The following is a 139,076-nucleotide window of genomic DNA, read 5'->3' on the forward strand; positions in this document are numbered from 1 at the left end:
TGTTGGCTAATATAGTTCTTTTCGTGCGCTATTAACTCACTAGTAAATTAAACATATTTTTTTGATGAACATATTTAGTTGCTTGGCTTTGCCTTGAAATCTGCTTTGGAACCGAACCGTATAATTAAATATATATTAAGTGAGCTATGGCTAACCCTTAATTAACTAGTAACGAGTTTAGATATTATTTGAAATTAAAAATGTCCTTCACAGCTCTTTGAGAGACTAAAGCGACCAGACCGGTTAAACTTTAGACTATGTTCAACTTCTCTAAGTAGAGTAGGTGTTCCAAACTCGTACAACTAAGCTAGTCCTCTGAATAAAACAAATTCAAATCATTTTAAAGAAAATTAGTTTCTCATCATTCGGACACTACTCGATGAAAATTGTTACCGAACACAAGAAGAACTCGCATTATCTTTGGAAATCACTCAAGTAGCCATTTGAAACGATTATTAGCAGCGGAATGCATTCAGAGGCAAGGAGATCGGGTTTCGTATGATATTGAAGCCAACAGACATTGAAAGACGATTTTGCATGTCACAAATGCTGCTAGAATGTTACAAGAAGAAGTCATTCGACCGTCGCATGGGATTATACCTGGCGGTGAAAGTGGTATTTTTATTTCAAAACTCATTCATTCAAATTATAAGTAAGATGAACAATATGAAAGTAAAAGTTTTATTCCGAAATAAAAGATCGAGTTCTTTTCAGATTGGGGAAGAATGCTTCTTCATTGAGCTACACTCACTTGGGTAGGTTTTTGAGCTGGAGTCAACTATTGCCAGAACGTGACGACTGGCGTATTGATTACACTCTCACTTATGAGGCGATATGAACAGAGAATGGCTCTTGGTTTTGTGAGGTTATCACTACATCTCGCATATTAGCTCGGAGCTGTTACTGCCTGCCAAGATATCAAATTCAGATCATTGTCAGAACTCGTGATCAGAAAATCGTTTCAAATACTCCTTAAAAAATCCTTCGGAAACTTTCAGCATACCAGCTACTATACAAAGAAAAAAGCTAAAAGAAAAAAATCCGAGTAATTTTCAAAAACATCAGTGAGCCACTCAGTTTCTCACAGTTCACGCCACACAGCTGCCAATGACAGTTACAGTAATTGCAGTTGCTGGTGTCAATGCTTGCCATTGTCGCCATCGCTGCAATTATTGTGCTGTGCAGCGCTACGTTGGTGTTGTTACCCATAACACCACGTCGCATTACTGTACTCACGCCAATCAATCGCAAATCTATTTCAATCAATCTTCGCGTAATTGCAAATACTTTCAACATTTTTGTCAACAAAGCGCGCCCTGCTGCCAATGCAAAGCGCACAGACTGCCATTAATATTGTTGTACCCGATTACTGTTGTTACAGTTGTTGTTGCTGCTGTTGGCTGTCACTGTGCTGCTCCCATTGTTTGTTAACGCGACGGCAGCAAACTTTGGCAGCTACTTAGTACAACGAGCTCTTGCTCTTGATCTTCTCAATGGCCAACCTCCGCATACTGCCAATACGCCAACATATTGCTGCAGGCTGCTCTCGCGCGCTGTAGCACTGAGCTTATTGGTATTGTTGTTGCTGTTACAATTCTTCTTTGCTTAGTTTGCGACGTGATTGCTTTTGCAAACGGTGTTAAAATTATAGCTGAAAGTCGAGCGCTTGAGCTGAACAGAAGTGCGCGCGCTTACCGCGCATTGCGTCTCATGCCGCGCGCTTATTTACAGCGTCGCATCTCATGCCGCGCGCTTATCTACTACGCGCTTACCATCCACATCCACTGCGCGCTTGCTTGCCGCGCACTCATCAGCAACCCACCCAACTGTCGATGTCGTTTGCATTTTCACACTTGAATGATGCGACTCGTCGCGTTTGACATTTGCAAATGCGCGCCTGCGCACCAAAAACACAGCCAAACGAATGCACAAACAAACAAACTGAGCACACACAAATATATATTGTATAGCTACTTACAATAGCCACGTAGTGTGACAAAATGTGACAGCAACGGATGCTGAATACAAGCGCGCGCGCAGCACATTGCGCACACAATGAGCAATTGTTGCAGCGCGCAGCAGTCGCACGCTGGGTGACGTGCCCATTTGCACCGTAATACAAAACATAATCAAAAAACAAATAAACACAAAGTAAAAAGTAACGTAAAGATTAACCTAAACTGAAAATAAGTAGCAGCGGCATTATTGCCAACAACAAAGTAGCACAACAGCGCTGTAGGCAGTAGCAGTTGTTGCTTAACAACAGTAGCAGCAACAACAGCAGTAACAGCGGCAGTATCTAGTCTAGGGTCTGGTAGCAAAATAAGCTTTACTTGCGCCAATCTACTTAGCGCTACAATAGCAACAACAAGCATTGACAGCCGTGCAGTGGCATTCACTTTTGTTGCTATGAAATAAATCGCAATTGGAAGACACAATTGGCAATGTTGACATTCCAGTGACACTTCGTAGAGCGCACATTTAGAAGTTGAGTGCTTACAGTTAACCCTTTAGTTTCTAGTGTTGTCGAATAGACCTTTCATCCTTCTGCTTGAAGCTAATAATTTTTAAAGTTTGATTTTCGCTACTGCGCTACAGATTTATCATATCTCTATCTCACTCTCTATATAGTATATGATAAAACTTATATAACTTTTAGTAGTATAATAGTATCATTGAGTCAAATAGCTCTTGCCAGCAGTACTTTAATTAAATTTTTGCAAGCTATGGTCAAGGGTTCCGAAGTGATTGAACAAAAAGAAGTTCTTGTAGGGAAAACTTTTATTTGACCAGGAAATTTAGTACGAATTTTTGTCTGTAACGCTACAATATCTGAAGATATTGTTGAGATCGATTCACTATAGCATATAGATGTCATATAAACTGAAGGATCAAGTATAAATTCTGGAAAACTGGAAAACTTTTTTATTTGACAAGATATCTTCACAAAGCTTTTCATATAGCTTTCATTCAAACTACAATCAAAATCTAGTTCTTTTATAGAAAATCCGTCCCGGTGCAACTGAAGTTAACGCTTTGTCTTATGGAAAAAATAAACATCAAACCCAAATCAAGCAAAGTCATCAAGCTTGGAAATGTTTATAGATGGTAGTGGAGCAAACATCTGAAAGAATTTTTGCTTAACCTTACCTCAGTATGTCAGAACACATTTTTAGTTTTATTCCTTATAAACTTACAAACTTTCGAAAACATTGCTTCTTATTTGAATATACCCTAATTATTTTGGCTTTTATAAGACAAATAAAATTTGGCATTTAAGCGCTACTTTTGTGTGAAAAATATTATCTTTAATCCTCTACCCATTAGCAGGTTAAGGCCTACATTTGCAGATCATTTCATACTCCTGTATATACATGTGTACGTTCGTATATATATTTACTTGATTTCTTTTTACTGTTTTTCCATTTACATATATTGTTTTTTTTTTTGCTTTTGCTTACTTACCGAGGTTTGGTTAGCTGTGAAATTTGTATGCAAATGCGTTTTCTTGTTGCAATTGCGTTACGCGCCTCCAAGCTACGTGGCACTTAGATATATTCTTTGCTTTATTTGCCTTGGCCGGAGAGACAGCGTTTCAGTTTATTCATATATATGTATATTAGGGTGGGTAAAAAATCGAATGTTCTTTTTCGTTTCGCACTCTGAAAAATTGGTTGATAGACGTCTCTAAGAAAGTCTCTCTCTTAATTTTGCATATTATCATATTGAAAAATTCATATGTCGCTTCTTGTAAAAAACAAAAAAAAAACGGCTATGTTCACGAAAAAATCTTTAGAGACTTTTTTGAAGAGCATCATTCTTAGAAAATCTACAAAACGAAATAGGTTTCCAAGCAGTTGGAAGCGAAATGCGAATTTTTCTATCTGATAATAAGAAATAAATAGAAAACTGTTGAGCGGAAACCTTTCCGTTACCATTAAAAGCGCATACGTGGAGCGATTTTCTTCAAACTGTCTATCAACAAATTTTTTAGAGTACCAACCGAAAAAAATATTCGTTATTGACCCACCCTAATATATATATATACTTATATAGGTGTATATAGATACATATTAATGAAAATTTATTCATGCCACGGCAACACCCTCTGCAAAGCTTACAACAATCCTTGCTAGCGGAAGTTGTAGTTTAAAGTAGCGGCAACAACAAGAGTAATTACAAGCATGATTTCTTACACTTTATAACTGTTGAAATAAATGAAACTGATTTGCATAAAAATTGTATTTGATGGCGTTGCAAAGATAAGCTGATGTGGAGATTATTGGGTGCGTTCAAGTATATATATATAAATACTATATATATACTATTTGTAAATATATGGTTTTTACTTTCATACACCTTTCATCTTCATGCTCCAATGTTTAATTTTTGTTCAATATTCTGCTTCCTTAATTTTTTCTTCGCAACAACAAAACATTGTTTGATTTTCAAAATTTTTCTACATAATTGTGTTTTTATTTAATAATTTAAGTGCAGTTTAACTAGAACAAGATAAATATATATGCAATTAAATTAACTATCATATTTTAGCTAATCATATTTTTTTCATAACTAAGCTAAAGGTAATCATTTATGCTAACAGTTAGGGAATATTCTATATTTTTACAAAAATCTTAAATCTAGGCGGCAAATTTACTTATATTAACTAAAACAATTCCTTTTTTGTATATATTTGCTATATATAGATTTATTTTATTTTTTTATTGTTTTTTATAATAATTTAATTTTTTATATTATATATTTCTAAATTTTTTACATATTTCTACTTTTCAATATTTTTTGTTTATATAATTTTTTATTTTTTATGAAATAATATTAAGATGACATATTTTATATAATATTCTTAACGTTTGGATAAAAGTGTATTTTATTTACATGTGTAATTATGCCTACATAAATAATATATTATTAATTTTAGCAAATAAACATTTCTCTAATTGACTAATTTATTCAATGCTATAAGGAAACAAACTATATAATGCTTGGAAAAATAAGCTTTTCTAATAAAAAATTATGTATTAATAAGATTTTTTTGGAAATTGTATTACATTTAAGTACTGTTATGAAATGTAATTCTAATTTTCAATGTTGTTGATTCATCTCACGATACTAATGTAAAATTTGAGAGCCGAGAGACCTTCAGCAACAGACATGCACTTAAAAGTGTATGCAAACCGATCCCAAAGTAGGCTAATACCTTAAGGTTATTGTTGATATAACTTTGCAGAGCTGGATAATTTGTTTCGTTAATATTTTTGTCTTTTGAATGTTGCTACAAAATTGGACTATTTGAGGTTTTGCTAGATGTTTAGATAGGTATAGCGAAATTTGAAAAATCTGAACTTGACGAATCAGTGATTATTAACTAAGAGTAAGCCGAATGTTTCTCTAAAATTAAAAAAAAAAAAAGAATTAATGAAAACTGAAAAAAAAATTTAAATTGATGAATAGTCCCCAACTGAACTCACTTAATTCTCAGAGTACAGCTCAACTGACTTTTTATTTTTATTTTTAATGCCATTATAGCAGAGTACCACTTTTTCTACTACTAGTAAAAATTTCTAAAATATTTTTCCAACGTCTTTAAACATTTTTAATTTTTTTTTAAATTTTTTTAAAAAGTTTTTTCAATTAAAAAAAAAAACAGATGTAAAAAAAAATATTTTAAAATTGTCTAAATATTTTTAAACGTTTTTAAATATTTTCTTGAATGTATTAAAAATGTTTAAGCAAGTTTAAACATTTGTTAAACGTATTCCAAAATTTGCCACGAATTATTGATAAAAATTTTCTAGGTACTTATTTAACATTCTCTAGTTTTGAAAACATCAATTACCGATACTTCAGAAAATTTTAATATGTAATAACACAAATATTGGCCTTCCTGTCTTTAATAACCATAAGAGACCGAAAAATATGTTAAAGGTTTTGAAAAAGGAATTTCAGTAACATCTGGCAACATACAAAAATCTGCCGCCAGTATTATTATATTTGGAAATGTGAGACTATCTTTATTAAATATAAATGTTCTGAAGTATATTTTTCATAGGACACTCATACGCCACGCCGGCTAAGCAGATACATAAGTACATAAATGTATTAAATAGTCTCATTAAACTGCTAACGAGTGAGAACCAAGACAGCAATAATTTTCAAACATTCCAAATTATTAGCATTCACCTGAATTCTAGCATTTTTCCACAATCTATTTCAATTTTAGTGGTAAAGATGTTAAGCTAATATGCTCCATTTTAATTCTCTTGTGGTGCGCCATCTAATTGGCCATTCGTATTTTTGTGTCATTCCTATATAAATACATTTATGACACATTTGTTGGACCAAAAGTATTTGTCACTATTCAATAAACTGCTTAGTAAACTGCCTGAAATATTTTTGTGACTATTTTATCACCACTTCAGCTGCTGCTTTTGTCAACGTAAAAAGTCAACTGCTTTGCAAAATAGCATTAAGAGTTTTTATTTATTGCGAACGCCATAAATAATTTATTATTTTGTTATGCCATAAAATCAGGAATTATAACAGCAGTGACATTAGCGCCAAACGAATGGAGCAGCTATATAAAATCAGCAAATTATAGAAAATTTCAGTAGAATATTACATAAATATATTTTTTGTATACATATTTATTTACACTCACAAATTAATTCCAACAAAACGGTGCAGTTACACAGCTCAATAATAACATGCGCGCCCGACCAAATACTCCAGCTAGCTGAAGCGCTGCCAACTAATTGGCCCGCCTGCTGTGCGCTTAGCTAAAATTGCATGCAAATCACCATTGACTCGCCATTTGCTCGGCACTGCTGTGCTTTGGCTATTTGTAAGCAAATTTCTTTTTATCTTATTTCGCAATTTTCGGTTGATATTCAATATATCTTTATTTTAATGGCAATGAAGTGATAACATGACCGAAAAATTCGTTAATTACCCTGGCTTGTGTGTTTGTATGTATGGTTGAACCACGCTTTCGATAATTTAGGAATTATTATATGTTAAAAAGAAATATTTTTAAGTCAAAAATGAAATATCTAGTTATAGTAATAGGAAAAGTGTGCAGAAACTGATCAGTGATCTCGAGAATATTTTTAATAAAAAGTTTTAAAACAAAAGTTTATAAATTTTCTACAACAATTAAAAAACTAAAATTATTTAAAAAATATTGTATTTTTATAGAAGCCGAAAACCTAAATCTTTGTGGTTAAATCCAGTGGTGTTGTTGTTGGTGGCGCTGCACTTGCTGGCATGCCACTTATTGCCTTAGACGCTGCGTCTACACAATCGACTACACCCGCTTTTATATTGGCAGCGCACTCCACCGCCGTGGCCGCAGCGCTCAACTTCAGACGCTTGGCGCTCAGCACTTCACTTTCTGACGGCTTACTACTAACGGGATGTAATTTACGCTTCACAACGTCCAATTGCAGAACGCTGTCATCGCTATCGCTTGAGTTGATGAGATGCGTGGAATTGTTATTGTTGTTATTATTGTTGTTGTTGCTATTATTGCTTTTGCTGCTGTTATTGTTATTGTTGGCGTTGTTGTTGTCATTATTATTATTGTGGTTTTTGTTGCTATCGCATAACTTAAGTGGCCTTGTGTCAATTGGTTTATCCAGGCCGTCAATGTCCACCTGGAGTAACTCTTCTTCCGCGCACTCCGCAAGCGGTTTAAAGTTTTCTATTTGCACTTCGGCATTTTTGCTGCGTTGCCGACAGTTCTTCTGTTGTTCCTGCTCCACTATACACTCAATTTCATTGTCGCTGTCAGTTGCTTGCACCGAGCCAGTTGAGCTGCATTTGCTGCTTAGTGAGCTGCTCGCCACTGAACTGCAAGTTTTCATGCTCAAATCAATTGGATTGTCCTGTTGCTGTGACGGCTTCGTCGCTGTGGGTGAGACGGTCGGTAGAGGCGCCACAGCTGGCGTTGGTATAGCGGCGGGCGTGGGGTTGTTGTTGGTAGTACTGTCTGTATTAGACGTAGTGGTACCATTATCCGCTCCGCTGTTGAGCGCGCGAATATTCACAGGCGAATGCGGTGGCGTCATTGACACGACCAGTTCCTCATCGTCATCTTCATCGTTATCGCTTTGCGCCTTGGCCGTGCGCTCGCCACTGTCACCACCATTGCCTACAAGCGCGTGCGCGTTACTAACAGCAGTTGTGGAATTTCGCACTGCGTCACATTCCTCATCGTCGTCGTTGCTTTGCCGACTACGCAAACGCTCGCGGCCGCTCTCTGAATTGGGCGTCACCAAAGCGGAGATGGAGTGATCGTGCTTCGGATGTTCGGGCAATTTCGTTGTTGTCGGCGGCGGACTATTTCGCTGCGACTTAAGCACCGCGTCTAAGTAAAAACGCTTCGTCAGCTCCTCTGCCGCCTTGCTGCCATTGGGTATATGATTGTTGTTGAGCGTATCACCACACTTCGGACTTTGCGCTATACGCTCCGTATCTTTACAAGCATCCAGCTTATTACTATGCGGCACAGTAGCAGAAGCTGCCAATGGTGAGCTGGCCGCTTGCATCGCGGGTGGAAAACGATTTTGCGCCACATTATTGGAATTGAATAGTTGATGCACAGCGGCAGCAGCCGCAGCGGCCTGTTGTTGGTGCTCCGCTGAAGTTTTGAGCAGCCCTTGATGATGCGAGTACAACGCTGGATGATAGCCGGGAAAGAGCAAGTGCGACGGCGGAAGAAAGGCGGGTGGTGGCATGACTGGCATTGAACCGAGTCCGGGGAACGGCAGCGGCAGGAAATGTGGCAAGTCTTTGCGTAATTGTGGTGGTGGTGGCGCTGTCGCCGGCGCACCGCCCGCTTCGGCGGCATGTTTAGCGCTCAAGTGTAGCAGCGCATTGGCACTAGCGCTACCGCGCGTACTCATTTCTAATGAGTTATCTGAATTGTGCGAATCGGGTGAGCTGACGGCTGGTGATGCTGTGGCAGGATGTTTGGCAGCAGCTGCTGCAGCAGCGTACTCTTCAAGTCCCAACATGAGCAATTCCTCCTTTGTACGCGGCGGATAGAGTCCCGGGTAGGCGCCTGCATGGCCCAGCATGCCAAGTGCGGCAGCTGCTGCAGCGCTGTTGGGCGGTCCATGCGGCGACATGCCGTGCGGCGCCGGTGGTTTCTGCCCTGGCATAAGGGGTGGTCCGCCATGTTGTGCCGCTGCGTGGGCGGCTGCAACTGCCGCTTGTTGCTGATTGTTATGATGTGCTGCCATTGCTGCCGCTGCTTGCTGCTGCTGCTCTTGTAGGAGACAATGTATCTTGAACCAATTCGAGCGTCGTCCATAGCGTGAGCCACTCTTCGACATGCCGACGAGCAGGCATTTGCGTAGTCGGCAAGCTTTGCATGCGGTGCGATTCTTCTTGTTGATGATACATTCACCGTTATTTTTGCAATCGCTGATGGAAGAGAGATTGTTGTAGGAGCGGCCGAAAAAAGACTGCAAATATAAAAAAGAAAGTTGAGAATGATTAATTGAAGGTGTTGTGGAAATACTGTCGCGATTTTTTAAGCAGTTAGCTTGATCTTGATTATCTACATTACTTCTAATTTTTTAACAATAAAAAAGTGGAAAATTTTTAATATTTTAAAATATATATAGTCACTAATTAAAAGAATATTTGATATAATTTATCGATGATGCTAAGCGAGAATAGTAGTAAATGACAGAAATATTCAATGATATTAAAAGCAGTCGAAGTAATATTAATATAAGTTTATCGGTAGTGATGGGAGTAGTAATCGACATCACTAATCATTATTAATTTATCAATTATAATTTTTGTTGTATAAACTATTCCCAAATATATTTGAATTGGTTAAAAGAAATTAGTGTCTGTTTCGATTGCAGAGAAATAATGGGACATTTTATCGAAATCGATTATTTATTAGTAAACGATAACTAGTGTAGTGGCTGGTTGTTTCCCCGCAAGTCGCGGCTGCCAAAACTCCAATATATTGAAAGAATTAGCGCGGAAGCTAACACAAATTGTACACACCGTCCAACTCACAAGATTTGCTCATTGCGCCTTTAGAAACTCATAAAAACTTTAACAGAAATCTCTGGTAGCGCTGTTGGGTAATTAACCGGTGATTTAACGGATAAGTGGCTTTCACGAATATATCGATGTAATTATTGATCGAGAAAAAACGGTATTTGATAATAATCGCAACAAATCTCGATAAAATTTATAACCGATAATAATCGTAATAGTTGTCGAAAATAAATTTAACAAGCTGTTCTTTATATGTGCAACATTTTCTTAAGATTGCCCGCTGCTTTGAAGAATTTTTAATTTTTATAAGTAGAATGCTTATGCAGAAGATTTTTAAGTGGAGTATTTGGCAGTATCGAAACCTATTAGAATTAAGTCATATTGAGATTTTGCAGGAACTCTTTTAAGTAGGTGAATATTTCCTTAAAAGACAACTCAAGATGCATTCCGAATTTTCGTAAGAGTGGGTACACTGCCTTTTAAATAACAGAGAAACTTCTCAGATTTGTCTATAAATTTTAAAAAATAATAATAAATTATTTTGCAAAATAATTTATCGAATTTATCGTGGTCAAAAATTGGTCAGTATGATCATCGAGACAAAGTTTAAGATATTTTAGCACCTATTTTGCATTTCCTAAAGAGACTATTTCTCACATTACTTTATATCTAAATAAAAAGCAAAAGCATTGTAATCATTAAAAATGAACTTGTTAGCACACCTTGCTCCAAAAACTTGCCCTTTTCTATAATTCTGCCGCTCACTCTGCCGAAAACTAATTAATGCCAAAGCAGCGCCATCGTTCTTGTTCTTCTTTTTGCTAGCGCTGTTGTTTGTTATTTTTGTTGCTGTTACGGTTTCTAATTTCCAATTCGTTTGGTGTTTTTGTCGCTTTATTGGAGCGCACTAATCTTCTTCACACCTTCCAAATTGACAGCCACGACATTGTCAGCTGTCGCGAAGTGCCGTTGCAGCAGTGTGAATGTCAAAGTGTGCCAACTCGGGCAAAAACCAAAACAAATACGCCAAATAAGCGCAAAAGAATAATGGATTAGAAACAGCAAACACACACAAACACAAGCAAAAACTCATTAATTGCCAATTGAGGCTACAAAGAATAGAAAAGAGCTCCGCTTACAAATAAAAACTAATAAAATGTTGAATGGAAGACAAGCAAATGCCGTTTGCCGTTGCATCTTCAACGAAATCATGCCGCACAACATCACTCATACGCCACCTGCACCCACTGCTGGCGCTGTGACGTGCCGCGTTCACTCAATGCCACCCGCCTCACTACTCACATACAATTGCTAAGCATGTATGTGTGTGTGTGTATTCACTTGGCATCTATACTTGGTGTTTTGTTGAATTACTTGTAAATACTGACGTAATTGTGGCGCGTTGCATGTCTTTGAGTGCCATCGTTCTTGATTTTGCTCTTTTCTCGTTATTTCAGCCAACGATTGCTACATACACACTTAGTTTTGCTGGCTTTGTTATGGCACAAACGAAACTATAAGAGTGCATTTCCGACCTAGTAATCTTGATGCCCAATTAACCTTAAAAGCGTCGCTGGTGGTGCCGGCTGGTTGAATTTGACTGCGTCGATTGTAGCTTTTTTGGTTTAAGGTTCTTACCTCGATTGATTGTATTTTTATTTTCGAAGAAAAATATTATTTGCGCATAGCTTGAATCTACTTTGTTATTGAAATAATAAATTAGGTTTAATGATTTCAATTAAGTATCACAGCTATGAGAACTCTCCAAATATATATAAATATGTATCACAGTCATATATTTGGGTTAAGATTTGTTTCGCAAATCCATTGAAGCTACGACATAGGCAACAAAAGTTGGTTCAAAAAATAGTTAGAAGTAATCACTGGCCATGATAGATGGTGGTTTAAATTGAAATGAGCTGAACTTTCATCAAACATTCTAATGTTGAAGTTATAAATGTAAATCTTTCAGTCTTTCAATAACTTTTTGGGCACATTTATTGGCAAATCAAAAATATGGTGCTACTAGTTTGAAAACGCTCACCACTGTTATAAATATGGAGGCTTTCTTGACACACATGAATGCTTGATATGAAAAACTGAAAAATTAATTGCTTATTGAATGGATTTATTGAAGATCTATAGTAATGTGAATGTTTAGTCGATTTACGTTCTTGTATCAGTTACATTTGTATACCCTGAACAGTGGTAATCGTTTGCCACGAATTTTGTAATACCCAAAAGAAAATGTCGTAGACCCTATAAAGTATATATGTATGTATAAAATTATGATCAAAGTGACCAGCTGAGTCGATTAAGCCTGGCTAAAGTTTTGCATACGTCCTTTCTTCCTCAAGAAGCTGCTCAGTTCCTGGAACCGCGTATATCGAGCTACTATAGGATATAGCTGGCATACAAACTGCACGATCAAAATCAAGTCCTGGTGTGGAAACCCTTTTTATTTCAAAAAATTTGGCATACATTATTATTTAAGTCATCGCTACAATTTCCGTACATATTGTTTAGATCGGACCACTATCACATATAGCTGCCATACAAACTGACCGATCAGACTCAAGTCCTAGTATGAAAAGTTTTTTTATTTGATAAGATTAATTCACAAAATTTGTCATGCGTGTATAACACTGCCTTTATTTTTATAAATGATGTTTAAGAAATTCAGAGAAATAATTTTCCTTTTTCGAAAAAAAAGTAAACATTTCAAACCCGAATTACATACACCACTGATTGATGCCAGTCAACTGCAGCCAATTAACTTTGTAGCTTACTTAAGTTGGCCTCAGCTGCAACCAGCAGCGGCATCAATTGGGAGTCTGTAGCCGCTTAATGCACTTTATTGTATTTTGTTGCTATTTTTGCTTGCTTTTTTAACTCTTCTTTATTTTTTAACCCCTTCCACTATTTATAGCCATTCAACAATTGTTGTTTTTGCTTGCCGTAATTAAGCATCCCCAACTAAGCGGGCACAACTTTGCTGGCTTTTGCCATTTGCGCTTTGTTGCATTGAATTAAATTGTCTGTTTGCTTTGTTGTCACGGAAAAAATAATGAAAAGTGTATTGTAAAAAAAAGAATAATAACAACAACAATATAACGTTGCATCAAATACAGCGACACGTTGCTCTTCGTGGCAATGGTTAATGTTGTAGGTGGCAACTGCGCGTGTAATGCAGTTACGTGTATTTGTATGTGCATACTTATTATATATATAAGTATGCAAGCTACTTGCCACAGTGCTATACGTCGTGCTTGCCACTTGTGCTGTACAAAGTTCGCTGCTGGGAGTGATAGTTCATAAAATGAGTCATTGTCAAGTGGTTGGATAATATATTGGTTATTAATTTTTTATGGTTAAAAAATTATTGCTTGAAAATAATGATTGAGAGTCAGAGAACGTATAAAATATATATAAAAATTAGCAGCGCGATTTACACAATTTTTCTGATATCGATTTGATATTTTGCACACATGCTTTTCTTTTCAAGAAGCTACTTATTTGTCGGAACCGCCAATATCGGAACACTATAGGTCATTGCTTCCATACTAACTGAGCGATAAAAATCAAATAAATGTAAGGAAAACTTTTTTGCGTAACAAGATATCTTCACGAAATTCGGTCCAAAATATTTTTCAAAGCAACGGTAAAATCTCTGAAAAAATGTTTCATATCGGACTACTATTGGTTATAGCTGCTATACAAACTGGCCATTTTAAAAGAAGAAAAATATATTTCTTTACCCTTTTATGCTATAAAAAATACATCTGTGAAGGGTATTATAGCTTCAATGTAGCCAAAGCAACCGTTTTTATTTTTAAATTTTTTGATTTTGTATCACATTTCGCTTTGCTCCTCTCAATTACCTCTTATTATGAACAACCATATCACTTACGGTACAAATAGGAATGCTTGCCTAATTTACAATTATTCCCCCCTTATTAGTTGCAAGTTGTGATAGTATTAAAAAAACCACAGAGAGAATGAGAAATTTTGCTTATTAGCAGTTAATAAAATACCGTTGGCATGGCATATATTAATAAATATAAATAAATACAACTCATTTGTAGCTTTAAGTGACAGTAAAAAATACAGTTTTGTTGCACTTCATTTATTTAGTAGTTTACCAATACACATACAAATGAAATTTATGTATGAAGTTTACTTAACTTTCATGCTTCATTTGCCATAATTAACGCAAAAACTAAAAAAAAAAAACGCAAAATGAACGATTCGGGAGGCTGAAGCAGAGCTAAGTGTAGGAAATTGAGACCAAAGCTTCTTTACTGAAGAAAAAGTGGACATAGAATTATTATATTTGCAAAACGATTAGTTTTAGGCGATGTTGCACGTAACCGCACCTGCAACGATACACTTATTACGATTTCCATGCTGCAATATGCTCGCTTTTTTATTAAACATTGGAAACTAGTCTACAAAAAGTCTGTGTTTTTGTTACTAATTTCGCGACTCTTTATTTCCATTACTAAATAAAGCGTTCGTTCATATAAAATCATACAGCACTCAAGTCTACAACCAATCCAGCGACTTGTGTAGGCCGCCAACGTTATGAACACCCAACGATATGCTTCATTTAATTTCATTTAGTGGAACACAATAAATAAACTAACGGTGTAGTTAATTACAATTGGCAATTTCCATAGGGTAAAGCAATATTTTTGACGCTTGAACGCGTATCGCCTGTTTTGTTTTTCCAAGCAAGTTCGTGGCTTAAGTCTTTCGTACGTGGAACAAATGTGTGGCCGCTAGAAGCGCCGATATTATGCAATAGAGAAGCAAGAAATCAAGAATAAACAGAGCTGAACAGCCGGTAAAAAAAAATGCTGACGCTGCAGCAGGGCCGCAAATCAATGTTAATGTATAAAAAACCCACAAAAAAAATATTAAAAAACAAAATCGAAATAAAAAATTTAAAAATCAAAAATATATAGAAAAAAAAGCGACAAAAAATTTGTTTATATAAATAAAAAAATTGAATTGGAAAAAAAAATCGAAATAAAAAATTCAGAAATAAAACAATCGAAAAATAAAAAAAATAACTGCAACAATGAATATCAGCTGCTAGCAACACATAAGTCGCTTTAGACTTGGAAGAAAACTTTGGCAAAAATCAACAAAAAAGTCGTGCAAAATATCACAATTCCAGCAAAAAGCAAAACACCAAGCGAATTAAAGAAACAAACAACAAAAAGGCGAACCACAGGCAGCACAATGTAGCCACATAATGAGCGCCAAATCAGTAACAACAACAAACACAGCTTTAATTGTTGTATTGTAAGCAGTTGGCACACGCACACACACAACTATTTATGCATACAAACACCTGCATATGCGCATAACATTAGCTAATGATGAAGATGAGTTGAAGGTCGTTCGCAAGTCGCATTAACTAGTTGAAAACAACAACAACAGCAACTGCAAGTATGGCATAGTGCACTGCTTGTAAATAACAACGCTGCACGAATTGCCAGTGCAGTTCACTACAAACACACACACAACTACACATGTGTGCCGTTAAATGTGTGCTTACAGTATTGTTGTTATATAATTGAGTAAACGAGATTTGTTTGTTTTTTAGTTTCTAATTTTTTTTTTTTGCTTTTTTTGCAATTGCTAGCGAGTAATGAGGAAAAGTTTTAGAATAGCTAATGAATGAGCACAAGTTATGGTGGCAGTGGTTATCGCTTGAGATTTCTTGAACAATGTGCTGCATGGAGGGCCCTCCTTGGTGGGCTATATTTGTTTTCAGAAGCTTATGTTGATTTTTTAGGTATTATAAGGTGGGACTACTAGTATTAGTTGCACCATAGAGCCAATCTAGAATCTAGTTAAAGCTGAATGCAGAGGCTTACCGTTTTCAATTATCTTCCCTGAATTCTGCAACATTTAAGGTTGCTAAACTTTGTCTTAGATAATATCGAGGAATATCGAGATCATGTTGAAAGTAGCAGAAATAATAAGAGGAACTGGCCCTGCATTTGATTTACTTAGGTATAATAGGGAGTATTGCAGCAGCTTAGAAGATGACAGCGGGGAAACGAAGAAGCACCTTCTCTATGACTGTACAAATCTTACCGCTGGAATTTATGTCTTCCAATGAAAAAGCTAGAGTCCAAAGAGACAAAGAGGCCATTGTAGCTTACATTTTGAGCACTAGCTACATAAAAATGGAGTTAAAAAGCGCAAATTCGATTCTCACTTATTCTTCACAATTTGGTTTAACACAAAACGAGCACCAATTTATATATATTACTTAATTAATGTTTTCTTTTTTATCGTTCGACCGAGCCTCCTTTTGGCAAGCGATTTTCATGCGAAATTTATAGGACAAAAAAAGTTTTTATAAAAACTAAAATTTTCAAAAAATTAAGAAATATTTTAAATTTATATTTAACAACCATAGGAAATATAATTTATATAAAATATTACTTATAACAACAAATAGTTCAAGCTTACCTTACAACCCTCGCAAGTAAAAGCGCCGAAATGAAAACCCGCTGCCGGCTCTCCACAGACCTTGCACGTCTGATTCATCTGTAAAGAAAAGAGAAAAAGTATTACAAAACCTTTCATAAGTAAAAAGATAACATGTTTGCCAACCTAATATAATTTTTAAAGTTATGAATGCACCTTTAAGCTATTAAGGAAGAATAAATTGCTGGCTTGTCAAATATTTTTGTGATGGAACTATATCTTTATTTTACCCTATTGGCATTTAACCATATATATTCGGTAGAATTTCATATCAGTTTCTTAAATTAATAGAAAATTTATGCTTGCCAGCATTGATTTTTTATTATTTCCATAAGTTTTTCTACTTTTAATGCTAGTCTAATAGGGCTTACAACCATGTTTTGCCGCTTCAATGAAATACTTGTATACTAAAAATCCAATAAAGTTCGTTGTTTAAGTCTTCAGACGTTGTATGTGACTAACTTACTCCTATCTTCAAATTTGAAGATATATTAAAAAGATAGAATTTAAATTCTTTTAGCCACATTATATACTATTCTTTTACTGAATTCAGAAAAAAAAAATTATTCAAGAATTTAGGGATCAGTAAGTAATAAACATTGATACATTTGCAGCAGTGCTGCGTTTGTGTTAATATACGACTTTCGAATCCAAGAATTGGGTATAATTTGCAAAAATTTTTAGTAAACAACGAGAAAATTGAAGTTAAAATTAAGGCAAGTCGGAAACCCGATCCGAAAGTAATAAAAACTAGAACTCAGCCCGAGAACTAAATCTTTTAAAACCCAACACATAAACCTTTTAATAAAGCTGTTGATTACACTCCAACAAATAAAAGTAAGGAAAAAATCATATTTCAATTAAAAGCAACAAATGCCATGCAAATCGCGATTGAAATCTGAACGTGCTGCAAACTGAGGTGCAACGCGAAAATTCACACGCATGTTCGTGGGCAATAATGGAGTGCGTCGCTGGCAGTTTGTTGCTGCCAGCCATCTGTTTTTTCGCTCCATTTGTGTTATAAAACTGCGCTGTTGCTGTTGTTGCAGTGATTGCACATGCGCAATAACGCATGTTTGGCGCAAAAGTCATAATCGCAAGTGAGCGGCCGCGCCAGCGCAGAGTTGCTGGTGGAATACATATCATAAAATTCATATCAAATGCCTGGCGAGTGCACGGCAAAAGTTGAACGCAAAAACAAAAAATAAAATAAAATAAAAAAAAAATTAAGCAAAAGGCTGCGCCTGCGCAGCACTTGAATGTAGATGGAGTCAACTGATGAAATCTCGAAAGTTACATATGAAAAATTGCCCCTGAAGCGGCGCTGAATAGATTAGAAGCGCACAGCTTATAGAACAGCACAACGACAACATTTATTGCCAGCATATATATGTTTATACAAATGTATATATGTATATACAAATGTGTATATATAAATAAATGTTTATGGCCAAGTAAGTGGCAAACTGTGTTTGCACGTTTATAAAAAAAGGCGAAATAATTTGTCTTTTACTTTTATTTGCTTGCACTCTAGTTCAATTGCAATCATCATGCAATGAGTTACTTTCTCATTCGCATGCGCCGATGCGCCAACCAGAGCATTTACATTCGCCACTCACCTTTGAATCTGGCGAGTCACCATGGAAATCTTCATTGCATGTTCACTTTTACATTTGTTACTTGCTTTATTTTACTACAATTTTATTTATGTTATTTTTTATGTGTCAGGTATTTGTATTTGTATCAATAAAATTATTGTTATTTTGGCCATTTTGTTGTTGTTTTTGATGCTCTGTGTTTTGTGTATGTTCACATTGAATTTATTGCAATGCAAATATTTATCAACAAATTGCAATCGGACAAGGCCAAGGACTCGTGTTACGTCGCTGCCGTTGCCGAGGCTCTTGCTGCTGATGCTTTTGGCATGCTGATGGGAAATAAAGTTTGCTTTATGCTAGGCACAGTGGTGTGAAATAAGCCAATTTGGGGCAATTTCAGTTAAAATAAATTATTTATTTCTGAAAATAATAAAGCATTCGTATTTAGGTAGGTAGATTGGCTGTCTAATGACGCACCTAGGCCTTCAGGAGGCCTATTTTGCAACCACAAGCACTAAGATCCTCTCACTACAATATGCTACCCCGTGCTTATGATGGAGTTTGTCAGTACAAAAAGTTTTATCTGTGCAACTTCCGAGATATCGTCCGAAAACCTTTGACCGATGATTGAGAATCTTTTCCCAAACAAAGCTTTACATTCGCATAGAAGATGTTTTATAGTCTCCTCGGTCTTCTACCTCATGTGAGACTCAGCAGTATTCATAACGTATTTGTCGATTAAATATACTTTCAGATAAAGCTAGCAAAGAAAGTTTGGCTGCAGAAAGGCAGAGCAACAATCGGTATGCTCTAGGATCTCTTTCTGTACCTAAATCGACCCATAGACTTAAAAGAAATTGTTTTAGACTTAAGCTTTTCCATTCAAAACTACAGTAAGATTATGATTTCAATTCGGTATTAAAAACATTGCATAAGACTTCTTTTTGTGGTGGTAATATTTTTCGTTTTATTATAGAGAATGTTGCCGTGTTAGAAGCGCTTGGTTGGGCATATACCTGATTTCATTCCTTTTGCATAGAAGGTGTGTGTTAACATTGCTCTAAGAGGTGTATTGGCTAGCAGTACTTTCTGATACTTTTTTTTAATAATATCTATATACAAATTTTCTAAAATTAAGAAAATAAATTGGTTTTGCATGTTTAGTCACCACTGTAATTATGCAAGATTTTTTAGGGCTAAAAAAGCTTTCTAAAGGCCGAGACGAGATAATAAGAGTTAAGGTTAGTTCTTTAAACTTGGATAATCAATAAAAATTTACCCTGTAACAGCGTTTTAAATAAGTTTTTTCTCAAGTAACATAAAAGAAAATATTTTAACTTATATGACAGCTGGTTCTACATTTCCAAAACGTACCAAAATTTTTGTGAAGGACTGTTGTTACACTATCAAAAAGCTATTTCAACTAAATGAAATTTTTGTTGCGAAATTTCCAATACAAAACAAAATGTCTCAATAAAAGCTTTCTTAAAAGCTCAATTCAACATAGCCCACTGTTGGTAAAGCAGAAAATTTGTTCAATTTTTTCAAGCTTTGTTAATTTTGCGCGAAACATTTAAATAGAGTAGGGCATAAAGCAACAATGTATGACAACAAAAACAACATTAACAACAAATAAGATAGCAAAGACACCCCTTGTAGACATTTCTAACAACAAGCGTGCGAATTTTCATATTTATTTACTTAACCGCGGGCTGTTTACCGATGTTTTGCTTGCTATTGCCTTTGTTTCCCTTTTTGTTGCAACATTTATTTGTCAATGCAAACTTTGCTGTACCTTATGACCTGCTTGTGCGGGGAATACAAACTAAAAAACTAACACTTTTGCTTGCCTTTTATGTGTTAACACTTCTTTTTTGGTTTTTTAACATTTTACATTTGCCGCTTGTAGTAGATTTTCGCCTCAAATTTTATTTATGGCATCAAGATGATTATTCAATGAACTGAACTAAATAAAAAGAGAGTGTGTAAATATTGAGTAAATGAAAATTGAATCCAGCGCATGGCTGCAGATTGTGCTGGCAACACGAAAGAAATTTTTAATTTTAATATTTATGAGCTCACAAAATGTTGCATGTCGCATGTTGCATGCCACAACAGCAACAATGGTAGTGCAGCCACTGCGCACATTGTTACGATTTATTAGCGCTGATTTGTCGCTACAAAATTTATTAGCACGCTGCCGAGTTGTTGACAACTATGACTACAACGGAGAGACAATAATCGCTGCATTTTACAAAATATATGTTGAAGTTCTATTTGTACGTTTGTGACTGGAATAGTAAGGGGTTATTGAAGTAGCATCAATTTTTTTTTTGTTTTGGAATTTCGGGCATTTTGTACAAAAATTTTGACTTATATTTTATTACATTACGATGCGAAAAAGTTTGTTTCTTAAGTCTTCAGTTTCAGTCTAAAAATTTACAAGTTCGTTGCTTAAGTCTTCTACTAACAGATTAGTAATTGTAGAAAAACAAATTAATTAAAAATAAATTAAATAAAATAAATACAATTAAATTTTTAGTCAAAATTGGTAGTAAAATTTAAGTTTAGTTAAGATGATTTAATTAAATTACACCCAAAATAAATTATTTTAAATTAAGAAGAAACATTATAATATATTAAAAATATGTAATTTTTTGTGTTAAATGTAATTTTAAATTGCTTTATTAAGAAAAATAGATTTATATTAAATTAATTTTTAATCGCTTCCTTAAATATACCAAAATACTAAACTCATGTAGGTTTTTTTTATATTATATAGCAGATTGATTTGATATTTTCACCCCACCTCTTTTTCTGAAACAAGAAAACACTGAAGAACAGTTTCACAAGCTCTCCCAACTGAAATTTACTTCAAATTATATATCTGATAATTTTTTCTAAATAATTATTGTGTCCGCTCCAGCCGAGCTGCTATTTATAATGAACGTAATTTATTTTAATTATTTTATTGTTTCTTTTGATAGCTGTCAGCTTAAGCTGCACGAGTAGTGGCAGCCACTTGCAGCTAATTTGCACAACAAGTACCGAACGGGTTGTGAAGTTTGCACAAAACAAAGAATATGCACGTATATTTATATAATAAAAGTGATGAGTGAACCTGAAAAAGTGTTTGCGTGGTGTACCAAAACGCTTTTGGTGTATAAATTTGGCAACTCATCACAAGCAAAGCATGTAATTAAATGCTTGGATGGTGTGAAGTGCCTGTAAATATATACACATTTTTTTTTTAAACAGGCTATTTAAAAATGAGAAAATGAAAAATTTTGAAGAGGTCAAAATTAGTAAGCCAAAATAAAATGTATAAGTTCGAAATTTAATTTTTCCAAATGAAAAAAAATCTTACCTCCGAAGACTTGATCATGTAAGCAGTTTGCAATATCATACATTTTCAATGACAGTATTTTTTATTTACCTATAATATTATTTTCTACTTTAAAATATAAAATTAATATTTTTCACTTAAAAGTCACTTAAATTTGGCTAGTTGAGCTCAAGTAAAATTATGCGCAAACTCATTTCTGGAAATCTACTTAATATTTTGCAGACTGCCAACTCCTAAACGCGACATCACAACATCAATGACAACACTTCTACATAATAACAACAAAACAACACTAACAATAACATTGGCATGCAGCGCTTGATGGTAGCAACGGTGGCAACAGTTGCTGCTTCCACTGCTGCAACGCAGTCCTTACATTTCTGCCAGTCATTCAACACGTCCCGCTGTGGTGCAGCTGAACAGCAACCAAACGCAAACGCAATTCACCACTGTATGCCTCAAATAACTGGCAGCTTGTAGCCTGAGATTTTTCCGCCAACAGCAACAGCAGCAGCGCAACCAGCTGCCCAGCACAAATCATGTTAAATTGAATTGAAATCACATAAATCAAAAGGTGGCAGCACAAATCGCTTATGAATCAACATAATTACTGTGAGATTTGAGATTAGATTTGTTTGTGATTTTTGATTGCTACACATTTGTGTGTGCTTTAAGTACAATTGCTTTGTATGTAAACGTCTATATATGTGTGTGCGAGAGTAAGTACGTGCTTTTGCTTGGCAATATATTTTTGCGTGTAATTGTGAAACAAATCTAGTTTGAAACGCAATGTTGATTGAATGAATGGCAAGAATACGTGGTAAACATGAATTTGTTGCGAATTTTTTTGAGGAAAAAATAATAGTAATAATAAAAATCATAACTAACGAAAAAACTAATAAAAATTTGTAGTGATTATGGGACATTAAATGTATAAAATTTTTAATTTATATGTATGTCAGTAATTACGACGTACAGCTATCCACCACGGTATATAATATAGACAATAGAATCGATCTCTCGTCAAATGAAATATTTATGGTATTTGATGTATACGAAAGTGAAGCTATAATTCGCTTTAATATACAAAATATTTCTTACAAGAACTTAATTTTGATCGGTCAGTTTGTACGAAAGCTTTATGCTATAGTGATCGGATATGAATAATTTCGGATCTTACACCGTTGTCTTTGACAAAAATCCTTGCCAAACTTGAAGATATCTTGTCAAATGAAAAGGCATTCCATGTAGCACTTGATTCCGATCTTACAGTTTATATGACAGTTATATGCTGGACCACTATTCCAGTTCCGACAAATGCGCAGCTCCTTTCAGATCGATATCTCAGAAGCTGAGAGACTTGTTCGCGTTTATATAGACAGACGTAAAGACGAGCATAGCTAAATTGACTCAGCTCATCCGACTGCTCATTTTGTGTTTATTTTATAGGGTTGCCTTCTGCAAACTTTGTGCCAAACTTAACACACCCTGTTAAGGGTATAAAAATATTTTAAACTAGAAAAACCTGAGGCTATTATCTGGAATCACTCTTAAAATCACATATGTGTGTATATTTAAAGCTTACCTTTTCTAATTGACAGCAATTTTTTAATCAATTAACTTGAAGTCCTGGGAAAACATATGCCAAATTGATATTCTGAATAAGCATTACAGTTCATTGAAGAACGTAGACTTTTTGAGGAGTAAACATTTTGCTAGATTCAAATACATAAGAAAGTAACTGTTTCAATATCTTACTATACTTCCACACTCTTCATCTCTCTCTGGCTTCTAAAAATACAATCTTTGTAGAATCAATATTTTTTTCTGAAATCTTTCCAACAAAATTTTTTAATTTTTTTACTTTAAGTCCGCTATCCTAACAAAATTTAATCACTCTATTAATAAATACCAATTATTTATATACGAAATATATCTATATATTATAATTAGTCCCTTTTTTAATATTTTTTATAGCAGCTAATAAATTTTCGCTAATAAGCCACCGGTCAACGTCGATTTCTCTGCTGCATAGCATATTTTATAGCGCCAAGAAATATTAATTTTATACCAATTTGCTAATTGCGCTGCAGCCACAAAGCCACAGAACGACACAACCATGATTAATAGAGTGTAACGTAGGAAAATACTTGTCATTAAATATAAATAAAAGTAAACGGTATACAAAATAAACAGGTTAATTTGATTAGCTGTCAAACGAAAAGCACACAAAAGGAAACAAAATAAAGCGATGGGATTAAATTGAGCAATAATGAAGATAAATAAACATGTGTTACGGGAATTGTTGCATGAAATGAGCTGAATAGGAGGCAAGGGAGTGGGGTTAGAAGGATTAGTAATGGTACAAACCAAAGAAATATGAATATGGTTTCCTATATATCAATAAATATGTGTTTGTTGTTGCTAACTGTAAATATAATACATTAGACATTAATATGCTAGCATTTAATATAAGGAGTTGACTGTTATTTGTAGTCAAAGTGTTTAACTAAAGTAAACAGCGCTTAACAGTGTTAGTAAGTAGCTGACACAAGCGGGTAAATTGTATTAGCTTTGACCGTAAAGCGGATAAAATACGCTAAGAGACATAATAACCGCGAAGAAAGCTTAATTCTACATAATTACTGCTACAAACTTAGTACGTTGGTAAAATAAGTGAAAAATAAATATAAAAAGGCAAGTTTTAAACTTAGCTTGTACCTAACTTAAACTTTACTTAAACTTAACTTAAGTTTAACTTGAACTTCAAGATAATCCCCTCGAGGCTTTGCAAATTTATATTGTCGCTTATGCTTTTATATGGATTATTGTTGAATATATTTTGTTTCAAGTAATGATCTAACGCCCTTCTTGTTCTATAACTCTCCTTAATTAATGAAGTATAACTCTTTTGGTATTAAAAAACTCTGTTATGTTAATTAGATCGAATTAATATTATTTTATTTATAGACTCCATTGTCGAAATATTCTTTAGCGGTTTCATATTACATATATATCCATGTGTATATAATATATACACTTATTGCACTACATAAATATCTCAATCAGCATAGCGATCGCTTGACATGCTGCTCACCTTTTCGCGCACGAGAATTGGCGCAGTGACCAAAGCGTGTTGGGTACGTGATTGGCAAAAGCGCACGCTGCATCGCAACACATACATAGTTAGCTGCTTATTTACAGCGCATGCGCATATGTTTAGTAGCGCTCATGTTTACACTTTCCAAGCATTCTTGGTCCTATGTCAACGTGTTTGCTCGTAAGCGTTTGTTTAGCGTTATGCGTTCACATGCCAACACGTAGCAAATGAGTGTGAACGCGCGCCTTCGCTGACTGCGCAAGTGTGATTTCTGAAGAAAGTTGTTTTGTGTATGCCTGCAACTAAATGTTGCAATTGCAAGTGTAATGAAAGCATGTTGCTTGCAACAAATGTTGGTCGCACGTGCAAACAAGTGCTAATAAATAAGTTGAATATGTGTGTGCGGTAGTATGTTTCCGCAAAAATTCCAAACAATTCGCATGAGTGACTTAATTTTAAGCGGAAAGGTGTGCTGCGATCTTGGACAGCAGATGTTGTTAAAGAAATAGTGATGCATTGGTGAATGTTAGAAGGTTGCATTCCTTTGAAAAATTACGTATATATGTACATATGTATATACAGAATCAGTATGCTCACTCGTATACAACGGAATATGGAAAAATGTAATATGCTTTTTTACAGTGACCTCATCTGTGAAATCTCTGTATTAACGGAGAATGTTGAATAAAGAGTTTCTCAAGAAAGTTTAAGGAACAGTTAGATTTTTCTGGCAAGTCAATTCAATAAGGTTAGTATAGCGATTTCAAATAAAATTTTATCCAGTTACAGAGTTTTTAAAAGGCACCTAAAGCTATTGAATTGAGCCGACCTATATTCCTTTGGGGATCGTATTATCGAAAGTTGTCTTCGATTCCTGCTTCTTTGTTTGCTGAAACATAAAGTGGTCGTATTATACGCATTACATTTTAAAATTAAAGTCATATTTAGATTAGAAATGTTAAATTTTATTTTGACCAGAAAGCAAAGGTAAAAATGTACAGCAAAAATTCAAAAAGTTTATGAAAACTATATAAAATCATTTAAATACCACGAACTTTGTGCAAAAGTCAGAAAAAATAACACAAGTTCAAAAGAGATGTATCACTTAGGCAAAACCTCAAAGTAATATCAAGCGCTTTAGGATTTAAAGCTTCATTTAAGCTAATCAGTTTTCATACTCTACTTGATGGTTTTGAAAAACCTTTAATATTTTTACTCAAAGTGAATTTTTTTTTAATTGAAAAATATTTCCTGGTATGCAATTGCGCGCTAAGTCGTAAGCCTTCATAACACAGAACTATATATGCAGATTGAATAAAATATACACTAGTAAAATACTCGTTTGAAAATTATATATATATAAAACAGTGTACACATATACATTATACCTACATATATAATATAAGCAGTAGTCGCTCAAAACTGCACTTCACACAAAACTAAAGTAAAAACTATTTATTTAATTTTTTTTATTTTAATTTATTTTGCTGTTTATTGCAAGGTTTCGCGCACAATTAGCTAAATAAACAATTAATATTAGCCATAAATATTGTACGTACGTATATTATAGAGCTAGCACATACATACATACACTCCGCTTTGCATAAATCAGCAAACTGCTAGCTTTATGCATGTGACTTACTAAAATCATTATTTTTCTAATTTTTTTTTCAATGTTTTTATGTTTGCAATTTATTTCCTCTCTTCAACTCAGACAGTTGACAAGCCACAATCACTGGCGAGTCAACGCTAAAATGCCAACCGCTTGTTACCGCCTAATTGAAGGACCTCGAGACGGCAAGTCGGTGACGCCTCATCAGTGAACGCCTCTTCGACATTTATTTGCTTTGGTTTTGATTTCAAATGATTCCACTTGTCATGTGCTCATAGTATTTTATGCTAATTTAAATATATTTATTGCTTACTGTGTGCGCTCATTATTATTACTTTGATTGATGTGGTTGCCCGCCATGGCTGTTGTGCTTGTTTTATATAGCATAGCTTCTGTAGTGGTGAGCCGCTTTGCAAGCATATTTCTTTATTTACTATTTACATAACAAAAACTTCCGTATTAACTGTGTATATGCTCGTTGGTATATGTAGGTTTGTATGCTTGATGCTTGATTAGCAACGCTTGTCAAAGTTCAACAACTGTCGGCCGCCCACTAATTGGTACAACAACAGCAACACAATTTTTTTTTTGAATTTTTTATTTTTTTCGGGTTATATTTTGCGTAGCAGCAGTGCAACAGCGTTAAAGGTCACTAATTTAAATGATTTCGCATGCTGGCGCTTGATATAGGCGGTGAACACTAAAGACTTAAGCAGCGAACTTGGTTAACATTGATAGACTATTTGCTTAGTATAAGTTATCTACCTTTGTATAAAATATGAGGAAGTGTTTTAACAAATATTAAAAAGAAATAAAAAAAAAAAAAAAAAATAATTAAAAAATAAATTTGGTAGTAATAAAAATTAAATACAATAATATATAAAATACAATATACTTAATAAATACATTATACTAATACTTAAAAAAAAATAATAATAAGAGCGAAACATATAATAAAAATCTAGATTATTAATTGAATAATAACACTGAAAATTTCTCACCAAGTTATGTTTAGTGCAAAAATATGACCGAAGCAAATACTTTAGAAAAAATATGAAAAAATAATTTAAGTACACAATTAAAAAATAAACAAAAAATTAAAAAAATTTAAAATTTTTTTTTTGATTTAAAATATATTATTAGTTAAACTGTTTTGCCCAAAAAATTGAATTTTCATCACTCCCTTCTTTGTTTGCTTTACTACTTTTGTATGCCGCCTCAGCATAGGCAATCTGGTTTTGTATGCTTTTGCATGTCTTTCTGTCAATTTACTTGCCAATTATTCATTACGATATTTCAATTTTGCACAATTACCTTCCACTCCCAAACACTTAAGTATTTATTTTAAATTAAAAATTTCTAACACGTCTTGCTCTAGTTTCGATATCAAATTCAATGTTTTACAATGTGTTTGGCTGTTTGCCGAAAGCGTTGGCATGGCAAACAGCCAAAGGTGATGAAGGTGGCATTTGGCAAAAACAAATGAATGAAGTGTGCTAAAAATAGAAGCAATGAATAGAGGTGTTATGCTTTTCAGTGGACCTTGTTTACGAAGTAAAAGTAGCCGAAGAAGAGTTTTCACATAAAAATGTCAAATAAACTTGTTTCAAAATATCTGCGAAATTCTTTTTTTTTATTTGGAAAAGCAGCCAAAATTTTAAGTCAATTTCTTTTAATTGTTTAATCATTTATTAATTTATATTATTAAGTTAAATTCTTCATATTAATTTTTAGTTGGGAATATAATACATTTTAATTGAAAATGTTTTAAATTAAGTTACTAATTAAAAGTAATTAAATCTTTTAAATTTAATAATTAAAGAATTTTAGTTATTATTTAAGAATAAATAATATTTTTTATTATAAAATATTTTTGTTTTCAATAAATTAAAATTTATAAAATTATTACCTATAAAAATAATAATTTTTAATTAATAATAAAACTGGTTAATTATCAATGAAATTTATTTCTCTTAATTTTCGCATACGTAATATATATTTGCTCAACTATTCGACTCAATTCAAAACCACTCAAGTTTTTAATTTTTATAGCGCATGTGTACTCAAATATTTATTTCATTGACCTTGGTGTAACTTCTGTAAACATTTATTTTCATTAAATTGCCGTATTATGCGCTTGGTGGTTTTTTTTCTGTTTCACGGATGGTCGCCGTATTAATTTAGTTTTTTGCTTTATGTATTTGTGTATTTGTATTAAAATGATGTGCCAAAGTTAAAGTCGTTTTTATTGTGCCACGCTTGCCAACTCTTTAAACGCTGCATTTGGCCGAATAAATGTTGAGTTAATGTAATTTACTTGGTGTTTTAGTTTTGTTCTGGTTTGCTTGCTTATTGTAGCGTGAACTCTTGTAAGCAATTATATATACATACACATACTCGTATGTGCTTGTGAGCTTTGTGAAAATAAAGTCAAGATTATGCAGGCAATTTGAAGCAAGGCTGGTTATATAATTGATGTTTCTTGTTGAGTAGGAAGTCAGAAAACTTTATTATTTGTTAATCAAAATGTATTTTATTTTTTTCATTTCCTAATTTTAGAAGTTTTAAAATTGGTTACTATATATTCTGTAATTTTTTTTTTTTTTTTAATATATTTTCTGTAAAAATTTTTGCTATCTATGGAAGTTAATACGTAACACTGTCATCCATAGTACCCATAAACTCCTTCTAAAAACTTTTTGTGGCAAAAATGTAAATATTTACTCCAGAAGAATTAGTCTAATAAGCTAAGAATCATAAAAGAAAAATAACTAATTAACCAACGAATTAAAAAAGAATTGGTTTTCTTAAGAAAATTGTTTTAGAAATATTTATGGGAAATTCTAAGAAAACTTTATAGCAACAACTAGTTTTGACTCTCTATACCAGCTTGATTAAGCAAAGCAAGTCTTATAATAATTAAGCTTTGGCATGCACCACACACAATGGTTACTAACTAACATTGCATTGCAGCAATTATAATTGCCACAACAAAAATTTGAGGAATATTAAAAAATTATAAAAAAATTTAAGGGCCCGAATAATTACTAAAAATCAGCGAAAAATATTAAAAAGGTGATGAAACGTGCGCAAATGAAAATCAGAAACTCCAAAGCATACAACTTATATAAAGATATGGGTAAGGTAGTGAGTTGAGGTAAAAACAACAAAGTAGCGTCATATTATTGCCCGCCTACCAACTGCTACAGTTTATTTTAACTTTATTTTATGTTTTTTGTGTTTTTTTAGTGAATTTTTGATTCCTCTGACGTGCTGGAATTTTTATGTGTAACAAACATTTTCGACGCATATTTGTGCGTATCTTAATGGGGAGAAAAGAGAAACACAAACATTAAGCGATATGAAGCAACGGCGAGCTCCGCGTTGAAGGCGCTTAGTCATCGCATGCAATTTGTCAGCGGTTCAACAATAAATATTTTGAAAAAAGAAAAACAACAAAATTATTTTTTCTTCAAACATAATTGGCATAGCAAATACTTGCTTGTAGAACAACAACTACATAACAACAAAACGCGTTACTTTTGCACGCAACTTTTGTGCTGTAACTGGGGAAATACTCCTGGGAAGCAAGGCAGCGGCGATCAATCATATTTGCAGACAAGCTGAGGAAGCATATCATGAGTGTATATATATATATATATATATTGTTAGTAAATATACACATACATATACAAATTCACAGCTGCCTTCAACCAGGAAGCTGTCATTGCCATGCCACCGCTGCAAACTGCATTCAAACGCTCTTCTTGAGCTCACCAATACATATATTGTATGTATTTATACAAATATACATATGTATATATATACAACATATATGTATATGCAATCACTTTGCGCTTTGCAACTGTGCAACAAATTATTGTATTTACATTGTATTGTAAAATATGACAAATGACTTATTGCGCTGCGTTGATTTGTTCGACAGCTAGCCGCCCCACTGCCTTCCCTACTTGACATTATCACAACTGACATTGACAGTGACTTGACTGCGCTGCTTATTTGTGTGTATGTATGTTTCTATTATACAAATGTACGAATGTACCACTTCCTACCTCCCTTACTTCCATTAGTTAGGGTAGCTTGCCTGTCGCCTAAGTTTTGCCTTCGTTTTGTTGTCAAACACGCCTCGTTCGCACGCAGGATCAACGAACGTGACTAGTGAAAATTCATTGAGCTTGTCATATAACTATTGGCAGCAGGCTATTGTGCCTGCTGATCCATCATAGTGCAATTTGATAGGGATGAGTGTGAATTTTCATTGCGGATTGGCATACATATTGAACGTTGATTAAAAGTATTGGGAGATATATGAGTGGATGTAAGGGTTTGCTATAGTTTTAGTTCAAGCAGCGATGAATAGAATGAGAGTGTAAGTACTGCAGAATGAACATAAGAATCATACAGGAAACTTAAATGTACTATTTTACTCCATATTTTGGAATTTGTAATATTTTTTTTTTTAGTGAAACAAAACTTGTTATGTGATTTATGAACTCGTACCCCGAACTCGTACTTATATTTTATAAAATAATTTTTAAATTATTGTTCAAATAGAAATGGAATAAATTCAGCTCGTTTTTATCATCATCAACAACATTACTCACACTAAGTTTTCTCTACCTTTACTCAAATAGGTTATCTCCCTTACAAAACTAAATATCACACAATTTTTACTACAAATAAAAAGTAGGTTATCGGCTAGCCAAATACAAAAGACTTAAGCGCCAAACCAGCACTTAGCACTCCTCACCAGCAGACCTATATACTATCTTCCACGAAGTGGCGCTAAAGTTTTCCCAGCCACCCACAATGAAATGAAACCACGAAATAAAAGCAAAATTAAGCTGCAACCGCAGCCACAAATAAAAACTGCAGAAAATTTAGAGTAAATCGCTATTTTGTTGGACGTTTTTGTGACACAAAATCGCTGCTGTGGCTCCCAGTTACAAAAAATAATTTTTTTTTGCAAGCTTTATTTGTTTTTGCAGCAGCAGCCCTGTGACTGTTGCTCATATTGGTTTAAGTAGCAGAAGCTTTTTTCAGCTTGCCGCTTTCTGGCTGTGTTTTGTGCTGTGTTGTGGCAGCAACTGGCAGCTAAAAGAGCACTAGCGCCAGAGTAAACAAGCAAAACAACGTGCAAGCGATTAACTGCTCTTATTTAATTGACTTTTGACTTTTGCGGGTGGCTTTGTTTGGATTTGAACAAAATTAAATTAAATAGTAGAAAATAGAAATAGAAGAGCAAATGTGAAAAGCGCAGATGAAGAAATAAAATGAAGATAAGAACACAAAGCTGCACACCGGTTGTGACAATAAAAGTGGGAAATGCTTTGCGAAGACCTTGCCATAAAAATGCCGAAATCGCTGATAAGTGCACTAATGGGGCAATACTTGTAAGTACTCGTGAGAGTATTAAGCAAATAGAATAGAAAAAAATAAATTTTCTCTCTAAGCAAATGAAGTGACTTGGCAATGAATACTGAGTATTGAGTTGAAATGAGTGTTGCCAACTTAATTTCTGTAAAGTGTAGTGTGTTACTGAGCAAAACAATTTATTGTTTTATTTATTATATATTATCTAGGTGAAGTTTTTATGTGATTATGTAAACAGATATTAATAAAAAAAATTAAATATAGTGTTGCCACCTGTTATAATTCTTATTATTTTTTTAAATAGTACATGTAACGAAAGTGCTCTGAAAATCACATTTTTACGTTATTTATATATTTTTTAATGATATATGAAGTTTGACGTATCAGCGTTGCCAACCTATTGTATTTACAAAATTTTAATAAGGTGAAAATTTTTTAATTTAGTTGATATATCAACAAGCAAATTTCGTATTTTCCAGTATATTTAAAAAAAATTGCCACTAGTGTTGCCAGATTTAAAAAAAAATGTTATTAAATATACTTAATTATAGCTTGAGTAATAACGTTTAGAGCATTTAAATTATATAAAGTCGTGTAGGTAGGGAGCTTCAAATATCAAAATAAATACAGATAAGTTGCAACATCATCTAAATGCTGACCAACTTCTTAGCATACAAAGGAAGCAACACTTCAAACCACCACATCAAAAAACGAAAGCAAATAGCGCACTCGCTACTCAATTGCTGCTGCACTACTGTTGCCATGAATATATGGTGCCAGGCTACTTGTGCACAACATGCTACAAGTGGCAAGTTGCCGATCTGCAATGAACCAATTCCCACGAAGGCGAGTGTGCGCGCACTTGCTGAGCAGAGCAAACCAGACAAAAAAGAGCAGTGGTGCAACACAAAAGTGAAGATTAAAAGCTATGCAACAAGCGGTGGCAAAGCGCTCACCACTGGGAGGTGGCATACCACTAATCTTTTGTACTGAAACCAACTAATATATAAACTAGTGTAAATTCTCATATGTGTTTGTGTGTGTGCGACTTGCTGTGCGCATTGCTTGCAACAACTTTCAACAGCATTTAATAGTCTGGCCGTCTGGTCGAGATCAGGCTCAGCCTCAGTGTTGCTAACTCGACTAACGCTTGTCTGGTGTGGCATGCTTGCATTGTTTGTGTTATTTGTTTGGCGATTGAAAGTTGCATTCGTTTGTTTGTTGCGCATGTGGCAAGTGCCTGCGCTACACAGGCGTGTAGCGTGTCACACACAGCGACGAAATTGTTGTTTCTCTACATTTCTTGACTCATTCATTTGCTCTGACTAAACATTTGTATATATATATTATATATATATATGTGTGTGTGTATTTATTTATATGTGGAAGAAAGCAAATGATATGTGGCAAATGAAATTGGTTAGTCAGCTGTTGAAAGTGTGGCATGGTATTTTATTTGGCTTTTTAGTATATGCTGTTATTGTAGTTGTACTGTTACATTGGTGAGAAAATTTTTTTGTTTGGTCGAGAAATTTGCAAATGTTTGGCATTTGTCTGTTCTTGCAGCCATTGTTGCTTTGCCCAGGAATTTTGTAACGTTTTTATTTTTGTTGCTCCACTAACCGTAGTTTTTTGTATTGTTGCTTGCACTTCGACTTTTTGTTGGCATTTCCAGTTGTCATCATTATTTGTTTATGACTTGTTTGTGAGAATTGTTGATTGCGCAGTTGAGTTTTTCTCGCCGGTTTGCCCGTTTTTTGCTTTCTTTAGTTTCGGAAAAGCATAACGATTAGTAGTTTACTAATGTCGAAATGCAAACGGGAATTTTATGGGCAATTGTGTGTTCTAGTTTTTGGGTTTGAAAAAGCTAAGTGAAATTGGTATGCATGACGAAGTGTCCGGAAAAAGTTCCATTCAGAATATTTCATATTAAAAAGAAAAAAAAATGAAAGCAGAAAATATTTATTTATTTGCAAGAATTTAACCTTTTTTCAGTTCTTTTTGGCAAATTCATGTTCAAATATATATTTTGTTTTAATATTTGTTTGTCTAATTTACCATTTTCGTACATAAATTAAAAAAAGTAAAATTTTATAAATACTTTTATAGTCTTTATTACTTTGAAAAACAAAAATATTTGTTTCGTATTAATTTTGGCAAGATTATTCATAAAAATACTCCAAAAAATTGCAATACGTTTCACTGAAGTTTCCTTTGCTTATTTTCTATAATAGTTTTCATCGAAACTACTTTACACAATATTTTACAATATTTACTTTGCATTTACTGCGTGATCATCAGGATTTCATTTCTCAGTGTTAAAAATTATTAAACCCGATTTCGGGTCGTTTCTGTAAAATTTTTAATTAATTATTTATTTATTTTTATTATTAAATATTTTTCCAAAATAAGTACGCCAAATATATATTTTCTTCTTTGCAGCACGGTGCTAAAATTAGTGTAAATAATATTTGATTTTCGATTATATCCTTAAATGCAACTTTTTCCAAAAATCCCTAAATACATTGCAATATTGTCCGTTTTTTAAATTATTACTTCAGTGTTGCCAACTATTATAAATGCAAAAATTTTTGTTTTTATATACAACATGTAAAAAAAGTGGTCTAAAATCCACATTTATACGTTATTCATAATTTCTTAAATGAGATATGAACACTGACGAATCAGAGTTGCTATCTTATTGTATTTACAAAATTTTTCTGTTTTGACAATTTTTCAATACATGTAAATTATTAGAAAAAAATTTTGTATTTCCAAATATATTGTATAAAAAAAAATTTAACACAAGTTTGCACTAGTCAAATTAAAATAAGTAAAATTTTATTTTATATAATATTTATATATTACCGGTAATAAGTTCCATAAGCAATGATTTTATATAATTTTTTTAAGTTAATAGAAAAATTTTCTAAAATGTTATCGAAAGAACTTCTATTTATTTTTATATTTTTTATTTTGAAAATAAATATATATAATTTTTTTTTTTTTTATATTACTATTTATTTAGTTAATTTTTTTTTTGTATTTCTTCCTACTTTATGCAACTTTCAAATAAAGTTTACAAACAAAATTATTTAAATGTCTTAAATATGTTTTTATTGTTTCTTTCCCAAAGCATTAAAATTCCTATTACACAAAATTTTCATTATTTTACATAAATACAAATACTTAATAAATAAATATTTCAATAAAAAAGGCATTGCGAGCATAAAATTAAAAATTATTATGAATACCACGCATTCATTTAACAAAAAGGCAGTCAAAGACAACTCCAAAACTTACTTATATTGTAATAAATAAAAACAAAAATATTTTTAAAAATCATGTAAAATATATTCAACTTTTGCTATCGTAAACATTTAGATTTCAGGTGTTTGTTTACAGCCCATGCCGAATGGCCAATTTAACAAATTAGTATGTAAATTTACGGAACGAAATTGCTGCAGAAAACGAAAAGAGCTACATATTTACATTAAAAATCCACATATACCTTCAAACATATGAGCCCAACGCATAGCCTACTCACTGCCACTGCTGTTCCAAAATTCAAATTAGTCGAACGGCAAGCTATCATAAATACCTGTTAGTGGAGTATCAAACAGACGACGTCGAAAAGCAGAGCAACACCCTGAAGCAGGTGCCTTACTGCCAGCACCTAAAACATTTATTTCATTATACAAAACGCTTTTGCTCTGCATTTTTCTAGTGCTGATCAAATGTCAATTAGAGCGATGCCAAGTTGCGATAAGACATGAAACGCTTTGTCTATTTGTATATAAGTTTGTGTGTTTGTGCTTATTTTTTTTATAAGTTATGCGTCTCTTTCATAAAGTGATGTGCGCATGCGCCCGATTATAACTTTCAAGAGTGGCGTTCATAAATTTCAGCTCGTAATATAATCAACACACAATTATTGAATGCGATCTTGGCAGCTGATAGTGAGCGTTTTACTGTTGCTTTGGTGTGCTGTTCGTTGTATAGGTGAAGAGTGTGATGCAGGCACTACATAATTTGCTGATAAGGTAATTATAATATATGAAAATTTATTTGTTTCACGTGTGGAAAGTGGTGCTGAATTTCGAACGGTTGCTGGGCACATTTTTCAGCGATATATCGAGCTCTTGGGTTTTAATAAAAACAATGTTAAAAAGAAAAGGGTTTGCATAGTTAGAGTAATGAAATTTGGTCTCATTTCTAAAATCAAAAATTATTTTTCAAGGAAAGTTTATGTTGAACGATCTTGTTTCACTCAGTTAGTCAATAAACACAAAAATCGTTAATTTATTAAATTGTATTTTGACTAATACCTGGTGAAGTGATTATTACGGGGAGTTAAAAGAATTTTCCCTATTGCTAAACTCTGTGTTGGCAAGTAGAAACCAAAAAAGCGGTGTTTAAGTTTGAAGTCTTAGACTTTTTAGAATTTAATGACATAATGCTCATGAAAACAGAAATAACAAATAAATCAAAGTTTGTGTTACTCAGTAGAACTTAATGTTATGCACACAAAAATTGTAATGCAATAAAACCCAGAATGAAGTATTTAAGGTGAGTTTTAAGACTGTTTGTTATTTGTAAACACCAGGTTTGTTTACTGAGTTTGACCTTAACACCAAAATATGCAATAAATTCGAGTTTTTGGTGGAAGTTAAGCATATTCTTATACAGTCTGCCTAGTTCTATTAATACAAGCATTTTAGAAGGTTTCAAAACAGAAAAATAGTTCGAATTATTTTCGGAGAGTCTTTACAAATTATATAGAAGCGATAAAATAGTCGATGGAACCCATAAGGACCTCAAGACTATATCTGATAATTTACTTCAATTCAGTGTTATTTAAATTGATTTTATGACATAATACAGCAACAAAAATCCCAATCTGTTAACTAATTCTGCTTAATTTTCATAACGTAGGAATATTTTTGAAGCTTTTTGTACAGAAATTGTTCATAAATTCATGAACGCGTCTGCTTTTAGGCACTTTAGAAGGTGTCTTAATAGAGTTTATGTAAAGACTTATGTTGTAGTAAAAAATTATAATTATATTGGTTCCTCTAATGGTTTTAAAATTACATTTTTTTCACTTTCAGTTAATTTTTTATTTGAATTGGTAGCCAAATTCATTTAAATATATTTTTTTTTGTATTACTACGTGTTCAATAGTTTTTTACAAATATAAGATTTTTAAAAAATTCTATTAAAGAAATTAAATTTTATCCAAATTCTTTTCAAGTATCTACAACATTTAATTATCTCCCCTACAAAATTATGTTCCATATTAAATAAATATTTGAATTGAAAGACTTGTGCAACGAACTTGATTGCCTGTTTGCTAAGTCCCTCCGTAAAAACGACTTAAGCAACGAACTTGCGCATCTGATAACTAATTAAACTACGCTTCATATGTTCATAAATGAGAAACTAACTTTGCTACTGAACATCTCTACCCATTACAATTATTGAGCCAATAAATCACATTTACTTCGCCTTGAGCGCAGCAGATGAGCAGTAGCCAAAAACAACAACAATACCACATGCAACCAAACCGACATTCGAAATCGCAATTGCTGTCGTGGCTAATTACGCAAATATTTAGTTGCTGGGCGTGTTGCACAGTGACGAACCAAATAACTAGTCAAGTGAACAACAGTTCGACAAAAAAATATACAGACAAATCTAAATCTAATTTTGCTGCATGCGCGCGATTCACCATTTAATTTCCAACCAATCACATTCAATGTTAAATTCCATGCAAAATATGCAGTGAAAATAATAAATTGTTATATGCCAGCAATAACAACAATAAACCAGCAGCAATATCAGATTAGCGGCAAGTGATTAGCCAGCAATAAAAAATGTACAGAAGCAGCTAAACGAAAATTGTGCACCAACAGATATATATTATATGTATAGTACATATATATCCCAATATATAATATATGCATATCTAAGTGGTCTCCCGTTACTGCTTGTAACTAAATAGCGCGCACACAAATGGCAACACAATGACCAACAACAATTGTTTAATGAGTTGGAATTATTTTATCTACCAACACACTAGTTACAACAATAAAAGCTGATGCTCAGATCTATGTGTGTGTGTATGCTTGTAGTTAGATTTATTTGTGCATCGATCACGGCACGATGATCGCGGCGATTTTCTATTCGTTTCAGTTACAAATTGTTAAATCGATGAGGCGACTAAGCTGGTGCCATTTTAATGCAAAAACAATTACACCGCACCATGCTAGTGACAGCAGCAAATAATAGTGAAATACCAAAACTTACAACAACACACACACGAATAAATAATGCTTAATCATGTTTTGGCGATCTTCGTGGCGTAACAATTCAATTCAATTGCATTTAATTTGTTATTATTGCTTTTGTGGTGGCTTTTCGAGCGCATTCTAGCAGTGAAATGAACAGATTGGGACTTTTTAAAATGATTAGCGGCACTACCAGGCAATGGAAAAATATAGTTTTTTAAAGATTTTTTATAATTCGGAGTTTTTAAAAAATTTTTTTCTTTTATATCGAAGCAATTTTTTGAACTTATACAAGAAAAAAGTTAATAATTAAAGAAAATAAATCTAAAATTCCTTCAAAAAGGTTCGAGCTTTCTTCAAATATCTGCCAGACCTGCACGCTGCAACCCTGACCTACCTCATCAATCACAGAAATTTCAACTGCCACTAATTACTTTAGTTTCATTGCACAAAACCATTGATCCGCAGCTACCATAAATACTCTAGCAAAAGCACAAAAAGTAAATCATTTCACTCCGACACATAGGTGATGCACTGCATGACTCTGCCGCAGCCTTTAACCAGGAAGCCCTTCAGGAAACTATATGCTACACAAGTGCTACAGCAAGTACAGCAGTAGCCATCTGGATGAGCGCTCACAACTGACAAGATGATTATAAATAGTGCAAATGCGTGCGCAAAGAAAAACGCTAAAAAATAAAGGAGAGCAAATGGACAAAAACTAGCACTAAAAGCAATTACACAAACAATAGCAACAATGCCAGCGAAAAAGTATTTTGACTTACGCGAACGTAATCATCATTAGTTTTCGGCCAAACGAAATAGACTCATCAACAGGCAGCATAACGGCTGAAAAGCACAAAAAAAAAACAAAAAGACGCCAGCAAACAAGCGCATAGTTTTCAGGCAAACTAAAGACTTAAGCGACGAACTTGCATGGCTGGTGCCATATAGAACCAAATGTGGGGAGTGACGGATATATGTGTTTGTGGGAATGTATGTAAGTGTATATATGTATATGCATGCAAGTGCATATAGCTTTGTGTATATGTAAGTATGTGCGCATTCATTTATTTTGTTGTATGACAGTGCACGCGTATTTATTGGCAACAAATCTCCGCTCATTCTTAACCGGCCAAAAATAGTGCGCTGTGGTCGCGATTGCTTGCCATCATTAGCGAGACTGACTCTATGTGGAGTATAAAGGAGCGGCGAGCGGGTGTTTGCTTGAAAACTGACAAACTAATTTCGAGCGACTGCAGCATATTGGCCAGTGGAGTTATAGTTAGGCGGTGACCAAGTGCTTGCTGCACGCTTATAAGCGTATTTGTCTTTGCGCTGGCTGACTTTGACACTCAGCAATTATCACAACAGCAACAAGAAACATTAAAAACCGCAACAACAAACAAAAAAGTAACAAAGAACGCAACAGTTTTATTAAATTCACCATAAATATATATGACAATAGCCATAACAACAACAGCAGCAACATCAAAGTTAACAACATGTAAAACAAGTGCTTCTACTGCATTCAAAAACTGCCAACAGCTACAACAATAACAATTTGGCATTGTGGTCATTTGGGAAGGACATTTACAGCGTCGAAAATAAATATGCAACGTGCAATGTTCGCGAAATATTGTGATTTGACTAAATAAATCTAAGTTAAATTGTATTAATTTGTTTAGCTGCAAGCATGCGAAAGCCACACCAGGGCATTTGCGCCTGTGTGTTTAGGTTTGGGAAACTGTTAGCCGCGAGCGTCATTCGCCGTGTGCATTGCAGGCAGAAGTAATAACCAAACCAGCTTGTTTTTAGTGTGCCTTAATGATCTGACTATTTAGCTTTGATGGCAATTTTTTCATTTGGCTATCTCAGAATATCTCTGCTCTAGTAATGTTGTTGCATGTGAAAAATGTGCGACCATTAGCTGGCAAGTGCTTTGTAATTGCTAAAATAATTGCGATTCCCGCGGTTCTACTTGCACGCATTACTTGCTAGTGGTGTCTGTGTGTGTCTGCGTGTGTGTGTGTGTGTGGAAATTGCAGCACTTGACACAACTTGTTGCTTTGAAGACGTTTTAAGGCGTCAATTGGCGCACGTAGCAACTGAACTGTTTTAAATGAAAGACTTATGCGACGAACTTGATTGCCTGGTTGCGTCGTTGATTTAATGGAAACACTCAGGCAACGAAGCTGCTCTCTCAATTCAGTTAAAGACTTAAGCAACGAACTTGATAATACATTTTTAAATGAAAAGACTTTAGAAACGAACTTGCTCATCTAATATCAATTGTTTGGACTAAAAGACTTAAGCAGCGAACTCGATACGAATATTTTAATATTGAAGACTTTTACGACGAATTTGACTGCCACTACTTGAAAGATGCAAACAAAAGACTTACGCAACGAACTTTATTTTCAATTAATTACGAATGAAATCATTATTTAAGGCAATTTTAATTAGTTTGGAAATGTTTTAATTTTTTATTATTAAAATATTGAAATAAAACATAAAACGTAATAAAATAATAGTTTTGTGTGTTTCCAAGTTCTATAATTTTATATTTTACTTTTCTGGACTATTTAGAATTAACTATATTTTTACGATTAAGTTAAACGATCCGGGTTTCAGTTATATGCCGACTTGTATACGTATATACAATAACCTATAACATTAATAATTTAATGTACCATTTGATACTTTTTGTAGCATTTTAGAATTTTTAACTAGAATTCTATCTTTGTAGTATTTTATTTCCCAAAGAAAGAGAATACAGGATTAAAAGGCATTATAAGGAATAAAGTAGTACTTAATATAGCATAATATCTGGTCAATTTAACAAGTAAAAGCTAAAAAAGGGTTTAAAAGCAAAGAGAAAGAAAAGAAAAGAAGAGTGGTATGTAAAAGTGAACATTTTTTAAATAAATATTGATTGAGATTGCCAATATATGGTGTTACTTTTGTTTGAAGAATTTTTTTTTCTCATAAATATATATTTTAAAATATTTGAAGTAGAAATGTTGCGGTCCAAAAGAACTCAAATAATCACTTTTATAATTTTCTTGGCAACATTTTTTGCTACCAATCTGCATATGGTACTACGTAAGCAACTAAACCGCACATCCTCAAAATTTGTTTATTTCCATGAAATCAGTGTTCATTGAACATAAGCTGCAAGTAATTGCAAAAATAAATAATAAAAGCAAGTAGCAACAGAGCAAAGTGCCGCCAAAACTGCAATTATTTATTGCATTTGCGGCTTTTTTTTAAATAAAAATGCGGTGGTCACAACTGCTACCAGCGAAAACAAATGAGCGCGGCTGCCTTGGCTCCACCAACGAGTTGCTGCAATCATTTGAAATTTTTTTCAACCAGTTCGGCGTGCTTTATTTATAGCAATTACAACTGGCAAAAGCTGTGTTTGCTAACCAACTAGAACCGAAAACCAAAAATTACTAAGCAAAACACAGCAAATGAAGTAAAAAAAACAACACCAGCTAGAATAGCCGAAAATAAGACTCATGCTTGCCAAAAAAAAAAAAAAAACTGTAAGCATAAAGCACCAGCAACAATCACGAAACAAAAAACAGCTCGGATCAAATGCTTGGTGCGTCTAACGCTTTAACCTTGACAAAAATCGTACACTTGAGTGCTTTTATAGTTCAAAAGACAACTTGCAATAACAAAAACAACCAAGCGCAAAGCACAACGTTAACAATAGAAGGAAGCGCCACAACAAAAATCGAACAACAACAAACTGTAATAGCAATGACTATTAAACTGCTATTATTTAAGTGCACGGCTGCCGCATAAACTAAGCCCAGCAACAAAAAGCATCGACAATGTGTGTGGAAAAAAGCTGAAAATTAAATCGCATATATTGCATTGATAGTGCAAATGTTTGTGTAGCGCTAGTAATGAAGGGCAGCCGTACTTAGTAGCGGAAGTTGGCGCGCGGCGGATGCTCGAGTTGTATACGCAACTATTAAAGAGATCTTAACAGCGCGCACACAAACACACACATACCTGCGCAGTTGAGCAAATAAAGTGGTTGCTGAAGTACCGTCTTGTTAAATTTAATGTTGGTGAGTTATTTTGGTAGCTAACAGAGCATAAATCACTGAAAAGTAGTGAGATAGCTGTTTTATAGAACTAATTACTTAAAAAACTTGCACTTTTATTGTGGCGTATGTGTGTAGATACAGCTATAAACTATAAAGACTTTAGCATAGTAGCTTATCAAATATTGTAGTCTGATTTTGTTGCGTATTAAATGTTATTTGTGACATTTTAATTAAATCAGAGGCATTAATGTGTACTTTAGTAAATACTTGTGAGCAATATCGGTAAATTTTTTGTAAGGAAAACCGATATTTTTTCCAAATTATTATTCATTAAACACATTTTGAATGTTTTTCTTATTATTGGGTGTGTGATTTTATTTCAGAAATAAAACTTGTTGTCAATAAAATATATTACGTTTTTCCCTTAAACCGATCGAGCCCGGGCCTTATTAGAAAGCGGTGTTCATATATAAATCACCTTTCGCGTTCCTTTTAAGCGATTCAATACAAAGTAACTCACTTTTAATTTATCTTAATCACACAACATATTTAGTATATGAATTAAATACTATAAAGGATTTGCTCTAACAAAATTTTCTAAGCAAAACTATCGGAATTTAAATTTCTATTATCAAGACTTATTGTTGTGGTTATTCAGGATGTAAAAATAATTTTGTGCAGTAATTTTGTAATGGTTGAGACTTCGGTATAGCCATACTTGTACTACCAGACACACTACCTATAGAATATTGTGCAATTTTTATTTTCGGCCAGAAGCTATAATGATATTTCTCTGTCTGTTGCTATTTATTGTACAAAAAATAATGAAATGAAATGACCAGTCACTTTCCTAGATCGCTCGTACATGGCTCGATGTATAAGTAAGCATTTCATTCAGTGCTGACTGGGAGGTGTCATAGTCCATTAAAGATGTATTCATTTAGTACAAGATAATTTTTTTTCTATTGGTAGAAATAATAAATGATGATTAGTCTCAGTTCATTTACTAAATGAATATATTTGAAATTATATAATAATCTAATAGGTAAAAAATTGCCTTATTTCTAAATCCATCATGAGCAAAGTCCAGATGTGCTAAGAAATGTAATATTTGATTAGATTCTGCTTGATTTTTAACTAAAAAGGAGATTTGAAAAATATATACAAGCACCATTGTATTTTTACATTTCCAGAAAGGTTTATTTTTTAATTATACATTTGTATTTCTTTCTTTAGTATTATCTTAGTTTAGTGGCTTAACTTCAGCGGCAGAAGCTCAAGAAACGACCTTTCAACAAAAATATAAGGCAGCCAGTCAGTCAGTCAACGAAATTTCACGCCTGTTTCAATGACTGTTAAAATTTTCATGCTTAAGTGTGCCATAACTCATGTGTTATCAAAGCAAAAAAAAAACGTAATGAAAACAGCTATTAGTCAAACAAAAAAAATATTATTTCAGCATTTTCCGCTATGCTCAACTTCTTCTTATTTGCATAAACTCAACATACATATACACAATAACAGATCTAACACAGCGGGCGTAATGCGTTAAGTTGTTACACTTTTCGTTTTCATTTTCATATAAAGTTTTTGTTGTATTTTTAATTTTTTTTTTGTTGTTTTGGGCGTCGGTAATTGCAATAATTTTCTTAGGCAACTCAGGCGTAACGCTTTAATAGCATTGTGTGTATGTGTTGTTGCCTGCTACTGTTGCCGCTTTGGATTCCCTTTTTATACGTGTGTGCGTGTATGTGCCTATATATGTACGTATGTATGTATGCATATATGTATATATGCATTTTGTGAACATTTTACTGCTTTTTCAAGGTTGAGGTCAAGTGTAAGTGGTTTGGCGTCTCTGATTGTTGTTAATATGCTTTTAAGTAGGTTAGTCGCAAATTATAGCAAGTACCCATAAATATGGTTTGCATTGTTTAATATATAATCATATTTTTAACTAGTTCATTTAATTTTCGCTTTTTAAGTAGTATAAGGCTGAAGCATTATGAAAAACTGTATAAAATAAATGTTTTAATACACTTAAGAAATGGTTATATTATTTCTTTAAGCTAAAGGGTTTGACTTTGAAAACATTTTGGATATAACATATATATTTACATATGTACTGAATAAAATTATATATATATATAAATTATATATTTGTTTGGTCTGAAAAAACAATTTTGTTTTCACAGCAAAAAGTTGCTGTTTCACATTTCAAAGTAAATTTTGAAAATTAGATAATTTTTCATAACTTGAGGCTGGCTTAACCCTTTAAACGCAACTATATTATAATTTATATTATAATTTGTGTCCCAGTAGTACACTAATACTCCTTATAAGGCTACAAATGCTTAGTCTTATCGCTAGCAAATGCGCGCGCTCACAAACAATTAAACACGCAGATAAAGCTCAAGTAGAAATACACTGGATCAAACGCGCATGCGTATATATGACTGAATACACACACATACAATTACATTTGCACAAAACACTACCTACTTGCTGTAGCTCGGCTTTGCTACAGCATGTCAAAGGAAGAAAGTGACTGCAGCGCCCGACTTTTCAATTAAAAGCCGCAAACAATATTTATTTATGTGTAAAATACATTTTAGCGTAAGCAACATTTAAACGGCAACAACAAAAACAAAAATGAAAAAACATGCTGTAATTACTTTATTTTGTTGTGACTGCAATGGCAAATTGTTGTACGTGGCCGAGCTAAGTAGTAGAGCCGGCGCATTGTAGGCAACTATAACAACAACAATCACAACAACAACATGAAAGCCTGGCTCGCATGTGAACGGCGCGTAAAGCAAGAAAGCGAATATGAAACGAGTTGAGGAGGTAAATGCAACACGCACATTGGTTAGACGACAGTAATAACAGCAACAACAAACAATTAACAAACGACTGTTGCAAAAGCAGGCGACTGCAGCTGGGCAGCGAACGCTAAGCCAATTGAGTGGCTGCTGCAGTCAGCTGCGGCAAGACAGAGCATAGCATATCAAGACATAGCATAGCATGGTATGGCATGGCATATCTTTTGGCATGGCATGTGCAAAGCGATAGCGCAACAACAAGCGCATTTGCTGTTGCCGCCACTATGAGTATCGTCAACTACCGCAAACGTTTAACGCAAAAAATTCAAAACTCGCATGCAACATTAGCCAGCACATGTTGGCATGCCACACCGCTTTGCCCACCACCCTACTGGCTTTCTACACTGCGCCGCCGCTTTCTATACCACACTGCAAGCAGAGTCATTGATTGCCGTGCAGCATCCAGACCTTAAGTGCCTGCAGCGCACGTTGGAGTCGCCTACAATGCGCATTTACTCCGCAAACTTTTATTTCCTTTACCTACGTATGACACTGTATGTGTGTCTGTTTGTGTGGGTTTGCGTTTGGTCTGCACGACGTAAAGGATGATAACTCAATTAGAGTAGTGAATTGATGTTGGCAATTAACTCGCAATTAGAAATGTACGCAGCGCGCTCGTTGTTGGTCGTCAACGACAGCAGCCATGCTTGCTATAGCAACAACAACAAGCAGCTGTAGCTGGCTGGTGTAGCGATCACGCATTTGGTATGTGAGTGTTTATATTATATTTTATAGTAGTTTTTTTGTTGTTGTCTTCTTCTCTGTAGACAACTCTAAAAGGGAGTTTTGCTGCTGCGATCGTTTCTCTTAGTCAACTGTCTGTTAAGTTGTCTACATTTTTGTTGTTGTTGTTAGCTGGCAAATTTGATATTCCTTTTCCAACGCTCGATGATGTACTGCTGTCGACAAGTGCTCAATCGCCTTTGCTATGCGTGCAGTTACTCATGAAGCATACATGTTAATATATCTTGAGATAGATATAGTCACAATTATATACATACAATACATGTATTAGACGATAAGTAGAGAAAAACATATCGAAAGATATTTTGCATCCCCTCCAGGACAGCCAGCAATAATAAACCCTCTCGCTATTCAAATAATCTTTGATTGTTAAATAAAAAAAAAAGAAATATTATAATAATAAATATTAAAAATAAATCTATTTAGCTCATGAGTTTGAAAGTAATGAAAAGTTCCACTTCTTTTACATTTTGTTTTGCAATTTTTTATTTTACAACTTTTTCGGTTTCCTTATATGGACTTCAAATATTTCGCTTCGAATATCATTGTTTTAGCTATTTTAAGTGCCAGTCATTATAGATGCAGTTTCCTTACAGTTTTCTTATATTCACTTTGGCAATTGAAGGCGCATAAGCAACTGTTGTTTATATGTACACATATAAATCAAAAAGGCTTGGGGAAAATACCAAATAAATATTAGTAATCAAGTTGGTTTCTTAAGTCTTTATTATATAAATTTTTTACTTAGATTCTATATTATTTAACAAACAAAGAAACAACAACAATAGACTTAAAAACTGTGGGTGCTAAAAATTTTAAATCGGAATTTAAAGCAAAACGTATAAAAAAATATAAAAAAATGAAATAAAAAATTAAAGAAATAAAAAAAAATAAAAAAATTATGATAATTTCTTTGAAGTTCATAGGACAATTAATAATTTCGTTTCTTAAGTCGTTTATAGGACATATTGAATACCTTAGATATTTTTAGTTTATTTTTTTTTTAAGTCTCTGTTATACTAGTTACACCAAAAAAACTTGGATTTTAAAGAACTAAAGTTTAAAAAGTTAAATATTTTTAGTTTTTTCCGTCTCCGTTTTAATAAATTACCTACGTCTTAGAGAATTAAATTTGTTTAGTTCTTCATTAAAAAAAATTATATTATTGTAATATTATATATATTCATAAAACTTAATCTATGTTGATTTAGCGAAATTTTAAAACGAGAAAACGAATTTAAATTTTAATATTTGGTGTGGAAGGTAAGGCTTAGAGAAAATTTAAATAAAATAAATAAAGTAGTTGTTTCGTTATTTATTTATTTTTTTTTACTTTTATTTATTTTGTTTTAAGTAACGCATAATAAAAATGTAAAACAAAAATAATATTAAAAACATATATAAATTTTTTTTTTGATATACATACATAAATATTCACGTATTTAATTTTGTTTTTAAATTTTTTTTTACTTTATTTAATTGTTTATAACGTTTGATAAAAAACCTAAATGCTATTTTTTTAGTTTGTAAATATATACATTTTTTTCTTGCTCTATAGGTCTATTATACTTTATATGTATATTACTTTAATTTTTTTTTATGAAAAAGTTGCTTTGTTTAACTTTTTTAACGCTTCATTAGTACTTAAATCCAAAAAAAATTAAAAATTTTAGTTTTTAAAAACTTTTTCAATTCTTATTTTTCTTATTGATTTTTTATACATACATACATTTTATTTTTGAAAAAAAATTTTTTACCAAAATTTTTGAATATATTTACTTTATTTATTTCGTTTAACGTTGAATAAAAGATCTATATCCATTTTTTTTTAATTTATATGTAAATAAAACTTAAATATTTTTTATTTTTTCAAATAAATTTAATTTATTTAACTTTTTACGCTTAATAAATAATTAATATATTTTTTCTATATTGCTATATTTTTTCTCTTTTTTTTAATTCATATTTTTTGTAAGTTTATTTAATTTATATTTTTATTTAATTTTTCGTTACCTCAACAACAGACATAAATTCAGTCAGCAGACTACAAAAATTTCAATAATTAATAGGATTAGTATATATCTAGTACGAGATTAAACAAACCGTAAACACATACACTCAAGTATGTACCGTTATGTGCTCACTAACATTAAATAACTGAATTAAAAACGAAAAATGTTTCGTTCCACTTTGGCTAACAAATCAAGTGATTTTATAACTAACCTGTCATTTTAGTTCATTTAACTAAAACCGCACAGCATCTGTGGCTATAAATTTAATTTAATGTGTAGCACCAGCATTTTAATTAGCAAATATGTGCAGACACACAAATAAACCTAACATGCATACACACCTACATAAAAGAGCGACTAGCTCAGAGCAGAGCAATATAATTATATTCATACTTGTTAGCATGTATGTGCTGTGATATTTATGAGCGGCAAAAATTAACCGCATTGTTCTTCATTTGAAAAAATATTGCTCATTTGCGTATGGCAGCACTGTGCGACAAGTGGAGCACCTAAGGCGAACTGCCGCGCAAAACCAAACAAAAAAAAATTTAAAAAAAGACAAACAAAAAAAATTATTTAAACAAAACAAGAATAAATTAAAAATTATTGATAGCTAAGATTAGCAGTCTTTAAAAAATATACCAATTAAAATTAGCGCTAAAAATAATAAGGAACCATAGCGGCGGTAGAGCAAGCTGTTAGCGCTGCGTTGCAGTTTGAAAGTTTTTTTTTTTCTGCTCGTGTCTCTTAAATGTCATAGAATTTATGCAATCTTTTTAAATCAACAATATAATCATCTAATTAACTTACACTGCTATGTATCACAAGCGCAAGCGGCAAATTAAACACGTGCATACATGTATATTTATGAGAGAATAGGTGCTTATTTGGTAAGCCGATACGTGTGTCATAAAGCGAAAATTCCCAAATATCACAAGAAATTGTGTATCAAATTTAATGTGCCCGACTACACTACAAATTCAGCTTCGATGCATAAAATACACGATTTAACGAAATTTATATTCAAATATTGACATTTAGTATGCTGTTAGCAGTTGGCGTAAGCGGCTATAAAAAAGTTGTTGAGTTGTTGTGTTTAAACATTTTGGTTTGTTTTGAGAAAAAATCTGTTGTATAATTTTTTTTTGTTTATTTAAATTTTTATTTAATTTAATTTTTTTGAGTTTTTTTTGCTTGTAATATTTGATATAGGAGAGGCTCTTTCAGAATAAAATAAATAAATAGAAATTTCATTTTGTTTATAAAAAATTTGAAAACCGAAATTTTTGGAAAATTTAATTTCTTTCGGTCTTTTAGTCTAAAGCTGATTTAATCTTTAAACTATAACCATTAAATAAAATTTTTAATATTTGAAGCTGTCAAGAACTTTCAATAATTTTTATAGGAGAAATCTTATGAGATTACTAAATACTTAAACTCGTCCGAAAATTTCACTTACTACAGTATAGTTATAGCTCTACGCAGTTTTGGAGTCAGCAAAGTCTAAATGGCGAAACTCGCACATATCATAAGGCAAAGTGCTAAAACTAAGCATATTTTGTGTTAGTAATAACGATTCTGTGAAACTATCTAATATCATATCACATTTTTTGGATTTAATAGCTTAAACCCGCCTTAATAAAGTTCTGCAATCAACACATAAATTTTGTTATTATTAAAGGTGTTCAAAGCTTCAAAACTTGAAATTTTATCTGTAAAAATTTGTCGATGCCGCTTAAAGATGCCAATAATTTTAAATTGAAGAGTTAACCACATTTATTTTAGATTCGAAGCTACTATTTTCTAAAAAGTTAAACTCGCCTTGAAAATTTTATTCACACTACCAGCAAAATTTCCACTTCTTCAAGCCAAATTTTTCACTCCAAAAACTAACCAAGCATAGTCTACACCACATTAAACTCATTTTAATGCTAATGCTCTAGTTTGCTATTATTTAATTTAATACAAATCTGCTTAGCTGGTCAACTGCTATAGATTTGTATTTGCATATGCAATTTTGAACTTTCGTGGCACTTTACGCTTTTGTCTTGGCGTTTATGGGCACTTTGTGTGACCATTTGTACGATTTGTTCGTCATCTGCGTCAGACTTAACGGCCGACCGTTTGCCTTCAAAGCGATTTTGGTGATAATTTTCTAACATTGTCTAACTGTTTTAATTTCCAATTAATGCATACAAATTAGCTTATGATGTATTAAACAAGAAAAGAGTCAAACTAGGTGGCCGCAATTGGGAGAAATTATCAATGTACATAGCTGAGAAGACTTTGAATCTTCGATTTAAATCTTGAGAGCAAAACCGAAGCTTTAATATGCTACTTAGGCTCTAAAATTAATTTTAGCTTGAACTTCAGACTACCAGAGAAGCTAACAGCAGCCGTGTAACCCGCAACAGCCGGAACTATGTAACCGAAAGGGATCCTGATTCATATCCTTCCGCAGAACTCCATGCAGTCCTGAGTAGTTAACACCTTTAATTTGAGTGTTGGTTGTCTCTTACAATGCTAACATCATACATTATTTGACCTCAGAGGGGCACAGACAGATCTCTGTTAGCTAAAAGGGTTTGCATTCAATCTCCTCTAGGCAAATTTGTGTGTCCTCAGATCTAAAGAGAATGTTTGCTGACGAAATGTATAGTCATAGAAGTAATTGAGAAAACTATTTTTAAGCAAGAAAACGTGTTATACTACAAAAATGTGTTTCGAATATTTGGCAGTTCGCTATAATCGATAATTTGCCAACGATTACAACTATATTGAATAAGGAAATCGATTTTTAAAAACAATACTTTTCTTAAAACTATTAGAACTTCTCAGCCCGCTCGTGATTTGAAAACTCGAAATTTACAATACGCTAATCGCATGGACACCCACAACCACCTTGTACTACGCATCGCTTTGTGCCAACATTTTTTCACTCTAGTATAGGTAATTAAGTATTAAAATAACTGATCATCACTGCCACTCATTTGTTGACTTTCAGTCAACTAAGCTGTTTCGTATTTAATAAAAGTTACTTATAAATCATCCACCGTGAGCATCTCACTGACCTTCAGGCAGTCATAACCGACTAGCCGCACTAATCCCAACCCAAACGCTTTGCTAAACATCTAACACCTTAACGCGCATTACGACTAAAGCACAGCTTAGCACACACTAGTTAAAACACGACAAAAGCAAGAAACAGATAAAATTTCATAATTAATAAACCACTTCAACTTAATTACGATTTTACAAAACTGTTTAAATACAACCGCTTATTAAATGCTAAATTCCACTTATGTAGATTATACTATAAGAGTTATTGATTCCTTATTGATTTCCTATCATCGCATAAGAAGAAGCAGTAGCCGGCGCAGCCCGTGCGGCATGACATCACACATCATCAAGAGCGGCAGAAGCGGCAAAGCCAGCGGCATCGGAGGCTACAGAGTCACTGCCAAGTCAGCCACTAATAACCGAAGTGTCATAAAGAACGAGTTCTACTTTCTGTCCCTGCTGCTGCCGCGTCTGCCGTCGCTACTATTATGTGAATTTATTTATACTCATATGTAAATATTGCCGTTTAATGAGCACAACACTGCGCGCATGTCATATGCGCCTGCGTCGTCGTGTAGCACTCATATATTGTTTGAAATGTGCGCTTTGTCTGTGGTAATCAAATCAAAGTCAAATAGTCGAGCACTCGCTCTGCCGAAGAGGTGTAGGCCAAACAGTGTCGTTTATTGTACATTGAGCATTGGCTGAGTGACAGCTTAGCGTTGACGTATGAGTAATAAGGAAGTGTTTGGCTGGCATATTTGCTTTTGTTTTTGCCTGTTTCTAGCATTATTGGTTTTAGGTTGCGCTTGTCAGCAGCTTATACTCGCTTCTGTATAGCCTTGTTCTTTACAACATGAAATATGGCAATAGGCAACAGGTCATGTTTTCGTGTTCTGGAATTTTTATGATGTGATTATTGGTATTTCAAGTTAGACTCGTAAGAAGCTTAGAACTTTTGGCAGTAAATTCAATATGAAAAAAAGAACAAGAAATGTTAACTTCGGTTGCTCCGAAGCTATAATACCTTCACAGGTGCACTTTTTATAGCATAAACTGTATATCTGTGTTTTATCGGTGCGTTTGAATGACAGCTATATTCTATAGTGGTCCGATCTGAACAAAATGTTCGGATATTGTGCCGATGCCCTTGACTACAAATCATGCCTAATTTTCTGAAGAAAACTTGTAAAATTATAAAGTTTTCCATACAAAGACTTGAGTTTCCGACAAATGAGCAGCTTCTTGTGAAGAAAAGAAAGAGTGCTAAATTTTAGATAGCTATCTCAAAAAATGAGGGACTTGTTCACGTATATACGTATGGACAGATAGAAAGACATTGGTTAAACTACTCAGCTTATCAAGCTGATAATACCGGCATTTTCCTTTGAACACCATCTTCAGACTTAGTTCTTTCAGTAAAGTTCGAGCGAATACAAATGCACAGATATGGTATGTATTCAACAGCCCTCAAAAAATTATAGAGTCAAAAACGAGCACAGTGAAGTACTTTATTAGAACTTTTGATAGTATAGTATTACGATGTTGTTCAGAGTAAATCATCAAAATATTTAACTAAAGAACTCTAATTCCAACTGAAATATCGTTAGGTGGTGACAAGACGAAGAGCATTTTTAATATAAAGAAATTTTTAAGAAAGACCAGCAGAAATAGAAAAGGAGAAGATGCGCAAAAACTCGCTTTACAGCGGCTTGCAAACGTTTTTCTAACTTTACTCAGATTTACCAGAGTAACAACCCCCTCCCAAATGGGAGCATGCACGGTGCCATTGCCTTACCTTTTTCAAAAGCACACTTATCATATCAACATTACATTTATTATCAGCGTTTTGTGATCTCATTTAAAATTTTAATCTCATTTAGTCACTCGAAACGCGACTACATACCCACACTCACACATTAGCCGAGTATATGAAATAATATTTTTATGACCGAAAATTTTTTTTCAAACCGCAGCGTGTTCATAATAAATTTTGTGTTTTACGACTTCTGGCGTCGTTGTTGTGGTTTGTAGTGTACAAGTATATAAAGTTTTATTGCCGATTCTTATACACACTTCTATACATATACATATACATATATATACACATATATATTTGCATGAACACTTTTGGTTAACCAAAAGCACACACCCATACAAGCTTATAAGTGTGCTTGAACTAGCTCAATAAGTTTTTTCTTGTTTGTTGTTGCTGTGGTTTTTTTTTTGATTCAGGGAGGGCTTTTAATTTTTATCATTTGTCAGCGCCGAACACCGCGAACGATTTGTGTGCGCTCGTAAAAGTTTAACAAATAAATGTCGTTCAGCCTGGGAGGTAGCCAGCACCTGAGTATGGGGACCACCAAAAATGCTGACCGTTATCCCACTACACACATTCTACATACATGCACATTAACACCAGCTTTTTTGTATGGGAATTTATGTACGTTTATTTATATGGCGACACATTTTAAGTGATATTATAGTTATGCGCATGATTGACCGCAATATTTCGAGGCACAGTTGCGTTTTGCGCGCTCCTGCCCCTGTCTTACTTGCCGGTTGGTCTTTTTGGCGTGTGACCTACTGCAATTATTATATATATATATATTTTTTTTTTTTTGATTTTTATTTACCTGCTTTAGTTTGTATTTGACTCAACCTGAAATTGTGAATACCAGTGAAAATGAAAGCTGTTTTGACCTTTCTGTTTCATTTACATTTAATTTTTTTTACTTCTGTTAGGAATTTGTATGACAAGTCGGATTTTTAATAAATTAAGTATGTGTGTACATAAAATCTTTTTAATACAGTATTGTGAAAAAGGTGTGTACACTTACCGCATAAGGATTATCCTGATTCATCATTTTGATAGATTGTGTTTTGTTGTTATTGTTGCTGAAAAGATCTGAAAATATTTAAAAATGTTTAAGTTATTTAAAATTTTACTATTGTGACGTTAGATATCAGCATAAATAGGTTAAGATTTATTTTGAATATGAAAAGGCTGATAGCACTTGGCACTCAGGTTGTATAAATAAATACCACATGAAGCATTTTTCTTTCTAAACAGTGATTCTGACTTTGGCTTAAGATATAATATCAGAAACCAAATTCTATTTAAACTTTTACTAAAAGTAAGCGGAAAATTCTTTTAAAGCATCATTAAAACTACCTAAAACTAGATATCTTCCGGCTATTAACTTAAGCGTTTATTCAAGCCAAGAAAAGTTTAGCTGAATAACATACTTATAGCATTCAGCGGGTTATTCAGCTAACTTTTTCTCAAGCTGAATAAGTGTTGAAGTCAAAAGTTATGAAAGTTGAAGTTTAACGGCTTTTCTCGCTGAAATTTAATCCGAAAAATAATTTTTTGACAATAAAAGCCAATTAAGTAGATGCAATCTTCGAAGAATGTTGTCCACAAGTCATGAATTTTTAAACTTAGATAATCTTTTAATGCCCATTAAGACAACCTAAAACTGGAACTCTTCAGCGCTTTATTCAGCTACCTTATTAACCAGCTGAATAAACGCTGATGGCAAGAATCTTGAAAAAACAAATATGAAGTGGCAGCTTAATGACTTTTTAGACTGGAATTGGATTCGTTTAAGTTCGAACCAGTATTAATTATTTTCCGACAATAAAGAAATATTAGAGGAGTGGCTCTGAAGGGCATATCTACAAAGCAAGAATCTGCAGGCTCCAATATTATATATTTATACAAGTACAATAATATAGTTTTTCAAGTTTTCTGTCTTTAAGAGGTGGTTTTGCAAGTTTACACATGACAGACCTGATATTAAATTAAATCATCCCTATTAAGCTAGAGTTACCTTAAATATATTTTAAATGCAAAAAAGCAGAAGCGCAAAGTGTTAATTAATAATGATAAATGCAAATGTACTTACAGCAATTCTAATTGATTTCGCTTACATTTATGTTTCAAACGACTTTACTGCTTTGCAAGCAATTTCTGCAAGCTTCCTATTATAATCTATATTTATGAGTCTACATTTAAATACTTGACAGCAATTAAGCTGCAAGGCATCCGCGTTGGTGAATGTTGCTCTGCAAACTCATCAAATAATAGCAGAAAATTGCATATTTATTTAACAAGTGGCCACAGACTTGACTACTTGTAGAACAACAAACTAGATATACAAAGCAACTAATTCCGCCTATTTATACCAGAAAGGGTCATACAAGTTAAAGGTAATATATGGATTACCGTAATAGCAGTTTAATAGAAAAAAAAAACAATAATATAAGCAATGAAATTCAAATTATTTTACTGTAGCTTTATTTATAGTCTACCCCCAAGTAGATTAACAGCACTGACAACTTAACCATATAGCAACAAAAGTATTCAAATAAACCCATCTTTAGAACTCAGCAGTCGTTACAACAAACAGCAACAAGTACATTATTGTTGTCAGCCACTGCTGCTGGCCAGCTTCAGCAAATGTGACTATCGTGTGCTTCATACAGTTAACTACAAACTGGCAGTGGCTGCACCCATCTACTCTTGATTCAATAAAAAAGTGAAAAAAATCGCTAACTATGCAATATAGAAGACTAGCAGATACAATTGCAGCAGCAACAAAAATAAACTGAACATAAGTTTACAATAACAAAAATGCTATGCTTGTAAACTTACCGAAGAAGCTACAATTGTCAAAAGAGTTGGGCCAAAAACGGCAAATAAATATTTAGTACAATCAGAACAACAATTTAATATGCCGCAAGCGATGTGCTGCACCCACAGCAAGTGCTCATATTTGTAGAGGGACCACAAATTTTGAACACATTCGAGATTGTAATAAATAAGGTAGTTTGCGCAGTGGGGAAATTTGGGAAATTTTTAAATAAAAATACATATTTTAAATTTGGTAATTAGTATTTCCTACTAAGTAATTGATAACAATAATTAGTAATTAGTAGATTACGAACTTAATTACCTGTAATTATTTTTTAGTGTAATGAGTACTTTGTACTTAGTAAGTATGATTTAGTATTCAGTATTTAGTATTTAGTATTTATATTTTAGTATTTAGTATTTAGTATTTAGTATTTAGTATTTAGTATTTAGTATTTAGTATTTAGTATTTAGTATTTAGTATTTAGTATTAAGTATTTAGTATTTAGTATTTAGTATTTAGTATTTAGTATTTAATATTTAGTATTTAGTATTTAGTATTAAGTATTTAGTATTTAGTATTTAGTATTTAGTATTTAGTATTTAGTATTTAGTATTTAGTATTTAGTATTTAGTATTTAGTATTTAGTATTTAGTATTTAGTATTTAGTATTTAGTATTTAGTATTTAGTATTTAGTATTTAGTATTTAGTATTTAGTATTTAGTATTTAGTATTTAGTATTTAGTATTTAGTATTTAGTATTTAGTATTTAGTATTTAGTATTTAGTATTTAGTATTTAGTATTTAGTATTTAGTATTTAGTATTAAGAATTTAGTATTTAGTATTTAGTATTTAGTATTAAGTATTTAGTATAAGGCATTTAGTCCACTGTTCTTCATTTACAAGCGTCAATCCGTCTTACTCGTTTTGGTCATGTGCGGTAGAATAAATATTTGCTTTACAATATTTTTATGTCTTTTGTTGTTGTTGTTTTTTTCGAAATCTTGCTAAATTACAGTTCTAACTAAAGCAGTGCAGCACCAAAATAAGATGTTGCAAGAGTAGAATTGCTTCTTATTCTATTGTTTAATGCAGTGCTTGCGCAAAAATCCCTTCTACACATACACATCACACACGTAAGTGCACGCTTATGTATGCATATATAAGTATTATGTGAGTATAAGTGCATAGCTTGAATGCTAGGCGTGTGCAACGGCAAACAAAAGCCATCCGCCATCCGCTTGCCACTTGTTAAACAAAAACAGGTGTTTGCAACAGCTGGTGGAGCGTTTAACTTAGCACCCAAAAACGAAGAAGAAGAACACTGAAAAAATTGCATGGTAAAAAATAGCTTTCACACTTTTTTTGCGGCACGTTGCTGCTGTACAGTAGTAATGAGTTGTTTTGCTTTAAATTTTTTCACATTTTGCTAGATTTTTTCAGCGCTACCACACACACACAAACAAACGCGTCAAGGCTGCCAGCGTCAACGGCTCGCAATCATATGCCACACAATGGCTGAGGTGGCATCTTCTCAACTGCATGCGTTCCAAAAAAATTAAATCACAAAAAGCACCAACAATATAGCAGAACAGATATGGCTTTACATATGTAGATAGCTGCGCTGATAAACGCGCACACACACACATACACACACATATAACTGCTTTAAAGCACTTATGCAACTGCGATTCTTCTCTCATATGTGTGCTCATTCTTGTTTACATTTAAATGCATCCGCAAGTGTTCTACTCGTACACTCATACATATACATATATGCAAACATATTAACAAATGCTAGCATTCGTTTGATTGCTTGTGCGCATTCTCGCTTGCTTCTAGTATAATTTGCATAGCATTTAATGTAGACTCGCAAATCGTAGCTAAAAAATATCGTTGCAAGCTACATACTACACACTACACATTGCGATTGCAGCCGCAAAGTTTGCGAGCCAAAACGACCTTGACTTGTTAATTTGCCGATGAGTGATGCTGGTTAAGAGGCAACGAAAAAAACGCGAAAAAATTAAGTAGTATTGTGAAAAATAATGCAATGCAAAGTTGATATGGAAAAATTGAGCAAATAATATGTAGCTAGTGAGGAAAAAGAGGGGAGAGCAAACGAAAAATGTGTTGTCGTAGGAAATTTGGAAATCATGATAATTTATTTCGAATCATATTTAGTTTAAGAAAACGTTTTTACAATTTTTCTAAATTTTTTCCAAGCAATTTCTTTTAGTGGTTAAAACGATTAGCTTCGCTTTTATTTTACAGAAGAGAAGTTTACAGTCACGATAACTAACCCTCAATTGAAAATTCTGGGAAGAGGTGAGTCAGAAGTTACATTAATATATATTTGTATATAACATCTGAAATTTTATACCCTAAACAGGCTATATGAAGTTTTTCATGAAGTTTGTAACACCCAGAAGCAAACAGCGGATACCCTTTAAAGTATATACATATATTTATAAATGATCAGCGTGATGAGCTGGGTCGATTTAGCCTTCTTGGAGAGAAAAGGACATGTGCAAAATTTCAGATCAGTACAGGGCTAAATCGACTCCGCCCATCAATAACAAGTTGCTGAACTCGGAACAAAAAAGTCGACAAATATTTCATGAAAACCACAAAACGCTTTCTTTAACGCTAAGAGGATTTGTTTTACATATTTTAGACCAATTTTAGCATTGCGTATGACTTAAATGACTTATTACTGCCACAAATGTATAACTAATGGTTAAGGCATGGAACTATTCAAAATCAAACATATTAGCGCAGGATTGCATCGAAAGTGCTGCCAATTTGTTTGAGGTAAGGTATGTTCGATTCGCTACTCTCTAACGCTTTGGCCCTAGCCCTATCAACTATTGCTTTATGTCGACATAGCATCAAGCGGTTCTTATAAGAACCTATATACAAGAAAAAAATTAATTCCAAGTTTTCAAGCTTAGCTGAATAACAACAGAACTGTGTTTAGCGAATTCGTCGAAAAGTTTTTTTACACAAATATAAGCGTATTTAAAATTTTCCGTACTGGTGACAACTAATCACTTGGGTTTTACCATAATTAGAGGAATTAGGCAAATCACACTTATTTTTTAACAAACTGGTGATTAGAAAAATAAAAAGTTGGATTCGCTCCACAAAATAATACCGAGTTTTCAAATGTATTTTTAAAAAATTTTCCAAAAATCTCAATAATTTAGCGATTACAAAGCTGATTGGCTTTACGAGTATAGGTTTAAATATATACCGTTACGTCTTAATGTAATTTGATAGTTATATACTTAGTTTGGTTATCGCCTATTTTCCTACAAGGGAAGGCGTTGTTGTTGAAAATGGCATTTATTCTATCAATATTTGTTTTTATCTCGAAACATATTTTTGTTCGTCACTATTAATAAGGAAATGTGACAAAGGCAAATAATTTTTTCTAATACACTCTCTATATTGCACTTGTATTAGCAAATATATCATAAATAAAAATACATATAGACAACTATTCTATGGAATTCACTAAAGTATTTTTCACATTTCAAAGCTTTTAAATTCAACTGAGGAAAATTTTTTAGGAAGTTTTATGTTAAACAAGAAACTGCAATATAAAAAAAAATTATCCCAAACAGTTCAGAAGTTAGGGTAGTTTTAATTAATACAGAGTCTTACTTATATGTGGAACGTTGGTTGCTCTTAATCCAGTAAAGTTAATTTTTTGGCTCAGCATAAAATATATATATACATATATATAAATACGATTTATTTATAAAAACAATGGTTTCGATCCCTTTTTTGTCGAAAGTCAGATTTTTTTCAAAATATTTTTTTTTCACATTCATATAGGTATTATATCTGATGTAAGCATACATTAAGCAAACAAATTACGCTCAGATACGGTCTCTAAGAAATCAAGTCAGCGTTAAGAGTAAAAATAGTTATATATCGTAAATTTTCTAAAAATATATGCACGCAAACACATACATGACTACTTATATACATATGCACGAAAATATATACATGCATACACACATATAATACATAAATATATACACACGTACACTATTTTTTTAATATGTTTGCGTTGCACTATTAAAATAATCATTTAGACTACGAGTTTTCAGGCTACGCCGATTCTATAATAAAACTGCCATATTTATTCGTCAAGTCGCACTCTTAGCTGGGCTGTTTTGCACGTAAGAAGAGTATTTTTGCTTTCAACTATATATCATTTCGTAATGGCTAATATCACTACGTATTTCGCTGAACTTTTAAACTGTTTACTTGCATGCAATGAAAACGTTTTATAATTTTAAGCTGCACTTGTTATACAAGCAGTTAAATATGTGCATATATAAAACATATGCATGTTTGCACTTAATTTCGCTGAGCGATATTTCTCAAGTCAACAGCAAATTCATTTCATATTGCGTTTGAATGACATATGGCCTACCCATATGAGTGCATTTCATGCACACGTGCATTTGCATTTATGAGACAGCAAAGATGGCTGCCGGCAATTTGTATATAAAAATTATACTATATAAGATAAACATGCAAAGAGTTAAACTAAGACTATGCATATAGTGATGCTTCGAGCAGTATATTACAATTAAGCTGGGTTTTGTTTATATGAAGGTGAATGTAATAGAAGAAGTGTGAATACATAGAATAAACTCTTTCACATTTTTCTAAATTTCTCCCTCCTTACAACTTTAATCGCCGTCTGAATACTGAATACTAACGAATTTGGAGTCTTTTTCTATATGCATGCAAATTGTGTGCAATTGGAATTGAAATAACAAAGTCTTACATAGACCTTACATGCTAGATGACTTATTAGCAATGCGCCTGCATGTAGGCAATACTAAATTATTATGGAAATTAAAAAAATTTCAACTAAAACTAACTAAGAAAGAAAAAAATATCAAACAATTATGTAGAAGATCCTCAAATATAGTTCAGAAAATAACTAAATATATCTTAATCATGCAGTTTTTATTACGAATGCCATTTAGTATAACATCAAAGCTACATATAAGCAAGATTTCTGCATATTATTACATCACTGATGTAGAGCTACGATTGCAGACGATTTTAGTAAAAAGTTGTTGTTTTGAGATAAGATGCAAAAATCCGTTACATATTGTAGAAGCCGAAAATATATAAATGAGTATAAACTATTATGCCAAAAGTACCGTTATTTACCAGCGACTCGAAAAGTATTGCAAATACTGTGAGCTCGGGGAAAAGCCTACAATTATTCATCTGGTTCGTTGTTTAAGTCTTTTGTTTGTTCGAGCTAAATTTGATTTATTAGTTCAAAGTAACTGGAGAATCAATGCTTATTAATAATATATTTACGAAAGACATTAAAAGCAATTACAACTGGGCAAGTCATGGGTTCAAATATTGACTAAGACAAATTTTAAAGGTTTAGATAAACTGTTCTCGTATTTCGTAGTATCGGTTAGTCCTGGACAGTGTATTATTTAAATAAAAAATTGCTTAGCTTATCTCCAGAAGTTCTACTGCATATTTAGCTGAAGTGTAAGCAAATTATATAATTGATAGGTTTGGAGCAATAATATTCAAAAATTTCAACCTTTCTCATTTTTATAAAGAAACAAAAAAAAAAAGTTTAATACTGACTACAACGGAGCTATAATTCTTCTAATCCTCCACAAAAAGAAAATTTTTCATACAAGAACTTGATTTTCATCTTTCAGCTTGAATTGCAACTATAAGCTATAATAGTTCCATAACGACGGATCCGACAAATTAGCAGATCTTAAGAAGACTGCTTAATACATATGCAGTTATTAAAATATTGATAGTATGACAAATATTTGGGAGTAATTTTGATCAAAGAGTAGCTCAAGGGGTCTATTAAACGCTTGCGGTCAGTCGTTCAGGCGTCCACCTCTCTTTTCAACCAATCAATACTTACCACTCTTATTAGTTAGTTATTTTCTTGAGTGATATTATAGCAGTACATACCTTATATTGAATGCAGGAGGAAATTAAGTTAAGCTACCCGAAAAATTATCCGAATATGTAACGCTGCCAATTTTTGGTTGACGTTACGGCTTTTGCTGTTGTTGTAATAATGTTTTTGAAGTAATTTTCGCACTCAGTAAATTATGACACTATTTTGTAGATAAATAATTTTTTTTATACTTTTTAAAGATATGTTTTTTTGCAAATTTTTTATTAGTTTTGTTTATATTTTTTATACATTTTAAAAATATGTTTCTTTGTGTATTTTTAAATTGTTTTGTTTATATTTTTTATCTCTGTAAAATATTTATTTTAAATTATATCTATATAGCATATTACTTAATGTTTTTTAAATTTGTTTCTTAATTTCTCTTTTAAATATATTTGCTTGCATTAAATATATTATTTTTAATATTTTATCAACTACTTTACAACAGTTTTATTGCTGATTTTAGGCATATTTTTGCCAAAAGTCAGCACCATATTTTACAATATTTTGTGCAATACTAAAAACATCAAGCATGTGTCCTCTCTCTTGTGCCTTCTTATTGCATTTACCTTTACGCCACGCATTGTCAACCAAAACAAAATATTAGCCACTAAACGCACGCGTGTAGTTGTTGTTGTTGAGCCTCTATGCTTGCGCAGTAGTTGCGTCTGCGCATATGACCTTTCCACCGCAATTAGGCATGCTTAGCTCTTTGTTGTATTACTGTTTTTGTTGCTTTGTTATATTACGTAGTTTTAGCAGAAGTCTTTATGATTTATTGCTTAATTTTCGTCCGACGTTTTTTTTTTCTTTATATTTTTTATTGCAATTTCTTTTTTAGTAACTTCCAGGAACACTTTGGCAAGCAAATAGTTGACAAATGATCTTCATATGCCCTACAATTTTGTTATTGTTTGCAGTTTTTAAGGCTAAAAATAAAAAAATAAAAATAAAGATGTGCGTAAAAAACGGCACTTAAGCAGCGCCTGCGCATAACTTTACACAAATTTGTTTATTTTAGTAAATTGCACTTTTACGCTTTATTTTGCAAACGTCTGCGCCTATTTGCTCCGATTTAGTGCTGTTGATCTTGTTGCATTTCACTATGCATAGCTTTAAATTTTATATTTGCTTTTATTGCACTTCGCCAGCAGTGTTTCACTACACACTGTTGATCTAAAAATTATTGGTATTAGAAGAGCACACCTTTATTTGATCGCCAGCTTGAGGTGTTGACAATCAGAGGCGGGTAGAGGGGTATGAAAAATGAAATGCGAAAGCGCCAAGTCAATAGTGCAGCAGCGATAGGCAAGCGTCAAGGCGTCGAAAAAGCCAGTAGACTATGACAAGTCGGTTGGTCTTTCTGGTGCGATGACAAGTGCATAGGTTAGTTTGTTTGCTGGCGCATTTGCTTATGTAGCTACATACATATATGTACATATGTACATATAAGTTTATGTAAGTTTTGCTGATTGTTTGTTGTTGTTTTGTAAGTGCTAGGTGTGCGCGTAAACATTACTAGCTTGCAACAGTGCGTTAAGGAAAGTAGAGTGACACGGAAAGTTGGTGAAAAAAGTGGATCATTATACTAATATTTGTGTTTTCATTAAAATTTTGAATATTTGTAGATAAAATAATAGAAATTTTTCAGATAAAAATTTAGCTTATGTTTTTAAATAAATAATTTCTTTTTTTTATTTCTGGCAAATCAATAATAATTAAAAAAAAAAACAATTAAATTATAGGTATATAGGGTAATTATAATATTAAAAAAAAATTCAAGAAATTATATAAAAATTGCAAAACAAAATTTTTATATTTTTTTACTTTTTGTTAAAATTTCTGTTAATAAGTATCTTTTTAAATTATAATTGGATGCAGAATTTATTTTTTTTGTTTTAGCATTTTTTTTTACCACTCAGTCCAGTTAGGATCACATATATCTGATCACAAATGTTTATGTTTTAATTTGTTAATTATAATTGTTTATAATTTTTGTTAATTTTTTTTGTCAACATTGTTTTAAATTTGATTCGAAGCAAACATATTTTTTGTTGTTGTAATATGTTTTTTTTGTCCAGTTGGTTCCATATATACATACATATATTCTCCATTTTATTTTTTCATATATTAAAATCCATGAATTTAATATGTATGTATGTACTTTTTTTTAATTTTCTATGATTATACAGTGTTTATATACACGTTTTTTTTTTTTTTTAAATAATAAATTATTTTTTTTAATCATAATTTATTTTAAAACTATTTTTGAACACTCGCCATACACATTAGCTAATATCTTTAAATTATTCGATGTAGTTATTTGTAGAAAAAAAATTTTTTGTTTAAAAAATGTTTATATTTAATTTTTGAAAACTGTTTTAATTTGCAACCGCACAATGCACCCATTAGCCGGCTACTTAAAGTACACAAAGAACCAACTTCACAGTCACCAAAACACACAGTGTTCTTAAGCTGGACTGCTGCTTCTGCAGCGCAGGGCTAACCCTAGCATCAGCCGTCAGAACACACGTACAACAATACATACATAAAAACATGCGTATGCGCAGTCAGGCGCTCGTAAACAGCTTTATTGTTTATAAAAATTCACCGTCGTCAAATTAAAAAACACGCCACATCAACTAACCACATTTTGGAGTATTTACTACTGTTGCACCGCGTTTGCAATTGCCGTCGTCGTTTCGTTAGCCGGCTGATTATTGTTTGGTTTTTCGTTCTGTCTATCTATGTGTGCCGCCGTCGCTGGGACGTGCTGTTTACGTGGTCGTGTTTGCCGCGTCGTGTTGTCGTTTAGCTGATCAAACGAACGAACCAGCAAGAAAGAAGCGCGAAGTACCACTAAAGGCGAATATTGCAAAGCCATTCTGCAAAGCAATCGGCAGCAGCATGCGCATATGCGCTCGCTGACCATGCACACACATAAACAGATATAAATATTTCCTATTGCTAGCTCTGTATGTGCAATAGCATGTGCAGGTATCGGGCTAGTTGGCAGGCAAGCCAGTTCACGCACACAAAGCCAACAGCCGAGTATAGGTAATGTAAGCGTCAGCGCAGCGCTGCGACTCTGCGCAGTTGCGGCAGCAGCATCTCTTTGACAGCAGCATACACAGATGAGTCAGCAGCGCCGATGTTGTGATCTCAGGCAGATGAGCAGCGAGCTAACAGGGATTTGGCAAACTAACAGCGATGCTATTGTTACAGCTGCTAAGTGTCGTAGTAACAGCGACAGCGCAGCTGATTGTTAGCTGTTAATGTTAACAGCAGGAGATATTCAGATGATTAAATATTTAATGTTATAACAGCAAGAGTTGTAAATAGACCGAGTGCTATTATAACAGCATGTTAAATTCATTGAATTTTATAACTAATAATAATTTTGTAAAATATGTACAGTCAAAATAAAATAATAATCGAATGGTAAATTATTATTACTAAAACCCTATACGAAACTTTTAAAATTATAAGTTTGTAAAACTAAAAAAGTATCTTCAAAGATTCAATAGTAGGAAATAAATTATTATTTATTTTTATTATTAGTACTTTATTATAAATTAAGTTAAGTTTTTTAAATAAAAAAATTAATTTTTGCTCTCTTAATGTTGCTCTCTTAAACATTTTTATATATTAAATTCAGTGCATAGTCTACCAAAAGACTAACTTAACATTCGTACTAGCTGTAGAGCTGTTGGTATATACTTTTTAAAGTATTTTCATCATTAATTACATATGCCACTTTCTGTAATTTTTAAATGACCGAACTGTTCACTGTTAAACGTGTTAATATCTCCCAGATTACATATCTCAAGTACTCTTAACTGTTAAGCATGTCAACTGTTAACACATTGCATTTACTATATTTAACATTGCCTATAAATGCACCAGTTACATCGACTAGTTCCCAGTTGTTGTTAAAACATATAATATTATGTTAAATTATCGCTGGCAGCGCTGTTGGTTTAGTAGACTCATATTCCGCAAATGATCCAATCGTGTTCTCATTGTTTAACATTAAGCAGCATATGAATAGCAAGTTCGCTGCTAAAGTCTTCAATGCTATTTAGCCGGGCGATAGATTGTGGTGCGGAAGAAATATAATTAATTAAAAGTTTTAATTTGAAAGAAATTTGGAAGAAAAATTACTATATTTATTGTGTAAGACAATCAAGTGAAGATTCCGTTTGTTTATTATTTTATTTTTGATTTATGCAAAAAAAAAACTTTATAAAATTTTTTTTATTTTTATATTTTATGATATTTTTGTATTTTATAATTTAAATATTTGATTTTTGTTTGTTTAGTTGTCTTTTTATTTTTAAATAAGCTACGCTTCATTTCTATAAAGTCATACAACAAATATATTTATTATTATTTTTAGATATTTTAATAAAACTTTTATAATGTTCTTTATATTTCCAATTTATGTTAATATATTTATACCTCTTTGGTTTTTTAGTATTAATATTTTATATAACATATTAAAATCTTGAATAAATGATTAATTTATGTTTTGCATGTTTAATTGCCTTTTATATTTAAAGCTGAGCTGATTTATTTAAAAATATGTAAAATATTTATATATGTATGTATGTATATGCATTTGTCGCCGGGAACTAAACTGCATATTATTTGGCCTTAAAAGAAGAATTTATTACTTCAACGCGGCAAATAAAGGTGTTTGAGTTTTGACTCATCAAAAGAAGCATTTTAGCCCGTAAAAAATTTTCTTTTATACACATTTAGTATTTTTGTACATTTACATATTCATTTTGTTCTTCCATTTCCACAAATGCTATTCTTCTAATGAGGTATTCAAATAGAAATTAATAATTATTGAGACTATTGTTTGCAGAAATATGTGTCAAATAAACATAAAAATGCCTAGTTATATTTAAGTGTACGATATACTTACATATATACACAGACTTATAGTATTTATGGTATGTACGTTGACATTATGAATATGCAAAATTTTTACAGCCGCTTAACGATAAATTTTTGAAGGTTCATGCCACATTTTTATGCTTATGAATATATTATATGCAACATAAATTTCTCATATGAATAATAACTGTTTTTGCGCTTAAACAATAACTTTAACTTGTCTATAAAAGTGAATGTGTGCAATTGAGCATGCAAAGTGTCAACGTTTGACGCCTATTAGTAAACATAAACTATCAGGGAGATGCAGTTTCTATAAAATTATAAAATTATATTTTCTGCATGACAATGGCGATGTTTGGCGGAAATATATTAAGGCAGTCTTTACTGCTAGGTGCAGACAGTGCAATTTATTGACAGTTTCACCGCTTGGAATAAAATTTTGCTTATTAATTTTTATGTGTATGTTGTTATTAAAATTTTTAATAGTGTAATAAACCTGAAATTTATGAAAGCGTTTAATTTTATAGCTAGCGAAATAGTTTTGTAAATATATTTGCCATCAATCCAGTTTAGATTGATTGGAAATTTTTGCAGAATGCAATAATAATATGCATATATAAAAAAATATAGCAAAATATTAAAATTTTCTCCTTAAAGGGCCACAGTAGTATTGCTGTACATGCGATAAAACTGGTAACAGTGCAATAGGAGCAGCGAAACTGTTGACTCGCTGTTAGCTGTACTGCAAACGCACTCAACATGCCCATAACTTCTCTAACAGGAGCATTCGCTGCCAGTCTATAATTAATGTCGCAGCAGCCGCCAGCGTCGACACAGCTCAGTCAAAATTCCGAACAGCTGCGTCTGAGCGTTGCCGCTTGCGCGCTCTTGGAAACTCTCGCTGCCATAAGTGCGCTCATAACTTGTTTTTATTGTTTTATATGCGGTTTTAATTCTCAACCAAAATGTAACTGCTGTTGAGAGAGTGAGTAACAGTTAAAATGCAACAACAAAGCATAGGTTCTCCACAAAAACAACCACCATTTGTAAGCGACATCGTTCAGCGATCAGTGTAACGACGATCGCCAACGACAATGATACACTGTAGCATTTGATTGGCTCGATTAACACAATCAGAGCACCGTTATTACAAGCGTAGCGCGACAGCTAAAACAACAACAATAAGCGATAAGCAAAAAAGAAGTACACTTTATAAGCGTAACGACGTCGTCAGTTGTTGGTGGAGAGGAGGAGCAGCAAATGAGTTGTTTGACGATGACGACGCTGATGTGCGCTTATTTATCGTTGGTTTTGTCACACACTTACATTGTGCCTGTCATTGAGCGTGTAACTGACTGCCAGCACAAAAAGCGGGAAGCATTACATAGCTCAAAATAATAGCAGAACATTAGTGTAACGCTCCAGGCAAAAGCGGGATAGTATAATTTGCTATGTGAGCTTAGTTGTTGTACATTGCGGTTTTGGCGCTTAAAACTTGTAATTTTAATTATTTATTGTTGTTGTATACATTGTGCTGTTATTTGAGAACGACGTTGCTCGAACGTTTTTTGCTAGAGTTAGCCTTTTAGGATTTTTAGGGTAATTGAGCCATTAGTTACTCAAAAGAAAGGTTTTTCTCAACTGCTGTTACTCGCCTCTTGAAAATTGTAGACTTTTGTGCCCGGTTTACTTAAGACTGGCTGATAAAAAAGCCGTCGGCTTTTTCAAAATATTTTTAAAAACCAAAAGTAATATATAAATAGCAGTAAATTAAACCACTCAAGTATGAAAATATTATTTTGGGGCTCAAAATATAAAGAGAAGCGTATAAATATAAAAAAATTCACACATTCAAGCACTCCAACAACGCGATCACCGTTGTTAAGCTGTCGATCAATTTGCCACTCAGCTGCTCTGCCTCAACCCGCCACACCATTTTCCCTCATACAACCCTGCACTACACAAATCCCTATATTGATCGTTCGCTGTCTTCCTATTTAACACACAAACGCCACACACACGCACACACATCAACATTCACTGAAGAGTGAGTGAGCACGCCTGCCTTTATAGAAACTGTCACTGTGCTCTTAGCGTCACACTCTCTATCTCTTTCTTGCACACACAAAACTGTATAGCTGTATAGACGCTGTGCACTTACAGTTACTTTGTTGTCTGTGTTGTTGCTTTGGTTATTCACTCTGTCCACTGACGCTGAAAGTTTATTGCCATCTCAGGTGATCTTATTTACTTTGGCGCACATACTCACATACATACATACAAACAGCCGAGTGTGTGTGCTCACATTTGTGTTCTCATTTCATTGACCAATGCAGAGCAGTAACTCACTAACACATAGACACATGAGTTTAACGCTGTTATATTGTATATTAAATATTTACTTCCTTTGCTTGTTGTTGCTTTTGTTTGCGTTTTATTGTTGCCGTTTTTTGTGTTTTTTTGTTACTGTTGTTGTATTTGCTATTGCGCTGCAAAAACATTGTAGCACTTTGAGTAGTTGTATTCGTGATGGCTTGTTGGAATTAGACGGCTGGAGGCGTGGTTTCCTAATGTAGATATATAAAGCAGTATATATAATATATAAAATTGTACGGATGTGTGAGTTATTTTTACATACACACTTACATACACTATTACATGCTTGTATGTTTTGGCGTTTAGAGTTATAACTTCAATGTGAACCATTGCTTGGGGTTCGGCTATTGATGTGGGCAATTAGCGTGTTTGATGCGAATCCAATTTGATGCGTAAATTATGAAATTTTGCAATTTGTTTCCAAAAAAATATGTTTATAAGTTTGGTTGTTATTTTTCGAAATTTTTTGCTTATTTTATACATATATAAACAAAATCTACCGTTAAATGGAGGTTTAATTTCGAGTTTTCCTTTGAAAATTTCACAAAATCTTTTGTAAATATGTATCTCGTTATTAAAAAGCTTAAATAAATATTAAATTTTTGCTATGAAAAAAAAATTTTGAATATAGGCCGTTTTTTGCTCGAGAAACCTCATGTAAGCCCTTAAACCGTTTAAACAAAATTAAATTTTTTTTTAAAATTTTGGTCGTTTGGCGTGTAAAAATTTGAAAAAAGTTTGATTGCAATTGGATTATTTGACTCCGAGCAGCAAATTTGAAAAATACAGTTTTAAGAAAAACACTCTTTAGGATAAACAGTTGATTGAATTGAGCGGTTGCAATATAGTAGGCGGTAACTCAAAAACTATTTAAGATATCAGTTTAACGTTAGTATGATATTTTTAAAGGTATAATCTATTGAAATTTGATTGCTTTTTTAATTTAACAGTAAATGTGCTCCTTAAAGGCGCTTTTAATATATAAACCAAATTCTTTTGTTGACTGCTCATTTGTGTGGCTATACAATTTATTTAGAGAGTTAGCTTTAAAATACTACTCAGATTTGTAAATTGATACAGTAACATTATTAAATATTGCTTTGACTTTAAGTGACTCTAGTTTGAAGTTTAGCAGAAATAAGAGAAAACCTACCCAAGCGACATCGCTTCGCTCTATGTGTTCTTAAAAAGTTTCTAGAAGATCCGACGTTACCGAACCAAATTTTGTTCAGCGATGAGGCCCACTTCTGGCTCAATGGGTATGTAAGCAAGCAAAATTACCGCATTTTGGATGAAACCTAAGAAGATTCAAGAGCTGCCATTTCATCCAGAAAAATAAAAACGGTTTGGTGTGCTTTGTGGGCCGATGGAATCATCGGTTAATATTTCTTCGAAACTGATACCGGTGAGAACCTAATCGTCAATGGCGACTGTTATCGCGCCATGATAAACGAATATTTGATGCCCGAAATTGAAGCTCGTGATCTCGTCATATGGTTTCAACAAGACGGCGTCACTTCCCACACATCGCATCAATCAATGGTTTTATTGAGAGACACTTCGGTGAATAGATAATTTCACGTTTTGGGTCGGTCGATTGGCCATCAAGATTGTGTGATGTAACACTGTTAGACTTTTTCGTGTGGGGATATGTGTTCAGAAGTTGGAGACAAACATGAGGCATGTCATTCGCCATTTACCAGTCGAAATGCTTGAACGAGTCATCGAAAACTGGGCTCAACGAATGGTTCATCTGAGCCGTAGCCGCGGCCAACATCTGAAAGAGATAATTTAAGAAAAATAAATGCCGAAGAACGTTCTTTCGAATGATAATAAATCTTCCAATTTAAATTTGAGTTTTCTGTGTTTTTTCTTTAAAAAAGTAGGGAACCTCAAAATGGATCAACCTATATATGCATGTATGTTTGTATCCACAATTGAAAGTACTTAAAATATTTTTAAAAATATTGTTGTTATTATTTGTACGAATTCTATCGATTTTAAATTAGTGTGAGAAGAAGGAAACTATTTTCCATTTAGATACATATGTAGATACATACTTATGTACGTAGCACACAAGCATATGCACATCTTTATATACCAATATAATAATCAACAATTCTAACTGCGTAACGAAACGACTTTGCGCATGCGCTCTGGCCTGCCGCTATCAAACGTCTTTCCTCTTTCGACATTCCCTACATACAACATAAATGTACAACAACAATAATAACGCAGTTACACTGTTGTGTGGTTAAATGCGATTAACAGTAAATTAGCTATGCTTTAGAGACAACGTGGCACAAACGAGCGGCTTAAGTACACAGTGGCAGTAACAGCAAAAGTAACAATAACAAAAGCAACAAAAACAACAACAACTACACTGGTCCATGCTTATAAGGCAACCCTTTCAACAAATAATAAGTCTATGCCATTTATGAAAGGGTTTCACAACAACAACAGCAACACAGCCAACTCAATATGTATGCATACCTAAAGTGCAAACAGTAGGACATTTATGGGTGTATCCTTGAAAACATACACAGCGCAAATGAAACGTAACGCACTATAAGTCTGCCACAACACAAATTGGATTAGCTTTTGTGGAATTTATGTGAAGTCAGAGCACAAAAGTCAATGTAACAATAATAACGGTGCGGTTGGAGGTAAAGACAGTTCGAGTTTCTTTGAATTATTTGAAAGAAGTATGTTGGTATAGTGGGTTTGGCAGTTTGAGCAAAGGTTTGGCGTTGTAGGTGAGGGAAAAGTGGGCGTCGAATGCGACACTGATATTGTAGCTACGCCCAGCTAAATTAGATTTTAGGAATTCTTAAAGAATTTTTAGTAATTTCTAATGAAAGTCAATATGTTCAATACAAAAGTATATTTGAAAACAAATGTCTTGTATATATGAAACTGAATTGGAATATGTGGATAAGCTTCCGAATATAAAAAAAGATTTAAAATATATTTTAAAGAAATTTATAGAACTTCCTGTATGCTAAGTTCTATAAATATATAAATAATTAAAAAATTTCGTATGGTCAACAGCACCAAAATATTAAGATAAAAAGAAAAATTCTAAACTTATAAAAAGGGATTCCTAAAAGTCTTCGAGCTTGTTCTTGAAATATAAAATAACATTTTGTGCGTACTGTTTAGGTCAGAGGTAATTTCATATTTGGAAAAATAGTAGTTGCCAATATAATAAATTATCTGCAATCAATGCTCATTTTTGCACCACAACCGAACCTTCACACTTCTTATGCTTAAATGCCGAAATGACCGGCTTTTTCGGAACTAAAACAAATCATTGCCAAAACTAATTTTTCTTAATTTGAAGCGTATTCAAGCATTTCCAGCTTGCTGCCAAAAGACAGCGCAAAAAGAAAACACATGTCTGCAAAACCATTTTCTTATTGTCACCAAGCAACTCAGCGGCGTTCATAGCATACTTCTGTCTTGCAACTGCCAAAACTAAACGATCCGATTGATTGATTGATTGTTGAATGTCTGCTGTGATTACCTTACTATTGACATTGTTTGTGGCACAATTTTCCATTTAAAGTGGAAATTTGCAAGTCACACCCCAAGCGGCAGCAATGAAACAAGAAGCAGAAGTAGTTGCAAACAAAAATGAATATCAACAGGAATTGTTGATAGAAGAAAAGAAACGAAGATAGAACAATGCCATGCAAGAGTTGAGGCAAAAGCAAAGCGGCACAAATCAACAAAAGTCACATACATTAGAAGGCATTAAAGTGGAAACCGCAAGAACGGAAATTCAAGCACTCAAAAGTCGTAGGGATGTTGCACGAACACACACTTATCAGTCTGCCACCACACTCGTGTTGCGACCGATGATTGTGAAAAGAAAAATCCATAACTGCTGTGTGGCATAATATTCGACGGACTTTCTGATTGCCAGCAGCGTTTGCCAATAAACACAATCAGCTAAACAATTGGTAGGGATAATCTGTTGCACAGTGGGCAATGCACGCCGACAAACGAACGCTCGTACCGTTAGAGAATATCAGCCAAATGCGTGCGGCATTTTAAAGGCGTTAGCATGAATTGCCAGAATTATTAGCATGTGGCAATGACAAGCAGTGCGACAGAAATGCCACAATGGCAACAACAATAACAAACAATCATATGCAAAGGCTCAAGCAAATGTGTGGCAAGTAAGTAGTACGTGTATGTGTGTATGACGGCTCGTGGAAGGTTAAAGGAACACGATGACCAGCCGTAAAAAGGGTAGACAAAGCAGGAAGCTATTTCAAATTGAAGCGTAAAAGTGAATGAGAACAAATAGCATATTGAGAGCGGCAAGCAAACGAACACACATATACATATATTTAATATATAAGATATATATTTATATATAATATATTATATTTAAACCAGCAGGCTATGCCAACGTTATGGAAATCGTTAGAAATGCCATTTTTATGCTTTCTGTGGCAGTAATGACAATTGTGGCAGGCAGACAAACCGCAACTGCAACGCCGCTGACCGCAATCACACTCAGCGACTATTTGTTGCTTTTCTTAACTCGTTTTGCTAGGCTTAGTATCGCCAAATGATAGGAGAGTAAGGCGTGACCGTGGAACTGGGCGGACTCTAGCGTGATGTTAACTGATACATATATAAAGACATGCTCAATATTGTTGAAATATGGTGATAAGTGGGGTGTGATTTCAGTCCGATTGCGATCATTTTCATACTGTAATTTATATAGTTCTGCCATAGATTCCATTAATCAGTAGTAACACGCACAGTTTCTGTTGTTACTTTTGAAGCGGCTCGAACCATAGATTTTTTGAGACTCTCCAAATTTCTGTGGGGTTTTAAATAGTTCCCCAACTCTGCCCACAAACTGAAGTTCAATGGATTCAAACCTGGACTTCCAGATGGTAAATCAGCTGGAGCTTTGAAAACAGGCTGCTTTTGCTTGCTTTTAAGCCACTGTTGGGTAGCTTTTGCCTTAAGTGTTGGAAGCTCCAATACTCTCCATCGAAAAGAGTATTGCTTAACTGCCCAACCATGCCTTTTAAAACATCATGACTCTACACTTTTTAACCCATTTTCACAGAGGTCGAATGGTGTAACGGCTTTGCAGGAGACTCCTCACCAAACCATAACAGCAGCTGGATGTTGCGCGTTGTAAAAAGATGACCAAGTGACCGACGGCTTTCCTGTAGAGATGATCTCGAATAAGTCTAGATATTGATCTGGTTGCCATATCCATTTAATTTAATAAAATTTTCTGTTTTCTAAGGGATTTCCGCATTCGCTGTTATGGCTGAATTAGTTCGAACCACGCGAGGATGACTCTCTTTATTTCAAAAACTGTAGACGTTTCGAAAAAAAGTTTGGAATACCCGTTAAGAAACATACTGAAACTATTAAGTTTTTGTTGAAGTAGTAAAAATTGTAAATATTTGATCATTTATTTCTTTTAAAATGATAAAAGCATAGATTATATTTATTGTTTCCACTTCAAATAGGAAAAAATGTGAACCACACATTCTTACATTCTTTCGTATCTCAATATCTGTGGCATCTGACAGCCATACTCTCGCGCACATGTACAATTGTGACAAGGCGATTGAAATGAGTATGCTTTGTTTTACTGTTTTCGCGAAATGAAATCAGTTTACGGCGGCCAAGCCTAAATCAATGAAAATAATGATGAAATTGAAAGGAGAAAATGGCATAAAAATCCATAGGAGCAGTCGCAACAACAACAAAAAACAAAGTGCTGTTTTGTAATTTTTTGCAAATTTATTACTTACAACGCTAAATGATGTTAAATTGTGACAAAGGCAACAACAAAACAACAGCAGCAGCAACAACAACAGCGACATTAATAAAAGCTTGTGAACATCAGTCAAGTTGTTTAGTGTGCGTCTCGTAGGCTTTCAGCCTTCGAACTGTACACTCTGCCAGCCATGTCATGCAGCCAGTCATTCACTCACTCAATTGTTGATTTGTTTGTCGCCTGCAGGCAAATGACGTTCGTTGCTTAAGTCTTTTGTTTCACTGACACGTTTCGAACATTTTAACGAGTAACTGCTCTGATTGTTACTGCTTGCTTGCTGGCTGGCTTACTTGTTGTGCGTCCCGCTTTTTGCGTGCTTGATTTCACAGCTTACACACACTTACACATATGCACAGCGAGTTACGCGTGTGTGATTATATTGATGTTTATTGCAAGTAAATTAAGTAGCGAAAAATTGACACGTCGCGTACGCACTGCTCGTTTCAGACGCGTCGCTGCGTGCCACACGTACATAGCGGTTCGACAACAGTAGCAACAACAACAACAACTATAACAATAGTGGCAACAGCAGCAGGCAACCATCTCTGCCATTTGTAAGACAGTGTAAACGTAAGAAAATTTTGTTGTTGTTACTGTTGTTTTTATTGACGCATGGGTGTGGCGCAAAAATTACAATAATTTAACCATATAATATTAATGGTATAAATTACAAGAGCAATACTCATCGAATATGAAAATGAGGTTAGCTTTTGTTGCCGACCTAACCACTGTTCACAGTTCATTGTATTCAAACTGCAACAACAATAAAGAATGTGGCATTAAAATCAAAGCGATATCTTTTTGTTTAAATAATGGAAGAGGCAGCATTCCATTAAATTAAAATGGTTTTGACTGATTGTGTAAAACATTTAGAAGATATCGAACAAAACGATAAGTGCTTGAAGCAAAGCTTAAGGCTTAAAGCGTCCCAATGCCACTCCGCTCTTACAACAATCGAGTCTAAGGTATTGTAGCGGTCCCTTTTGTTTATTAGCGAAAGCTGTCAACTCGGCAGCATTCCTCAAAATTATCTGGGGAATGTTTACAAGAACAAAGGCGGCCACACGGGGTGTCAGCTGTGAATCTATGGAGGTGAGCTACTGATTCATAACTGACAAAATATCGGCTGCTGCATTAAAGTTCTCACCTCTACAACTAAAAAAATCTTTATGCATGATGTTATGGTTAAATAATTGAGACCTAGCGTCCTGTTTTGAGGAAGAAGAGCTTCGAAGCTTCGTTTAAATATCTTCGTAGAAATATCTTCTACAACAATATCTACTAATCTTAACTGAATTGCAATTAATGTTGAACCAGTTGGAGAGTCTCCGTTTTTAACTGAGAAAAGCACTTCAAACCTCCTCAGAAATATTTTTGTTGGCATAATTGAAATCGAATGTTAGGTTGATAATAAATATTTGCCACTAAAAATATCAACTCACACAAATATTGCGATGTTTGTAAAAAGTTTAAAACATAAAAATATCTGCGCCAGAATAATAAAAATTTATCGAAACTTTGTGAGTAAGACACTTTGCAAAGCTGCAAGTAAGTATACACACACACCAATACATAAATGCATAAGCAACAATAATGACATCCACGAAAAATAAAAAAAGTTAACAAGCTTGCAACTTCGACGGTAAAAATAAACACGAATACAAATATTTTCAAAACAAAATCATTGCCAACTCAATGCTAAAAAGCAACTGGATATTAGTTCTGGGTCATAACAACAACTGTTAACTGAATTTTATTGACAACAACTCATAGCTGCATTCGCCAGCAGAAGCGGCAAAGAAATATGAGAACACCATGCAACCAAATCAGCTGCAAAAAAACAATAATTCGTGTAGTTATAAATAGCTGCAGCAATAATAGCAACAATCAACCAACAACCATCAAGCCAGCGCTGGTATTAAAAATATATTTTGTCTATAAAGTCATGAATGAGTTATAAACTGCATAAATGAATGGAGAAGTTGTAAACAGATGAGTAAGTGTATATATGTATGTATGTACATATATTGCTAATGGGATTGTCTTACAGTGAGTGCCTTGAAGTTTTATTTCTTGCAACAGCGCGAACGTTATGGAAATGTAGGTAATTTGTCCTGTTTAACAATCTTTTCAACGCTTCTTCATAATTTCTGTGTAAGAATATCGAAAGGAAAAAGTTTAATACTAAGCCAATTTTACTACTCACTTCCAAATATATGCATATTGACTAACAAATAGTCGAGATTTGATAGTTGGTTCGACTATTTTAGAATTTTTTTTCATTATTTTTGCCTCCAATTTCAGCAAATACCCTGATAACAATTATTTTATTTCTCTCAGAGGATAGCTCCACTGATGTATAGAGGATTTGATGCTCTTTGATTTCAACGACGTATTTTCTTAAGAATGCTTAGTTATTGTTAAAATGTTAAGAATAATTCTATAAGGTTAGCATTAAACCCCACGTGTTCAGTTTTCAAATACTTAGATATTTTCTCAGTACTTCATCCTTCCTGCTGCTAATAGGTAAGCCAACATAAAATTTTCTTACTTTTGAGCAATCTGTTTACATTTGCATGATATTTTTAGTTCATGCGTTCTCGTTGGCTTTTACTTCTCTGAACTCCCTTAAATTCTTCAAAAAATACGGATTGCTCACCTTTTTACTATATACGATCGTGAAATTCAAGGAGGAACTTTTATGTTGATCTAATTTTGATCAGTCTTACCATACCTTTTCTTCTTCTGTGAATATTAGAATTTAATTGGTGGAAGTTTTATAAAAGATAAAATATATTTGTAAGGAAATTAATGAGCACTTCAAATGCTAAATGCTAGCTGACAAAAGTAATCTTAAGTGGCACACCTAGTGTGAAATTAAAAAAAAATCGACTTTTTTTGAGGATTCGATTCTCTTAAACAGGATATATTAAGTTTGTCTCGTTTGTTTCTCGTGGAATGAAAAACGGACAAATGAACAGTTTCTTCTAATCAGACGTACAGACAGAGGGACATGGCTAAATCGACTCAGCTCATCATATATTTATAAATTTTTTTGGGTTTTCTTCTTGGTGTTAGAAACCTCCCAGCAAACTGAAAAGGGTATAAAAAATATATACAAGTATATTGAAAATATAGAAGATTAGTTGAGCTCAAAATATACTTTAGTAACTATGAGAGACTCAGATGTGAAAGCATCACAGGTAAAGTAGAAATTAAAGGCAAAGCTTTAATATATGAACAAAATGACTAATGCTTGTTATAAATTAACTGTACAAATACTTGCATTATACTTTCGTTATTTCATTGCTTACTACAAATATTAGCCATATTAGAGCTATGATTGTATATTAGCAAAAATAAGTTAAACTAAAAATTGTCTCCATTTAAAAGTGCTTATTGCAGCAGCAGCACGATTTGGTGTTATACGTTTTTATTTTTTCTTAGATATTGTTTTGCATTATTAAAATAGACTGCCAGTAAATGAGCGCAGCTAATCTCTAATATAATTTTTATAATTTTACAACTGCGCAACGCAAAGGTTACGTACTCATTTATTATTATTTTCACCTTATAAATGTATGTATATTTATATAATCGCCGCTGGCGTGGAGATAAAGTTTATTATATTTTATTAAAAAGATGACAGTCAAAAGGTTTCGAGAAGCTGCATAACACCTGCTGTTGCTGGAGAACCTGGAAAAATAAATGAGTATTACTGAACTAACTGATGGCTAGATGAAGTAGATGTGCACAGCAGCAATAAAGGCAAATATACAAACACACAAATACACAAGCATACATTCGAACCAATCGTGGGGTGGTCAGGTGTTGAAATAAGTTATATACTCGTAAGACCATAAAGTAGCAGCATGTGCTACCAACACAGCCGTGGCAGCGCTAAAAATATAAATACGTTTTAGAAAAATCACTTGGAAAAATAATAAACGGCACTGCGCACTTTTGACGACCTCGTGCATTAGTCATTGGCGGATGCGCAAAGGCCAACGCGTGCAAAAGCCAAAGGGGTTGTATAGTGTGGCGGCAGAGAGTATGGTGTAGAAATTGTGTTGAGGCAGGTAGCGGGGTGGAGCTTCTTTGTTATTTGAACTGACATCGATTAAGAATAGCAAAAACCACGATAATTCTTAGAGAAACAAAATATTTTTCGATACTAATTTTTAGGCAAAAAATTATGAGAAAAAAAAAATTATTTTATTATTTTTTTATAGAAAAAAGTTTCTATAAATAATATAATAAAGTAAATTAAATTTGTATATAGGAATCTTTTGTCATGTTTTTTTCAAAATACTTTAAGAAGCATACAAATTTTGAAGAAATTTTGAGAAAAAATTAATTAAATGTATTTTTCTTTAGAAAATTAGAAAAGAAAAACATACATTTTTAATAAACAGTTAGAGAAAAAATAAAATATTTCTGTTTCTAAAAAGTCATAAAAAGTTAATTTTTTAAACACCAATGTTTAGACAATTTTTTTGTTTGAAGAAAAAAATATTTTGAATATTTTTTATAATTTTAGGTAAAAAAAATTGTATAAATATAATTGATTGATTGTATAAATATAATTTTTTTCATTAAAATATTATTACTACGCAATTTCGTCAAAAAAAAAAATCTTTTAGTTTATCTCAAAATATTTGTCATTGCATTAATTTTTTCCGAAGTAATGTCTTTGGGTCAAGTTTGCCAGCTTTGCCATTGACCTGTTTACAGTAGACCGCCATCAGCCTTACATTTAGATGTTGTTAGCGGATTTCCTAGTTATTGTTGTTGCTTGCTTTTCTTGCTTGCGCACAATACTTGCGTTGTTTTTGTACTCACCACTATGGCCACTTCGCGTTTTCCCAAGCTTACGGCCACATTCTGACACTGGATAAATTGAAAAATATTTTCATTTTATGACTAACGCGTCCAAAACTAACAACAACAATAATATCCGTACGAATAACAAGCAATGCCATCATAGTTAGAATATAGCCATTGCCAGCATACTCGACTGTGAACTGTTAGTTTGCAAACGGTGGGGAAAAAAAGTTATGATTTATGTAGCAAAACGCCTCTTTCCAACACCTCTCTTTCTCACACCCCACAAGCACGAGTGCACGCCGCCCATTGCGGTGTCCGTTAGCGGTGGGGCTGGCTGAGTTCATTCTTAACTTACTCAGCGGTGGTAGTTGTTGCAACTACAACAAAAATAAGAATAATAGTAAATTCTCCCATCGCTCGCAAACACATTCATATATACCCACCAAGCAGCGTCAGTCTACGAGCTGTCAGCACAATAAGGAGTTTTAGCGTGTGGTGCTGTAAAGCGACAGCATTGATTGTTAGTTGGCAATTGAGCTTGTCAACAAGCGCATCATTGATGGTGGTCGAAATGTAACCCAGTTAACAGAAATCAGATGAACTGAAAATTTGTTTTGGACTTCAATTTTTTGCTTAGCTGATGCCATATATTATATATACATAAATTATAATTTTTTTTAGAAGATTATTAAAAACTAATAGCGATTATAAACTGATAAGACATTCCAGAATTATGTTATATTTTTGGATCAAACTGACGATAGACTTTACAGAATCCAGCTACTCGCTGTCAACTTTGGGTTATAATTAGACTGCAATCTTGAGACAATTTTTAAGATTTTTAATAAGTTCTTAAATAACTTCATCCGCAGATGTTCCACGTACAGTCACGGAAAGAAGTTCTCAATATTATTTTATTAACGAAATGGGAGTACAATGAGCATAATGTTGGCTTAAGACTGACCGCTTGTGGTCAGGCACTCTTTCGACTTTCCATTTTAGGTAACTAACCAATAAAGTGGATTATATTAAGTCACTCAGTAGTAAGAGAATACTCAAGAGCTCTAAAAAATTGCATTATTTTGACAATTTATTCTGAGAGAAGGAAAAATGTGTGTTTTTTCAGATAGGTATGGTATGCATTTTTTCATATTTTTCATAATTTGATTTTTGCCTAATTTGATTTTTGGCTTATGAACTAAGCTTTAGTATCACCTGTTTCTAGATTGCGCTGTGTAGATTGTTTTAAAAATATATTATCAATATACAAATCGTAAGATGCGCCTAAATTTTGTTTCTTTAAGATTAGAGCAAACTAATTCGGAAAAATATTTATAAAGCTTATATCAACTAAACAAACATTTTCTTTTGGCTTACTGTGCACCACATATTTGCTTGCCGCATACAACTTGTGGCATGTGGCAAGCGCAATACCATGCGGTAAGCTCGTAAAGAACACAATCACATTATTTGCTGTAATTCGCATTCGAACTTTTTCTTATATTTTTGCAGTCAAGCTAGTAAATTTATAATTTTTTTGCGCACATTCATTAGAATTCCACGTACATTTATTTGAATTTGTGCAATTTTTAATTTTAGATTAGATGAGTTCAAGAGTCACGGTTTATGCCAATGCTGCTGCCACAGCTGCAGCCATCTCCAACCGGCAGGTAGACAGGTAGGCAACTGCTGCTGCTTGCACCGTTGTTGTTGCAACAATAATTCTTGCGCTGCTGCTTCTTCTTGCTGTGGCTTACACATGCTGCCGCTGCTGCTGATTCATTAATACGATTTTATGCGCGTTTTTACAACTTAAACACGCTGGGAAACTATTGGTGCGATATTCCATCGAAGTGACTGACTACGCGAACGAGTGGTTTTTCAACTGAAGTGGACATTATTCATAGGTCACCGGCAAGCGCAGCAGTACTGGCAGCTAGTACAAGTACCGCTAGCGCTGCCAACACTGACGACAGCACTGATAATAGCAAATGGCAACATTGACAACCATAGTTGCGCGTACAGCTGCAGCTGTGTTGCTAATGCCACTTGGCATATAATTGTAATTATTTCATTATTCTATTATTATTGGCATTCGTATTTTTTATTTACTAATTATTATTAATATTATATAGTTGTTGGTATTCGTAGAGTAAATTATTTCTAGTCTAGCAAAGTCATGCAAATTTTTATAATTTTTATGACAGAACGTGCATAGTTGCCACCAATTAGTCTGTAGTCCCGCTTTAAGTATGAGTACCATACATCATAGATGGGAGTAGGTAGTGTGTCATAGTTTAACTTTAATTCTCAAAACAACAAATAAATTTTTGTGCTGAAAAAAGTATTTAATTTATCTTTGTGAGTATATTGTTGCTCTATTGCAAATTAATATGAAATGTAAATTTAATTTGGTTAAAGGTTTAGGCAAATTGTTTGCTAGACTCAAGTCCTCATAAGAGCCTTCGGTGCAACAAAATATAATAGAGAAGAAAGTGCACATTTTATTTGTAAGCAGCCATTTCTTTATGATCCCTTCTGTCATAGTCCATGATGGACTGGGTGTAGGGACGGGGATATACTTCGAAGATCTTTATATCTCTCTATTTTTCCGTCTACCGAACTTAGTTAGCATCTTCCAAGCGGAAGTACTAGACATAGAGAAGGCCTGTGGAGTTCTACTGAACAACTACGGGGGGATACAGAAAGCGACCATTTACACAGGCAGCAAGTCAACTTTTTAAAGAAAAAATCTCAATGTGTAATTCATAGATAAGTTCAGATGAATCGTAAGCTCATATTAGCTCGTTATAAGCTCTCTGTAGTGAAATACAAAATTAGCCAGGAAACATTAGAATTTAAAACCAAAATTCCTGATTATCAAAAAATAATAAGAAAAGCTACAGAATTTAATTTTTTTTGGAAAGTTTGGTTACAAAAGGAAAACGAATAGTTCCGCGAAACAATATTTTCTCAATAAACTAAGGGGGGATCAAATTCCAAGAAAATTTGATAGCAGAGAATATAAACTGAATTAGACTGTAATGAGTCTCTTTCAAGTTACTATAAAAAATTATATATCTCACAGTTAACATGTGACAATTTATATCTCGACGAATATCGAAAGAGAAAATTTTCAGTCATTTGTTGTGAAAAACAACTGTAAAACAGTTAACTGCCTTGCTTTTCTGAATACAATTCCTCAAACAGCTTTTCTGAGGACTTCATCTCTTCACCAGTAACCTTCCTATATAATATCTACGATATTATCTAAATATTATCTGGTATTGGGTTTTTTTGCAAAATTACATCTAAGATCTATAGGACTAAATTGACGAATGACGCTAAGCAATATAAATATTGAAAAGTAGATGAAAACTCCAAAAGATTGGTTTTGTGGATACTTTTGCTTTGCCTTATTCATATTTCACTTCCAGTCTCTTCCATAAAGTCAGCTTTATTTTGCCGAACAAGATTTCTTTATTGTGACTTCAAAATATTAAAGCGGCTAAGATGTAAGCTTTAAAAAAAAAACCAACAACTTATGTATATATCAGACCTACTGTAAATATTTTGATAGCAAATGAATTATATGACAAAAGACACTATTATAATATAAGTTAAAGCCAACAAGGTTGACGCTGAGTTAAAAATAATATTCATAAAGTATTTATAAACCATAACTATACCAAAAACCAACAATAACCTCAAAAGTTCATATAATTGCCGACAAGGGCCTTAGCTGCTCAGCGCTTTTTACTTTTTCTCATACTACACAAAAGACTCAAGCAGCGAACTTCACTCTACTAATCCAAATTTAATGAGTTGAACTATTGTGTGTGATTTGCTGACAATTGTTAAATGCACTGCATTGTGCTTGAATATAAATTTGATATTGTTTGTGTATACTATTATTGTTGTTAGAGTTGAAATTAAAAGTGCTAACAAATTGTCTAAATTAGCAACAAAAATGGTTAGAGAAAGAAAAGTAGAAACTGGAGCAAAGCTCAGCTTTCCATAACAAATGTGAAATTGGTTTGTATTATTTCATATTTTTGGACTCTCCAGTTCTAATTTACAACAAAAAATATGAAAAGGAATTATAAATTGTGTCTATAAAAGTCTATAGCGCTCAACTGTGGGAACTTTTTTTTTTATAATAAGGTAACATATTCATATGAAATTGTTCTAAGCCATTTAATAAAATTTGAAAGCTAATTGCAATAGAATTGTAAAAAAAATATTAAAAAAGTTGTTAACGTAGAAGAAGCAAGCGCATACAATGCTCAGTTAGTACCAAACTTCTCACACATTTTACACCGAAAGCGACACGTTTTTTTCTCATTTACGTTACCATTTAACACCCGTCCAATTTGTGTCATGGCACATCATTTGAATACAGTGCAACTCTATTTACGCCGCTCAAATGGAGCATAATTTGTGCGTTCGGAATTTGAAGCTTTGAGAAAATTAGTCTACAAATAAGTCGCACCTTCTAACAATGATGTTGCCTGAACTGTTTTAACTACAACTTGTGATGCGCACACATAGTTTTAACAGAGCGTTTTATTTATAAGCGTTTATGACTTGTATGCTAAATTTCTACAAGAAAAAAATTTTATTTTATTTTTTATAAAAATTAGAATTTTATTCTTGACTTTACTGCAGTAAACGTTAATTCGAGTCTTTGTCTTCACGATATTACTAAGATCCAGTCAACTTAAAGCTGAACAAAGTAAAAAGTGAAATATTGATAAAAAAATCGGCACAGCGGGAAACGTAAAGGAGCAACTTTAACAAAAACAAATCGATAGCAGCGCCATATTTAGTCGCTCTTTCGCTTCGTGCATGTCATCATTGGTAGAAAATAGAACAATCAATTGATTTGCTGCATAATCAAGCAAAATTAATAACGAACTAATTTATCACTGTCACTCTGGGACGCGCCAATGTGACACACAACAACCGGCTGATCAGTGGCTGGTCGATGGATGACCAATTATTGGCTCGAAGGCGAAACGGTGGATGCTAAAATTGGTAAGTTCCGTTTTCAATTTATATTCTTCATCATTTTCCTTTAGTTTTTGTTCTTATTTTTTGCACTGAGACAAATTTGATTTTACATTGTTTGGCGTATTGGTGTTTTAAAATTTCAATATTGGACAAAAAAAACGTCATGGGATGGGTAAATATGTTTACCATATATTTAAGGTATTTTTAATTTTGCTTTCGATTTATGCGCCGCAGTTAAGTTGTCCAATTTGGCACGCGATTTTATAGAAGATGTATTAATAACGTCACTGCTGATATATTGACTACCTTGTGACTTGCAAACGTGCCAATTCAGAACGAATTTTTTCGTTTATTTTTTATATAATCAAAAATGTTTAACTTGTTTTTTGAGTGGATATTTTGAAAAAGACTACTAGTACTATTCTGTTTTATATTCGGTGGCAGATTTATCAGTTAACTCCGGTGGGTGGAGTTAGTTGTTCTACAGGTTGATGTTACTTCGAAAATTCTTCTGAATGATAGTAGCGAGCTCTTTGAATCAATTTATTAACTAATTTCCACAAGCAAATTTTCCTATAAATTTTCTCAAGGAATAGATCCTACTACTAGTCTTCAAATAAGTTTGATTGGCGTTGCTTTTGGTGAAGTAATATTTGAATGAGTACCAGAAATCTTAAAATTATGATTGTTGTCTTATTTGCTCTCCTATTCTATACAATTTATTTTTTGTCATGACCTCAGCCCCAAGAAATACCCATGCAACTCAACTTAATCTAAACTTCACTTCTATTAAAAGACTCTGTTATTCTTTATGGACTTTCAGTAAGTTCAGTTGTTCCGGTGATAAGGCATAACGAACCGAAGAAACATTGCATCCATAATAATACTGAATTTTTCAACTCTATTACTAAATTTTCTAATATCAAACTGAAGACAGTTTTTCGAGGTATTGTAGCTACAACCTGTGGCTGTCAAATCATATTAAATTTTTGCGGAACCAAAATATGGCTAACCTTGTTAAAAAAACAAATCACGCTTGCTTCAATGAGAGCGTCTGCTTGTTAAGGGTGTGTTTTTAAATATGTTTCTTAATTTAAATAATAAGGCATCACTTAAAATAAAAACAAATAAAAAATTTTGCTAAACGAGCCTACAAACCTTGCATGGAGCCACACAACTACAGTTCTCGGACTCGCTAACGCCCAAAAATTTCATTAATTTTGTTACTAATTTTTTAATGAACCGTTAAGCCATATGCAACATATTGAATAAATTTGATTATTCGCAAAATTTATAAACAAAATATTTTTTCATATTTCTTTTACAACAACGACTGCCCAACACATTGAAAACATGAATTTAGACAAACACAAATTATGCTTTCGAAAAATGGCCTCGCAAATGTGATGTTCAACCTGTTATTTAGGCAAAGCAATATACACGAAAATATGAAAGATGCCGCACCAACATAACATATAAGGTTTTTTTTTTTTTTAATATTAAAACACAACGTTTGCTCAGCGAGGCGGTAGCTCCGTTACATAAAAACAAAAGCTTAAACAGTTAAAGAAATGAGACCAATGAAAGAATTCGCATAATACTAAATAGCATATATCTAAATTTTTGTATACATACATATATACATACATATTTATTGGTATGATGACCACAAAAATGCCGCTGTTGAAATGTGCGCATGCCAAACCAGTCGGCGATTTCGTCTAATCAAATTAATAAAATCACAATGCTAAGTTATTGTCGCTCAAAATGGTTCAACATTTTAATTTTATTTTAATTTTCTCGCTTACTCTACTCGTATTACCACTTGTTTGTGTAATCTCTCTGCTATCTGGTTTTTTATCTGTATTAGCGTAAATTATAAGTCCAGTTCGACATTTTCGTCTGTGAAATAGAGTGACGTGCGACCACTCCTTGATTTCTTTCAAGAAATATTCATAATTTTATGTTCGTCATAAATACATACATATTTATATATTTTAAATGGAGCGTAGTTTTGGTTTAATATGTAAAAATCAAAAAGTTATAGTAGCCGGAGACTTTGTATTGTGAGATAAACTGGATTATGTATTTACTATTGTTTTCGAAATTTGCCGGGTCTTTGATGTCAGATGTAACAAATTCCATACAGTCATGGTGATGCCGTTATACTTAGGGCTCATCGCACTGCTATCCATTTTACAACATTTTCACGATATTTTAAACGCACCACGTTTTTCTCTGAAGATCTGAAAAATATTTTAATATCGACTGTTTACCAATTTGACGATCGATTGTTTACTTTTATACTAACTTTAATGCCTTCTAAGTATGAACTAATTTAACTATACAATATGATGGTATGCGTAAATGATCTATAAGTTAAAGGCTTTCAAAAAGTGTATATTACATCAGCTGGATGCTTTGTTTAATATTTTTTTGCAGTTAAATAACATATTATTTAAATTTTTCATAGCCTCAACGAAAGCTGACTTGAAAACCTCGTAGAGTAGTAGATAATACTTGTATATAGAATTCACCACCTATCCACAGCAGTCGGGCTTATAAATTATATTTTTTCTTACCTGTCAATATATATATTATATACATATATAAATTTTTTTCCTTTTACTGCTATTATACAGTAGTCTCTTTAATGTGTGCGTATAATATAATTTTTTTTACAGGCGACCCGCCGTTCGCATCATCACACTGCACTTACCCACACACTTCAGTCAAACTAAATACAAGCATAAGGGCACGAAATGCCGTGTAATCAATTATTTTCAGCGTTGAAAGGATAATTAAGATGTTTGCCCTTCAAAATTACTTGCAACACTTTGGTGCACGCCCACTGCACTCAAAAATCGACAACTACAAATACAAATTACGTACAACAGAATCAATCAGTCGCAACTACAGCCAACAACACAGCGCTTTGCGTTGGTGGGGCAGTAAAATTTGTACAAAAACAACAAAAGCAAAAAAGAAACACTAAAGTAAACTGCATTAAGAAATTAAAAATGTTCGGTAAAAGGGAATAACTCAATTTGCCACACAACGTGTTTCTTGGTTGGCGGGCGGTTGGCTTTGGTGTTGACCGGCTGGCGAAATTACGGAGTGACCGACTATCCGCTCGAATGAGTGATTGGAAGAAGTTGTGGCAATGGTTGGCGCACCAACAGCTGTTGTCAAAAGGAAGTTGTGCGGACTTTTACGTCACAATGTTGATTTTATGGACTGCTCTCTGTCGACAATATTTAATTTATAGCGTGCACTTACATATTGAGAGGGAAGTCCAAACGTAAAATGTATGGTTCCTGCACGTTGTTTGTGCAACAAAGTTGTTATATTATCTTTTGTGTTAGAGGGAAGTATGAGCCTGAGAAGAATATGAGTTATGTGTTGCAATGAAAGTCTTAGAATTATTATATTTTACATATTTACAGTTAGAAAAGCTCGGAGTTTAAGTGATGCGGCATATATAAATGCCTCAAAAAGGTACTCTTAGCCATAGGCCGTATTGTGGTTTCACTTAAAGCGAATAGGGGAGAGACAATATTGTCAAACTTATATATACTATATATTTTCTTCGATATTTAGAATTGCATGCCTCGAGACGCCAGTTTTTTGTATAGATTTGATATCTATAGCTTCTGAATAATACTTTCTCAAACTCATCTGCGTTTCAACGCAATCATTTTGTTCTGCATTGAGATGTATAGTTAATTTATTTGGATTGTAAAAAATACTTTGACATTTTTTCTATGGCTTTATGATTCAAACATTACATCTGTTGACAGCATGGAGTTTATAGTGTCAAACCTTTGTCAACCATGGAATATGCTCCGCCGATGGTTACAGAAGACTTATTTTCAAGAATAAATAACAGTTTATTTTCATGTATACGATTATACTATAAGTTCACCAGCTGACTATTTTTCAGCTGTTTAAAATCAGAGTTCAGACGAGTAGTAAACTAAGCAGGGAGAAACTAATTTTTATACGAAAATAAACAAAAAAATGTTTTCTAATTTGTTCTTAAAATCAATTCATATTGTAGTACATTTTAATCTTTGGCACATTGCAGCCACACGCCAACAATTAGCCACACAAATGTGCCACAAATCCCCAAAATTATTCGCATGAGTCAATTGTGAAGAATTCTCGCTTTGTAAAAGAGATTATATATGTGAAATATTAAAAAAATAATTCTTAACCTTGTTGTCTACATAACTGAAGTGCTGCTTAGTAAAATAGATATTTTTATTTGGCTACAAATGCATACTTTTTTGTCGGCTAAGCTGTGTAAAGACCAGACTTGTGCGTATTAGCAGAAATGTTATTGTGCAAGTGCAAAGTGGCATGCAAAATTGGCTGCAAGCGACTAAAAGAGCTGTAAAGTGAAACAATTGAAAGGAAAACTGGCAAAAAATTAACAAAAACAACGACAATTCATACACGTTAATTTAGCAGTATGCATATGCATACAAGGGCTTAAAGGCCACACAAACGCATTGAGGCGCATGCACACACACATGTGCACATGTGAGCACTGCCAACAAGGCAAATACATGTGTTCTGCTAATTTTTCGACCATCATTGCCGCTGTACAAAAGTCAGATATGCAGGCAAATATTTTTGGAACAATTTGTTTGTACTTCTATATTTGCATATGTGTTTGCTTATACATGTTACATGCCCTGCAGGATTTGTGAACCAGCATTCACTAACACTAATTACCCTTGCATTCATATCCACTTCACTTTCCTGCAGGGCAACAACACAAACCTCAACCCCACAAACAGCTCTTATAAGTACCCAATAAGCCTCATCACATGTCACTTTGCTGCTTTCAACAAATAGAGCCATCGCAAATGTATGCGTTTGCTTATGAAAATATTTTTCATATTTTACAAAATTTCCCATTTTTGATAAGCGTTATTTAGATCCACAAAATAAATATGTTTAAACCACAGACACGCATAATACCTACCATCGACCAAAAGCGGCAAATAAAAGTGAGCAAATCCAAAGACTTTCATGATTGAGCCGTCGGCGCGGCGACGTGCTACACGTGCTTGAATGCAGCTCAGTGTTGTTGTCATTGTCACGAAAATTTCCCAACAAAAGCCATAACATATGTTGCATATTTATTTTTGCCAACACCAGCAACAACATAAATGGTCGCCGATTAACGTATGCGGTCAAAGGCTAATAACTGTCGAAAAGCAGCCGAAGAGCCGAAGATGGCCACTCGGCACGCATAAAATATCCTTTATATATGTTTGTATTAGTTACCTGTGTGCATACGCTGTGAACCGTAGTTTCCCAAACAATTTTCATGCTCAATTTGTATACGAAAACAAGGCGAAAGAATAGCAATGAATATGAAGAAAGGCAATTGCAGCTCGTTGCGCCACTTACACACGCATTAAAAGTAAATAAATATTTTCCCAATATTAGAGACTATTTGCGAGCTAATAGTAAAATATTACACATTGTGTGTGCCGAATGACTTGCAACTCTATTAGCCAGCATGAAATACTTGTATATATTTTCTTAGACGATTCTCTTGTCTTCTTTAATATGAATCCTTGCGCCTGCGTTAGACTTGCTAGTCAAATTGATGGACTTACTGCTTCACTAGGCAACTCCTGCTGTTACACTTCTTGCCATTCCACATTCACATTAATTATCAAATGCAAGTGTATGTATGCTTATTACACGTAAAATTTGGGCCGTAGCTCATGCGTTATTAGCGCTGACTTCTTCAATTGCTTACTGTTTTTATTTTCTCTCGGTTATTAAGCGTCTATTATTAGGCTTTCAACATTTAATTGCTTAGAAATTTATGGTATGTGTATCCTGGCGTCAGTTGGCCTTTGGTGGTAAGTGTTGCATGATTGTTCGCCCTTTCCCAGCGCCACGGTCAACGCTGTAGGTCTCGCTTACTCAAGGAAACATCTGTTTAATACTTCGCTTGTGCGATTAATTTAATTTAGTAAGTTTCTATAGTCCTATACTATATGTATTGGCTTAGTTTGAGAAAATATGTGTTAGAAATAAATTCAAATACTTAATTTTATTTTTGAAGCCAAGTTTAAAAATGTTCTTAAAAAATTAAAAAATGTAAATTTCAATATATTGTATCTTCAAAAAACTTCAAAATGTTAATTCCTTTTAATGCGAAATTTTTTACCAGAACAATTATATGAAACATTTGCTTGATTGAAAGTAAGCTGATCTTAATTTTAAATAAATTTTGATCACTCAAAAATTGGATTTAATTCATCTTTCTACCAAAATATGTTAAAATATTTTACTGAATATATAAAAATTCCGAAATTTCTGTTAAAAAGTAGCAGCTAGGTTTCTTATATGCTTTCCACCCATTTTTGATCTAAAATCACAAACATGTGTTATACTCAGTTAAAAAAAATATTTTGAGTTGTTGTTTGAATGTTTAAACCATGTGACAACTTTAAAAAATTAAATAGTTTGTCTTGGTTTGCTTGATTTCGAAGATATATCGGTGCTGATTACCTAGATCTGCTTAGCGTGGGAATATTGTACAATATATAGAGCTCGATCGGAAGTAATAGTAAGATATTTTTATGGAGCAAATCCTGATGTGTTATATGTATAAGCAAAAATTAACTATTACCTTACTAGAACAAATTATTTTTACGACATAAATTTTACATCAGAAACAAGTTCGTTTTCTAAGTCTTTTGAGCCAAATTAATTGAAATAACTCAAGTTTATATAGAAGCTAGTAATCTTGCTGAATTGCTAAAAAAAGTGCGTGAACTTATTGATTTTTATGCAAATTTTACTAGAATAATGTTGGCTGAGGAGCTAAGTATGAGTAAAAACATTATTTGGAGAGTTTTATTGAAGATTTGGGTAAAATTAAGGCCTGTGTGCGTGCACATGCATTAAATGAAGACCAAAAACGTAAAAGAGTTCTTGATGAAAAAACGGAATTTTCTCAACAGCCTTTCTCTGTATTCGCCTGAACTTTTCTCTTTTTACTATTAACTATTTCTAACACTGAAAGTTAACATGAAAAGAGCACTTTATTATGTATTCCAGATGGGTGCTGAAGAATATTCCTACAAATTATATTAAAAATCAATGCGTGGTTGATTGTTCCAAATACTGTATTGAGTCAGATGGAACCTATAATATTTTTCTTATATAATATATTAAGCATTATGTATTCTATATCCAAAAAGTGCCGTTAATTCTTGAACACACCGTGTAAATACAAATTTTTCCTCCATTCAATCATATATTTCCTTGCTTATCACTTTATCTCTGATTCCAATATACGTTTTTACTGAAGAATTTCCTAAACATTAAACACACGTCTATAAAAGTACATTGAATCATTGGGACTTTTCGCGCTAAAAAAATTTCACACTCTGCTTCACATTAAATGCATTAAATTGCAAAAATAATAACAGTAGTAATGTTCGTTTCCATATAACTAATATTTATATTTTTTATAGTCCTAAAGGTAATCTGCATGTAAATCACATAGTTTCCTTTCATGTGAATCACATTTATTTAAGCTGTTAACAAAAGTGCATGGCTATTTTATTGAACATCTTACGGAACTTGTATTTATTATTATTAAATTGATTTCATTTTGCAATCTGTGGCTTATGTGTATGTGTTTCTCTGTCGAGGCAATCGATATGTGGTTAAAACTGACGCAAAGCAACAGGGTGTGGCATATTGGAAAAACTCATGACAGTCGTGTAATATGTGGAATTTGACAGAGAGAGAATAATTAGATAATTAGTAAATTTGTTATTTTTAACTGGCAATTGTATTGTGAGTACCGATAAAATATTAAAATAGTTAGAGATATTTAGGCAATATTAATGATTCCCAGCTACGAATATATCTCAATTTATGGATGTTATTAAATGGAAAAAAGTTTGCAAATCATTTCAAGGCAAAAATAAACGATACAGATCTGTTCAGATAAATTACTATGATAAGAATAACATACTTGCCGCTTTTCGCTTAGCAAACCATAGTGAGCGTCATTACATAGTTTTATCTATTTTCTGCTAGTCCAGTCTACAACTAGTCAATTCCTACTGCAGTTTCACAATCAACGCTTTACTGTCTTTTGAGTTCAAAATCGTTTAAATATCTGTCTACATATTGTTTTACAAATTCTGTAAGATGGTCATTAAAACCAGCTTAACGTGGATCACCAACCGCTAAGCCACGCATGCGCAGTCTGCTACCTACATGCGCAAACATATTCATATCACATATGTGTGTATATGTGCCTATAATGCCAACCATATGTGCTTGAAAACTAATTCATATTTTCCACAATGGCATCTTAATCTCCACAATTTCATAGCTGCTTCAACTGTTTCCAAAGCGTATTTATGCCACTGACCTGACTTCTAACTGCTACAGTATCGGCATATATATAGTTTTTTTCTACCCGAATACCACCGTGGCAACTATGGCGTGGGAACTACGGAAAAATTTCGACAACTCATGCAGATAGATAGATATCTATATCTGAAAGGGCAGTCTTTGGTGATTGTACAAATCCAACATCGCTTTATACATTTGTATGTATGTAGTATATAAGGTTGCATGTGGTCAGCGCAGATGATCCCAAGTTGAGCCGTTAGCTTACCCACTTTGGCTGCCTCATCAATAAAGACACATTGAAAAGTAATCAATTAAAGTTTTATCATTGTAGTGCATCAATAACACAACAACACAACAAGAAAACATACAAACATAATCACAATAATAATCATGCACAACAATAGCAACAACATGCGCAAGGGGCAAAACATCAAGCATGATACACAAAATCAGGGCCACAAGTGAAATGAAGACAGCCACACACATACACACATAGCTAAAGAGTCAGCGCAAAGGTTAGTGAGGGAGCCATAGAAATGGCTGTCCAAGCGCCAAGTGCCGGCTGAGTAGCAGAAAAATGTAGAAACAAGAAAAAGCGTTAACTTCGATTGCACCGAAGCTTCACAAATACAAAATACTCCTTAAAAGAATTTGGAGCCGTCAATTTGTATGGCAGTTATATGCTATAGTGACTCGATCTGAGCAAATTTCTCGAAGATTGCGTCATCGCTTTGGATAAAATTCCATGCTAAATTTCGTGAAGATATCTTGACAAATGAAAAAGTTTTCCCTACAAGCACTTGATTCCGATCGTTCAGTTAGTATGGCAGCTATTTGCTATAGTGGTTCGATATCGGCAGTTTCGACAAACTAGCGGCTTCTTGAGAAGAATAGAACGTAAGCAAATTTTCAGATCGACATCTCATAAACTGAGAGACTAGTTCGCGTATATACAGGCAGACGGACAGACAGAAGAACAGGACTAAATCATTTATATAAATATTTTATAGGGTCTTCGACGTTTCCTTCCGCGTGTTACAAACTCTGTGGCAAACTTAATATATCCTGTATTGGGTATAAAAAGCAAAAGAGCCAGCAATCAAAAACACATTTGGAAAGTAAATATTTTTTTGTTGCCTAAAATTAATCGCTTCATCGTTTTCTATTTTGTATTTGGCTCACTTTAATTTCATTTTCTCGTCGCGAATAAATCATTGCAATTGAAATCGAAACTGTATACGTTTGCTCACGAATTTCTTGTCGCTGAGCAGTGGAAGTGTGAATTTGAACAATGTTCGCGTTGCTTGCAGCATGTGTAACAACAATAACACAAACAACATGTTTCATGTTGTAGATATATTGATGGATGTATGATGAGTAAGCTTTGTGTTAATTTGAGCTTTTTGTGCGGTTTTAAACGAAACGGTCACACAGTCCAGCTGCGGTGCTGGTGAATGGGTTAAATTGGGTTAACCAAATCACGACATTGAAAATATATGTGCGAGAAGTTATTTCGTACATATATATAAATGAAAATATTTTAGTATTGTATTGGCCAAATAATTTGTTATGAAAATCATGTTTCACAAATAGTTGTTAATCCTTTTAATAAAAATAAAATAGTTTTGCTCTAGAACGAGATATGCGCAGAAAAATTCGGGAGTTGACCAAAAATACTGTAGTGTGAAGAGTAATCACCGAAAGCCAAGAAGATTTCACTAGTGAAACTGAAAACTAATTTATTTCATTTGTATACAAAATTTGACAGTTTTCTAATAAAATCTGGCAAAAATAAATAGTTTTAACTAAACTACAACTAAAGATCCCCCAAATCATATTTCAAAGTGCCACAATACAAATTACACTCACACACTTAAATAAGCATGCCAATCAAAATATTGCATGCCAGTTTGTCCAACGCCAGAGATTTGGTTACATTAAAGCGAATTATTTGCGAAAAATAAGTGAAGTAAATCAAGCGCTGAAAAATGGCAATTACAAAGCCAGAAAAATAATAAAAATGGAAAATAAAATCTACAAAAAAAAAACAATAATAAAGAGCATTAAAAATCGCTATTGCTAATTTCATAAGCAATCAATCATATTTACGCCTAATTGATGTCGAACTGTCTGTCGTTCCATGCCAATCTGCCCGTCTGTCAGTCTGACACATCTTCCACTCAAAAGTGCACTGCCCGAATGAATGCCTACGAAACGCAGAGAGTGTTTGGCGCACCATATGACTGGCCAAGTGTTGTTTGCTGACGAATGCTTCAGCTTCACGCTATTTTGGCATTTGGCTGAACGATTTTCCAAGTGAAAATTGGAACGCAAGCGCAAACAGGGAGGAATACAATAAAGAACAGGGGATGCAATAATGAAAAAAGCAGTGAAAGGCGAGGAACGAGTGCAGATAAAGGTCACCTGTACTCGTTTCGTTCAAATGTTAAATAAATAACAACAGTTTACATGCAAAATCGCTACAAAAAGGCGAATCATTGCACTGCAAGAATTAACAAAAAGTAACAAAAACTGTAAGGAACGCAAAAAATCAGTATGAATAAGAATTGTAAAATAAAATCAACAATCAAATCAATGCGCTGATGAGTGATCACCACCGATCAACGATCTTTGAGCGATTTGCTGCGATCAGACGATCAATGAGCATTGTACAACAACAGCAAACAGCGAATAATAACAACTAACGTTCAACGACGTTCATCAAGGCGATGATCGATTGAAGGTCTTCACACCTTCGAACAATGCCAGTGATGATCGCCTTTGAATGATGTTGCAGTTAGCTGTTGTTGTTGTTGGCAATGTTGTTAGTGTTGCTGTGCGCTCATATTACGCTTATATGAAACGTGTGTGAATAAGGAGGATATACAAGTACCCAGTCGGATATACTTGTATGTCTGTGTGTGAAGAGGTGCTCTCGCACCCAAAAGGAAATGCAATTGAGCCATATCTTCGCTGTTTCCACTTTAACTTTTTTGTTTATACCCTCACAGGGCCTATTAAGTCTGCCACGAAGTTTATTACACCCAGAAGAAGTAGGTCGGAGATCCTACAAAATATATATATATATATAAATAATCAGTGTAAGGCATATACGCAAATTAGGCACTCTGTTTTCAGATTATAAAATTATGCATATGTCCTTTTCCTTTAAAGAAGCTGCTCATTTGTCGAAACCGCCGATATCGCACCACTATAGCATATAGCTGTTCAACAAACTGATCGAAGGAACCAAAAAAGTCCTTGTGAAGAAAATTTTTTTATTTATGAGGGGTATAATGGCTTCAGTGCAATCGAAGTCAGCGTGTTTTTTTCATACCAGCGCTTGATCTCTGTACATTCTTTTCATCCACTGTCGAACGCCAATTTGTAAGCGTGCATTTTTTGGAGTTCTGCAAGAAAAATTGCCAACCATTGTCAACGTTTCCCTGCGCTGTCATATTTATACACACACATAATAATTTTTTGCTTCGAAAAAAATATTTTCATTGTCATTGTTGTTGTTGCGGCTGTCATTCATTGCCTGCCTTTTTTGTACGTGTCATAATAAATTAGCTCAAGTATTTGGGTTTAACGTTCTGTCGCTGCCGCTGCGCTGCTGCTGCTGCGTTTGTGTAATGATTGATTTTTATTTTTTTTCCTGTTCGATTATTAGTTGTTGTTGTAAATTCATTAATAAAATATTTTTTTTGTAAATTTTGGGGGGCGCACAAAAGGATGGCCCAAAACCAGTTCACTTTCTTTAAAGCGCAACAAATTGTTTCCCTCAATCAATCAAATGCATATTATTTGTTGTTATTATTGTTGGTGCTTGTTGTTGTTTTTTTTGTGTTCGTTAACTTTTTGTGCATTTTTCACTTTCGATCAATCAGTCGTCAGTCAATCGATAAATTTAGCTTACAATTTGCTTGTTGATGATGCGTAATAAAGCGATAAGTGCTTCGCTGAGGGATGAGTGGAGCGATGAGTGAAAGGTAAAATTCTGACTGATATTCGCTGTTGTTGTTTTCATCGCATTTTAGAATGCTTAAAATTTGGTATTTCTTATGAAATAAATCTTAAATTAAGTAAATTTTTGAGATTTATTAACTTCTTAATAATATTCCATATTTAAAAATTAAAGTAAAATATATATATGTCTTGAGAGAACCTTAAAATAAAAGAAAGAAGGCTTAAAATTTATTTGCTAACTTCATAAAGCAATAAAGCGCAGCAATTTCGTATATTGTACTTGCCTGTATTGTTTTATGCTTTGTTAGATTTCCGGTGCCTCAAATCATGTTTGCTGTACTCATGCACCCTTAAATGGAACTAGCTTTTATGTCATATAATCGTTCCTTTGGCCTTGTATACCTCACCTCAGAACCTCAGAATATTTTCCGTCGTCGTCGTGTGTCATCGATGTAGTTATATGGGAGCGAAGCATGGTTGATCTCGAACTCCATCATTCAGAGACTTCGAGCTTACGCTCCATAGGCCATACTCCAAGGAAGAATCCAGACAACATTACTTGGATGTCGCTTGACTGGAATACGCAAGGAAACAGAAGTCACGGCCGATCCAAATTAACATAAAGAAGATTAGTACGGCGTGAATTAGCTGACGCTAAAATCACCTGAGATGGCGGAAAAACAACCATCCATCTCTAATCGTGTGAAATGGTACAACCTTATAGAGTTTCTTTGCTCCAGTGATAAACAAAAAGAAAAAAGTCTCCAAATGCTATTATTAAGAGGTGAAAGACTCCCATTAATATGTTTTGAAGAGGTGGTAAGGCTTGGTAAACTCCGAAAACATTCTAGTTATAAAGACTCAACTGTTTAAGAAATCTTCCAAAGGAGATGTTTTTTCAAAGTTTTTTTATTCCATTTAATAGTATTGTACTACCAGCAGGCTCTAAAACTAAATTCTTAGTAAACGCATTTTGATATCAAAAAAAATAACCTGAAAGTACCACTTGTAACATAAAGCTGTTAAACTATTTCAAAATAATTTAAATCTCGTTAAAAATGTGAGGAATATTCATGGTTTTCTTTTCTTTAATTTTTTATTGATTATAATGCAAGGTGAACCTAAATAAAGATGGACAAAGATGACACTCACGAACTTATACAACAAATCCATGATTTTCATTGTGCTATGAAGTGATAAATTGTAAGCTGTCGTTAAATGTCCTGCCCCAAAAAGTAAAATAAAAGTCAAGTAGTGGAATTACACATTAAATATTTATATAAATGTAGAGATCTAAACAGCTCAATCAATACATATACACTTCATTTACTATACTCAAAAATTGTGATGTTTAAAGGCATGGAATTTTAATTTCTTACCCACGCATATACATTTATAATCCCGCTTTCAACAGCTTCACTGTACAACAAAAAATGAATAGAGAACAGCATGTGGCTAAGCGACTGAAATCAATTTTTTCCGCTTTTTATGCGAGTTCACTGATCATTGAAATATTTGCTGGGGCTTGTCTTAATTATCGCTGCACCAGTTACAATTTTTAATGATTGTATAACAACTTTATCGAATTTAATTTCCTCAACAAAAAATAAGAAGATTTCTATACACACGTGTATATAGTGTGTATAAACCTATATTGAGGTATGCCAGCGCACTGTGTTTGTTTGATTTATATCCCCGCACCCTTTAATTGCCAGCGATCGCTTGGCGCGTTTCACATTTCTCATGACCTTAACTATTGTGTGTTTAAACTCATTATTCATTAGCTATTTATGCTTGTAGTTAAAAATATTTATGAATACAACAACAACAATAAAAGAGTAATAGAAAATCAGCGTTGGCTATAAAGCATATATGTGCCTGATTTCTTTGGCCTAGTCAAACAAAAATTAAAATCTTCAAACAAAAAAAAAAAAAAAATAAAAAAAAATAAATAAAAAGAAAAATTGGTTCAAGATTGATTGTCTGTTTTATTTGTAGAAAATAACGAACCGATTTCGAGCATCGCATTTATTTAAGTTTTATTTACACGCTGCTGATTGTCTTACTCACCTCGGCTGGGAAGCATTGATATGTTAGACACCCATACATACGTATGTATGTATAGGTATATATCTGGTTTTATTGCCATGCCCTGCTGTGCTCACCGCTGCACTTTATTACCCACGAACAAATATATTCATTGATTTAATAGGTTATAAATGGCGTGTAAGCTGAACAGGCGCGAAGGGGTGAAGCCAAATAGACGCCCATGATTACGCATACGCATATATGCCCATACATACACACATATATACATTTCTTGGATACTGGAATTATGTAAAAATGTTGCAGGGCATGAGAAAAAGTTTGATTATGCCTAAGCTATTACAAACAGTTGGATATGAAAGAGAAAATAAAATATGAATGTGAGACTTTTGGTGTGATGTGTTAGGCATCCAATATAATAACAGGTGGAAGTGTTTGAATAATTGCTTAAGAGCTTCAAGTGGATAACATCAATGGCTTTATATCTTGTTGTTTTTGTAGCTACAAAAATTTTATACAACTTTTAACTTCTAAAAAGTGGAACCACAGCCCTTACTGAAATTATAGCGCAATATTTTGATTGCATAGTTTTTTTTTGCGAGTAAATATTAGTTTTAAAAGAATAATCTAAGCAAAACTTTATTGAGTGTATATCTTACATATTCTATATATAATTTCATCCAAAGAAAGGGCTGCTTAGCCTTCTCTTCTAACACTCACATACAACTTTTTCTGAGACTAAAATAATTAAACAAGAAAATAATTTAAAACAAGAAAAATGTTAACAATGGCTGCCCCGAAGCTATAATACGCATAACAGGTGCATTTCTTATTGTATAAAAGCATAAAAATACACTTTTGTATTTTGATTTTCATCTGTCACTTTCTACTACAGCTATATTTTACAGTGGTCTGATCTGAACAATTATTAGCTTTTCCAATTTTGTATATGAAATTGTTTTCTCTGATATCAAAATTTTTAGAATTTCACTTCAACCGATACTGTGACCTCACTAATAAATTAAATCCTTTATAAAACGTGTGCAGAGTTAGGCATACAGCAATAGCAATTCGTATATTTTTATGTTCAAACTCTACTCTGCCATTAAAAACAGCTCAAAGTAATAATAGCAGCCTTTATCAAAGAACGAGCTAAACAAACGCGAAGTACAAAAACCAAATAGAGATTCACAAAAAAATTTCAGAATCATCAAAATTTTTATCTTAATAATGTTTTTGCATATCTATGTACATATGTATATAAAAGTATGATCTCGCATGCTTCAACCACTTTTTGTGCACACATAATTAACCAAAATATTCGTACGACCTTGATGATGAGCAAATAATTAATTTTTCGGCCATTCTTGTTTGTGCGCATGCGCATAAACCCAGAGAACACTGCTGATTAGTTGCAAAATCTGTGCGCTGTGTTTAAGTGGCGAAGCTGCGTTGAGAAAAAATCTAAAAATTCTGGCAACTCATTCTCAGCATTATTTGTTTACATTAGCTGCTAATTAGGTGTGTAGAAATAAATTTGAGTTGCCTCAAAAAATGTTCTTGAAAAGTGAAGATAAGCATTGTGTAATATGGCTATGAAACATTAAAAGACAAAAAAATAATAGACATGAGTAGTAATTATGAATTGTCTTTTGAGTATGAGTATTGAAAGTGAAAATCTTTAGCACAGTAGGTCATGGTACCGTTATATGTACTATGTGCTAGATAAGTGTTTTAAGAAATGTAATAGAAGGCGAAATATTTAAGACTCGAATAAATCTGTGGCAGGGTTTTTAAATTACCCACTACAAATATAAAACCAGAAAATTTACAATAAAAAGTAGATCCGGTTGACAGTAAAGACCTTAGCATCTCTGCCTAGATTCTAGTTCTAACAACTCTCGACGTCAGTTAATCGAAGAAGTTTCAAAGAAGACCAGGTAAAATGAAGTAAGCACTTGTTTTTTGACCACTTCAGCACTAAATCTTCTCCATGGTATTTTAAGCTGAACTATGGCTCAGTTGTAACCATATACACAGGTTCACAAATTTTCCTGTTATACTAGGTATTTACCAAGTTCGAAAAGGTTTTACTAGCTAGTAATACATTTTTTATCGAAAAACTAACCTAAACTAAGCTTATTGAAAGTAGTATAATACCCTGAGGCAAAATTAAATTAAAATCGGCAGCGTTTGCGAATGAGATTTGTACTTTGTTTGGCAAATTACTTTTGCTAAATGCTTGATCCAAACTAGGAGCATGTGAGCTCATTGAAATCATTTTCGGCTTCTGCTGAGTATCATTCAAAAATTTTATCAGACTTTCTTGATCTTTCCAAAAGCAATAAATTCGCTTTTCTCACTTTTACTTTATAATAGAAACTACCCTCTATTCGAACGCTATATACCATACAATCAATCTTATATAAACATAAATTTCTAATCTTCTTTTCTCACTTATCGCATCCTTGTGCCAACTGATGTCTTCCGTCCAACTTTATTAATTTATGATAGGCATAAATCATACGATCGCAATTCAATAGCAATCCAAGGCGCTTTCATAAAAATCATACAGCTAGAAACGTATAGCATTGTCTGCAAAGTAGTGGGAAATATTCACAAGATATTTTTATTATTGTGTGAGTGTGGCAACTTTAAATAGCGCTGCAGATAGAAATGTAACGAAATAGTTGACTTTGTTCTGAGTTCGAGCAATTAAACTGCACAATACAAGAGCAGTCGCGATGGCAGTTGTAATGAAAAACGATAGAGAAATATGAAGAGAGCAATAATCTGCACCAACAAAATGGCAATAAAAATGTAGATCAGCAATTAAAAATTAATTTTTCTTTCTTTGCTCAGCTTTGCATTCCTCGCTTTATCTATCGACTTTGCTGCTGCTGCTTCAATTTTTTATGATTCACACAATTTATTATGAAATTGTATTGATTTTATTACTTTGCTGGCAAAGTGAAGTGGATAACTGCTTTGATTTGATTTTAAGAGCTCTTATTCACACGCATCTTAAGTTTATTTCAAAGGAGGACTAATAGTTTTGGAAAGGTGTTGATTTTGCTGAGAGCGTATAAGAACTTCTCAGTGCCTTCAGTGGTCCCCTAGGTGCGCAAGCTCCCACTTTAAGTTAAATATTTGTGGTCGTAGATAACGTACTGTTAGGCCACAAACTCGAGTTAATGGTACTTTCGGTGTTTACTTTATACTCTATTAAAGCAAATGTAGTTTAATATACAAAAAATCATTTTACTCTCACTCAACCCAGCCTTTTTGACGTTTAAGTATATGACATCCTTAAATTATAATTAGAATATCTTAAACACCCCTACTGATGCGCTTAACTCGAGTTCAGGCTACGATGTGCATACGCTGTTAAGACATAAGCTTGAGAAGATCCAAGATATTAAGAAATAGAAAATATCTATTGCTTTCAAAAGGTTTGGCTGTAAAATTGGAGAATACTAAGAGATATATACGTAACTACAAAGTGGCAACTACCGCAAAACCAAAAATTATAAATTTATAAAACAAACGCATAAGTCTACCCGACGCATGAAAACTAGTAACTTTTGCTTGAACTCTGTCAAAAATGTCTCTCCACACAACACGTATTTATCATGAGAAAATAAGCAAATCACTCAAATTTCAACCACAAAACTTTCTACACAAATGATTGGCCAATTTGTCTAAGCGCCACCGCCTCCAGATGCCACACAAATCGGTTAGTCATGACATATGTAATTTGAGCAATAAAATAGAAATCGCTTTAACTCCAGCGCATGTGTGCAGACGTCACACCACACTAACACACATGCAAAAACTAACTGCACTCACACACACACACACACAGCTGACGGTATTATGACACAAAATTATATATGAAAGAGGAGTCGTATGAAGGCCAACTCCAGCTAAGGTTAAAGCTTAAGTTAGAGCAAATATTTATGCCGCCCTCTAAAGCACAAACAGCAACAACAACAAGGAAAACTTTAGTTCTGAAATAATGCATTCCAAATAGCGAAGACAAAAGCGCAAGCAAATAGCTATAATAATAAAGAGAGCATATGCGCCAATAAAATTCTAAATATTGCTAACAATAACAATAACAACAGCAGCACGAATAACAACAATCTCAACAATTATAATTTGCTAGTATGCCGCAGCAATAAGTGATGGCCGCAGGGCATGAAAATTCAGTCAAAGGCGGCACAAAGTACTTGCACACACACATACACACATACAAATACATAGCTACAAAATAGTTAAAAACGAACGAAAAGGCGACAGCGGCGTATGCGCTGCTTGGCTTTTGTCAGGCGAACGCTTGCTTGAACACACATACTCACTCAGGCATATATAAGTTAATGTGCGTGTGTGTGTGCTGGCATGCCTTTCGTAGCGGGGGTGTTGATGTGGCCAGCCACTCTGTTCGAACCACAAGCGCCAACTGCATCATTTAGCCACAAGTTTGAGGTTATAAAAACTCATTATAATTTTTGCTACAATGCACTTAAAAAAGAATCACAAAAAAGTCGAGAAAAATGCCAAAAAAATAACAAAAAAATTCATATCGCTGCAAAAGTTGAACGCAATGATTGCCTTTACCTTGGCTTTTTTCGCACAGCACACTTTTGTTGTTATTGTTTCTATTGCCTTTTGTCATGTTTTTCCTAACTTTTGCTGGTCCATGATTACTTTGCCGTGTTGCTATTGTAGTTGTTGTAATCCTATATGCGCTTCAGATTTCAAGCGCACCGTCATCTGTGCTCATGTTATTGCTGTTGTTGCTGATCGCATTGTGACCTCTCCATGACTGACAGCGAATTTGACGCCCACGCGTGGCATTGCATCTTTTACTTTATTTTTTCTTTCTATTTTTTCTTTTTTCCACTTCCACTCTTTGGCTTTGTTCGTATGTGGTGGGCCACAACTATCCATTGGCCACATCTGTGTCAAAATCAAGCTGATCTTTTATTTCTCTGTGCTTGATTTGTTGTTGCGTTCGGCGTTGTTGGCATTCACTGGCCGAGTTGGCTGCTTTTGGCGAGTGTGGGAAAGCTTTGATTTATGGGAATTAAATTTGGCAAACTTTTTGATTTTTATAACTTTTTAATGGTTCAACGCCTTGCAGTTGGCGCACTTCGATTTACGAAAATCTTGCCGCTGTGGAGCAGGAAGTTGTTGTGGGTCTCTTATATAAATTTGTTAGTATAGTGCAATGGCTGCTGGGCAGTCAACTAGTGTGGTGATATAATAGTATATTTCGGGCGTTTCAACTGGATTTTAGTGCGTCCAAATAAAAGGTCAATTTCTCACTTACGGAATACATTATAAGAAATTAACATATATCTATATAAATATGTGGGTGACAAATTTTTAATAAAATAAAAATTTCATGAATTGTTAGCTTATGGCCGGAAATCATAGCTAAAAGCACGTACCAAATAAAATTTGCAAAATATGTGGCAACACTTATCATCATGTTATTTTAACAAATTTAGATTTTTAACTATTTTTTATTTAAAATTAATTTATTAATATATAACACGCATAATTATAAAACCGGTATTTAAATTTTAGATGTTTTCTGAGTTCTCAAAAGTTATACGAATCAATCATTAGAGATTGCTTACATAGAGTTCAACTAACATTTAGACTAGTGCCATAGAAGTCCTGATAGTTTTAGAGCAAATATTACGTCTGTAAATAAGAGTAGTCTTAAGATTATTCAGTCAATAATATACGTGCTTAGATAAAGAAAAATTAGAAAAGAAAGAACGGTAACTATAGCTACACCTATGCTCTAATACCCTTCACAAAAGCACGTCTTACACCATAAAGGAGTATAAAAAGATCGTTATCTTGATATTGATCGATCAGTTGGTATTACTACTATGTACATGCTACACAGGTACAGGAACCGCTTTGGTTAGATTTTGGGGACTATTTTTAGCCAAGTCAGCAACCTTTGTCTACTTTTACCAAAGTTATCAATCCTTGGTTGCAATTGCCGTCGCTGACTTCTTTGTTTACACTATGAGGTTAATAACCCTTTTGTTTATATTTTATGGCGTCAATGAATCCATTGTTTACATTATGAGTTCAATGACCTTATTGTTTACATTTTGCCGGGGCCAATAACCCCTTTGTTTACATTTTATGAGGTCAATGACCCTTTTATTTACATTTAGCCAAGTCCACAACCTTTGTTTACATTTAGCCGAGACAACAAAATTTGTTTACATAATGCGGTCAATAACCCTTTTATTTATATTTTATGGGGTCGATGAACCCATTGTTTACATTATGAGTTCAATGACCCTATTGTTTACATTTGCCGAGGCCAATAACCCCTTTGTTTACATTTTATGCGGTCAATGACCCTTTTGATTACATTTAGCCAAGTCCACAACCATTGTTTACATTTAGCCGAGACAACAACCTTTGTTTACATAATGCGGTCAATAACCCTTTTGTTTATACTTTATGGGGCCAATGAACCCATTGTTTACATTAAGAGTTCAATGACCCTATTGTTTACATTTGCCAAGGCCAATAACCCCTTTGTTTACATTTTATGCGGTCAATGACCCTTTTGTTTACATTTAGCCAAGTCCACAACCATTGTTTACATTTAGCCGAGACAACAACCTTTGTTTACATAATGCGGTCAATAACCCTTTTGTTTATACTTTATGGGGTCAATGAACCTATTGTTTACATTATGAGTTCAATGACCCTATTGTTTACATTTGCCGAGGCCAATAACCCCTTTGTTTACATTTTATGCGGTCAAAGGCCCTTTTGTTTACATTTAGCCAAGTCCACAACCATTGTTTACATTTAGCCGAGACAACAACCTTTGTTTACATAATGCGGTCAATAACCCTTTTGTTTATACTTTATGGGGCCAATGAACCCATTGTTTACATTAAGAGTTCAATGACCCTATTGTTTACATTTGCCAAGGCCAATAACCCCTTTGTTTACATTTTATGCGGTCAATGACCCTTTTGTTTACATTTAGCCAAGTCCACAACCATTGTTTACATTTAGCCGAGACAACAACCTTTGTTTACATAATGCGGTCAATAACCCTTTTGTTTATACTTTATGGGGTCAATGAACCTATTGTTTACATTATGAGTTCAATGACCCTATTGTTTACATTTGCCGAGGCCAATAACCCCTTTGTTTACATTTTATGCGGTCAATGACCCTTTTGTTTACATTTAGCCAAGTCCACAACCATTGTTTACATTTAGCCGAGACAACAACCTTTGTTTACATAATGCGGTCAATAACCCTTTTGTTTATACTTTATGGGGTCAATGAACCCATTGTTTACATTAAGAGTTCAATGACCCTATTGTTTACATTTGCCGAGGCCAATAACCCCTTTGTTTACATTTTATGCGGTCAATGACCCTTTTGTTTACATTTAGCCAAGTCCACAACCATTGTTTACATTTAGCCGAGACAACAACCTTTGTTTACATAATGCGGTCAATAACCCTTTTGTTTATACTTTATGGGGTCAATGAACCTATTGTTTACATTATGAGTTCAATGACCCTATTGTTTACATTTGCCGAGGCCAATAACCCCATTGTTTACATTTTATGAGGTCAATGACCCTTTTGTTTACATTTAGCCAAGTCCACAACCTTTGTTTACATTTAGCCGAGACAACAACCTTTATTTACATAATGCGGTCAATAACGCTTTTGTTTATATTTTATGGGGTCAATGAACCCATTGTTTACATTATGAGGAACTGCCTTCTATGAACATGAAGATGTAATTCTTGCAATATGCCAACAAGCTTCGACATGTTAACATTTTTTATCTTCGTATTCTGGATATTGTAGGGGGTTAATTTGTTTCTTATTCAGTATCAACCCCGACATGTACAGCATGTGGCTCACCTCTTCGCATGCCCACTCAAACCAACTCATATAATATCCCTTTTCATATACAATAGTTTGATTCCATCAAAACAGCTTTTCTCTAAAGCATGCATCTCGCTGTTAAAAGCATGATTCGTTTAGAAAATTAGAAAACTGCTAAAATAAAAATAGGAAATAACGTTCTCAACACGTTATCTGGAGACCAGTAGCCACATTATAAATATTATATTATAAAATAAAAATGCCTAAATTTTAAACGATTTCTATGAATTAAAGAAATGCAAATCAACGCAAATCGCCTTATTCAAATCAAATAAAAAAAACTTCGGCGCTATAATTTAACCATTGAGTTTAAACTCAACACTTGTCATTACTCACACCATCCAATCTCATGCTTCCCAATATAATGACAATCAAGTAGACACTATTACTAGCCACACTAGGAATTGTACAGAGTCAATGCCGAAATAACTATCAATTCCACTTGAGCAACGCTGCTCCACACTGAGCTGAGATATTCCACGTTGAGTGAGTTCCTTCATTTGTTATTATGCGCACTCGATCATGCACACTTCGACACTTGAGCAGTCGCATCGCTTGCAAGTGATTTTTGTACTTGGTGGACCTTTTGCTTGAAGATCGCGCTAACCACTTCAATTTTTTACACTTCGGAAATTTATTAAATGTCGATTGAAATAACAACTTCATCAGCGAGCACTTGCTTTGTTTTTTGTATATTGTTGTAGTTATATTTTTGTATCTACCTAAAAATAGTGTTATGTTGCCGCAAGAAATGCCACATTTGTGTATAATTTATAGATCAAATCACTTAAGTGTGTAGCAATTTTCAGTTTTCCATGCTTTTTGCTGACGTATACTCGCGCATGCTTCCAAGCCTCGCAACCTAAACTGTTGTATCATGCTCGAGTGCTAATTAGTGGATTGTTGACTGACCGAATTTTTTTTTTTTTTTTGGTTTTGTACTCTACGAAAACACTTGAAACGTGTTGCGCAGCGCGATTGAGAAATCACTTCTGAAGTATTTAATTGCAACTTGAGCGCAGAAGAAGTTTACATTTCGGTTTTTGTTTTTTTTTTTGTTTTGTTAATATTGCATGCAGACACTTGCTGTTCATAGCCTTAGGGAACATTTAGTTCACAATACTAACGGGTGTTTTTTTTGTTATTGAGAAGTGTGGTTGAAGAAGCTTTTCGGCGTTGGTCCTTTTAGCAAGTGTTATTTGGTTTATACTCAGTTCGAAAAAGAGAATGAGTCCATCCGCCATCCCGCCCAACACTCATCCTGTGACGTGACTTCTAAGATCGAGCGATTTAACAACCCCTGACGAATTTTTGTAGATAAGCCCTAGGCGATTAACGCTTTGGACGAGAGTATTCGGCGCGGTTGAAAATTAGACTCACCAAAATAATTTTTTAAATATAATGACAAACCCTTATCTTTATAATAAACCTTAATTTTTGATCAGAACGTCAGATTATATGCGTCTTATTGCTTCTTGAAAACCATATGTATGTCTTAAAGAACACCCTTAATTTTGAATGTTTATAGGACACTAGTAGTGATTCGAAGCGATAGTTGAGTACTGCTTAAAATCTGTCAAAATCTTATACAAATACTTGAATAATTTGGAAACAAATATAGAAAACCTGTATATAACAAGGGCGCAGTAATTGGTCACAAAAATCAAAATTCTTCAAAATAATTAGATATCAATCAGCATAAATTTGTGAAATAAATTTGTATTAATTTCCTGAAAGAATTATTATTTTTTTTTTGATATGAGCTACGGATGTTTGACATTATGTAACAAGCTCAGAATCGACTACTGTTAGTAAGAAATTGAATTGGTTGAAAAAGGAGTGAATGTATGTAAGTCTCGCGAGGACACAATATGCACTGAACCTAGCCGTATCGACTAATCGATGTTGTTTAACCGTAGCATATAAAACTCGACATGTATTGCCTTATTTTGAGTTATATAAGGAATGGCGGTATGTCTGATCGCGATTCAACGAATTAATCCGATACTGTGAGATTAAACCTGCTGAAAAATCAGCGTAGTGAAAATATTGTGACTGCGTTTTTACAACGTATTGCTTGTTGTTTTATTGCTTAGAGATAAGGGAAATTTTTAATAATTTCCTCGATGAAAGAGAGTTGATGAGAACAAGATAAGGGACTCTAAAATAAAACTTGGTTACATCACTTATTCTATGCTTCAACAAAAAAATAATCTATGAAATGGTTGTTGACTAAAATTAAGTCTGGAAATTACTTGTCATTTTAGAATAAAAAATAAAAAATCTAATCCCAAAAGTTGTAAAAACTTTAGCACACGAACACCAGTTAATCACAGAGAATATGAATAGTGTGAGTATTTTCTGCGAAAGAACTCATATATATATGCAGATGTCAAGTTCACACTAATGCCAACAGCCAACAGCCAACTACTAACAACAACAATATACACCATCTAACACTCCAACACAAATAAGAAATGGCATTTTTCACAGTCTTGGAAAAAATGTCCACTGATTGGTTTGCTTGTCGCGAATTGCAAGCCACACATCACACGCACACACACATACATGTCATCACCATCTGATTTTAGCTTATTTTTGGTTGACCACCAAAAAGCTGCTACTTAAAGTGTTGGCATTTTTTTGACATTCCTCTGTGAGATAGATAGACTTTTTCTCACTTTTTTTAATTCTGGCTCTTCTCAGTTTGCGTTGAAGTGAATAAATAGCAATTGGGTGTGCGCGTGCAATACGGTGTGCAAGCGATGCTGTGTTCATGTAATGGCCATAACGGTAAAATTAGTTAATCATTATGCGGCAACATCGACAATGCCACACCACAGACGCACTGGGACGCCGCCGTGCGCTCGATATATTTTATACCCAGTGTACCTTTGGTATATAAAATAGTTCATTGGAAATTTCATGTTTTCGTGGTTTCGATACTTGGTAGTAAGAAGTCTCCTTTTGAGAACAAACCTAGATGTACCTACATGAAAGTCCTACCCACGATACCACTACCACCGCTTAATATTTCAGTAACCTTCTCTTTTCGATCCATTCACGATCCATTTCAATCGAAACAAAAAAAAACTTGGCGCAGTTGTACCGAAACTGGAATATCTCTTAGACACAGTTCTCAATATACAGTGCAGACATTGTGATATTTGTCCTTAGTTGTTTGTCAACCGACCATATACCTTGTGCCTAAATACATTTTTTGGCATTATGTTTCATTATGTTGCACTGATAGAGGTAAATAAGCAAGAATGTTGTTATTATTTAAATTCAGGTTTTCATTAATAAATTTGGCTTTGATCTATAATTTTTTATTTCAAGAGAAACGAAAGTTCTCTTGAACATACACTGGGTACAAAACTGGCGAGTGTCCAGTAAGAACTATAGTTGAATTTACTCACTCACTCACTCGTGCGGTTCGTGGCACGCATGTGGTAAAGAATTTTGTGCAACCCAAAATATAGCGAATACTTGTACTGGGAAAAAACGATGGACAAAACAATAAGAAAGCATCTTCGCTGGAAAATCGAAATTCGGCGTGAAAAGACAATTTTTCTCACAAAAATTCTCCGAATTCTTGCTGCTTTATTTTCACTTTGTAGCCATTGGAGCTGCGGACTTTGCGGCTATTGATGCTGCCACCGCCGTTGGCTGCAATACAGGCTGCTGCTGGTGGGTTCATTTTGATGTTGTTAATATGTTGCGTGGCCGAGGCGAACACACAGACACAAATAGCCAAAGCAGTCAGCTAACAGCACAGATAGTTTAGCAATTGAACATGAAACAGGTGTGGCACATCGTAAAATAGTTTCTACAACAACAAAAACAGCAGCGAGGCAGTGAGGCGGTAGATCGCTGTTGCTTAACTCGCGGTCCATTTGCCGTCGCTTAAGTGACGCTTTTACCACACATTCATTATTAATATTTTTTTCGTTTAAATTGCAATTTTTTCTCCTTGCCACACAAACACACAAACTCATGTCAGCAATGACAGCGGCTATAATGCCAACTTAAGGTCATTTGCGCTGACGACAAGCTGGGTACCTCAGCAGCAGCGGCAGCCACAGTAACAACAACGCAAACGCAATGAAGGCTCTACAACAACACGCCACGCCACAATGGTTGACCATCAACAGTCGCATCATCAGCAACATTTTCGCTTTATCTGCAATAACTGCCAAAGCGACGGCGACGATTGTGTTAAGGCAATGGCCGGCTGGTTGTTAGCTCGCTTAGTTAGTGTGGCGAGTGAAATCTATCGCTGTAACGGATCAACGCGCAATGCGCATCATGGAGCATAATAGCAATAACAACAACAACTAGCTAGATAGCAACAATATACACATGTGCATACCACCAATATTTGGCAGAACGTAGCAATGGTATTTACCGTTATAGTGGCGGGTGTTGCAAGGCACTCGCATTCATTGACAATTGGTGTCTATTTGTGGCTATGCGTTTCAATGCGCCTTCCTGCGGCCGTTTGCACAGCAAAAATACTAATATTTGCTGGAAAGGCTTAAATCGCCATGGATGCCATATCGTCACTTTGTCACAGATAAAACAAATGCACTAACCGGCCTTTTTATGTTTGTATGGCCTGTGCGCTTTGGTGCCATCTCTGCTCATTATTGATCACAATTTTATCAATGATTATATATTTTGAGCACAATGCAGTGTGTTCTGATAGCATGAGTGTGGCAATTACTTGCTATGTCACTGCGAATTTCCAATTCAGATTAGATGAACTTTATGACTTGGATTACTAAATTTTGGTAAATTTTGTGAGTTCGCTAATTAAAAGAGGCATAGCATGGTGCTAGCAAGAGAAAACGATATTTTATTTAAGAGATATATAGTAAAACTATAATAAACATAACACAACATAGTAAATATAGCATAGCATAGAGCAAGAGAAAATGTTAACTTCGGTTGCACCAAAACTAGAATATACTTAACAAATAAAGAAGTTTCCATACAAGAACTTGATTTTCATCGTTCAGTTTGTATGGTAGCTATATCATATAGTAATCTGATCTGGAAAATTTCTTCGTATATTGCAGCGTAGCTTTGGAAAATAGTCTGTGCTAAATTTCGAGAAGATATCTCGTCAAATGAAAAGGTTTTCCATGGAAGCATGGTCCAATATCGGCAGTTCCGACAAATGAGCAGTTTTTCGACTCTCTTCAGTACAGCCACTGCTTCAGTGGTATTTTGAAGTTAGTAAAATTGTAATAAAAGACAGAGCGTCTTATAGTTTATACAATTATTTATGTAGCAATAAATGCTTGTTCTGAATAGTTAGGTAATTGAGAATCAACTTTGTTAGTAAACTAACCTGTCTGGAAATGCTAGAATCCGCAAAACTGGTTAATGTTAGTCGATCTCCTAACGCATATGATGATCCATTTTAAAAGTTAAAAGCTGCTGGAAATTCTGTTACGATTGACTATAACTTTAAGAAAGTCAGGTTTTATCGACTCTTCAAGGTCAACTGAGGCACATGGACTTTAAGGACCATAGTTTCAGTAGGAAAATGCCCAATCTATTCAAAGCGAACAAGCGGCAACCAAACTTTCACACAAAATGTTCGTTAATCATGCAGTTATTGAGATGAGTCTTTTAAGTTATTGAGTTTCCCTCTATTTTTAATTAGTTTTCCATTAACTGACTAACTTTTTCTATTTTCTGTAATTAGTTCCTCACATTTCTTTTATATAGGAATTTTGCTATCAAATATTCAGTAGTTTTTGCAAGATTTATTGTCTATTATGTTACTTCCAGGCTGAATCTTTCATTTATATAGAGTTAACGGCACATTTTTACAATATCTAAAGTTTTTTCGTAGGTAAATATTCTGAAAAAAGTTTTGTAAGAAATTTTTTTAAGAAATCAACTGTATTTAGCCGACGTATATACACTGTAGTCGCACCACCCACATTTGTGTTTTAGTATTGTTACAACAACATCAATGACAATACGACTACACAATGGAGACTTCCTGACTCTTTTACCGTAATATATATATATATATATGCTGAGGGTGTTTGATAGAAAAAGCGAACGACCCTTGCTTTTTTCAAAGACCTTTCAATAAAAGAGTAAAAACATATCTTTGTGTTTATTTCGGGCATTGCTCAAATAAAATTCCCTTACAAAACGCTTCAACGATCTTTCAAAATATACGCTCACTCTGCAGTGCTGCACTGAGCAGCGTACAACAAGTGCAACAACACAAAGAACTTTTGCTAAAGTGTGGAATTAAATCCCCCTGGACGTTAGCGTCATCTTGCATGGCAATTATACACCAACAATTGCTTGTTACAGCAGTTAATAAGTAATTGCACACGCATTAAACTAAGCTACAGCAGCAACAACAATAACAATAACAACAACATTATAGATTACGGCGGCCGTGTGTACGCACATAATCAACAACAACAATCTAAACAGCACATTGGACAGTTTGTTGGCGATAAAAAAATCGAAAACGACAACAACAACAATAACAACTAAAGCAATGTAAGTGGAGAACACGAGCCAATAAAATCGCAATGTTGTTGTGCGACACTAACTGTTGTTGCAATTGCTGTGTATTAATGTTGCGACCATTTCGCCGATGTTGCACGCTGATGTTGCTGCAAAGGTTGCGATACTTAGATGTGCACACGCTGATATTGCTATTGTTGTTATAGTTGTTGCAGCTATAACACCGATGCGCTAATGTTGATGGTGCTTAAGTGATGCTTTCATAGTGTTGTCATCTCTTGTTGTTGCTGCCGTTTGCGCCGCTGTTGCTGCTAATTTATGCACAGCAACTATGTGCCATGTTGTTGTTGTTGCTGTTGTTATTTTTTATGCTCGTCTGCTGCTGTTATTTTATTTCTTATTGCCCGTTTTTGTAATTGCTTGCGATGTGTTGTTGCATATTGTTGTTGTTGTACTAAGTGTTGCCCTGTCGTCTATTATTAATGCAACCTTTGTTGTTGTCGTTATTTTTTTGTCTCTTTTGTTAGCTTCGGTTGTTGGCTTTATCGTTTTCGTTCGCTATTGTTGTTGTTTTTATAGTTGTCAAGTGTTAAATGCCATTCATTTGTGCGCATTGTTGTTGCTGTGCATTTATAATTGTTGTTTTTGCTTGCATCTAGTGACATTTACGCACATTTAATAGGTGCATAAAAGTGCCGAGACCCCACTACTAATCTCTTGTGGTTATGTATATATACTTGTATGTGGGTGTGAATGTAAGAGTGTCCATGACGTGGCCGTAATTTACCGTCATGTCGCTGGAGAAATCAACGAATTGTGTTGCTTGTCGTTTGGCGGCAGGTGAAAGTTCAAAGTGCATTTATAATTCAAATAGTTGTTGCGTTTGCAAAACGCCGTCGGTAGTGAGTTATGTCCTGCATGAAATATTGGGAATGAAGACGACAAATTATTGAGCCAATTCGAAATTATTGAGCCATCAAATATATGTATAAATGATCAGCGTGACTAGCTGAGTCGATTTAGCCATGTCCGTCTGGCGGTATATACGCGAACCCTCAGTTTATGAGATATCGATCATTTGTCGGAACGGGCGATATATGGTAGGACCACTATAGCACTAAGCGATAAAAATCACGTGCTTGTATGGAAAACATTTTTATTTGATGAGATATCTTCACGAAATTGGGCATTTATTTGTATTGTGAACGGTAGCGCTAAAATCTCCGAAGCTTTCGAAGACTATGGGTTAGTCAAAATTGAGCAAAAGACTGTTGCTTGCCTTCCATACGCAATAGCGTTAACTTGGTCATTACAAACTCTTTGAAATTTACAGAATCAACTGCAACGTTCAAATTCCTTTGGATTTTTGCAACTCTCCCTTATTCAGGGGTTGTAAAGTAAGGACATTGAAAATTTGAATTAGGCATTTTTTAAGATTTCTTGATTATTCAAATCGAAGTTAGTCTACTAGCGCCCAATTATTTAATTATGCACAACAACCACCCTGCAACTCAACTATTTTTTATTGCCACATTATCGATATGTTAAAATCTAAAACATACTTAACACAAATCAAGTACTTTGAATGCACAAAAGGCCACCACTGTTACACTCGAAAATTTACCAGCAAAGTAAAAAAGGTGAACTCAATAGAAAACAAAAACATTGAATTTTTTTAGGAGTAAAGCGATATGAATGACTAAATTAATGAACAAATAAATAATAAATCGGGTTTGCGGCGCAAAGGGCGTGTAGTGACATATATATGTTTGTTTGTATGTATGAATGAATCTCCGCGAAGGGCTGAAGGCACTGTCTGTTATTTATTGAATTAAGTTAGATGGCACTTCTGCACGTAAACGCATTTTGCTAGAAATTGTGCATATATTAAAGAATATAGGCGAACCAGCGCACAGGTAGATTCATATACATGTACACGTATATTTGTATGCAGTTAGAAGAACGCGCTTGCATTTGAAATTGATGTATGTTATGTGACTTCCGCTCGCTTGAAAAAATCAAAGAATTGATGAATGCCTACCTATGTGTATGTCTAGCTCATAAGCATATAAGCATATGAATATGTATGTGTGTGAATATGAGAAGATATGCGCTTTTAAGGCATAATCCATGTTCCTATCATTGGACTACAGCAGCGTAGTGATTGCACAGCATATTGACAAGCCCAGCTATATTCCGGGTGGCAATGCTATTGCTTGTTTCCATTTCGAATGCTAAAGAGGCGCTGAGGTGATTGAACATTAAAAAAAAAATGTTAAGAGAGGTAAACACAATTATTGTGAAGGGCCCGCTTTGACTCCTGCAAACGGAAATTGTAGCATATGAAGAAGAAGAGCAAGCTGACAATGCTGTTCGTTTCTTTGATAAAGGACGAATTTATGCTCTAACAGACAAATGATATCAACTGTTTGCCAATAATGTCAATGAGTATAAAATAAATGATTTGTTGCTAGTATTTCAAACATATCTAGGCAACGTTGGGAGAAGAAAAGGGGGAGCGAAGGCGCTTATGTGTCACACAGCTTGTCAAAATATTTCATTAGTCCAAATTTACTTATCTTTTGAATTGCTTTTGCAACAAGCAAATTAAATGGTATAAAAACAAAGCAAAAATTGCAAGATGCTTAGTTTTTTAGCTCGACAAGCAGCTAATAGCTATTTTCTATACAAAGCAATTGTCGCTCTCCCAAAGAAATTTTAAGTTGTATAATAGCTGTCATTTATTTACTGTCATTAATCATTCTTACTCTCGCAATTTCGAATCAAAACTCGATAGTTTATAGGTAGCAGCATTAAAAAAATGAAACTGCCTGCAATAATATCAGCAGTGACAACTCAGCTTCATATTTATAATAATAAGACAGCTAGAGCTTATCTGTAATTTCTACCCCTTAAATTTTGATGCGAACTGAATGTCAATTAACACTCTTCCCATCTTTATTGATGGATTGCGTGACGTTTTACTGTGATTTATGATTGGTTTGGTGATTTGGTGAAAAAGGACACACGGTTGAAATTTATCATTCAAGAGATATAGTTTTTATTATTAAATTACTTCGATTCTATAAAATACTTGAATTTTTGAAAGCATATGTAATGCAAGGATACCTCAGCGTCGTGTCTAATTAGGCAGCCGGAAGTGGCCTCGGCATTAACCCAAATAAAGCTAAGATGATTTTATTTACTAGGAGATACAAGATTCCGCGGGCATCACTGCCGCGCATAGAAAGCATCCGCCTACGACCTGCGGGTACTGTGAATTATTTAGGGCTCATTCTAGATAGGAAACTTTCATAGATGACTAATATCGAAGAGAAAGCAAAGAAGGCATTAATTGCCCTAAACGGCATTATTAATTTCGTTTCTACTTCGAGGATAATTTCCTTCTACTTTTCCTAAGAAATTATAAAACATTTCGACTATTGTCATATAAGAAAATTTCCTAAAACTGTACAGCTATATATATTTACATTGTTATGTTGCACAAACTCCATAAAAGTTATTAAATGTTAGTAGTATACATATGAAAACCAAAATATTTCCTTTTTTACGATCTAGCGATCCAAAAGAGTGGCAATAAAAATGCATGTCAGAAAATTATGCAAATAAAAGCAATAAATAAAAAAAGTAAAAGCAAGCTTTAATTGCTACGTAAAATAATAAACAAAAGAAGCACTGTTTTCACCACACAATGACCCGTTATAATACCCTAAATAAAAGGGTATGCAAAGAGGTCAGTAGATTAAAGGTTGACATGCATAAGTATTTTGGAAATCTGTAATTGAAAAAGCAACTTTGTAAATATGTTTCTTGAAGTCAAAATAAAAATCTCACATATCTCTTATACGCTCTAATGGCTTAATTATGCAAAATAGTTTCTTTGAATGTGCCCAAAGGATTTGGTTTTAATGCGGTTGACCACATTTAATTGTCAAATGAAGCACAAATAAATAAAATAATATGAAAAAAATGTCCTGCGCAAGGACTTTTAACTAAAGGCGAATGCTGCACTATTTCTGTGTAATAAAAATATGCGTTTCTATCTATTCTTTTCTATAGCGGCAGCAATAAAAAATCCAAACTAAGCAACTGCGTAAATAATGTATAAACATTTTTCTTACTTAAGCCACATTAATTATGATAATGATGCCTGAAAGGTGAGACGAATTTCACACAAAATGAAAAGGACTACATTGAAGGATATACTCATACAACAACAGTAGAGGTGAGTCAATTGAAATGAGACTAACTGAACGCAGCAATGTAACGGCGTTAATAAAGCAATCAATGTCAGAGAAAACTGGCTTTGCTACGTGCGGACGTCAACGGCATTGCGCGCTTGCGCAGCAAATACAGAGCGGGCCACACAAATATGTGGTAACCGAAGTGAGAAAACTGGCAGTAAAGGTGAGTATGCGCGCATTGTCCTGTGTTGGAATCTGCTGCGGTTGAAAACATGAACTGGTTGCGTAATAAATGTCAACTTCCTGCTCAGCATTTGTCATGGTTATTACTGTACATATGAAAAGAATGGTAAAACTACAAAAAGTGGTTGATTGTCAATTCAACAGGAGCTGTAGCGATTTCTGTGTTGCTTTGATGACTTCATTTGCGTTCACATGATTAGAGTCTAGGCGGCTGAAAAGTAAAATTATCACAGCTATAAGGTCGTCTCGTTAATTACTCCCTAAAGGATGTGCGTGTGTAACGCTTTAATCCTTTTGAGCAGCTTAACTGAGGCAAAAATTGAAAGACAGCTGGGGTTTTGCAAAATTTCTTTTAAGAATGAGAGACTTGAGTTTAGAAACGAAGTTCTAAAGTGAAGTCAAGCTCATTAAAACTATGATGACGTCAGATTAGTTTTTAAGTGTTGAGCTTTCGCAGACATTAGTCAGCACAAAAGGCATTCAGATCAATAAATAAAATAGAAGATCAAAGTAAATGAAGAATAATACAATACAGATCAGATGTATAATGAATTTTAAGAAATAAATTGATCTTTTAAGATCCCAACAGGGTTTGATATGTCTCAGAGGCCAGACAACTTCAAAAGAACAATATTGAAAAAGCCGCATTTGGACAGTAGTTTGCCTACGCATATTTATAATACTAGAATAATGGAATAATAATCAAGTTACGCTATCTCTTGACAAAGCGTCCGAATATAATTCTAAAGCCTAATACTAATCCCGTATAATATTATATTAACAGACCTTCAGAAAATACTCTCAAATATTATGGGTCGAAACCCAATTTTTGATACATGATTTATGTGAAATAATTTCTAAGTTATAACAAAATACGTGTGGGAGCAAAAGTTTCTACTTATTCCACGGCTATTCATCTCTATCTTATAATCAGAATTTATGTAACGGTTTGATGTTTTGTTGAACTTTTTTTTAAAGAAGACTATATTTTTTGTCTAAAAGAATTTAGTACTTTTCAGTTGAGCGTGGACCTACAGAACTTTTGACTTTACATATATTACTCCATATTTGCACAATTATTTGTTGACGTGCGTAAAATAAAAGCTATGGAAATTTGTGAACAAATATATGCCTGAATAAGTATGTGTGTTATAAACCATACCAGTGTAATAACTAATACTCGTATATGCTTGTAGAATTTCATATGTACTTGATAGCTCCATTTAAGTCTTCAAGTTCACAGTAAGCAACGCAAAGAAATTAAACCAAAAAATTCAACAAATTTTAACACGTTCAAACTACCAAGTTCAAGCATTTGCGGCTACCCTTCAATGAAGCACAAACTTTCAGCGGAACTACAAGTTCAACAAAAATATCGCAGCACAACGTTTTGAGTTTAAATATTTGCACAATTTAAGACAAAAAAATAAGATTTAATATATTTCATATATGTGCTCATATATATTTGTTTGTTAGTTTACCTGATAAGTAAACTAGTAATACAAATTCATCAGCTACGCTAACACTAAATCATCAAAAACAAAGCATTGACACTGCAGACTAGCTATTTTGCCAAATGGGTTCGTATCTTCAGTCTTTTATTTGCTACTGCGGCTGCAGAGCGTACTGCTGTTCTTACCATATATGCTGAGATTTTCGTTTGTTTGTTGATTTTAATTGAATTTCCTTGAAAAGCACACAAAAAATTTTTCGCTCACTAATACATATGCATATATTTATGTATCTGTGTGCCTTGGCACTTATCGCGCATGCTCGCACACCGCCACAAACGCTAGCAGTCGCGTCTAAAGCGCCAAAAGTCACATAGTGTTAACGTGTATGGTATTTACAAAAAAAAAAAAACATATGTATGCATATATTTTTACAGAAATATTTATTCCGAGCTTTAGTTTAAACTGTGCGGTTTGAGTAAGTAAATAAACGAAATTAAATAAAATTGAAAATAAACTTTTGCCTGTTGCTTTATTGTCTTACAAATAATAAGCAAATGTTAATTTGTTGCTTTTATGGGATTTTGATTTCTCGCACTCGCACACTTGATTCCCCAAACAACAATCAACAACACGACTAACTAATAGCCGTTTTGTTGTTGCTGGCAAAAGAAGCAGGCGTGAAGCTTTTTCTGGCTGCAACTCCCCGCAAGCTGCCGAAAATCAATAAAGCTGCTGCAGTTATTTGCTCTGTTGTTTGTGCTGTTGTTTCACCTTTCTCGATACAAGTGTAATTAGAAATTGGGTGCGGCTCTCAAATGGTGGAGCTTGGTAAACTAACTTTTGTTTGCTTTTCCATTTTGCTGCCATTACTTTTATGCTTTCTGTTTACATTGTCTTAGAAATTACAGACCACATCAATGCTAATTGTTGCTTGAGTGCCGCGTGTGAATTAAAAGCATGCAACAGCCCACCGTCTGCACTTCACACTAGTGACCAGCTGGCCTGGGTTTGACTCTTCGACTGTGTGTATGTTTGTGTTGTTTTAGTAAATGCTTGACTGCAATTTTTAATGAATTATTTTCGTTGTGTTTTCCATTTATTTTCTAATTTGAAATTTTATGAATGAATTTAGAAACTTTGTTTTGTTTTTTGTTAGAGAAATAATGTTGCTAAGTGTATAAATCTTTATGGTGCTGGGTTGTTTTAGGCAAATGTGCTGCTGTTGCTGTGGATTTTTCTGATAATAAAAAATAAGTTAAGTTTATTAATGGAATTTTATTGAGCACCTTCAGCAATGCAAGCCGAGAGATCATATTAAAAGCAGTGAGTTTTAGGCATCGACAGCTGACTTCTGTAAAAATTCAGAGCCTCACAGAGCGTAAGGCCTCAGTTTTGGACCTTCTGTTACCTAACAGACTTGAATGATGATGGTCAGAGGAGAAGAACTCAGTCACTGTTAAAGAACTTGACTTGGCGTGATCCATCTCAGTCTGTTGCTAGTGGTTAGTTTCAGCCTATCATATTGGCAAGATAATTTTTATGATTCTTAACTATATATCTATAAAGTAGAATATTAAATATAAATATGATCTATTATATTATTTGTTATTGTTCTAGCAGCAAAATGAATTCCTCGAAAATTCCTACTCAAGATTCTTTGATATCACTGGTGAGATATTGCTAGAAAACGTAATAAGCTATGAACCATTCTTGGGAATTATAACTAATCGATCTATACGTGAAGTCCCCAAATAATTAAGCTAAATTTCTGAAGATAATCTCATAATTCTTTCGTTGACAAAATATTAGCAGAAAAACTTATAAAAGTTTTACAAAAGCATAACTGGTTGTTGTCAAGTATAAAATCAGGACTTTTGGGATCCAAGAGCACCAGCTTAAAACTTTAATTGCGATGTAAGAACCTGTTAGATAGAGTTAGAAAGAAAATTTAATATACTATGAAAAAGGCTTTTCAAGAAGGAAAAATCTTCCAAGAGGATACTTATTTGCTTCTAAGTCATAGCAAAACGGTCTCACTGTAAAACAGATACGGTACTTATGCATATCACCATTTGTTCACACATTTTTTAATATATGTATATACATACCTTTGGATTCTCTGTATTTATGTGGAAAAAGTTTACTCTCCTTAAACATAATTCTTCATCAAAGAAAATTAAAAGAAAGTAACTACTGATTGCAATTCACGTACAATTAATTGGAGTTGTCTTTACATTCTAAGGGAAATCGATTATAACGGTTACACTCGCCCTTAGTTAAGTTGTCAACGGAAAGAAAGAACGTTTGCGCATTAAGAATTCCATATGCAACCACACGCACTGCGTCTTCATACGAATACAAAGCAAACAAAGCGTCTAAATTGAAATTAATGTAGTTTATTTTTATTAAAAGCAGATAAGCAGTGAGTAGATCATACTCGCTGGCAACAAATAAATGCTCTGTGTGGTTGTGTATTCATGATTAAGCGCATAAAGGAAGCTGGCTATACACGCTGTTAACTAACGAGCGATTACAATCTGCTATCAAAGGCACGCACAAGCAGCAATAACAACATATGTGTACTTTGATATCCTTTACAAGCTGACAGATAACTATTTTATGCATCAACACGCTTTTGTGTGTGTGTGCGTGCGTGTAACAAAAAGGATAACGATTTCTAAAACAAACTGCCAACAAATAATGCGTAACAATTGATTTGTGGCATTGATTTGTGGCAACATATTGTATGTTGCATTGCATGGCCATAACTACTGTTACTAATGAAATACCAGCTACAATTATTGATTTCAGCTTCCTGGTAGTTTCCGCTGGTTCCTGGTAGCTCCCTGCATAGCCTTAACATGTGTGTGATTTCTAGTTGAACGCTGATAAAATCTGAAAGCAGTAAATGTGTACACAAATTGTGGCATTGTCGTTTACTATTTTCTTTTCACTATTTTATGTGTGATTTTGTGGTTTTCACTTTTTGTATCGGTCACCATGTGTTGCTTAATGCTCTCTAGTGCTATTATGTGGCGTTTTTTTAATTTAATTTCTTTTTACTGAAACAATGGTCGCAATTGATTGTGTAATGGGCGTTTGTCAACGAAATTGTGCGATAGTGTTCGCTGATAAGCGAAGGCGAATTTTTGTGCAACATTGGTGGCAGCTGTGTTGCTGGACGGATATTGAGTGGTTTTGAGATAAGGATATGTTTCATAAGTTTGATTTGACTGCTTTATTTTGTTCGAGATGTGTTTTATAAAAAAAATCCAGATAGTATTATTAAATAAAATATATTAAACACAAAATCTTTAAGTTTATTCCTAAGATTTTTCGCCAAATGATTTTTCTTTTGCACAATACTGTGCATTTGCTTGTGTATATGTTATGCATACTAACCCAATAATTTGTTTCATACTGCACCTTAAGTAAATTGATATCAAATATCATTAAGAATAACTTTTTTTATTGAGATAAATATTTTTCATGCGAAATGCCACAAAATTTTTATGTTCAAAAATGCACCACAATCATTTATAATGCGAAATGCGAAATGTAGAGAGTGAAAATATGCGCTTCGCTGTTTTAGTGCCGTAAAAAAATGTGCGAAGGAGTTTAAAAAATAAAATAAGAAGAGAAATACAATGATTTGTCAAATACAATTTGAAAGGGCGGGGCCGCAGTGAAAAACAAAAACTTGTGTGCAATAGATACGTTCTTATATCGGAAGAAGAATTTGCAGAGACTACAGTGAATTATGGATATGAAAGGCCTAAAAATTTATATAAATTGATGATTCTCTGTTTTTTTGACCTTCCAAAAGTTTCTAAATATTAGATATACTACGGTAGCATATTTAATAATACTTTACGATATGATACTTTAACAAACTAAAGACTTGCTCTGAAGTGTCTAGTCTGTTAGGGCCTTTTCTAGTATAAATGGCTGCAAAATGCCTTTTTATGTAATAAGAAGTGACTCAGAGCTGAGCCCTCATCTTTGTCCTTACATCATACATTGGGTGTCTTGAAGAGCTGGTATACCATAGCTTTTTCGATTCGCCACTCAGTAATATTTTAGCAAATCGAAGCCAGCTAATGAAGTTTATTTTCAGTCTAAAAATATAGCAAAAAATATATATATTTCTAGAGACACATGCAAATTATTTTAACATTTTTCTTATTTTATTTCCGTTTAAAATCACAAAAGTAGGCTTTGAAAATGGCAACGTGTTTTTAATGTTGCTAGAATTTTTCACATGTTTTCTTATGTTCAACGTCTACTGTCTCTCGGGCATCGCTTATTGTGTACGACAATAATTTAAGCCACAAAACAATGGTACTCGTACAAAATGAAACACACACCTTGTTTGCTCTTGATTTTATCAACAATAAAAAGTTGGACTCGAGTGTCAGTGTCACCGGTCACAGCGGGCGGTAGCCAGGCGACAGACAGTCCAAGTAGCCTGCTAACCAGGCGAACAACCAATGCAACAATAACGAGAGTATAAAAAGCAATCAAAACACTTTAATATAAAAGACAAAATGCAATGATGAAAGCAAAAAGTGGGAAAAAATAATAAAAGCAATAAAAAAAATTAAAAAAATAAACAAACAAAAATTGCTACAAATATAGAGAGGCACCGAAATTAAAGGCGAAACCATAACATTTTGGCCACAAGCAAAAGAATGCAAAAACAAAAGCAACAGCGAAAAGAATTTAAAGCAAATAAACGTACACGAAGGTTTCATTGGAGGCGACTTGATTGCGCTGCTTGTGTAAATGTGCGTGTGTGCCACATCGGCCACTCAGCCGCTGGAATGCCATGAAAATTGAGATCCATAATGAAATCACCCACAAATTGCGTGCATAATTTATAACAGTCAACGTAAAAGTGCGACTTTTAAGAAATTTCAAGTCAGCAAAACAATAAAAAAGCAACAACAATACGAACACCGAAATAAAAACGAGGTGTTCATAAATTTTGCTTAAGTACGCGGATAAAGGTTAAGCATATTGTGGGCAGCGCACTGCGCCGTCATCAAAGTGGCTGTGTGTGTGCGTGAAGGTTTTTGTGGAATTTCGCTTGGCAGCCGAAAGCCATGTAGTACTTGGCCACTCCAAATGCATTATTTATCTGGATCATCGGGGTCGTATGTGGTCACATTTGTCGCGCGCCACAATTGCGAATTCACAGAACATTTATCAAATCGCGAATTGGCCGCGCGATGATACATGCACCGGATGACTCTTGAGAGAGAAAGATAAGCTTTTTAAAAAAAATTCGAAAAATTGCGTGAATTTTTGTAGAAAATATTTTTGCACACTTTTCTGGAGGAACATTTTTTTAAATTTTTTGAGAAAACTTACCATTGTAAAATAAGTCACTTTTATATTGTATCATTCAAAAATAGGGATTTCAACGAGGAAATAACTTATTGACTTTAAAAAAAAAAGAGATATATCTTAATGTGAGAATTTTTGATAAACAAATTAAGGTCTTTCATCGATCTTTGGTCAATTTGAGGATCAAAAATAAATATTTTAATTTGAAAAAATACAGCGTGTTTGGGACATAAGAAGATATGTTTTCAACAAATTTCGTTAAAAAAAAAATATTTTGTACAAGATAAAAACAAAAAAACCAAACATTTGGTTATTTGATTTTTTCCCATAAATTTTGAGGTAATGTGAAAAAAGTCTACATGCAAAAGTTTTAGATCTTTTCACAACCTACACACAATTTTTTTCTACAAGACACGAATTTTAGGATATCGAGATAGATCGTTTTAAAATTCTTTTAACTAACATCCACCTGAAAATATTACCATATGCCAGTTGTAGAAGCTGCTTGGCAGAAGACGAGAAGGAAACACCTCAACACTGCCTACTTGACTGTCGCGTCAAGGCTAAGACTACCAGGATCTCACTTCTTGAGGCAGCCAGCTGAGCTAGTGGGGACAAAAATAAATAGCCCAAGCAGAATTGTGATGAGTGGAAGGTGTTTTGGTGATATATAAGATCTAATTACACAAGTTCCATAAAGTAAATTTACTATAACAATGAAGATACTGGAAGGAGAAGGAAAGGCTGTCTAATTTCCGTAGTATTAAATAAAATATTTAAAAATTCTGCATCGGTTTATTTTATTTAAACAGATAAACATCTGAGATAAAAATTGTGTTTTATTAGTACTAAATATGGTTTTATAAAATTCTAGACAAAATTTTCAATGGTTGGCTCTGGGGTTCCATCGTAGTAGACTTCTTAGCATGAATAAAAAAGTTCTAGTGAAACATCATTTAAAGATTAGTTTAAATACCGAATAGTTTGTTCAAAGTAAAGTAAAATTATGGACTCTTTTATTTACTTTTATTAAATACTGATACCATATATGAAATAGTATATATTTCCTTCCAAATAAAAAAAGAAAATATATATTCCAGTAGCCACACCGCAGTCTCCGCAGTACTAAAATATTTTAACTTATGGTATTTAAAAAAAAAAAAAACACAAAAAAGAAATTAAGAGCAGACTCCTCGAGTTTTGAACTTAATAAATATTTCCGTTGTGACACAACAACTATTCCAGTAACAACAAATAAAAATTGAGCAGCAATAAAAACAAGCAATTCGCAGAACAATGAACATAAAGGTGACAACAAAAGAACAATGATAACAGAAATTCGTACAAAATGCCACAGCATGGCAACGTGAGCAAGTAACCGCACGCACACCTATTCATCACACACAAACAGACAACACATTTATGAGTATATGAGTAAGCATGCGCAGACTGAGGAGTCATGAGATGAGGGTTATAAGGCAGCAAGGAGCCACACGGAGGTAGGAAAGTGCGTGTGGCAGCCACAGAAAGGCAGACAAAGGCAGCACAATAAAATTTATCAAAAAGCTGTAAAAATGTCGCACAAATGCGCACACGCATCGCCACAAAAACGCAAAACACAAATTCAATATCGCTTGCGATGTGAGAAAGAGCAGCAAAAGGGAGCAGCAGCAGCCACAGCTACATTTCACTACAGTAAAAGCAACAACAGTAAAGTGTGTGCCACAAGGAAACTTAGAACTCGACGCTGCACCAATTTTATTTATTTGGGCCAACGACTGCAGTCAAAAACATTTCGCAGTTATTTATGAAGGTACAATAGTAAGCCCACAATGCGTCGAGGTGCGGTGCGCAGTTGGCGTCTGTACCACATATAAATGTGCGTTTGGTGTGAAGCCTTGCAGTAGCGAGTGTTCGTGTATATGCACAGAGTGTTGTGCGAATTTGTAACAAAGGTAGCAATATTTTTGGCATAAATTTTAAAATTTTTGTTGTGGCTTGTTGGACCCAAAAAAAAGGAAGAATAACATCGAGAGTGATTGTGATTGAGGTCAATTGTTGGCACATCAAGTTGTTAAGTGGGTGGGCAAATGTGACAATTAATGTCACATAATTTGTAACGAAGCAAATACGTTTGCTGAGAAATGAGGAAAACCGCATTGTGCCCGCCTGAAGGATAATTGTGTGGTTCTTATAACACAACGAACATACAACGGCGGATAGCAAAGGTTTAGCATTCTAGAACCTGATGTAATGTATTTATTGGCATTGAAAATTTTCAAGTTAGAAAATTCAAAATTCGAAGTTTAAATCTAAAAAACCATACATTGTCTACGTTAAATTAATAAATAAAAATTTTATGTATATATTTTTAAAACTCAAATATCAAAGTTCAAAGTTCAAAAATTAAAAATTTGGTGCTCAAGATTCAAACTTCGAAATTGGAAGTTGAAAAATTCCAAATTTGCAAAATTTAAAGGCTCTACCTATGAGTTTAAAGTTCGTATCATAAGTTTTTTGTATGTAAATGCAATATCACCTTAAAGAAACCTGTAACAACTTTTCAAAATGAGTTAAAAAATACTCAAATTATTAACGAAAAATGGTAAAGGAAAAATTGTGTAGATTTGATATTTAATCCTATTATCTTTCGTTTGCTTGATTAAATCAAATCAACATCTCTTCCAATTAGATTTTTCAGATCATTACAAAAGTGGTATAAATATAGACCTCCCAACGCGTTGCCATAGCCTCATTAAACTAAACGAAGACAAATAAAAAATTATGGAAAAATAAAAATTCAATATTTATAATTGAAAATGTCAGAGGAATCCAAAAAAATGAAAGACAAAACCAAAGAAAAACTGAATTGGAGATCCAATTTAAAATATGAAAATGCTGCGTATAATTAAGCAAAACCACACAAGTACGTATGTACGTGTGCGCGCGCATCTATGTTTAGACGCTAAATTGAATTACTCATAAAATTGAAAGCAAAGCATACAAGCAAATCAAAGCGAACATTAAACGACGCGCGCAACGGCGATCTGCGGCAGCTGATTAGCGGCACACACGCAGTGCCATGAGCAGCGCACTATACACGGCTCTGCGTCGACAGAATGTCGAGTATGTCGGGAATTGGATTGCGGCGCGCCAACTGCCTGCATTTTGGCCAAACGATTGCACTGGATCTCGTCTACCGCGCTCCACAACGCGCCATGTGGCCGCGCCGCTTCGTGTTACTTAATCCAATTAAGCGATGGGAGTACAAGTATATGGCGTTCGGTGCATTTTTCCACAGCTCCTTGCCACAGCGGCCTCATAAAAATTATTGTGCGCTAAGCAGCAGCAAATAAAGAATATTTGAGCCAAGCAAATTAAGCGCAGAGCAAAGCGTTTGGACGCCAAAAAAGTGGTCAATCGAACACACAAAATCAATTATGGCGCGCAAACGACGGAGAAAGGTGGTTCGACTCATGCAACAAACGAATGAGAGCAACCCGAAAGCCGGCGCGGAGAGAGACAGAGCAATATGGGAGAGTTGGCGACAGCACATCAACATTTTAAACCATAACATTTTATTAACATAATAAAATCAAAATTATCAACAAAGTCGTCATTGTCGTCAATGTCGCGTCAACGAGACGAGTGAAAAAATATACACACATACACATACCTACATACAAACATTTGAAATGAGAAGGCGCTGGCAAAAACAAGTGGGAACATAAACAAAACAGACAGCAGGTAGACAAGACAAGCCGATCTTCCAGACATTTGTATATGTCAATCGTTGCATATCGATGCTTGACGAGCGCACACACACAGCAACAAGAAAACACACATACATGCAAGCATATGAAAGCTAACATTTATATATACAAATGTGTGCTCGCTGTTGTCTGTCTGTGTGTGTCATTCCTTGTTGACATTTGGCTGGCGTTGACGCTGTCGCTGTCGCTGTTGACAGTGACAACGATCAGCAGACAATGGACACGGCGCAATCGCATGATTGTTGAGGGACAATAAAAAGCCAAATTGTTGATCAATTCAAACAAATCAAAATTATGACAATAAATTAAACAAGGAAAATGCACAAGAAAACTGTAAAAATAAATGCGGTAAGAGAAAGATATGATAAATGAAACTCGATATTTTTATTATTGGCGCCAGGTCTTTTTGTAAATAGCAATTTAGTATAGTAGAGCTTAAATTCGTGGAAAACAAATTTGTAGGAAAACTATCATCACTTTGACAACACTTTTTTCGTCTATATTGTGGTAAATTTTTCCTACAGGGTATGTGCTTTTACACCACCTACATTACCCTTAGAATGAGTTTTCTTGCCTTTAAAAAGCCAAAATTCGTGGGGTTCTTATTATTCTTATTTTTATTTCCATATTCACTCATACATCCACTTTTCCTCCTTTTAGTCACCTAAATTTCAATTATTACTCACACGAAAATTAAAAAAAAAAATACCAACAAAAAATTTCGGACCATTCGTTACAGCATTTTAGCCCAGTTTTTGCGCCAATAATTTCATCAATTTAATAGAGTCACAAAACCCACATACCCATAATAATACAAGTATATATCACTCAGCCAATAACCCGCTAGCGCCTTTAAACTTTGTCGCCGGCTTTGCAAACATATTCGCCAATTTATGGCTGAACTAATTGTAGGAATAGTTGTTAATGTTGTTGCTGTTGTGTCGCTGAGCAACACTAATTGGTGTATGGGCGTGACGCTGTGTCCGCGTGTGCCACACAGTTAACGTTACGACTCCAATGGCGTTAAAAATTCAATTCTTACATATTTCATGCTTAACAGTTTTATGACTTGCCATTATAGTACACTTATTATTAGTTATTTGTCAACAGTATTTCTTATTGCAGCGAAATTTGCAAATTGTCATTGAGGAAAATGTTGTATGCCATTTGGACAGTGGTGTGATAGCTGTAATATTTGTCTGGATCTTTTTTGATAACTTGCACCAGGTTAAGCTTTGTTTTAGTTATGATTTGAAGATTAATATCATATTCGGGCACCCACCAGTACACTTAAAAATATTATTAGCTGGCTCATTAATTTATCCTTTTTTCTACAAATTCCTTAAGCTTTACATGAGTTTTCATTTTCTCAAGTTCTCAGGTCTCTGAAAAAAAATTTTCAGGCTCAGGTCTTACTTGTCTGATTACTATAAATAGATTATTCTATAGCCTATCCTATGAATCATGAATCATGGATTTATCCGCACAAGCGCACAGATGTTTCAGCAACCGACTCTTAACCTGTTTCAGAGTATTTTTTCGCTAACGAAGCATGCGGACCCGCTAGGTTGCCAATTTTCTCTTTATTAATGGTCATTTATCCTGAAAGTATACTTTCTGTGGTAACCTAATCATTTGTTTGCTATAATTGCTAATTATACAAGTATATATATAATAATTGGTGAAATTTTAAAACGAATCAAGAAGAGATAAGATTTCCTTCATGAAGACATTGCACAAAGGCTGCTAATGCAAGGGTTATTATTTTTTCGAACCAAATAAGATTAGTGCTTCAAATCGCTAGTAAAAAATATTCCTGTTAATCTTTCTTAAAGTCAATAAAGCTGCTATATATTCCACATGCTTGATCCAGTGCTGCATCCATTCTGAAATATTCTACAAATTTAAAAAAACTAAAGTCATATTTTTCATGGACTTAGCTCCATTCCGAAATGTTTAATAAATTCAACAAAAATCAAAGCCAAAGTCTGGCGGTAAGAAATTCTGAAGGAAGCAGTTTTGCCAGTTTCAGTCCCCACTGTACAGATACACCATATACATTACATACACTAGTGTTTGGTTCCAAATCCATTGACCACCTGTATTTGCGTTGATAGACACTGATACCGTTCTACAGCTGTTCTCTACAACACACAGCCGATATAAAATTTATGAATATTTGTGTGTGTGTGTGTGTGTGTGTGTGTGTGTGATTGACATGAATTACCGATAACAAAACTATTTTAATTGCTTGTCGCTTAATTTGTGCTTTAATAACTGTTACAATTTATAACACCACTCTTGTTGTTGCTATTATGTTTTGATATTGTATATATATTTTTTTTGTTATTGTAGTTCTTAGCTTTTATAAATTTGTATTTGTGTATATTTTTGCTAATTTTAAGTGCTCCGCTGCACTCTAAGAGCGCAACCTAGTGCATGTCATATTTAGTGCCGGGCGCAAACATAAAATGTTTCTAATTTTACCGTTATTTATGATTACGCTGGGAAATTTTGCAACTGCACAAAAGTTACACAACAATTTGTGGTGTGGGGGCGAGGTGTGGGAGGTCGTCTGTGCGGTTGCGTGCGAGCTGGCGAAAGTGTCGCTGCCGGGTGGCTGTTTTTGTAATTGTTGTAAGGTGTGATGTGTAAGCGCGCGCGCTATTAAAAAAACAATATTGCACTGATTACCAACACATTAGTCATGTCGTGCTAAATAAAAGCTTGCAGCTAGTGCCGTTTGAAAGCTGGTTAGACAGGCTTGCGCTTGGAATACACGCTGGTCTGCATAGCGGCGCGTTCGTATATGGGGGTTTCCCGCACTCAAGTGCTTGTGAAAATTTATGACTGTGATTAGCTAGCAATTACAGTTATATTGCATACATGCTGTTGTTGTGCGAATGCTCTGCTTTACTATGCTTTATATTAGCTTGTCTTTGCTATGATTGTTTTATTTCTCAGCGAAGAGGATGTGTTTGCCGTTGTCATGCGGCTGACTGCCGCCTTAACTCACACACACATATGGTACATACATACAAACACACATACACATACTTCTGCGCATATTCAGAAGTGACTTTGACTGCTTTTAGCAATTCTAATTGCTAATTAAGTTAATCGTTTAATTTATTGGCGCTTGCATGCAACATTGGCGCATTCATTACCATTCACTTGCCGCCAAGCCGGGTTAAACATATGCGCTTTGCTGCCGCCAGCCGCCCGGTGGCTGCGCATTGTGTCCGCTTTTGTGGTAGACTCGCTTCTAGCTACAGCTTAATATGCAGCTTGTTACAATTTATTGCATAAATCTTGTGAATTCTAAATGTGCGCTGAGCGTGGCGCATATGGACAATCTGTAAATGCCACAGCCATTTACATATAAGCACACACACACACATCTACATTTATTGCCACAAGTCGCTGTGTAAGCAGTGGCGTTCAGTGGGTGGCAGCGTGTCAGTTGGCTTTTAGTCGCGCTTATTTGTAGCCACTTAGCTTGTTTTATTGAGAGATCATTAAACTTGTTGTGATTTGTGTTGGTCAAGTTCTTGTACACGCTTGCGGATCTTTGTTGCATTGACAAGTTGCTGCGGCTACTGAAGAGTACTAGACTTTCTGCTTGAATTTTAATACGAGTGTTAAAGGTTTTATGGTTGAGATGAAAGTTAACGGAACGAAAATTATATTCGTGTTCGTGTATAGTTAAGAAATTGGCCGAAAAGCAAGGTGTATTATGTCAGATTCAATATTCCAAATTAGGTATTCGATGGTATTTTGACAGCTAAAAGCGGCTTTTGATAAATACCATGCTGGAATGATAAATTTGGTCATGTGACGTCATTTGACCAAATCTTTTTAAGGGAGTCTAGTATGCTAATATCCTGGTTTTTGAAAAGTACTTGGTCTACTTGAATACGTAGGGTAAAGCAAGCATTGATTACCGATTAATGAGCATTTGTGCTTGAGGCCAGAAACTAGATTACGAAATTCAATATCAAGAGATAGACACATGAAAAAGATGAAATTATGGTACAATAAATCATAATTCATAGTTTTAAGTTACGAAACATTTTTATTTGATTCACATATCAAGCCACGTATGCAAATGTTTGTGCGGTTTGCTTGATGGACCACTTCTCCCACAACAACCTCAAGCAAACTCCACAGTGCGATACCACTTTCAATATGCTTTGTTGCAGTTGCATCGCGGATCTACTGGTAATAATAATCAAAGCTTGAAAGTATGAGTTCGGTTGGCACGCCGAATGTAGAATAAGCTTGTTGTAGGTCTGCAGTTAAAATCGACATGATGTTAGGTTTATTTATATCTACTTCACTGTTTATGATGGCTTATAGTTGTGGTTTATCGACACGGATGCGTAATGAAAAATTAAAAAGAGTGCAGATAAGCCAAAAACTTTTTCGGAGCCATTACCAGGAAGTATGTGTTTATAATTATTAAACACCTTACAAAAAACCTACCTATTAATGCCATCAACAACATGAAAACATAACATGCCAATACTAATAAAAAATCGTCAGTTCAATGTCTAATCAATGCCAAAAGCTTGCAACATGTTGCCAAGCATATAATGAAAATGATTATCAAATTAACAGCAACCTAATGTCAACCAAAAAATAATGATTTTACGAAATACTAAAAGATTAGCAAGCTTACAAAACGACCGCCAGCAGATTGGTCAAAGAGTATAGGAGTTGCAGAAATATACGAAATGACATATCAGTAATGAAGTAAGCATGATCGCATGTAACAGCAATAAATTATTAATATTGACATATATTCAGGTTGCCTGACACCTCAGAAGATTATTTAAGTCTTGCAATATGCTCATGGTTGCCACATTTGACAACTGCTGTACTGGCAATCATATTCAATGACAGTGACGACGCTGTCAAGATTATTGAAAATGACAGTGAAGGTTTAGTATTTTGCGCAATAAATTTCATGTGTAGTTAGTAGAGATGTGCGCTATCACCTTTTGTTCAATACTTGCTTAGGATATAGCTGACGTACCAACAAATGCATTAAAATTAAGTACTTGTATGCAAAACTTTTTTAATAAACAAGGTATCTTAAAAAAATTTTATGAAATAGTATGCCAAGAAAAGCTACGATCTCCGAGAAAATTGTTCAAATCGGACAACTAGAGCATATAGCTACCGCACAAACTGCAGATCAATATCAAGAAATATATCATTTTATGCTATAAGGTATGCTCTTTTGAAGGGTATTACAGCTTCCATGTAGCCGAAGTTAACGTGGTTTTCTTACAAAAATGCCGGTAGACTACTATTTCTAAGGGGAACGAAACTGAGAGTTGCTAAGGTAATACTACCAAGCCTATGCTCATGCCATTTTGTAGTCATCGCTACTAATCTCATTGCCTTCGCGACGTGTATTCATTAGTCTCTTCTAGAAACTTTTGAAATCTGTATAAAAGGTCTACGATAAATATTGATATTCTCCTCGGCGTACACATTTACTCTGCTTAGTGATACGGAAGGCTCGTTATTATCTCCAGCCAGATAAATTCAGACAGAGAATGTGAATTCCTCCGAAATGATGACTCTGTGCTAAGTTTGGAACTTGAGAAGAAGGAGAACAATATCGCATATTCAAGAAATATGTTCCAACAGTACTTCTCCCCTAGTAAGTATTAGTGCTATATTGTTCAGATCATCTTTTATGAGAGCATGACTTAAACCTCTCTCTGAGACTATTTTTACACATACCAGTATAGTGTATAGGTGAAGCTGGCCGTTATTTCATTAAAGTTTCGTGTATAGAAATTTGTGTAAACAAAAATGTGAATTTAAAGAGGCATATAATTTTTTACTGTTAAACAATATTTTTTTTTATTTTTATGTCAATATGTATTATAGTCTTCAAGTAAAATATTAATTCTCCATAACCGAAAATACGCCTTTTACTACCGCACCCCGCCTGAGACCCAAAATTTATGAACCTACCGCTGCTCCTGCCACTCAGCTCATCATTTATCATGAATTCCTGCAGTTTACCGTTTGGTAACATTTTGTGGCACTTTTGTTGCATAGACGAGGTAACACAATGATACGAGAGTCACTCCTGCTACGATTACTAGTTCTGTTCTTTTCTTTAGCTGTTTGTTTATGCATTTTCACACCACACAAGAAAAAGGATAACTGCGCAAGGAGAGGCAATATGCTGTTTATTACAAAAGTAAACAAGAAATAATGACAAACGACATAAACAGTTTAGCAATAAGGAAGGCAACCCCAGCGGGTTAGAGAAGAAACAATAGCAAAAAGTAACTGTCACAACCCTCGAGGTTCAAAGAAGTTGCAACAATTGGAGCAGCGCTGCTTTGGATTCTAGGTTTTGTGAGTATAGATATATATAGGTACCATTGCAAAGATACGCACTACTCGCCTATTGAACTATTGAAGTGTTCGGATCACATTTGACGCGTCGGCAATCCAGATGATTTATGTTTATGAATTTTTAATGAAAAATCATTAATCATGCGGTTTTGTTGTTGTATCTTTTCAGGGTGTTGCCCGGGCTGTGAGTCATAAATTAAATTTGCAACTGAAACTGAAGCAGGGCGTGCAGAGGCGACTAAATAAAAAACTGCCAAGAAATCAACTTTGTAGTAACTACGCAGCTCAGCAATTGTCAAAATATTTGTAGAAGCTTGAATATCACAAGGGCGCACAGTAGAGCACAAAATGAGACATAAGAGGGCGCAGCTATCAAAGTAGCGTGTTAAAGCAGCTCATTTGAGGCAAAAACATATGCAAACAATTAATTTTTTCTGCTAAAAATCTAGTAACTTATTGTTGCAGGCAACCAACAGTGCAGCTAGTGAGTCTCGCAACATTGTTGCAACACTACAAATTTTATTGGCAAATCTATAAATCAGTTTCCTGGCTTGTGGTGCTGTTGTTATGTTACACTTTTGCCAGAAATGTGGGCAGCGGCGGTGAAATGTTGATATATGTGCTACGAAACAAAAAGTTCAGGGAAAATATGAGACATAAATGTGTAGATATTACAGGTAAGGGCGCTTTAAAAGCGCTTGAAATCGAATTAAAATTTTTTTAATTGTAATGGAATATATCTATACATAAATAAATTAAGAAATTGAAGTAGAAAAATATTTGCTGATTTATGAGTCCAGGTGATCTCGAGAAAAGTGTATAATGGTGAATTTATCGCAGAAAACTATTTTGAGGTTAAGAAACCGTTATGTGCAATAATGCTTAACTTCTGATACAATTTTTGATTACGAAGCTTTTCCAAAGGTTTCTAAAAGCTTTATGCTTTCAAAGCTCTCTTGGGACTGATAACCGATCCACCGTTATAAATAAGCTTTTTGTAAAAAAGAGCGATGTCTCTTCTTTATTATTAATTTTAAGCTACGGCACATATTTTGCAACAAAATATAAAAATTTCTGACTATGTCTTTTTCGATTTTACTTATGTCGCTTTCAAAAATACCGTCATATTAAAAACAAATCTTCTGTTCCGTTAGAATTGATCCAATTACTACTCAGATGATTGCTCAAGCTTTCGAAGTAGTGGGCGGAACCACGCCCATTTTATTCCAGGGGTAATTCCCAGTTATCTGATAGACTGTCTCTCTGGTCGAATAAAATTTTAATATATGTCTTCATATCTCAAAATCTCTTATCCCATTTTCGATGCTTAAGTGCTTACAAATACCGTATCATCCGCTCTGAGAGATGCTGCGCTTGGGTATGAAATTCGCCTAGCAAAATATGTTGTAATGTACACGCTGTGCTCGGTGGGCGTTCACCATTGCTGACCGAAATAACTCAGCGCATTTTATGAGCGCAACATGTTGCTAGCAAAGTGACTTGAGCCAATATTTACGACTGCAGGCATAAATTAAAGGTTGCTTGTCAGTTTCAATTGAAGCGAATTGCGAGTCTATGGCCAGATATTTATTGTTTTCAGCATTTTCGTAAACCACATTTGTAAATCCATTATGAATTTCATATGCAAACTCAAAAATTGCTGGACCAGCAAGTGTATTTGAAGGCAATACCGGTACAAAAAATCTAGTGTGATTCTCGGAAAAAGTGTTAAGTATACGCACATTTTTATATCAATATTACAAATGTCTATAAAATTACAAAAAATTAATACTACGTTACGTTACTACGTTTCTAGCATAGAAGTTTAGCTTTCTTAATGTAATAAATAAAATTGATAGCTTCTGTTTGTTAATAATCTATATTTCCTTTCCATGGCCTTAGACCTAAGCTGCAGTATCCAGGACTCTGCTTAGGTTAAACCCCTTCTACCTTTGAAGGAAATCAAAACTAAACTCGGCTCTAATTAAATTGAGAATGAAGAAGAAGTTTGGAATATTCCACGATTATTGTTAGCATTTCGAGCTATAGAAGATGCAACTGTAAAAGGTGTTATAGCTTTGGTTAACGAAGTTGACGTTGTTTCCTGTTTTAATTGAGATATAATACAATATGTCTTGGAAAACTTATTCCCACTCAACTCATAATTGATTGGTGTGAATAACACAGCATTACCATAAAATGCCTTCGAATGTGCATTAGCATAAAAGTTACAACAAATACTCAGAAGTTATTGATTATGACATTTCTATGCAATTTCACTACATTAACGCATATCAGAAAAGCAAAGCTAAAACAAAATACATGTTTACACTTCACACCGCTGTAGGTCTTACAGTCACAACAGATTGAGAGCTAAAAGCAAACATTTTTCCCACAGCAAAGCATGTTAAATGGCTAATAATAACAATAATCATTAAAACATTTGTCACATTCGAGTTGAAAGTGATTTTTTCTTTCAATTCTGAGTGCTTGTGTGTGTAAATAACATAAGCTTGCCACATACTCGACACATAAAAATTAGTCAGATCGCAGAGTTCTTTGGTTTTTTCACATTTCTTGCACAAGTAAACGCTTGAAGGTTGCCGCTTTGCCAAGCTTAATGGGATTTTTTTCTAAAATATGTTAATAAGAGCAATGCGAATCGGCATAATAGAGCAAACAACTTGAAAGTATTTTTTTTTTTCGACAACAATCTTACACAGATGAACACAAATAGGCGGCGCAGGTTTCATAACATAAGAAAATAAATAAAACAAAAATAGAAATTTACTTTAATAATAAGTAAAACAAAAACAAAAAAAATGTATATGTAAAAACAATGCCAACACAATTTCGTCCGCTTTCGTGTATTGTTTCTTGTCATATTTTCGTGATTTTATTATGAACATGTTAATTAAATCAGCGCAACTTGGACCACACACGTGGTCGTGTTGCCGTTACTGCTGCTGCCGGCAAGAGCAATACCATCAACACCAACACCATCCCAACTATAAACAATACCATCCCAACCAACAACAATGCCATAACCACCAATAACAACAATAACAGCAGCGACGTTTATTAGCCTCCAATCTGTGCGTGGACTAGTTCAAAGCGTGTTTGTTGCCACAAAGCATGCGCGTAGTTTCTGCTGTTGTTGTTGCGCTTATTGCTTTTGTTGTTTTCCATTACAGCCGCTATTATAATTTATGATTTCTTGTTGTTACTGCTTGTCAGCTGGAGTGCTGTTGTTGCTGGTATCACTCAAAAAATTTTGACAACTTTTATTAGACAAGTTGCGTGCGTGGCTTGAGAGTTTGCACCGAACTAAAGCCTGCAATGTGGTGCAAACTACACACTATGTTGTGGGCTATAATATGCACATACGAGCGGATTACAGGATGCCCAATTGGAAATTGCTATGTATCATCATATGTATAAATATTGACTATTCGAAGACAGAGAGCTTGGGAATAAGAGCGGAAATGTAGTTGTATTGGGAGATTTCTGTAAAACTTGCTAACGAGAGAAATGCGCTATGGTGAAATTAGAAGATATACTAACAAGTAAGAGTTACTATAAAAATAAATTTAAACAGTTGTATAAAAAAAAAACCAAAACGAACTTATTATCGGAAAATGTGTAAGGTTCAGCCGTAGCTATAAAATCTCCATATATACATATATATGCTCAATAAAACTCGTTAATTTGTAATAAAAAAATAATTAGAATAGATAATCATCATTTTCCATGCGTGTGGTCGCGTTTTGTTTGCGCATGCGTGACTTTGGCTCGCTGGCTTTCGCGCGCTATAAATTGCACTTGTTGTACATACACATACATACAAACATTTTTACGTACAGATATATTTTGCATATGATAAATTGTACTAGTAAACAACTAAATAATCTTCTGTTAACATTTTGGCAAACATGTGTGCACACAAAGGAAGGAGGAAACATCGCAAGCGACGTCAAATGCGGTGAAATCGAGTGATTAGAGCTAGTTGAACAAGCGTGATAATGCAAATACGCACGGATATACATAAATCTATAAATATATGCTACACAAAGCAAATATTTGCCATAAAGGCACACTCACTCACATACATAGACAACACAAGCATATGCATATGTATTATGTACAGCATCAATTTCTGACAACATTTGATTTTGATTAATTTCACCAATCACCTGCTGTCCCACCAACCGTACGCCAACTAAACTAATGGCATGAGATACACCTATTTTTGCGTGCATAACACAAATGTCTGAATGACTAATGTGTACATTAGGGTGATTCTTAAATTTAGTATTAAAATTTTAAAATATTTTTTTAAACTTAACTGCTTTTTTAATGTCTAAGAAAATACCAATTTTCAATCTAGCAGAAAATTATGTTAAATTATTTTGCTATTTATAACTTCAATTAGAATTCGAAGGTGTCATATACAAAATTACTAAGAAACTTTAATTATATAATAATAATTTAACCCTAATGTACTTTATTTTTCGAACTAATTCTAAAAGTAA

General features: G+C 33.9%; 1 protein-coding gene across 2 annotated transcripts; it reads right to left on the reverse strand.

Annotated features, from left to right (window-relative positions):
• Positions 1–5,751: 5,751 nt before the first annotated feature.
• On the reverse strand, positions 5,752–64,135 carry knrl (knirps-like). Of its 2 annotated transcripts, none has more exons than XM_070111465.1 (5): positions 63,935–64,135; positions 61,299–62,216; positions 53,500–53,567; positions 16,537–16,614; positions 5,752–9,488 (listed from the first exon to the last, which is right to left on the reverse strand). In XM_070111465.1, the coding sequence occupies exons 3-5, from the start codon at positions 53,524–53,526 to the stop codon at positions 7,227–7,229; spliced, it is 2,367 nt and encodes a 788-aa protein (XP_069967566.1). In that variant the 5' UTR covers positions 53,527–53,567; positions 61,299–62,216; positions 63,935–64,135; the 3' UTR covers positions 5,752–7,226. The 2 variants fall into 2 exon arrangements, with proteins under 2 accessions (XP_069967566.1, XP_014092856.2); XM_014237381.3 differs by having other exon boundaries at positions 63,836–64,135.
• Positions 64,136–139,076: the final 74,941 nt, after the last annotated feature.

This window comes from Bactrocera oleae, chromosome 6 (genome assembly GCF_042242935.1).
Source record: "Bactrocera oleae isolate idBacOlea1 chromosome 6, idBacOlea1, whole genome shotgun sequence".
NCBI lineage: Eukaryota > Metazoa > Arthropoda > Insecta > Diptera > Tephritidae > Bactrocera > Bactrocera oleae.

Excerpts from the sequence above, each read along its gene's own strand:
- knrl (XM_070111465.1), bottom strand. The coding sequence starts at position 53,526 with ATGATGAATCAGGATAATCCTTATGCG. Across the intron at positions 16,615-53,499 it reads ATCAGGATAATCCTTATGCG|ATGAATCAGACGTGCAAGGT; the intron begins GTAAGTGTACAC and ends TTTTCTTTACAG. Across the intron at positions 9,489-16,536 it reads TTACTTGCGAGGGTTGTAAG|TCTTTTTTCGGCCGCTCCTA; the intron begins GTAAGCTTGAAC and ends TTATATTTGCAG.